The sequence below is a fragment of the Artibeus jamaicensis genome, unplaced genomic scaffold (assembly GCF_021234435.1).
Source record: "Artibeus jamaicensis isolate MK-2021 breed Jamaican fruit bat unplaced genomic scaffold, CSHL_Jam_final contig_399, whole genome shotgun sequence".
NCBI classification, from domain to species: domain Eukaryota; kingdom Metazoa; phylum Chordata; class Mammalia; order Chiroptera; family Phyllostomidae; genus Artibeus; species Artibeus jamaicensis.
This window is the reverse complement of record NW_026521816.1, coordinates 1,703,505-1,847,683: the sequence shown is the minus strand read 5'-3', so window position 1 is coordinate 1,847,683 and position 144,179 is coordinate 1,703,505. Positions and strand designations below refer to the sequence as shown.

Below are 144,179 nucleotides of genomic sequence, written 5' to 3'. Positions count from 1 at the left end.
AGAGATAGCTGACAGTGACCAGAGGGAAGAGGGGAAGGAGTTATAGGGGAAAAAGGTGAAGGGTTTGCAGGAACTATTATAAAGGACACATGGACAATAACAAGGTGGGGGTGGAAACAGGAGAGGGAGGTGGGGAGGGTTGGGGTGGTGGGGAGGGGTGGGAGGAAAAAGCAGAAAACTGTACTTGAACAACAATAAAAAATATTAAAAATTGATAATATATTATAAATACTGTTGATCTACAAAATATTGTATGTTCTAAGCTCCCCTCTTATTCTCAACACTAGAAAACAGAATTAAAAAATTTTGAAGTTAAAAAGGTTACTTAGAGGTTTATAGGTGAGCATCTGAATGAATAATACCATTAACAGTAGAAGGAATATAATAAAAGAACCAAGTTTTATTGGGACACTAGGGAGTGTGATATTGTACAGGTTTAGCTTGAGGTTCCTGTGGGGCAGGGATATATCCTGAAGATAGTTGGAAGCCAAGGATGAATGTGGCAGAGACTTATAGCTGCTCCCTAAATCCTGTGTCCCTCACTTTCTGAGCTTACCACATGTCTGTATTTCCCAACCTTCCTTGCAATTAGGTGTAATCATGTGACTGAATTTTAGACAGTGTAACATAAGCAAAAGCATTTGCCATTTTCATTCCTAGTTGTTAAAACACTATTCGTGTGTTCCCTCATGTCCCTTTCTCTCCACTAGCAGCTCTGACAGAACAACAGTGAAGCTGTATGTTGAATGTGGCAGAGCTTCCATCAACCTGGGTCCCTGAATAATTTCATGGAACAGTGATTCTGCCTTTGCACCACGGCCTTGGGCTGCTCCTTGAGCAAGAACTGCAGGCCATTACTTACTTATCATATATCTCTTAAAGGAGATTAGCCAGCTAAGGCTGAAAATGTAGCTGTAGAAGTATATGAGGGAATCCAGGGAGAGAGTAAAGAATAAGATAAGAAAGCTAAAGACTGACACTAGACCAACATCTTCTGTACACCCAAGGACCAGATAAATGACAAGGAACCAGGAGACAAAAATGAGATCTTAAACCAGACTATTATGAGGGAGTGGTATTATTACCACTCTGTTTCAGAAGAGGAAAACAAAGTTGAGGGATGAGTCTAAACTTATTTTGGCACAGAATTAAAACCAGCATTCTGCTTTTCCAGCCCTCTACAGCCTCGATTAGCCTCCCCAGTTGACGACTCACCTTGTAGTGCTTCCTACCCCCAATGCCTCCTGGCCATGGGGACTGATTGATCCTTCCCTGTAGGATCAGCTCTTCCTGCATTTTGATTTCCCAGGACCAATCCTGACCAGAGACAAGAGCTAAGGTCCTGTTACTCATTCTGTGTCCCTACCTTGTTTGTGCCCCAAATCTCATAAATAGGCTGTTATCTGGCCCCTGGTCCCCATGAGCCCTGTCCAACTAATCTATCTAGAATATCAGTTCCCACTCAGACTAGAGCTTTGCTTTGTTGTTCTTCAAGGTAACAAGGACTGGGACCCTGCAGCCATGACCCTGCAGCCATGACCCTTCAGGTTTCCTGGTCCTTCCACTTCTCCTTGCCTTAGAGCCCTTCTACCTATTTGAAGGGCTGATTCCTTTTCTAAACTGCAGATTCCTTTTCTAAACTGGAGCCCTGCACTTTCACACTTTGTCTGCCAGACAAAGCTTTCTTTGCATTTAGTACTGGCTACAAAGGCTGTGCCCCACCCCTCCAGTCAGCCTGAGTCTGTCGCACCCATGGCCCCTCCCACTGTCTCATTGTCTCTCTAGCTGCAAGTCCTGAGTAAATCACAGAACAACTAACTCTCATTAGAAGACAGTGTTCTAATTGATACTCACCAATATTTACTTTACTGTGGAGCTAAGATCACTGGGGTGCTATTATTTGAACTTATTTGATTTTATTTGTTTTCTCCTTGGGATGTCACTGATGTCAACCTCCTAATAGCATTAAAAAGATCCTTTCACTAGGACTCCAGTTTGTTCTAAAAGGATCTTATCACTAGATATCATGCTGATCTGTTTAAATAAGGAGAGAGTGTTATCTGATTTATGTTTATTAGGAAGGAAGTTATTCAGGAAAAATTACAATTAGTTTATATACCATAACTCTGTTTTGAGATAATTTCAAAGTTATGAACTTGGAGTAGGATCTCCACATCAATTAATGACAAATTCAGTTGATTAATGCCTTTGAAACTTTCGCTCAACTCAGATGCTCTTCTAAGAATGGATTTCTCCCCTTTACTACAGATACCATTCTTAATAGTTAAATACAACTGAACATGAACCTATAACTAACAAGTATTTATTGCAAGTTGGACTTTATGCTGCACACTTGTACATTTTTCTTTCTTTAGGAACATAGAGAACATGGTAGGGAATGTACTAATTGTACTTAACAAACAATTGGCCTGTTGAAATGCTGGGATGTCTGTGTATCCCAATAGAGTATGATCATCAACCATTTAGCAGTTACATAATGTCTAGGTTTGGGCCATTCATAAAATCAGGGGATGAAGGGGTTGTTATTAATTTACCTGAAATGATATCATCTTTCAAACCATACCACAGATTTCATAGGCCCCATTCCTGAAATAATTGATCAGATAATCTTAATTCTATAGTTAATTTTTACCAATTGTCTGTTTTTTCCCATTGAGGATCTTGAGTTTTCCTATTGATCTCCACTGTACAAATGAGAACATCTCTGAAGAGATTACAAAACATTCCAAAGATCATACAACTTGTAAGTCATCACTTTATAGTCCATTACTATAACCAGAAATTTGTTTGGTTTCAGATGCATTTCCTGCCCTCATTTGTTTCTGGCTGATCCCAAAAATGGTCCCAGGAATTCTGAGACTCAAGAATTCTGAGATTGTTTACCTACTTGAGCTTGAAAGCAGGTATATTTATGAAATCACAATGACTTAAATTATCATCTTTGCTGACTTGAGAAGAAGAACCTCTTGAAAGCAAGTTTTTGGAACATGAAGTATAATAGCTACTGCGCTTGATACAGTAGTAATGATGGTAATGCTAGTAATTATGGTGGTAATGGTGGTTATAGTAGTAATGAAGAAGGACTGACTTCTTCATGTTGTTTTAGATAGATCACAAGGGGAAAAAAAGTGTTAACCTCAGGGCTTTCAACTCTTAAGTCAAAGCATGGTCAAAGAAATTGAGATGTTTATTAATTGCCTTAACAGAATGTCTCATTTTTATATGACAGGATAAGGACTAGACCCTAAACATAGTTTGTCATCTTCCAAATTACAAGACAAGTTCAGCCTTCAGTCTTGTCATACCTCTTATGGTAAGGTTAGGAAATTACCAGTATGGCTTCTGGGACCTTGAGATTGAGATGAGAACATTTCAGTGGGTTTGTAAGAATCTGAGACTCTTACACCCCAAATCCACCGAGGCTTCCTTGCTAGCAGAAACATCCACTGCCACACCATCTGAGGCCACTAAATTGAGATCAGTGCCTTTCAAGGATAAGCCTAGTTTCCGGAAGACATATCACTTCTGTTCATCATTTTATTAACCAATGATTCTTGGCACCAATTCAGTTTAACAGGAATCCCCAATTTGGGATGCAAAGAAAAAGGAAACTTATTTAGTGCAAACAGTTCAATAGTGATATAGCACAGCTATAAACAGCATGGATGTGGAACAGCTCAATTGTTCCACATCTGTGAGGATATATAGCACATCTGTGAGGTGTCCCTGGGGTCAGGCCCCTCTTTAGCTAGGTAGCTCAGCTCTGCATCTGCTCTACTCTGCTCTTGTAAGATGTCTTCAGTCTTCCAGGGAAAGAGAAAGTGCATGCTCAGAGCCAGAAGGGAGCTGGCTTATATGAACAGAATTCCCTGCTCCTTGTCCCTGATTGGTCTGCCCTCATCAAATGAGGACTCTAAATCCTTGCAGTTTGGTCCAAATGGCACTGTTCTGATTGGTCTGAATAGAGCTGCTTTGGTTGGTGGAAACTGTGATTGAGAAAACCTCCATCCTATTGGTTGAAATAGGATTCTGGGAACTCCTTTAAAGGGCTGGCTCAGATGGCAGAAGCACAGTGCAGGCAGGAAGGTTCAGTGCAGACTTCTCCCTGAAGTGCAGTTTGTGTGAGAAAACCCAGTATAGAAATGACTACTAGGCTCTGTTTTTTAAAAAATTTAGCCCAGTTAGCCACCAGAACCCTTCTTAGTGGGTGTGTTCTTTCTCAGAGTTCACTACTTCCAAACCCATTGTGAGAGGCAGACCCACACATCCACAGACTATTCCTGGAGATAATAGCTCATACGCAAAAACAATAGCGAGATTTTGCTAAATTTATACCCGCAAGAACCTTAGATAAAATGAAATATTAAATTGGACTATGTTTATTCATATGGGGACTATTATCCAAGATTCTGGGCTTCATGTGCTAGCTTGAAGAACTAGGCACAGCTCTAACAATTTGAATGGTTGGTTGACTAAAACCTGGGGCCAGTAGTGATCTACATTTAACAAAGTAGAGAGGCCAGAACTTCCCTGGGATGATATCAGAGAATCAATGAAAAGATTTAGGATATGGAAAAGTTGGAAGAAAATTACTTTGTGCAATCCACCTGTTCATAATCCGATGTTTTCCCTGGAAGACCCAGAGACTGCCCTTTGTTAAGGCTCTGAGAAATGCTTTGGTGAGAAGACAACCACCAGGCTTGAAAAGTGCTGTGAGAATTACAGTGGGGGACTCTCCATTGAGATGGGCTTTCTGATTCAGTGGGAATGATGAGATCCTGAGGCAATCAGTCCAGCTGACAGTGCTTATTCAGCAAACAAGGTAAGTACAATCAATGCAGTGTGCAAAAATGGTAAAGATTGTCTTAAGTTTGTACTACAGGAATCACAGTCACACTTGAAATGAAACCAATGGGCAACCTACCAAAGCATTAATTTCTGTAATCAAAATATTCCCAATCAGCAGAAACATGACTTGAGTAAACAAAAGGAAGTTGTTTCTCTTTCAGTTCCCAGACCTTTGCCGGCTCATAGGAACCCCAACCCCTTGATGAAAAGAAAGTCAGTTCTCTTTAGGAAGGATATTTTAGAACTGTTAGATATATAATAATCTGTAAGTTTTCCTCCAAGAACTCTCCAAAGGGACCTGAGGTCATTTCCAGAGTTACTGTGCACCTGAGAAAGAAAAACAATGAGACTTTTGAACACTTAGTAAGCACTAAATATATATTGACATTAATCTCTGAAAAGGCAAAACATCCCTGTGTTCCATAATTCAGAGCAAATATTATTCTGTCCTCTATCTTATTCTATAGATAATTGTAATGCATGTTTTTGAGAAATGGCTCTGGTTTCGTACCAGTGGTACCACCCCATTCTTGGAAATGGTGTCCTGATGTGGATCCCTGCTTCTCTCATCTATGGATGAGAGGAGAAAAATTGACACAGACTACTGAGTCCTGTGGAAGAAAAGGGATGGTGTGGCCTCTCTCAAGAAGAGAAAATCCTCGGAGCACCTTGGCCACTCTCTCAAGAGGAGAGTGCCTCGATTCTTGCCTAGACCAGGCTTATTAGGTTTAATTTGCACAGGAATACAGGGTGTATACATATAGCTCATTAATCATTGTTAGGCAGAAATGATTACACGATAGATAACATTCAAAGAACTCTGAGGGCTTATTGTCAATTAGGGTCAGATAGTTAAATGGCCATAAAACTTTGGGGAACAAACACCTCCTGCTTGGACCTTTATTTAAACTGAGGGTATTAGCAAAGTAGGTTTCATAGGATTTTATGTACTCTTTCTTAGGCCCAACCGCCCTAAGGAACCCACCCTTTTCAGCACAGGGCCATACCCACCTCCAACATTGTTTCAGGCTTAAGGCGTTATTTCAGGCTTAAGTCAGGCAGAGAAAGTAAAGCAGCCAAGAGATTAGGAGATTTCTTGCAAACAGAATGAAGACTCAGGTTATGTCAAAGCCAAGGGGTGAGGGTCCATTACCCCCTTTTGCTATAGCCCCCCAAGTCCTTCTCTGAGGGCCCCTTCATGACTGTGCCTGTCTTAGGTTGTCCCTCTTTTGAGGAGCCTTACCCCATCATTGGCTAACCAGTAATCTGCCCAGGGCCAAGCAGGATGAAGAGAAAGGGGGCAGAGGTGGTACCCCTACAAGGAAGATAAGCTTTGTCTACTAAGTGGCTGATAGTCCCAAGGTCCTTTACTCAGCCTTAGCCATGAGGGATTACAGCTTCTGAAACAAGACAGGGCAGTTCTCAACAGTGTTCTATTGGAGAAGAAGCAATCAGCAAGTTGGGCACTCAGCAGTGGCAGTAGTCACAGCAACCTTAGTGATGTGTGGTCCATGTTGTTAAACCCATGAGCAGGCATCATCCTGATGCTGTGGCCACTTTGTGAGAAAAGTTAGCCACTAAGCAAACTGAGGGGAAAAAGATAATATTCACATGTTAATATCATCTTGTACACTGAATTTTGATAGTCTCCTCTTCAGTGGCTGCCAGTGGGAAGCAATTATATGGGACACAGACATCATCATGCTCTGTCCATTCTGAGAGGTCAGACCTCTTCCTTAGACTTTATTGTTATAAACCATCCAATTTTGTTCTATTTTCTACACCAACCAGCCAAACCACCAGCTACTGTCAGTGAATCAGTGCAGATCTTTACTGCTGGCTATGTCCATTTCTCAAACCTTTGCACACTGGGAAAATTTCTCTTCACCACTGCCCTTCTGGGCCACCCTGGGAGAGACCAAATACAACAGCAGTTCAGTTCTTGCTGGTGCCAGCATGCTGTGTGGTTGTATCTGTAAACCATACCCAGTTCATATGTCCTTCTCATAAGATTTTTAGGAGCTTCCATAAGGCCTTGAGTTTGGGGTGAGGAAGGGAGAGCAGTCCAGCTGTAGCATGTGTCATGGCACTCTATAAGCTCAATCTTAGATATATTCAGTAATGGAACCAGCAAAGTAACAAGGTTGAAGTGCTGCCTTACAGAATGCTTTGAGCCAGAGAACAATATATGGTGCCTCTTCCACAGCAGAAATTCAAAGGTTTTGGGATCAAGGGGTGGAATGGTAGTAAACGCTCTCACCATTACCTGATAACCCATTTCCATCCTTGAAAACTTATTCTAGAGCTTTAGCTTTTTGGTTGGCAGTTGGGGCAATGTTTCAGTAGGGGATGCAACAATGTGTCTGTTGATTTGCATGCTGGGACAGGATTATTTGGAGCCTCCCATAGCATGGAACTAACAGGTAGATGGAGAAAGGGGCTTTACTGAGGTGACTGGGTAATAATACATCCTGATTTCCAAGGGGATACTACATGGTGGGAGCGAGAGGACCAAGTTTGGCACTCAGGGGGACTTAGTGGGTTATTCTTAGTACTCCCATGTCCAAAATAAAATCTAATGGAAAACTACAGCTACCCAGTAAAGGCTGGACCACTGAGGACTCAAACCACTCAGAAATAAAGGTTTGTGTCATCCTACTACATGACAGAGAAGAGAACTTGGAATAGATGGTAAGAAAAAAAAGTTATATTAACCTCATGACAATTACAGAAATGAGAACTGTAGTAAATTTACATAGTAAAATATAAATAAAATATAATATATAAATATAAAATACATTAAAATTACACACACATACCCCTATATTTCCACTTTACTTGTTGTCCATTATTTGTGATGAGGAGAGTTGGCAATAATTAACCAAGGTAGTTCATAGTCCACCTGAAGCCACATGTGGGTCTGACAGATCCCGGGCTTTGAGATAGATCCAGAGACTGGAGGGAGAGGATATATTAAGAAGAGCTATTCCTGATGGTGGTAGCTGTGATGTTATTGAATGGAAGTTAAATGTGAGTAAGTCTATTATATAGATAGCCACAAAAGGTGTGGTCATACAAGTTATTTGCCATTTGCTCTAAGATACCTTCCCAACTCTCCCCTGCTGTACTCCATCACACTACATTTCCCAGACTCCCTTGCTAGTTTCCAGTTAGGATTAGCCAATGGGAGGTACTGGCAAGAGATTGGCAGAAAAGGAAAGAAACAGGATACCTCCTCCCCCTTCTCCCTGCTTTTGCTGTGTCATTGCTGTGTTGCCATTGCTGTGTTGTGTCTATGCTTCAGCTCTGGCTTGGCAGCTCCACTCCCATAGCCCCAGCTCCAACCAAGCAGCTTCTGTGGCTCCAGCTCACACAGGTGGTCCTGGCTTTTGGACATTTGATTTCACCTCCCTTCTTTGTCTTTTGTGCCCTAGGGAGATAGTGCCTTTTTGCATTTACTAATATCTCAGCACCATGCATTCTACTGTGCTCTGCCAACCTCCTAACACACTGTTCCTAATTTTCCAGATTAAATTCCTGCTGTTGATCTGTGTGGTTCAGGCTGTGTTTCCTGAGCTTGGCTACTACTGTGTGTTAGGTAGCTAAGGTGGCTAAAAAAGGACCTGGAGCCAGAAAAGTCCAATTAAGGGCTTTTACTGCAACCAGGTGGACTGGGTCTGAATTTATGGCTGCCCCAAGAGAGAGGGCAGAAAGACTTTTAGGGTATGTAGCACCCGAATGAGGGTGAGTCACCTGATGATCTGCTCCAGGTATCCTGGGTATCTGATCAGTGAGGGCTGAATCTGTAGAAAGTTTGAGGGAGAGAGGAGGGGTGATGAGGATTCAATTGGTTTACAGAAGGGTTCCAGCTACTAAGCCTCAGTTGCTTCTGATATGGGGAATCTTATTGTCAAGTATTTAGCCAGGTGATGTATACCTTCTTTGTTCCAGCATAGGCAGTAGCTTAGGTCCATGTCCCAATACATGCTAACATTATGTGTGCTGTCACATCACTAAAATATACTGTAATAAGCCTTATGAATTTCCATAATCTCCCTTTTTTCCTCACAAAGTTAAGTGAGCACAAATGTGTGTTAATTAGCTGAAAAACCAAAGTAACACACAGTGTGTGCCCTGAAACAAACATTCAGAATCGAAATTCTTATGACAACCTTTAGTATCATTGCAGCCTTGCCCAAGAAAAGGTCCCAACTATTTTGCAACAAATGGTTGCATTCCAAATTTGTCATTTCATTACAGCTACTATGACATGTTGAGGAGAAAGGGTTCATGGCCTCCAATGGACTGTCCTTGTGATCACATTCCCAAGTATTGCTGCCTAAGTAATCATTCTTTTCAACCCAGAGTTTTTCTTGAACAAAACTTCTTATTCTGATTAGCTACATTCAGAACAATTCCCTTCTAATTGCCTATAACTAGAGCCCTGTGCTTTACTGTGCTTCTCTCTCCATCACCTGAAACCCCCAAGAACAATCTGCATTTACTGAGCTTGGAGTCAGCTATTAGATTGGTGAAATGACAAAATGGCAATCTATGGGGACCTGCCCTGGATGAAGGGCTGTAACTTGAAGTGAAAGAAAAAGTCAGGAAGATTACGGAAATTCATAAGGCTTATTACAGTATATTTTAGTGATGTGACAGCATACATAATGTTAGCATGTATTGGGACATGGACCTAAGCTACTGCCTATGCTGGAACAAAGAAGGTATACATCACCTGGCTAAATACTTGACAATAAGATTCCCCATATCAGAAGCAACTGAGGCTTAGTAGCTGGAACCCTTCTGTAAACCACGAAGAAGGAAAGTTTCTTAAAGAAAAATCATGTTCTGGAAATCAGCTGTTAATAAAATGAAATATAAAAACTTGGGATTTTAAAATAGATAAATGAGGAATTAACCATTTATCTTTAAGCATTAATCATTAAGCACTAATCATTTATGCTTTACCATAAATAGTTATTTTAAGAGCATAATATTGAAAATACCTTAAATATTAAATCCCTGTAATACATTTAAAGCACCATTTTCAGGAACATATCTCACATTAGAAAGTTTCAGCTTCAGCTTCTCTCATTGGCATGGAGGACATTAGGCATGAAGACTTTTAAATTATCCTGGCTTTCTAAGCATTTTCTACCTTTTGCTGCTCCCAGCTTATAAGAAGCTTGTTCTTTGTTTTCTTTTCTCTTTCTTTCATTTTTTTAAATGCTTATGTAGTCAGCACTAAGGTGAAACAGTGAAAGTTGTTAGCTCTAAGTAGGATAGAGATAGATTACAGGCCCAAGGTTACCTGGCCTGGTAGCTACACTTGGTTTGTGAACCAGCATTGCCTGGGTACTGGTTAGGGACACAGTTTCCAACTTCCCTCCAGACCTACTGAGTCTGAATACAAACTTCAACAAGATTCCTAGGTAATTTACATTCATGTTCAAGTTTGAGAAGCACTGGTCTCTGGTGTAGAGGTTTTTACTAAAGCAATAAAAAAGTTAAAATAGTAGTAAGCACACAGACTGTCAAGATTTGAATCTGGGTTCTAGCACTGACTCTCTGAGGCAAGTCAAGACTTTGAAGGAAGAGCAGAAGGTAGCTGTGGTCCCTGAGAGCCTTACACACACTTGGGGTAGTGACTAGAACAGTGAAAACATGTGGCCTATTTTTTAAAATTATATTTTATTGATTATGCTATTACAGTTGTCTCAAATTTTTTCCCTTTCCTGCCACCATCTCAGCACCACCCACTCCCTCAGGCAATCCCAACACCTTTGTTCATGTCTATGGGTCATGCATATAAGTTCTTTGTCTTCTCTATTTCCTACACTGTACTTTGTATCCCCATGACTATCCTGTAACTACCTCTTCACCTATTTCCCCATACCCCACTACCATCTGGCAGCCATCAAACTATTCTCTATATCTGTGATTGTTTATATTCTACTTGTTTGGTTAGTTTGTTTTTTATTCAATTATTGATAGATAGGTATTTATTGCCATTTTATTGTTCACAGTTTTGATCTTCTTTTGTTAAATAGTCCCTTTAACATTTTGTATAATACTGGTTTGGTGATGATGAACCCCTTTAGCTTTTTCTTGCTTGGGAAGCTCTTTATCTGTCCTTCGATTCTATATGATAGCTTTGTTGGATAGAGTAATCTTGGTTGTATGTCCCTGCCTTCATCACTTTGAATATTTCTTACCAATTCTTTCTGGCCTATGAAGTTTCTCTTGAGAAATCAGCTGACAGTCTTATGGAAACTCCCTTCTAGGTAACTATCTGCTTCTCTTTTGCTGTTTTGAAGAATCCTTACCTTTAACCTTTGGCTTTTTTATTATGATGTATCTTGGTGTGGGACTCTGTGTCTATCTTGTTTGTGACTCTCTGTGCTTCCTGGACTTATACATCTATTTCTTTCACCAAATTAGGGAAGTTTTTTATTATTTTTTCAAATAGATTTCCAATATCTTGCCTTTTCTCTTCCCCTTCTGGCACCCTGTATGTGGATGTTGGTGTGCTTGAAGTTCTCCCAGAGGCTCCTTATACTATTTTCACTTCTCGGATTTTCTTTTCTTCCTGTTGTTCTTGTTGGTTGGTTTTTTGGGGTTTTTATTGCTTCCTTATGTTCCAAATCATTGATTTGATTCTTGGCTTTATCCACTCAATGGTTGATTCCCTGTAAATTGTTATTTATTTCAATTAGTGTATCCTTCATTTCTGACTGAATCTTTTTTATGCTGTTGAGGTACTTGCTAAGTTCCTTGAGCATCCTTATAACCAGTGTTTTTTGTTTGTTTTACTTTTTAATTTTTTATTTAATTATTGTTCAAGTACAGTTTTCTGTCTTTTACTCCCATCCCAGCCCACTCCCCCAGTGCTCCCCAACTCCCTCCCATTTCCAACCCCCTTAGTTTTTGTCCATGTGTCCTTTATACTTGTTGCTGTAAATCCTTTCCCTTTTCCCCTGAAATTCCCTCCCCTCTCCCCTCTGGTCCCCGTCAGCCTGTTCTCTATTTCAGTGTCTTTCATTACATTTTGCTTCCTTATTAGTTTTGTTGTTCAGGTTCCTGTTAAAGGTGAGATCATATGGTATTTGCCTTTCACTGCCTGGCTTATTTCACTCAGCATTATGCTTTCCAGTTCCACCCGTGCTGTTACAAAGGGTAGTAGCTTCTTCTTTCTTTCTGCTGCATACAATTCCATTGTGTAAATGTACCATAGTTTTTTGATCCATTCATTTACTGACAGGCACCTAGGTTGCTTCTAGCTCTTGGCTATTGTAAATTGTGCTGCTATGAACATGGGGGTGCATAGGTTCTTTTGGATTGGTGTTTCAGGGTTCTTAGGATATAATCCTAGCAGAGGAATTGCTGAGTCAAAAGGCATATTCATTTTTAGTTTTCTGAGAAAATTCCATACTGTTTTTCATAGTGGTTGTACCAGTCTGCAATCCCACCAACAGTGAACTAAGGACCCCTTTTCCCCATAACCTCTCCAACACTTGTTGTTTGTTGCTTTCTTTATGATGGCCATTCTGACTGGTGTAAAGTGATATCTCATTGTGGTTTTAATTTGCATCTCTCTGATAGCTAGCAATACTGAGCATCTTTTCATGTGTCTCTGGATCCTCTGTATGTCCTCCTTGGAGAAGTGTCTGTTCAAGTCCTTTGCCCATTTTTTAATTGGGTTGCTTGTCTTCTTAGAGTGGAGTCCTGTAAGTTCTTTGTATATTTTGGAGATTAATCCCTTGTCTGAGGTATTGTTAGCAAATATGTTTTGCCGTATGGTTCGTTCTCTTTTTATTTTAATATTATTTTCTTTAGCCATGCAGAAGGTTTTTATTTTGATGAGATCCCATTTGTTTATTTTTTGTATGTCCCTTGCTCTAGGGGACATATCAGTAAAAATGTTGCTGCATGAAATATCTGAGATTTTCTTGCCAATGCTCTCCTCTAGGACTTTAATGGTGTCATGGCTTATATATACAACTCTTATCCACCTTGAATTTATTTTGGTGTATGGTGTAAGTTGGTGCTCAAGTTTCATTTTTCTGCACATAGCTGTCCAGTTCTCCCAGCACCATTTGTTGAAGAGGGTATTATTACTCCATTTTATATTGCTGCCTCCTTTGTCGAACATTAATTGGCTGTAGAGATTTGGGTTTATTTCTGGGGTCTCTATTCTGTTCCATTGGTCTATGTGCCTGTTTTTATGCCAGTACCAGGCTGTTTTGATTACAGTGGCCTTGTAATACAGTTTGGTATCAGGTATTGTGATCCCTCCTACTTTGTTCTTCTTTCTCAAAATTGCAGCTGCTATTCAGGGTCATTTATGGTTCCATGCAAATTTTTGAAGTATTTGTCCTATGTTTATGAAATATGTAATTGGTACTTTAATAGGTATTGCATTGAATCTGTAAATTGCTTTGGGTAGTATGGACATTTTGATTATGTTAATTATTCTGATCCATGAACACAGTACATGTTTCCATTTGTTTGTGTCTTCCTTGATTTCTTTCTTCAGTGTTGTGTAGTTTTCTGAGTACAGGTATTTTACCTCCTTGGTTAGGTTTATTCCCAGATTTTTTTTTTTTTTGCTGTATCGAATGACATTCTTTTCTTAATTTCTGCTTCTGCTGTTTTATTGTTGGCATACAAAAATGCCTTTGATTTTTAGATATTGACTTTCTACTCTGCTGTTTTGCTGAATTCATTTATTATGTGAAACCATCTAGTCCAGGGATTTTGTGTGATGGGAGTTTTTGATTACTGCTTCAATTTCATCTTCTGTTATTGGTCTGTTAAGGCTTTCTGCTTCTTCTTCATTGAGTTTTGGAAGATTATATTTTTCTAGAAATGTGTCCATTTCCCCTAGGTTTTCAAATTTCTTGGCAAACAGTTCTCCACAGTAATTTCTTACAATCCTTTGGGGTATAGTCCATAGGATTTTCCATGTACATTATCATGTCATCTGCAAACGATGACAGTTTTGTTTCCTCCTTTTCAATTTGGAGGCCTTTTACTTCCTTTTCTGGTCTGATCGCTGTGGCTAGAACTTCCAATACTATATTGAATAGAAGTGATGAAAGTAGACAACATTGTCTTGTTCCTATAGACAACCTTGTCTTGTTCCTGATCTTGGAAAAGATTTTAGTTTTTGCCCATTTAGTATGATGTTGGCTGTAGGCCTCTCATATGTAGCCTTTATTATATTGAGCAATGCTCCCTCTATTCCCACTTTGCTGAGTGTTTTTATCATAAATGGCTGTTATACCTTATCAAAAGCTTTTTCCGCATCTATTGATATGATCATATGGTTTTTGTCTTTGCTTGTGTTTATGTGATGTATTCCATTTACTGATTTACGAATATTGAACCATCCTTGCATCCCTGGGATGAATCCCACTTGGTCATGGTTTATGATCTTTTTAATGTATTGTTGAGTGTGATTTGCCAATATTTTGTTGAGGATTTTAGCGTCTATGTGCATCAGCAATATTGGCCTAAAATTTTCTTTGTTGTGACTTTATCTGGTTTTGAAATTAAGATGATGCTGGCTTCATAAAAGGAGTTTGGGAGTCTTCCATCATTTTGAATTTTTTTGGAATAGTCTGTGAAGAATAAGAGTTAGCTCTTCTTTAAATGCTTTGTAGAATTCTCCTGTGAAACCATCTAGTCCAGGGATTTTGTGTGATGGGAGTTTTTGATTACTGCTTCAATTTCATCTTCTGTTATTGGTCTGTTAAGGCTTTCTGCTTCTTCTTCATTGGGTTTTGGAAGATTATATTTTTCTAGAAATGTGTCCATTTCCCCTAGGTTTTCAAATTTCTTGGCAAACAGTTCTCCACAGTAATTTCTTACAATCCTTTGTATTTCTGTGGTGTCAGTTGTAATCTCTCCTCTTTCATTTCTGATTGTGTTTATTTGGGCCCTCTCTTTTTTATCTTGACCAGCCTGCTTAAAGACTTGTCAATTTTATCTTTTCAAAGAACTAGCTCCTGGATTTATTGATTCTTAGAATTGTGCTTTTATTCTTTATGTCATTTAATTTTGCTCCGATCTTGGTTATTTTCTTTCTTCTACTTGCTCTGGGCTATCTTTGTTGTTGTTCCTTGACTTCTTGTAGGCATAGGGTTAGGTTGTTTGTTTGAAATATTTCTATCTTTTTTGGGTAGGCCGTATTGCTATGAACATCCCTCTCAGGACTGCCTTAGCTGTGTCCCATTAGTTTTGGGTTGAGTTCATTTTCATTTGTTTCCATAAACTTTTTTATTTCTTTCCTAATTTCATTCCTGACCCATTTGTTCTTTAATAGCATGCCATTCAGTCTCCATGATATTGGGTGTTTTGGGTTTTTTCTTTTGGTGTCAGTTTCCAATATTAATCTCTTGTGGTTGGAGAAAATGCTTGGGATGATTTCAATTTTCTTGACTCTGTTAAGGCTTGTTTTGTGTCCTATCATGTGGTCTCTTTTTAAAAATATTCCATTTGCATTTGAAAAGAATGTGTATTTAGCTTCTTTGGGATGAAGGGCTCTGTCTATATATACCAGTTAAGTCCATTTTATCTAGGGCTTCTTTCAATGCCACAATATCTTTGTTGATATTTTGTTTTAAAGATCTGTCCATTTTTTGACAGTGGGGTGTTGAAATCCCTTACTATAATTGTGTTGCTGTCAATATCTTCCTTGAAGCCCTCTATGATTTTATTTATATATTTGGGAGCTCCTATGTTGGGTGCATGTATATTTACAATGTTTATGTCTTCTTGGTGGATTCTTCCCTTGAGTATTATGAAGTGACCTTCTGAGTCTCTTTACGGCTCTTTTTTTTTTTGAAGTCTATTTTGTCTGACATGAGTATTGCTACCCTGGTTTTTTTTGTCTGTTCGTTTGCTTGGAAAATTTATTTCCAGTCCTTCAGTTTCAGTCTGTGTCGGTCTTTTGTCCCGAGGTGGGTCTCTTGTAGGTAGCATATGTGTGTGTCATGCTTTCTTATCCATTCAGCTATTCTATGGCTTTTGATTGGAGTATTTAATTCATTTACATTTAATGTTATTATTGATAGGCACTTATTCACTGCCATTTTTGTACTTGTGTTCCTCTCTATCTGTCTCTTTTCCTTCCTTTCCTTAAAGCAGTCCTTTTAGCATCTCTTGCAGAGCTGGTTTGGTGAAGGCATATTCTTTTAGACTTCTTTTGTGTTGGAAGCCTTTTATTTGGCCTTCTGTCTTGATTGAGAGACTTGCTGGGTGAAGTAGCATTGGTTGCAGGCCTCTGGATCTCATTACTTGGAATATTTCTTGCCATTCTTTTCTTGCTTGGAGCATTTCCATTGAGAAGTCAGCAGCTAACCTTATTGGGGCTCCCTTGGATGTTACTTCCTTTTTCTCCCTTGCTGCCTTTAAGATTTTCTGTTGATTTTGAAATTTTGCCATTTTAATGATGATGTGTCTTGAAGTGGGCCTTTTTGGTTTCCTCTTGATTGGGACTCTCTGTGTTTCCTGGATTTGTTTCCTGGAAAAGTTTCCTAACTTTTTCTCTCATCAAATTAGGAAAGTTTTCCAACATTTCTTGTTCAAATAGTTTTTCTATCCCTTGTTCTTCTTCTTTTCCTTTTGGTATCCCTATTATTTGAATATTATTATGTTTTGTATTATCTTGCATTTCTCTTAATCCCTCTTCATTCCTTTTGAGTCTTTTTCTTTTCCTGCTCTTTCTGGATGTTTTTTTCTACTTTGTCCTCAAACTCACTGATCCGATCTTCTGCTTCATTGATCCTGCTTTTGATTCCTTCCACTGTGTCAGGCTACCTGGGTCCCGAGGGTTCAGGCATGGACCCTTTCCAGTTCTGTGGAGGAATGCAAGGCCTTCCGCCAAACCTCAGGATGCTGCCAGGCTGGGTGGGGAGCAAGCCAAGCGGCTGTCACAAGAGAATCCTCCAGTTTACTTTAAGAAATTCCTCCTTAAGAAAGCCTGCCTCTCAGCACAGCCCAATTCTCCATCCAGATTGGTGACTCAACCCTTTTTCCTTATTCCCCTCCCTGCAGCCTCAAGCAACTAGGTCTCTCCTGGTGTGGCCCAAAACTTGCTTTACTGGGGAGGGAGGGAGCTGATGACCCGGCTCTCTCCCAAGGACCCTGCAGCAGGCCTGGAGCTCCCAGAGTATATGGTAGACCCACCAGGTGCTGGGCCCTGGGCACAGGGAGCAGGCCGTGGCTGCCGTGGCTCCTGTCTCAGTTCCAGTTCCTGATACCCCACTGTCCTGCAGCCGTCTCCTTACTGTCTGGTTTTTCAGTGTCTGCTACAATTTCTGGTCTCTTATTTTTGTATATGCTGGGGAACTGTTGGCTGTTTGCTCTGTTCCTCTGTAGATCGGCCAGGATTTTCTCTCATGTGTAGGGGGAGATGGAATCCACTCCATCCTACTTTGTCGCTATCTTACCTTCCATAACCAGTGTTCTGAACCCTGCATCTGATAGATTGTTTATCTTAATTTTGTTTAGTTCTTTATCTGAAGTTTTTTTTCTATTCTTTCATTATGGCCATGTTTCTTTGTCTTCTCAGTTTGGCTGTCTCCTTGTGTTTGTTTCTATGTATTAGGTAGCGCTTCTATGACTCTTTATCTTGGTAGCATGGCATAATGTTGTAGGTGTCCTATAGGGTCCAGTGATACAACTTACCCTATCACCCAAGCTAAGTACTCAAGGCATACTTCTGTGTTGGTTGTACCCTCCTCTTGTAGTTGAGCCTTGATTGTTTTTGGCAGGTCAGTGGGAGAGATTTACCTGGGCCAGTCAGCTGTGAGGATTTGCTATAACCACTGATCACTATCTTCTAACTTCCATGGAGAATCAGCTGTGCAGAGGTCCCCCTCACAGAGCCGGGCTTACTTCATCAGGGTTCTGGTGCCTGCTTGTATTCTGTTAGGGGCCACTTGGCATAAACTATAAATCAATCTGCAGCTGGCTATTTGGAGGTGCCCTAGCAAGGCCAGGCTGTGGACCAAGGCCAGCTGCTGCTAGTGCTGAGCCTGGGGCCACTTAGCAAGCAAAATACAGGGGCTAGCTAAGGTCAGCTGCTGCCTGTTTGAGAGGATTTAGGAAGATAAGAAGCATGAGCCAAGATAAGTCATTTGTATGGAAAAGCCACTGTTAACTGCTTGGGTGGGCCAATAAGTTGGGTGGGGTGGAGTCTCAGGGAGTCACCAGGGTGGGGCAAACAGTGTGACCAAGGTTGATGGAATCTCATATATGGTGCCTGCTGCACTCTGTGGCTCTGTGGGGAGAGGTCAGAGGAGGAGCAATGGCCTCTGCCAGCAGTTCTATCTTGGAGAAAGCTGTTCTCCAGCTCTTGCCCTGAACCAGACACTATAGTTCCTCCCCATATGCCAGTAGTGTCTTTCAGGTTACTACTCTGGTGCTGAAGTTTAACAGGAATATGTCTGAGTAGGTCCTTATACAGGGCCTTTAGGAGGAACTGCCTGGGAATCCAGAAGTTTCTTCCACCAACTCAATCTCCACTGTTTTTTACAGCCAGAAGGCATGAAGACTTATCGTCCCATCACTGGAACCCTGGGCTGAGAGTCCTGGTGTGGAGCTAGGACCCCTTGCTCCTGATATATCCCTCTCAATTTTTATCTGCCACACATGAACGTGGTATCAGCCTGTTCTGCATCCCTGCCCCTCCTACCAGTCTTGATGTGGTATCTTCTTTAATCCCATGGTTTCAGAACTTCCATTCAACTTGATTTCTGCCAGTTCTGAGTGATGGTTTTTTATAGTATCATTGTAATTTTGGTGGGGGTTGTGCAAGGAGGCCAGCTGTGTTTACTTATGCCATCACCTTGGCGATCTCTCCACATGTGGCCTATTTTGAGTCAGAACATTTCCTCTTCTCCCCCAACCCTGCAAGCATAAAAAGACCACCTACAGAAGACACCCATTACCTCCTGCTTTCTTCTCAAAAAGGCTTTTGGCAGGTGGCCCTATTCCCAGCTTTGGGAAGACCTTGGTCAGCCTGAGGTCAGCTCCTTCCTTCAAGTGAGGGGCCCATTCCCAGAACCCTCCAGCAGACTTTCTCAAACATCTTACTAGCTAGTATGAGTGGCTGGCCCTTGTCTAAACACTATCTGGCAAAACAATGGGTCCCAGTGATGGGCTAAGACTGACCAATATTTCTATACTGGGCACAAGTCACCTTTTAAATGGTGGATTCTTGAGCATAGTTGGGAAAAAGAGGCTGTGTGCATGGAAAGGCATCCACACCTGATGCAGAGAGAGGCCCTCAGATATTCTGAGTGCACAGGGTATCCTTCCAGGCCAGACAAAGGGGTGCAGAAGAGAGGCAAGAGAGTGTGAGGGAAGGTCAGGGCTCCATGTTTCTACAACCATGTACCCACTAGGGCCCACTGCCTCCCCATCTGTTATGATTTAGTGAGGTAAGAGCCTACACTTGAGGAAGCTGCTGCCTCAGAGGTGGAACATTTCCTGCTGGACCCATGGATGGAGGAAGCAGTTTTCATCATTCTGGATGAATGATGGTATTCTCCAAACCTATGGGACTGGAAATCATTCAATTATCTTTTTCTGAAACCTACAAGGCATGGAGGTGAGGAAGGATATCAGAAATACTTCTGGTTCCTCTTCTCTGGTTTTGCCCCAGTGGCTATAGGCCAGGTGGCTGTTTGAGGCAATCCCAGACATGCAGGTCCAGAATGTTCAGGCTTCCTCAGCACCCTGGAGAAGTGCTTTTTTCTCTGTGGTGATCTTTCATGGCCCTTAGAGGGAGAACAATAGGCAGAAAAATGCACTGAATCTGAAGGGGCTTACTGAAATGGCTGAATATTGGGCCCTTCAATTTACACCCAAGGATGTCCATGCCTGATTTACTCAATAGTTGAGATCAGAAGCTATCACTCACTGTCCTTTCACAATTCACAAACAATGACTGTTAAACACATGCCAGCCCCCATATAGACCCCTTTCCTCACCAGGACCTACTGACTCAGTTATAGCTCAGACATGTAGGGAGGGTGGGGTGGGCCAGGCTCTTGGGAAAGATTCCCTCACTCCTAGAAGGAAGCTCTAGAGAGAAACTGGGTCTTCTTCCACAGGCCATTTCAGTGTCTGGCTGTGACGGGAGCCTTAATTTTGCAATCCTGAATGGACTTAGTGCTAAGAGGAAATATGTTTAGTCCATACTCAAAGTAGAATGCTTAACATGGAAAGAGTATGCCTCTGGGAGTCAGGGTGGGTGTGAGAGCCATGATCAATGAGTTGTACTAACATTCCCACTGGTCTTACCATGTGCACACACAGCTCTAGGGGTCTTGCTTATGTTAACAAAGTCGAACTTCTAAACAGCTTTATAAGCTACACACTATTAGCATCCCTCTTGGACTGATGAGGTTATAGAACTAATGCAGAGGGAGGTTAATTTGCTCAACGTTGATCCCCACAGTTAAGTGATGCATCAGGTACACCAACCCAAATACTCTTACTTCAGACTCCAGGCACAGAGCCACTTGCTCTCCCATCCCTTAGCACTCCATCCCTCAGAACCTTAGCATGCCATCCTCACCCATCAGATATAAATTTGGGAGAACATGGAGTTATTTAAATAAGCCAATTGACTTTACACTGAAATAAAATCTCAGGTTGGAAGTGTGAATTTCAGGTCAGAAACAGCTGAGTGCCCATTCTGCCAATTCACAGACTACTTGCTGCTCTAGAAGAAGTAACTGAAATTGCTAACTAAATTGATGAGGATTCAATGTGAGTCTCACCCCATCTCTTTCCTCCAATCTGCCTTTTACATTGTCACATTAACCCTGCACTCTGTTGGCAATCAAGGCTCACAAACATTAGACAAACAGGGCCTCCAATGGGCCCCTGAGGGTGTACATTTCTATATATAACATTTCTATAAGTTATAGTGGAAGGATTTTCCCAACAGATGGAAGAATGACGTGCTACTGGTTTTCTAGTGACATTTAGAATTGTGCTGTCCTGTCATTTAGGGCCACACAATCAGAGAAGTAAACAAAAGCTCCTTAGCATTATCACTGCATTGCTATCCTACCAGAGAGGGCCAGCAGGAATAAACCAACTAGGGAAAAGTCAACTATGAACAGTAAAATGACAACAAACTCACAATTATCAGTAATTGAACCTAAAAAAACAAACTATGTGAACTAGAATAGGAACAGAATCACAGAAATGGAAATCATGTGGAAGGATATCAGCAGAGACAGAGAAGGGGGAAAATAGGGAAAAAAGATATAGGAAATAAGAAGCACAAACAGTAGGTACAAGACAGACAGGGGGAGATTAAGAATAGTATAGGAAACGGAGAAGCCAAAGGACTTACATGTATGACCCGTGGACATGAACTAAGGCTGGGAAGGGAATGCTAGAAGGGGGATGCGGGGCAGAGGAGGATAAAGGGGAGAAGAAATGGACAACTATAATAGCATACTGAATAAAATATACTTTAAAAATACATTGAAACAAACAAAATTGAAAATACAACATATGCAAAAACAAAAGCAGTTCTAGGACAGTTCATAGCAATAAATACATACCTCAAGAGAAAAGAAAACTATCCCAAATAAAACCACTTAACTTCACTCCTCATGGCACTAGAAAGAAGAAAAAATGAAGCATCAAAGTTGATAGAAGGAAAAATACAAAAACAGAGCAGAAATAAATAATAGAGTAAAACACAATAGAAAAGATTAATAAAACTAAGAGATGGTTCTTTTAAAAGATGAACAAAACTGAAAAAGCTTCGGCAAGAGAAAAAGAGAGGGTTCAAATAAGTAAAATTAGAAATGAAAGAGATGTTACAATTGATACTACAGAAATACAAAGGGTCACAAGAACAACTATGAACAATTACACAACAGATTGGACAACCTAAAAGAAATGAATAGATTCCTAGAAACATACAATTTTACAAAACTGCATTTTTAAGAAATAAAAAATCTGTCCCTGGCTGGTGTGGCTCAGTGGATTGAGCATCAGCCTGCAAACCAAAAGGTTGCCAGCTTGATTCCCAGTGAGGACACATGCCTAGGATGTGGGCCAGGTCCCCAGCTGGGGCTGTGTGAGAGGCAAGTGATCAATGTATCCCTCACACATTGATGTTTCTCTCCCTCTTTTTCTCTCCCTTTCCCTCTCGTTAAAAGTAAGTAAATAAAATATTTAAAAAAATATCTAAATAGGCTAATTACTACTAAGGAGATTGAATTAGTAATAAAAAACCTCCTAACAAACAAAAGTGCAGGGCCAGGTAGCTTCACTGGTGAATTGTACCAAACATTTAAAGAATAATTAATACCAATCCTCTCAAACAATTCCAAAATATCTCAGAGGAAGGAACACTTACTCATTTTATGAGGCCAGTATATTCTTAACAGTAAAACCAGACAAGGACACACCAAGAAAAAAATGACAGGCCAATACCTCTGGTGAAAATATATGTAAAAATCCTCAACATAATTAGAGCAAAGCAGATTTAATAATACATTAAAACAACCATACACTCTGACAAACTGGAATTTATTCCAGGGATACAAGAATGGTTTAGCATTTAAAAATCAATAAATGTCTCACAACCAGTCAGCGTTGCAGCTCCACCTGTCTGCTGCATATGCCCAGCCCCTCTCCTTGAGAGTTTGCGAGGCAGTGGAAGTAGAGGCCCCACAAGGTTAGGCCATCACAGCGGCCACTGCAGTGTCCCGGTTCCCTCCCTCAGTCAGAAGTTATGGGGACTGGAGAGTCTTAAGATGGTGGCAAGATTGGTGGGAGCAGTTTCCACTTCCTTCTGCACATGGGTAAAACACCTAGCCAATCTACTGAGGAACAAAGCAAACAGTCAACAGTACCCCAGCACATATGAAGATAGGAGACCAAAAATTGTAGAGGACACTGAAAAACCAGATGGTAAGGAGAGTGCTTCAGGACAATAAGGTCTCTGGGACCTGAATGGGGACCAGGGCAGCTGCAGCCCCAGGCCCAGTGCCTGCCAGGTCTGCCACAGGGTTTTTTGGGGAAAGGTGGGTCGATGGCTCCCTCCCCTGCCAAACAAAATTTGAGCAGTACCTGGAGAGACCTGGTTGCTTGAAGTTGCAGAGAGGAGAAAAGGATGAAGTGGCAAACACACAGGGGTTGTAAGCACCCATTGAGTCTGTGGATGCCAACTGGGGAGAGTTGAGAGCTGGGACTTGATGGGCCCTGACCTAGATGGTCTCTGGTCTAGTTGGAGAATTGAGCTGTGTGAGAGGCCAGGCCCTTGTATAGAGCAGCAAGCTTGAGCAGGAGGAATTTATCAAAAATAAAAAAAGTGAAAAAAGAATCGGTTGCCTCCTGTACATGCTCCAACCAGAGATTGAACCCACAACCTAAATATGTGCCCTGACCAGGAATTGAACACACAACCTTTTGGTGTATGTATGATGCTCCAACCAACTAAGCCCCATGGACAAGCCTATCAACAATCACTATAAATGTAAATGGCTTAAATGTGCCAATCAAAATACATACAGTAGCTGAACAGATATGAAAACAAGACTCATATATGTGCTATCTACAAAAGACCTACCTCAAAACAAAAGATACACATAGACTAAAAGTAATAAGATGAAAAAAGACTTCTTGAAAATTGAAATGAAAAATAGCTGAGGTAGCAATACTTATATCTTATAAAACAAAATTTATTTTTAATACCAATTTCCAATTTTTATTATTGAGTTAAAAAATCACATAACATAAAAGTAAACATTTTAAAGTATACAACTCAGTGGCTTTTAGTGTATTGACCGTCTTGAGCACCCATCACCTTTATCTAGTCGCCAATTTTATCATCATCCTAAAAAGAATATTGTACTCATCGAACAGTCACTGCCTATCTTCCCTTCCCCCATTCCTGGCAAATATTAACCGGCTTTCTGTCTCTGTGGATTGGCCCATGCCAGGTATTTCATTCATTTTTTTAACATTTGAATTTACATTGTATTTTTCCATTATCATTTAGTCCCCTTATACACCCCCTCCCTCCAGCAATGTTGTCCAGGTCCCTGAGTCATTTTACCTTTTAGCTCAATTCTTTTACTCCTTCCCCTCCCCCACCCCACTAGCTGTCATCCTGCTCTCCATCTATGAACCTGTCCCCATTTTCCTTGTTATAGATGCCACATATGGATGAGATCATATGGTATTTTCTTTCTCTGACTGGTTTATTTCACTTAGCGTAGTGTTCTCCAGGTCCACCTATACTATTATAAAGGGTAAAATTGTCTTCTTTTTATGGCCGATGGGACATTCCATATGTAAATGTCCCATGGCTTTTTTATCCACTCATCTACTGATGGACACTTGGGCTGCTTCCATATCTTGGCAACTGTAAATAATGCTGCAATGAACATAGGGGCACCTATGTTCTTTTGAATTAGTGTTTTGGGGTCCTTTGGGTATATCCCCAGAGTGGGATCACTGGGTCAAAACACAGATTTATTTTTAATTTTTTGAAGTATCTCCATATTGTTTTCCACAGTGGTTGTACCAATCTGCATTTCCACCAACAGTGCAAAACCGTTCCCTTCTCTCCACATCCTCACCAGAACTTATGGTTGTTGTTTCATTGATGATAGCCATTTCAACAAGTGTGGGATGGTATCTCATTGTGGTTTCATTTTGCATTTTTATGATGATTAGTGATGTTGAGCATCATTTCATATATCTTGGCCACTTGTATGTCCCCTTTGGAGAAGTGTCTATCAGGTTCTTTGCCCATTTTTAATTGGGTTATTTTTTTTCGATGTTGAGTTTTGTAAGTTCTTTATAAACTTTGGATATTAACCCCTTACCAGATGCATCAGCAAATATGTTGTCCCATTCTGTGGGTTGTCTTTTTATTAGTGATTTCCATTGTTGTGCAAAAACTGTGTAGTTTGTTGAAGTCCAAGTTTATTTTTTTCTTTATTTCCTTTGCCTGGGGAGATATATCTGATAAAATATTGCTATGGGAAATAGCAGGATTTTGCTTCCTATGTTTTCTTCTAGGATTTTTACAGTTATGGGTCTAACATTTAATTCTTTGATCCATTTTGAATTTATTATTCTGTGTGGTGTAAGAAGGTGGTCTAGTTTCACTTTTCTGCACATATCTATCCAGTTTTTCCAACATCATTTATTGAATAGACTATCTTTAGCCCATTGTATATGCTTGCTTTCTATGTCAAATATTGACTATAAAGATGTAGGTTTATTTTGGGCTCTCTATTCTGTTACATTGACCTATGTGTCTGTTTTTATGCTAGTACCATGTTGTTTTGATTACTATGGCCTTATAGTATAGTTTGATACTAGGTAGAGTGAATCCTCCAACTTTGTTCTTTCTCAGGATTACTGGTGCTATGCATGGCCTTTTGCAGTTCCATATAAATTTTTGAAATATTTGTTCTAGTTTTGTGAAGTACATCATTGAAATTTTGATAATAGCATTGAACCTATAGATTGCTTTGGGCAGTATGAACATTTTAATGATGTTACTTCTTCCTATCCATGAACATGGTATGTGCTTCCACTTATTTGTATCTCCTTCTGTTTCTTTCTTCAGTGTTTTATAATTTTCTGAATACAGGACTTTCACCTCCTTGGTTAGGTTTATTCCTAGGTATTGAATTCTTTTTGTAACAATTACAAATAGGATTTTTAAGAACTTCTCTTTCTGTGAGTTCATTATTGGCATATAAAAGTTCAACTGATTTGTGGATATTAATATTGTATACTGCTACTTTGCTTAATTCATGTATCAGTTCTAGAAGTTTCTTGGTGGAAGATTTGGGGTTTTTACAATACCATGTCATCTGCAACTAAAGACAGTTTTACTTCTTTCCAATTTGGTTGTCTTTTATTTCTTCTTCTTGTCTGATTGCTGTGGCTAGGACTTCCAATATGTTGAATAAGAGAGGTGAAAGTGGACATCCCTGGCTTTTTCCAAATCTTAAGGGGGACGCTTATAGTGTCTACCTGTTGAGTATGATTTTGGCCATAGGTTTGTCATATATGGCCTTTATTATAGTTAGGTATGTTTCCTCTAATCCCACTCTGCGAGATTTTTTATCATAAATGAATGCTAGATTTTACCAATGCTTTCTCTTTATCTACTGATATGATCATGTGGTTTTTATCCTTTATTTTGGTTATGTGGTGAATCACCTTTACTGAATTGTGAATATTGTACCAACCTTGCATCCCTGGAATATATCCCACTTAATCATGATATATGATCTTTGATACATTGCTGTATTCAGTTTGCTAGTATTTTGTTGAGAATTTTAGTGTCTATGTTCATCAAAGATATTGGCCTATAACTTCTTTCTTTGTAGTATATTTATCTGGTTTTGAAATTAGGATAATGCTCTCCTCATAAAATGAGTTTTAGAGTGGTCCTTCCTCTTAAATTTTATGAAATAATTTGAGTACAAGAGGTGTTAGTTCTTCTCAGAATGTTTGGTAAAATTCACCTGAGAAGCCACCTGGTCCAGGGCTTTTGTTGTTGGGAGGGTTTTTTATTACTGCTTCAACTTCACTAGATGTAATCTTTCCATTCAGATGCTCTGATTCTTCCTGCTTTAGTTTTTTGAAAATTGTATGTCTCTAGAATTTATACACTTCATCCAGGTTGCCCAGTTTGTTGGCAAATTGTTGTTCATAAAATTTTCTTACGATCCTTTGCATTTCTTTAGTATCAGTTGTTATTTCTCCTCTTTCATTCCTGAATTTATTTATTTAGGTTATTTTTCTTGATGAGTCTGCTTAAAGATTTGTCAATCTTCTTCATCTTTTCAAAGAACCAGCTCTTGGATTCCTTGACCCGCTGTATCATTTTTTAGACTCTATTTTGTTTATTTCTGATATGATCTTTATTATTTCCCTTCTTCTACTTACTTTGGCCTTTGTTTTTTTTCAAGTTCATTTAATTGTGAAGTTTGTTTATTTGAGCAATTTCTTGGTTGTTTTTTTTTTTTTTTTGAGGTAGGCCTGTAATCTATAAATATCCCTCTAAATTTCCCACTGCTTTCCCAGTGTCACACAGATTTTGGATTGTTTCCTCAGTTTCATTTGTTTCAAGCTATCTTTCTTTTTCAACCTTGATCTCATTTTTGACCCATTCATTGTTGAATAACATGTTATTTAGCTTCCATGTCATTGTGTGTTTTTCGGTGTTCTTGTGACTGAAATCTAATTTCATAGCATTGTGCCCAGAGAATAGATGGTTGATATGATTTCAATCTTCTTAAATTTTTTGAGACTTGTTTTGTATCCTAATATGTGGTCTCCTCTAGAAAATGTTCCATGTACACTTGAAAAGTATGTATATTCTGTTGCTTTGGGGTAAAATGGTCTGAAAATATCAATTAAACCCATTTGATCTAGTGTGTTGTTTAAGGCCACTGTCTCCTTGATTTTCTGCCTGGAAGATCTGTCCATTGAAGTCAATGGGGTATTAAAATCCCCAGCTAAGACTGTATTTATGTCAATCTCTCCCTTTATGTCCATCAAGATTGGCACATATTTAGGTGCTCTTATGTTGGGTGCATAAATATTTACCAGGGTTATTGCCTCTTGTTGGTTTGCCCCTTTTATCATTATATAAGGGCCATCTTTCTCTTACTATGGCATTGGTTTTAAAGTCTATTTTGTTGGATATAAGTACTGCTACCCCAGCTTTTTTCTCCTTTTCATTTGCATGAAATATCATTTTCCATCCCTTTACTTTTAGTCCGTGTGTATATCTCAATCTGAGATGGGTCTCTTGGAGGCACCATATATTTGGGTCTTGTTTTCTTATCCATGTCTTTTGATTGGAGTGTTTAAGCTATTTATATTTAAAGTGATTATTGATCACATATTTAGTGCCATTTTATTGTTAGACTATTTTCCTCTTTTTTTTTTTTTAAACAGCTAGTGAGCACACACAGGTCTCGACCCACCCTCACAAGCAAGAGCAATTATTGAGTGAAGCTTGAATTGAAGTACCTGCTGAGCTAAAGCCAGTTTAAATTTTCCTCCTTTTCTCCTCCTCTGTCATCTTCTTCTTCTTCATCTTCTGGCAAACACTTTAACATTTGTTGTGGTAATGGTTTGGTGTTAACAAACTCCTTTAGCTTTTTCTTGTTGAGGAAGCTCCTATTTCTCTGTTGATTTTAAACAACAGCCTTGCTAGGTAAATTAGCCTTGGTTGTAGGTCCTTGCTTTTCATCACCTTGAATATTTCATACCACTCCCTTCTGGTCTGAAATGTTTCTGTTGAGAAATCAGACAATAGTCTAATTGGTGCTCCCTTATATGTAACTACCTGCCTTTCTCTTTCAGCTTTTAGGATTTTCTCCTTGTCTTTAAGACTCATCATTTTAATTATGTGTCCCAGTATAGGGTTCTTTAGGTCCAACTTATTTTGGACTCTTTGAGCTTTCTGGACTTGTGTGTCTTTTCCTTTCACCGGATTAAGGACATTTTTAGTCATTAATTCCTCACATACGTTCTCAGCCCCTAGCTTGCTCTCTTTTCCTTAGATATTTTCCGAATCAGGATGTTGTTACACTTCATCTTGTCCAAGATGTTTCTTAAGATATCCTTGTTTTTTAAAATTCTTTTTTCTTTTTGCTGCTCTGCTTAGTTGTTTTTTTCTACCTTGTCTTCCAAGTCAGTGATTCAGTCCTCTTCTTCATCTAATCTACTGTTTAATCTTTTCAGCATATTATTTATTTTATGTATTGCATTCTTTATTCTGGATTAGTCCTATTTCTGGACTAGTTCTTTTCTCATGTTGTTAACTTTGTCTTCCCATTTTAGCAGATTCTTTGTTTTTTCAGCCTTAATTGTTAAACTAGTCATTGAGGTATCCTCTACCATAATCAGTATCCTGGATTAAGCACCACAGTGTGGGCAGAGTAATTCCTGTGGGCAGTGCTATTGGTTCCCCTCAGACTGATGCCACTTGGAGGTGAGTGCTCTGCCTGAGAAAAATGGCTTCTGCCATGTGGGGAATGACACAGCACAGGGGTCCTGGTGGCTGTTCCTTCATTTCTCTCCCCAGAGCCATCAACCCGAGACTCACCTCAAGCATCTCTAGTCCACTCTGCCCTCCCTCTGCTGGAGTTCTGGGTAAGTGGCTGCAAATGAAATTTTATGCATTGACCCTTTAAGAGACTCTCTGAGTATTTAGCCATATCTCCCTGGCAGGCAGAAACCCTGCGGCTTTTCACAGTTGGATGTTATCTGGTTCCTTTCTGGCTCCAGTGCTGTAGGCTGGGGAGCCCAGCTTTGGGTTAGAAACCACATTTCTCAGGGAGAACCCCATGACTGCTAGAATATCCCTCTGGAATTTTAGCTGCCACCATGGGAGCCCAGCCAGCCTTTTTGCACCTCTTGCACACACCCTAGCAGTCTCATTGTGGTGAGGTGGTGTCTTCTGTCAGTTCTTGGTTATAAGGCTTCTCTCCAGCTAGTGTTCAGTTGCTTATTTAGGATGATTTCTCTAAAATTTAGTTGTCATTCTAGATTGGTCCCCTGAGGGGATTAGTGTAGCTTCTACTTACTCTTCCACCATCTTGTATCCTCACAAAATAGATTAAAACAAAGGCTATAATACAAGGTAAATAAGGTAATGGGAAAAAGGGGATCAATATAACAAAAGGCTCTAAGCTTTGTAAACATTTATGCACCCTACAATGAACCACCTAAATACATGTATACAGTGATCCCTCACCTATGGCAGGAGTTATGTTTCAGAGACCCCCGTGATAAGTAAAATATATATCAAATATATATTTTAAGGCTTTATAAACCTTTCACACACTCTTATAAACACTTCACATCCTCTTAAACACTTTCTACACTCTTAAACCTACGTAATTTTAACAACATATAAAATTCTATATGGGCACTCACCAGTGAAGTATACAGTCATCACTCACTATATCACGGTTCACTTATCGTGGCTTCACTGTATCACGGGTTTTTTTTAAAAACATACTGTTTTCTAGGACTTTTGGCTAAGATGGAGGCATAGGTGGAAACACTGTACCTCCTTGCACAACCAAATTTAAGGACAACAAAATTTAGAAACAAAAACACAGCCACAGCAGACAGAAAATTGAACTGTACTGAAGTCCGACAACAACAAACCCTTCATCCAGGCCAGTAAGAGGGGTAGAGTCAGCAGCCAGTGGAGAGGGGTCCTAGCAGGAAAAGGTGGTGGTTAGGGAACCCAGGCATGGGGAGGAAATGAACAAACCCAGTAAGGTGCGCAAGGCAGCTGGCTGACTGCTGCTGACACACATTCAAGGGCAGATTAACCAGGCCAAAATGAGCAATGAGACACACTGTGCAAACCAGGGCCCCAGCGGTGGGAAATAAAGCCTAAAAGCACCAATTAAAATAACTTTCAGGGTTTGAGGTTCTGAGAGAGGCTTCCAGCCTCACTGGAGAGTTTGCTGAAGAGACCCACAGGGTTCTAGAGGGTACACAAGACCACACATCTGGGAACTAGCACCAGAAGGGCCCAATTTGTTTGTGGGAAGTGGCAAAGGAGACTGAAATCTGAGAGAGCGGAACTAGCACCATTGCTCCCTCTCTGATCCTGTCCCCACATACAGCGTCACAACCTAGCAACTGAGTTGCTCCACCATTGTGAACATCTAAGGCTCCGCCCCTCATATGTAACAGATGCAAACGGACCAAAACATTATGGCTCAAACAGAACAGATCAAAGCCCCAGAGCCAATACTTCTAAGCGACCAAGAGATAGCCAACCTATTGGGTGCACAGTTTAAAACACTGGTGATCGGGATGCTCACAGAACTGGTTGATTTTGGTCACAAATTAGATTAAAGAAAATGAAGGGTACACTAAGTGAAATGAAGAAAAATGCACAGAGAACCAATAGTTATGGAAAGGAAACTGGCCCTCAAATCAATGGAGTGGACGAGAAGGAATAAAGAAACAACCAAACAGAAAAGAATGAAGAAACAAGAATTCAAAAAATGAGGAGCAGTTTAGGAACCTCCAGGACATCTTTACACAATCCAACATCCGAATTATAGGGGTAGCAGAAGGGGAAGAGAAAGTCCCTTCCCTTTTCCTTTAGAGAGAGGAAAAGGGAAGGAGAGGAAGAGAAACAATGATGTGAGAGAGAAACATTGATTAGTGCCTCTCACACACACCTCGACAAGGGACCAAACTGATCCAGGCACATGCTCTGACCAGGAATCAAAACCAGTGGACTTTTGCTTTATGGGACAATGCCCAACCGAGTCATACTGGTCAGGGCCCAAACAGGCTAAACAAAACTTGAAGATCACATTTATCATATCAGAAAATTCTGGACAAATTTCAAGGGTGCTTAATTGTATGTTTGTAGACTATTAAATTCAAAGTTTCATAGATACCCAAAGGAGTATCCAAGAGAGCATTTCTGGGTTCTCCAATTAGGACAGCATCAAGTTGTGTTTAAAAAAATAAAACAAAAAACAAAACTTAAATGATCCTACTTCTCTGGTCAACTCCATTTTAAGTCAGGACATTTTTGGCTACACCTTTGGTAAGAATGGATCCAGTTCTGTCTTCTGGAAAACACTGGTCTGCCCCTCCTCATACCTCTCAGCACTTTGACACCATTTTGTCCCTGCTTCTGGTCTGAATCCTGGCTTCTAGATGAGGCATGGCTATCCTGACTGCTGGGGTCAAGGACTGAGTGTCCTCCAGGCCTGTACTTATAACTGACAGCAGTAGAGTGCCATCTTTGCCAGGCACCATCTATGTGTTCTCTTCCCACCCTCCCCAGACCTCCAACTCACAATACCTCAAGTGTATGTGGCTAGAATGGAGACAAGATTCAATGCTTGTGAGGTGAAACAGAGTGAAAGAATTTTTATTTATGATCTTTCCTTAGGGGCCACGTAGAGTCAGGTTTATCTTCTTGAGTGATGTGGCTAGTGGAGAAGGAATGAGTCATTTCTCTTGCAGAATTCCCTTTTGGAAAGACCACTCTATAATTTTATTTTTTTAAACAGAGGCCTGGTTTTTTGGAGAAAATGTGGGCATATATTTCTTGTACAGGGATCCCTCCCTCCTCCCATCCTCCAACCTGCCCCACCCCCTCCAGGATAACTATCATCCCTAATCCTAGTTACCATCTCCTTTCTTTTTTATTTAGTTTTATCTCCTTTTACAGGTAATTTAAAAATTAACATATTTTTCATATCAACTGTCTTTAACTTCATTAAAAAGGGTATTTTACAGCATATGATTTCTGGGGATTTCTTTTGATTGCTTTGTAACAGTTCAGAAGGTGAGTGTACCACTTTTTTTTTATGCATTTTCATCTTAGTGAGTGACTACAAGATTTGACACTTGAAGGAATTTCTCTTGGGTAAAATTGCTAGGATGTAGACAATACAAATATTGTCTTACATTTGCCAAACTTTTCCAAAGTACTTATACCTATTTATACTTCCACCTGTGATTAATAAGAGATTTTCATGGATCTATACCCTTTGCAAAACTTGCTATTATCATCATTTGCTATACTGTGGAATCTGTCTTAACCTGCATGTCAATTTCCATTTTTATTTTAACAGAAAAACCATTGGGGGTTTTGATTAGACTTTCTCCCTTAAATGTGGCTTCCTAGAGTACTTCTTCCCTGGATTTTGCTTGAGATGTTCATTTGATCACTTACACTTATTCTAAGAGAGAAAATACATAATGCTGAATTGCTAGGCTTAGTAACATTTATATTATCAGGAATAAAAATGCTTTTTGTAAATATTGTCAAATATAGAAAGAATTTCTGGGAAGTATGGGTAACTGTCAGCAGGTTTTTACTTATTCACAATATGGTAGGAACATAAAAAAAATACAGGAGATAAAGTTCTTATTCCATTACTTGGCATTTTTAATCATACATCTATTCGGATACCAACAAGAATATAATTTTGTGCTTGCCTTTTTTCTTCTTGTTCTCTGTTGTTAATTCACATTAAAATAATTTATCCCCAGTTCTTATATCATAGGAAACATGTATTAAATGAAATTATGGGGAAAAACAATAAATGGTATAGAATTTTCAAAGGCTTTAGCAAGGCCTTACAGGGGTATCCAAACTTTTGGTGCCTTCTGGGCCACACTGGAAGAAGAAGAGTTGTCTTGGGCCACATATTAAATACATAGTGACATGTAATCAGGAAAAGAAGAAAACTCATAATGTTTTAAGTAAATTTATGATTTTGTGCTAGGCCACATTCACCGCCATCCTAGGCTGCAAGTGGCCCAGCCCTGCTTTAGGAGATAGTGTGCCAGATATTAGCTTTACCCATATTAATGTTAACATTGATTCTGTTAAACAAAATTCTGTATTGTATACCAGTTGCCTGGTTTATGACATTTGTTCACCAGGGAAAGATTTCAAACAGAAACATTTGTTTTAATTAATTTATTGTTCAGATGGATCTATGGGTAGGAATGGCTAAAACATTTATCAAGAAAAGCCTCGAAAAATTAAGTTTGTGTCCATAAGAAAGAAGGCTGCAGTCAAGTGAAAGTAAAGTTTAAAAGTCCTCTGACTAAGCAATACCACTGAACATTTGGTGAATCCGACCCTTTTTGGGGTGTTGGCCAAGTAACAGAAGATGACACCTTACCAAGACATTATTGCCTCTTCTCAATGATCTATTTTAACTTTTCAAGTGCTCATGTTGTTATGGTTATCTCTAACCAATTATTTCCAAAGGTTGAGTGTTCTACCTCATAAGACAATTCATAGCATGTTTAAAATGACAATTAGAAGCATCTCTAAGGTTAACCAAACTTCATCTCACTTTGGCTTTTGGAGTTTCACAAATAAGTAGTCATTTTAATACTGATAATATTGTATTAGAATATTTAAAGCCAGAAAACTTCAGTTTTCTAACCAGTTTCAAATCAAGTCATCTAAATAACAGACATAATTTCAATTAATGATAAATACAACTCCACAAATAACAAGTTATTTGCTCTTTATAATCTTAATTTAGAAATTGAAAACTATAATGTAGTTAAAAGATTCTCCCAGGGTTTATGTACTTGAGTCAACTGGTAAGGTAAAAGTGTTTTATGTCAAGTGTACTCTTGAAAATGTCTTACATTTCTCACAAAGTAAATACCAATAGAGCTGATTTTACCTCCAGCAAAGGACCTGAAGACACTTCTCTAAGGAGGACATACAGAGGGAGGGTCCAGAGACATATGAAAGAATGCTCAGCATCACTAGCTATCAAAGAAATGCAAATTAAAAACACAATGAGATACCATTTCGCGCCAGTCAGAATGGACATCATAAACAAATCAACAAACAAGTGCTGGCAAGGATGCAGAGAAAAAGGGAACCCTAGTGCACTGTTGATAATGCAGACTGGTGCAGCCACTGTGGAAAACAGCACGAAATTTCCTCAGAAAACTGAAAATGGACTGCATTTTGACCCTGCAATTTCACCTCTGGGATTATACCCTAAGAATCCTGAAACACCAATTCAAAAGAATCTATGTACCCCCCATGTTCACAGCAGCACAATTTACAATAGCCAAGTGTTGGTAACAATCTTAAGTGCTCATCAGCAAATGAGTGGATCAAAAACTATGATACATTTAAACAATGGAATACTACACAGCAGAAAAAAAGGAGCTCCTACTCTTCATGACAGCATGGATGGATCTGGAGAGCATCATGGTAAGCGAAATTAGCCAGGCAGTGAAAGACAAGTATCATGATCTCACCTATAAGTGGAACCTAATGAACAAAACAAATAAGCAAGCAAAATATAACAGGAGGCATTGAAATAAAGAACAAACTGACAGTAACCAGAGGGAAGGGGAAAGGAGTGTAATGGGCAAAGTAGGGGAAGGGTTCTCAAGGAACATGTATAAAGGACCCAGGGACAAAGCCAAAGCGGGTTAGGGTAGGAGGCAGGGGTGGGTGATGGTGGGAAAATGGAGACAACTATACTCGAACAATAAAAATTAAAAAATTAAAAAATAGTCAAAAATTAGATAATGATATTATGTTGATGTAAGTGGTTAATATTAGGGTATTTAGGTGAGTGGTACATAGGGATTCTTAGTATTTTTTGTAACCCTTCTATAAATCTAAAATCACCTAAAAGTAAACATTTAAATGAAGTTAAAATCTAAACTACAAAAATGTCAATGAATGGAAAAAGATCTTCATCTCACCATTCTGTTTAACATTTTGTAAGAAAAGTAGATATAGGTGATTGTTACACTATTTATACATATTTTTGTAAATTGTCAATTTTACTCATCAAAATATTATGAATTGTGACCATCAGAATACATAGATTGTTTGGCTGGGGTGGGGGTAATGGAGGAAAATGCAGACAACTGTAATTGAACAATAAAGTAATAATAAAAGAAGAATACATAGATACAATGCATTCATTTAGGGTGTATTTTCTATCATCATGACACCAGACAATTTCAATGTGAAACTCATGAATTTGAAACCTATCTGTAAAATTCCTTCACCCTTTCCCATAGGGACATCTAAACCACAGGAAAAAATAAAAAATAAAGTGGTTGTTTGGCAGTTAGGGACCACACTGTATGAAGACTAACTTGATTTACTTGGCATGAATACACATTGTTGAAATTATCCATATGATGCAAAACATTACAGACTGTTTCTTTACTGTTTTCCATATAAAGAAAGAAACACTATTGAATACCTTCAATAAGCCAGGCACTATGCAAGAGTAGCAGCACTTGTCACATATTCATCAATAAATGTGGAAACAGACAATTTATTAACTGAAGGAGGAAACCATTTCTTGAGATAAAAACTGTCATATAAAAGAGAAGATTAAGGGGAAAAGAGTATGGTAACATGAGAGTGATGTTCTTCAAAAGAAAAGTAGTGGACAGTGATAGAAACAATTCTACTGCTGGATCTTGAAAAATAAATTCACAAGTGTCATCTTCCAGTTCTCTAATACTATTTCATAAAAATTTGACTCATCATTTAAGGAACAATGGTTTGCAAAGTTTAAAATTAACTTTAAGATTAACTTATAAGAAGCTCTAAAGAATGCCATTTATTTAGCAAAATAAAAAATACTTTTTTACTAGGAAAAATTACAAAGATATCTTCAAATGGACTGCTCAAGGAATCCTTTCAAGATATGCACTTCTAAGGAAAAAGTCATTTTAGAAACAGAAACTAGACTTATCTAATATTTCTTATACTAAAAAATGTTTTATAAATTGCCAGAAATCAACAGCAGTAACAAAATAACTCAGCAGTGATAATAGGATTTTCCCAAGAGAAAACAATGGAGGAACATTACATCAAGTCACACCTCTCTCTGCCATTTGATAGAGGTACAATTTTGTTAAATAAAGATTAAAGGTAGCCTTGATGAGGAAATGAGTTCATTAATGTCCAATGCTTGATGGATACTAAAGAAAATAGAAAAAGGCATTTCCCAAACATTTCTGAAGATTCAGTCTGGGTAGGGAGGATTCATGATAGGTAGATAGTGTGTGCAAGAGCCATACATATATTTTAAGGTAGTGGTGGAGGCACTACTTTCTTGATAGGTTAATTCATCCATCACTACTACTAAACTACAGTAGTTCTGTCAAAATTTGGCCACTGGAAGTATAGAAAAGATACTATGAAAATACACTCAATTTTAGGATCTTACTAACTGTCATTTCATGACCCTGAACAACCATCAACTTTCATTTCCTTATCTGTAAATTAGGAATATACAGCAAGTAACTTTACGGGATAGGAGAGAGATCAAATAAACTGAAACTTCAAAAAGTATTGTGTGAACATAAAACATGATAAAGGACTAGAGAGATTTAGACAACTCAGAGAAAAAAATCTCGTGTGAACAATTTATTTTGACAAAACAAACTGCATTCTAAATTCCCAAACTTTTCCTTATTTAAAAAGTGAGAAACAAGGCATCCTGGGCTCTAGGATTTCAGGCATGAGTAAAATAGTACCAGATTTTCAAGTTTTGTAAGATAGCTGCATTTTATATATAGCTATCACAAACGTGAAGAAAATTATGACATACATTCATCAGTTTCAAATGTACCTATAGAAACATGGACATTCTTTGAGTTTCTAACCACAGTTTCATATCAACAAACATCTAAGTAACTGACACAATTTCCATTAATGGTAAATACAACTCTACAAATATCAAATCACACAAATCATTTGCTCTTTATAATCCCGATTTGGAAATTGAAAAATAAGAGGAATGTAGCGTTAAAAAAATGCTACATAAGGGCATCATGACAAGGAATGCTACAAGTATTTCCCTTAAGAATGATTTTTGAAAGTTTAAATTATACCAGGGATATTAAAAGCTTTAGTGTGAACACTCAGCAAGTTAAATGAAGTATTGGCTAAATCTCTAAACGATCTAGCAAATCAAGAGATTTTATACAATTAATTAGTAACATACACATTTAAGAGATTAATACTGACTGTTTAATAGAATGTTTAGATGGTTTGGAAGTGTCTACTCTTTCTAATTCACTTTAGCTTTACATGTCAATGAAAGGTAAGATTCCTCAGTGAGAAGTTATAGCTTATTCTGCACTAGATACAGATATGCATACAATTCAGAGCAAAGTTTGCTTTCACCTTCAAGGAACCTATTTTTAATTTACACAAAATTAGATTGTTTTTCCACACACATGCATTGAAAAAGTGCTTCTCAAATATACATGGCCCATTTCCATAATCCTAAAACAAAGATAAAGGCACATAAATGGCTAATAGTTTGTATGTTTTATGTAAAATTTTTCATTAATCTTTAAACAAATTCAATCTAGAGAGGTATGATAATCTTGTTACAAATATCTATGACTTAGGAAATTAAAAATCTAAGACCTCTATAAAGGCTGCAGTTGTGTTCAAGTCATACATTACTTCATTCACTCCCCAAACTAACTTACCCCTTAACCTCTAAAGCCTGCACATACTTGTTTCATTAATTATAAAACCAAAAAGACTGAGGGAGAAGGAATTGTTGAAATTAGTCTCCCACAAAAGTTGTTTTGAATCTTGGTGTTACAAATAGATTTAATATGCCATTGACTTAAATTTTATAATAATAAAACATTTACACTAATGTATTTGAATGGAATGTAATTAAGAACCACATGTAAATCTCTAATTTTAATGAACATTATTTGTCATTTAATTCAACAGCCAGCAGTATTTAAATTCGGAAATAGTACTATCTCTCTTCTCTTCTATAAAGTGCTATTTTTAACTGGGTAGGTTTACTATCTAGCTTTTCAACAACTTCACTGTACAGCTATACCAGGGATGTCAAACTCATTTTCACCGGGGGCCATTATCAGCCTCACGGTTGCCTTCAAAGGGCAGAAATAATTTTAGGATTGTATAATTTTAACTACTCCTTAACTGTTAAGGAGTTGAAATTACATTCGGCCCTTTGAAGGCAACCGCAAGGCTGATGAGGCTCCCAGTGAAAATGAGTTTGACACCTCTGATTTGTAAGATTCCAGGAAACAATGAAAAACTGAAAGAATTTAGTATTTTAAATATTTGCAAAATACTGCTACAAAGCATAGAGACTATGAGAGTGTTTTATTAGTAAAACAAAGCGAGCTTCAAGTGAGTCACTGCTTTGATTTAATGATTACTTCGCAGAAGCACAGGTCCACTAACATTTATGCCAATTTTTGTTAATCATCTAAACCAGCACAGTTTCTATACACAGTTCAATTCTAAGCACCAACAAGTAGGGTCATGTCAAATAGAACCAATGGTTACATAATTCCAGAATAAAAACTTCAGCAAATTTAAATTTTTAGAATAGCAAAACAAGATAAGAATCAGAACCAAAGCAGTATTTTACTTAAAAATACCATAGATTACTAAGGATGTTTTCTTTAAATGAAAATTTGTATAGTTACTAATAAAGTACCTTAATACTAAATGCAGTGGTATGAGATATTTAAGAGGAAAGCATACTACAAATTAAGTCAAAAGTGAATGTTGTGTATTTTTTTCAGTTCAGTGATCAAACCTGAAATTGCTTTTTAAGAAATAGTTGGACACTACTTTTAATACAAATAGGATACCAAGAGTTCCCATTTTTATTCACATAATTCTCTAATTAGTATTTTTGCATTCTCTGTAGTATCTTAAAAACCAAATGCAATTAGTAAAAATTACAGGGAGTATGTAGTTTTGTTCACACTTAACAAACACTAAGTTTCACTACAATTTGCATTTCTTGTTGTTTTTGGAATAGTAACTACTTTCAAAAACATATACATAAAAGTGCAATATTCCTTATTTTGCATGGCATCCAATAATGGTTAAATCAAAGAAAGCCTCAGTCATCAATTCTGTACCCCCAATTTTAGATCCATTTCTAGTCCTCACAAACAGGGACACCAGGGTAGAGGGCTGGCATAAGAAAAAGAGGTTTAGGTCAATGTTTGATGAATCATTTGGAAAAACCACTTCACCCAGAATACTAGGGGGAAATGTCCCTGACCCTGACCCATTCCAATCCACCAAATAAGAATGCATAATTTAGCCTATGTTTTTTTTCTAGTGTCACTTACTTGCTTACATCCAGTATTCTATTTCGCAAGGCAAACAAAAGTTAGAATTCCCCCCCCAAATTTTTTTTTACCCGAATACATTGGACTTCGGTCTCAGTTTGAATGAGGATAAGTAGACTTTAAGAGACCGATCCTCTTCTTCCTGCTCCCCTTCCTCCAGGGGCTGCTCGGGGTCTCTGAAACAGGGTGTGGTGTGTATGATCTGGGTTCGGAAGTGGCTTTTGTTGAGTCTGGGTTTTATTCGCCCACTACAGCTACCTGAAGCTTTGCGACCTGGGTCCTTTACTTTGCCTCCAGTCAATCCCTCAGCCAGGTGATGGTGGTGGTGGTGATCCCCTCCATCCTCCAAGACATGCGAGAATTTGTAGGTGATGAGGTGCGAAGGGAGTACCTTTGAAAACCTCCAGCGCCCTCCTCCGCTGCTCGCTGCGCTCTCCCCGTCTTCCTCGTCCAGGGCTCCTACCAGGTTCTTTATTTCTTCGGCGACGCTCTGACTCAGGTACTGCGAGGCCTTTTTCCCACTGTAGTCTCTGACATCTACATCTGCATCATAGGCCCCCACCAGCAATTTCACCACCTCGACGTGCCCATGCATGGCTGCCAAGTGAAGGGCTGTGTAGCCTCCACTTGTCCTGGCGTTAATATTTACTGGCAGGTGGTGTTTGTTGGCGAAGTTGACCAGCATGGCCAGGAGCTCCTGCCGGCCGTGCTTGGCGGCCCAGTGCAAGCAGGTGAAGCCGGTGATGAAGTCCCGCTTAGCCAGCAGGCCGGGCTCGCAAGTAAGCAACGTTTCTAGGCTGTCCCATTTGCCGTCCGAGGCTGAGAGCATCCAGGCGTGTTCCAAAGGGTCCAGGGTCACCGAGCCTCCGCTGCTGCTCTCCTCCTCCGCCGACGACGATGCCACAGATGCGCTGTCAGAGTCAGCCCCGCCTTTGCCGCGTCCTACCCCAGAGAAGCCCCCGGGGCTGCTGCTTCCAGTATAGATGGTCCTCTTCAGCTGCGGGGAGCTGCCAATTTCAAGATCCCTGAGGTTTTGGCGAGGAGACCTCGGGGTGGTGGTCCCCCTGTGAGAGCTTTCCCCTTCCGCCTCCTCGCGACTGTGGGACTTGGGTTCCAGGTCCTCGCTGGTCGCGGGGACCGGTCCCCCGGCCGGAGGCTGCGCGTCGCGCCGCGAGTTTCTCCTGCGGGCCCCGCTGCTCAGGGGCGGCCAGCTCCGGCCGTCGTCCGCCAAGCTGGTCGGCCCAAGAGTGGCAGCGGAAGGGTCCCCTCCCCCGGGCTCGCAGAGCGGACTCCAGAGCCCCTCGGGCGCCACCGCTTGGAGGCACAGGCTACTCTCTCCCGCCTTTGCCTGGCCGAAGGGCCTCTCGGGGGCGCCGCCGCGGGGCTCGGCCTTTGCGGTCACCGAGATGTGGGGCAGGTCCCGGGAGGGCATGGCTTTGGGCGACGGTGGGCCTCCGTAGAACCTCCTCTTGAGGTGCACATATTTGGAGTCGTCGGCGGGGTCGGTGCGCACGGTAGCCACCGCGTTGACCAACTCCTTGAAGCGGGCGCGCCGCTCCGGCTCGTTGCCCAGGGCGCCCGAGAAGTGCTGCACCAGCTCGGAGCGCCGGACTCGGCCCCCGCGCTCCGCAAGGAAGAGCAGCACCTCCTCGGGGCCGAGTTCTGCTGGGCCCTCCATTCTTGGTCTCTCGGCTCGCTTAGTAGCTGGCAGGCGGGCGGTTCAACCCAGCACCATCGCTGCCGGTTCCCAGGTGGGGGTTCCTCAGGCTGCAGATCCCTAGTCTGCTGCGGGAGACGCCGGTTACAACTCACTCCACCGCACCCAGTAGAAACACGCCTCCACCGGCCCCGCCCCACTCCTTTCCGGTCCCGCGTTGACCGCAATCTCAGCTCCCGCCCGCCTACCGCCAAGACACGCCCACAGGCACCGCCCATTTCCGGCTCTCACGCCGGCCTCACTAGCAGCTTTCCTGACCTTGGTAGGCTGGTTGGGGGGTTCCCGGCAGCGTTTTCTCCCGTCGTCTACCTCAAGTTCCCAGTATCCTCCAGTCACCTTCCCCTTGCTTGTCCCAAGAAACATAAAGGAGGGTCCCGTAACAGCCTTGCACGCGACCGCCCCCAGCTTGGCCCCGCCTCTTCACAGGACGGTAGAGGCCCGCCCTTCTCGTTGCACCGCCTCCGGCCCGCGCCCTCAGTGCGGGGCGTGTTCAGCCCTCCCTGCCCCCCTGGCTCCTTTAGTGAGGACGCTCTGGTCTGGGCTTGGCTGAGACCGCTGTTCTGTTGGCCCTCAGCCTGTTTCCCTCAGCTACTGCCGGGAACCGTGATGTCTGAGGAGGCGCGGCACCTGGTGAGTTCGGGGGACCCTTTCCCAGGGCCTAACTCCCAGGATCTCCGCCTTGCTGTTCCCGGGGTCCCATCGTGACTTCGTCCCGCTGGAGCTCGGGCTGGCAGCTGGTCCCGACTGCGTACGGCCCCGGCGGTGGCGTTGGTGGGGACCTGCCTTTCACGGTCCTCTGGGGCTTCGCGGACGGCCGGTCCGACAAAGGGGTGCAGGGACTCTCCCCGGCTGTCCGTGGGGCTTTGCCGGGCAGCCCTCACCTGACGTTCAAGGTGCCCGGCAGCTCGTAGCGCCGGGCGGGAGCGGCTTGTGTGACTTCCCACCCTGGCCAAAAGTTAAATCTGAAACTGCGATCGTGGGGCCCTCGTTTTTATAACGGTTTTGGACGCACAGAGCCAATTAATAAAACTGTAGTGATCTTTTACAGTTGTGTACCTTTCCCTGACTCTACTCGCTGAGCTCCCACCTGTTCGTTCACTGTTTGGTTTAACCCAACTGTGCTCTAGTCCAAGACATCCTCCAGTTAAGATTTGAGCCTCCTCCTCCTAGGTTCCCCCCACCTTTTTTGCCTTTGCATCCTCGTGCATTAAAATAACACGTGCGATTGATTTGTTCGGTGGTTTACACCTTTCAAGTTAGTTTTATATATCGTTTGATAGTAAGCCAGCGTTTCTGAAAATGTCATAATTCTGTTATTTGCCTTTTTCACATTCATTTTCTTTTGAGTATACGTTGAATTTTTCAGAGGCCACAGGATGTGGAGTGATCCATGGGCCTCACCGCAGAGCTGATGGAATGTGTCTCCAAGAATACTTGTCTTTTAAATTTTTTATTTTAATTTCCTACTCAATAAATATCTGATTGTAATCAATGCAAACAAAACCTCTTTGGGAACCTGAGACCAAAAAGTTTGAGAACTTGTCTAAGTAATCTCCTGACCTTCTGCTGTAGGAACAGATTTCAGATTGTAGCCTGAGAGGGTTGAGAGGAAACATTTCATAGACCCACGCATTGGAGATTGTGGTGTGGCAATATTTATTTGGATGGAAATAGAATACTGCCTCTGGCCCTGACCCATGTGGCTCGGTTGGTTGGAGCATCTCCCCGTAACGGAAAGATTGAAGGTTCCTTTCCAATTGGAGCATATGTCTTGGTTGTGAGTGCAGTCCCTGGTCTGGGCACATACAATCCCCATCTGAGTGGGTTTGGGAGGCAACCGATTGATATTTTTCTCTTGCATGGATGTTTCCCTCTCTCCCTTCCTTCCTATTTCTGTAAAAAGCAATGAAACCTTTAGTGATAATTTAAGAAATAAAATAAAATAGGTCCCCTGTGTGTCATCTCCATCATTCCCGCCATGGGAAAAGTCCAACTGTGTCTTCAGCAACACCAAAAACAATGGCCAGTGCCCAGAGTTTCTGTTTTGTATTACAGCTTACTCCTTCAGAGCACACAGGCAGCTGCTAAGCGATCTTGGTCCCTGTCTAGGTAGTTTAGTGCTATTCAGGGCTGCACTGGTACACCTGTGTAAGAGAGTGCAGCCATGGGGTCCCCAAAAGAAGGGTTTGTAATGGGGTCCAGAGCTCAGGGTGTCCAGGAGGTATTAAAAATGTGGGATGTCCTCACCCCCACAGGTCTGAGCTAGGGGGATGGGATACATGGAGCAGGGCCTTTGAGTTGTTTTGCATAGTAACAGTTTTGCAGATAACCTCCAGAATAGTCATTTAACATATCTGTAACCTTTAACTAGTTTCCTAGATGTGTTAAATAGCTGTGGCCATGCTTTGAGCCAGGGAGAAGGGAGTGACTTCCAGCCAAGATGTAACTGGGAGGCAAGTCCCCCTGGTTACAAGCCTAGAGCTTGGAGGTGATTGGCTCACCACGGGCAGTCATGCCTGCCCAGACTTATGGCAGCCCAGAAAAGCTGGAAAATACAGGAGTGCTGGCAAGTGTAGCTGATTGTGGGAGAATTCGGAAATGGGGCTGCAGAGAAAGATTAGCGTTGGGATTTAAACCCAGGCACAGCAGCCATGACAAGAGTCACCACACACTTTTAGCAGAGAATCACACACAGCTTTGGCAGGGGCGAATCACACAGCTTTGGGTCTCCCTTTGCCTCTCAGCTTAGGAAGTTGGAAAATAAGATGTAGCAGTGATGCAGAGTTCTCTCTTAGCAGTTTGGAAGAATGCAGGAGATACACTGTAGGAAGGAAAGGGGTGAAAGGACTTTTGCTGGTGGGCCATGAAAAAGTACGATGCGGTTTTGGAATAAGAACTGGGGATCCCGACGACACAGCTGATCGTGCTGGGAACTGAGGGAGGCCTGCCAGCTGAGCACTAATTACTGAGAAGAACTGGGGACTGCCTGAGCCATGGGACTATTTATTTTCCTTAGATATGGTACCCTGTGGGGAAGACTTTGCCAGCAGTCCCCCCCATCCGCCACAGATGAAAGTGACACTACCAAGACATGATCTGCTTGGGGAGGAGGGGTGGCCAATCTCTCAGAGGAGAAAAGCCAGGAGCCTCTTCCTCAATGGCTTTTATTGGGTCATAATACAGGCAGCAAGGATCAAACAGTAGATAGCATTTCAAAGAAATCTGAGGGCTCGGTATGAGTTAGTGTCTGTCAGGAAAGGGGGTTGCAGCAGAAACTTTGGGAGACATACTCATTTCCTGCTCAGACCCTTGACATATGAATGAAAGCACTCTCTTCAAAGCAGGCTTCACAGGACTTTTAGGAATTCTTTCTTATGCCAGATTACCCTGGATCCCGCTCTAGCGGGGCAAGGAGCTGCACAGCCTCCCCCATCACAGGTTTTCAGGCTTAAGTGGATTAGAGCCAGGAAGCACTTATCCCAGAGGACATGGGGACTCAGGCTATGTCAAAATAGCCTGTGGGCGAGGTTCCATCACTCCCTCTTTGTTGCAACCCCCCCCACCCCCACCGAATCCTTCCATGATGGCCTTCCAAGTGATTGTGTCTGGCTTAGATTGCCCTTCCTCTGAGGGAGGGGTCATACCTGTCTCTGAATAACAGACCATGCATTGGGGGCAGGGGAGTAAGCAGAGGCAGTGTTTGCTACCAGAGACAAGCTTTGTCTCCTTGTGGCTCTCATTCCAGAGGTTGTTCACTCATTCTTAGCTATAGGAAGCAGTTACAACTCCTGAAACTAGGCAGAGTGGTTCCCAACAGTACCCCAGACCGGGCAAAGAGGGGAAGGAAGGACTGTGTGTGTTTGTGGGTATTTTAATGGACTTTGGGACTTTTGATGAAGACATTAAGTCATTACTCTTAAGTCTGTATAACTTGAATAAATAATTCCTTGCTTCTTCACCAATCTCTAAGATGGAGAAGTATAATTCTCTGGTGATAGGCAAGGCAAACCTAGTACAGGGGACCCCAGGAGAAGGGGGGCTCCATTTGGTAACATTGTGGGACCCCCTTCCCTGGTGGCTAATCAGGGAAAATCATGGGAGACCGCATGTGCAGTAGCTTTGAAGTAATACAAGTACTTGTACATGCGCAATAAAAGCCCACCAAAACTAGCCAGGAGGGATCTGCCCTGTAAGAATAGAGTCCCTCTATCCCTCAAGGTTAATCTCTGCTTAGAGTTGGCTTGCTCCCATGTTCTCTGCTATAAACTCTGGGTGTTCGGTTCAATTCTTTGTCCCGATCACCAAGAACCTGGTTACCTGTGTCCACCTGTGACACTTAGACTCTTTCGTGGAGTTTGCATTTGGAGGCCTCAAGGCTGCTTGCCCAAGCAGCTACTGGACTCACATGTGCAAACTCATGGGGCTGGTGTATGTTCCCAGGTAAGAGAGATAGAATGTGTCCTTATTAAGCTGGGTTATATTATCTCAGGCTTGGGACTGACCAGACACTTTTTAAAACTAACCAATCAACTTCCTAAGCTTTCCTGGGCTTCTAGTGGTCTCATTCCCTAGCCAATTGATTCCTTTCCCAGGTTAGATTGACAGGCCTCTATGGTACCTTTTCTATTGCCAAGGTGCTTATCTTGCCCTGATGCACTCCCACCCCCAGTCAGTTATAGCAGTGCTCCTCTTGGGGTGATTTCCTGTCAGCTCCATCTTGGTGACAATTTCCTGGAGTGTGTGAGTCCTGGAATGAGTCTCTAAATGCTTTAGCTTCCTGGTGAAGCAAACAGGCTTATACTCCCTGGTTGATTATGGTTATTAATGTCTGATTGCCTTTGCCTCCTTCCTTTATTAATAACTAGCTAACTACCTACCATAACAATAGTTATCTTCAGAATTAAACTTGGGCTGAAGAGAGCACTTCATTTAATTGGTGTTGAATTTCTTGTCAATTGCTGCACTTGTTTTATTTTGCAATACAGTGATAAGGTTACCTTTATTTTCTAATTAAACTTTTCATGTTGAGATCATGGTAGATTCACATGCAATAAAGATCCCTGTACCCTTTATTCAGTTTTCTTCAAAACTAACATTTGCAAAACCATAGTACAATATAGTACCACAACTAGGACATTGACATTGATATTGTGAAGATAGAGAACTTTCCATTGCCATAAGGATTCTTTTTATACCCATTCCCACTTCATTTCCATCCCGCCTCCTCCTTAACCTCCAACGGCCACTAACCACTTGTTCTTCATTTATGTACTTTTGTCATGTCATGACTGTTATGTACAGAATCGCACAGTACTTAACATTTGGGGATTGGATTTTTTCTTTCAGCAATATTCTCTGGAACTTCATCCAGATTGTTGCATGAAATCATTAGTCTGTTCCTTTTAATTGCTGAATAGTAGTCCATGGTATGGATATACCACCCTTTGTTTGAAGGGCATCTAGGTTGTTGGGCTATTATAATGAAACTGGTCTAGACACATGCACAGTGTCTATAATATAATATAACATAACGAAACATGGTCATGTACCTTTAACGAAACATGGTCATGTACATTAATAACCATAATCAACCAGGGAGTATAAACCTGTTTGCTTCACCAGGAAGCTAAAGCATTTAGAGACTCATTCCAGGACTCACACACTCCAGGAAATTGTCACCAAGATGGAGCTGACAGGAAATCACCCCAAGAGGAGCACTGCTATAACTGACTGGGGGTGGGAGTGCATCAGGGCAAGATAAGCACCTTGGCAATAGAAAAGGTACATGACCATGTTCGTTATGTTATATTGTATAATATGGTCATGTACCTTTAGACTTACGTCTTCAGTTCTCTGGGATAAATTCCCAGCAGTACAGTTGCTCAGTCTCATAGTAGTAGCTGGGTGAAGATTTTTAAGAAACTGCTAAACTGTTTCTTAGCATTTTGCACATTTTCCATTCCCACCAGCAGTGTATGAGAGATCAGGTTCTCCACATCCTCACCAGCATTTGGAGTTCCTATTTTTCATTTTAAATCACTACATTTTGATAGGTAGTGATTTATTGTGGTTTAGGTTGTATTTGTGTAATAGCTAATGATGTTAAACATCTTTTCATGAGTTTATTTGCCATCTGCATATGCTTTTCAGTGAAATGTCTTTGCCCATTTTCCAAATGGATTTTTAAAAATTGTTGGTTTTATTTTTAAAAATATAGTTTAAATACTAGTCCTTCCTCAATAGGAGATTTGCAAATGTTTTCTTTGTGGTTTTTTCATCTTTTTTTAAAAGGATTTTTATTTATCTTTAGAGGGGAAGGGAAGGAGAGAGGGAGAGAAATATCAATGTATGGTTGCCTCTCATGTGTCCCCTTCTGGGAACTGGCCTGCAACCCAGGCATGTGCCCTGACTGGGAATTGAACCGTGATCCTTTGGTTTGTAGGCCCTTGCTCAGGCCACTTAGCTACACCAGCTGGGGCTCATCTTCTTAATAGAATCTCTTTTTTTAAAAGATTTTATTTATTTATTTATTTACTTTTGGAGACAGGGAAGGGAGGGGGACAGAAAGTGAGAGAAACATCAGTGTGCGAGAGGTACATCTACCAGTTGACTCTCACATCCCTCCCAACCCCCCAGAATAAAGACCTAGCCCGCAACCCAGGCATGTGCCCTGCTGGAATCATATCAGTGACCTTTTGGTTCACAGGCCAGCACTCAATCAACTGAGCCACACCACCAGGGCTACAGTCTATGGTTAGATCCATTTTGAGTTAATTTAGGTCAAGGGTATTTTTTTTTTTTGGCCTAGTGATGCTACAGCACCATTTGTCAGTCCTCTTTTGAATTGCTTTTGTGCTTTTGTCAAAAATTAGTTGAACATATTTTTGTGGATCTGTTTCTGGGTTTTCTATTAGTAGAGCCTTAATTCTTGTCACTAAATAACTAGTCTTGAAATATAGTAGACTGATTCTTCTCACTTTATTTTCAAAATTTATAAATTTTAGTTAGTCTTATCAAATCATTTTGCTGGGATTTTTATAGGAATTATTTTAAATCTCTATGTCAATTTAGAAAGAATTGATACCTACTACATTGATTCTTCCAACTTATGGACAAATTATTTCTCTCAATATCTTCATGTTTTCTTTGATTTCTTTTATCAACATTATTTATCATACGAGTCCTAAATATGTTTTGTTATAGTCACAATAGTTCCCCCATTTTTCCAGTACATACATTCCAAGATCCCAATTAGATTTCTGAAACTATGGGTAGTTACCAAACTCTATACGTGTTATGTTTTTTTCTTATCCCCACACCGTCTCCACTTTAAAAGGAAGCATTTTATGGCTTCTCTTTAGCATATCCAAATTTCCAGCACCACTACTCAAGTTTGGGACTATTACAGTGTAAAATAAGGATTACTGAATATAAGCACTTCGGTACTGTTGATCTTACAGTTGAGACAATACTAAGTGAGTAACAAATGGGTAGCTTATACATAGTGTGGATACACTGGACAAGGGCATGATTTGCATCCTGAACAGGATGGTGTGAGATTTCATAATGCAATAAAAACTTAAGAATTTTTATAAAATTTTCCATTTAATATTTTCAAACTGGTTAATCATAGTAACTGAAACTATGAAGCAAAACCATGAACAAGGGGGAACTACAGTACACTTATTTCATTTCTATTTAGCAATTGTAAACTCTGTCTATACACTCAATCTTAAAATAATATGAAATGCCTTTCAATTGTATTTACCAATCATGAAAAAAGAACTTTAAAATTTTCTTATATATTTTTAAAAGTAAAGGGAACTTTAGGCATTTTTATCTTTTTTGGACATATTTTTACTTTTTTAGTGGTCTAGTAACCTCTAAAGATCTTTGCAAATATTTAAGTATTCAAGATATGTTATATGTGGATTTTTAATTGAATAATACCAAATGTAAAAGTGAATTTACTATGGCAAGGATTGTAGTGGTTGCATTATTACATATATAGTACCCCATGAACTGAGTACTATTTCCATTTTGGGGAGAATGAGGATTATCTTTTTCAAACTTTGTTGAACACACTGTCTTTTGTTTATGTTACCATTGTACCTCTTTACCCCAGGCCCTCATTCATGGCTTTGGCAATTACTTAGTGCATCAATAGTTTGCATCTGTTGCCACCCATAAACAATTAATTCTAACAGGCTTCTTAAGTCATACATTTATATTGGTGAAAATAGAGGTCTGGTTACCTACCACCTCAAAAGCCAAATTTGTGAAGCAGGTGCTGGTGCAAAAGGAAAGAGGTTTATTCAGGTGCTGCCCAACCTGAGAGAATGGTGGAACTCATTTCAAAGACCATCTCCTTAGCAGAACCAAGACAAAAGCCAGTGTCAGAGTTCCTGCTCCATTCTGAAGCACAGTTCTTCAAAGCCTACAGGCAGTTGCTAAGTAGTGACAGTCTCCGTCCAGTAGTCACAAGTAGTATAACTTGTTCCCACTGCTGTCTGTTTCAGATTCCTTCCTGGGAGCTTGTGAGTAGAGCCTGCAAAGCCATGGGCCATGCAGCTCCTAGGGCTGCAAGGTCACTTGCTGCTAAGCAAGAGAATGAGCGAGCTCACCAGCAAATTGTTACCAGGTGGGGTAGAGAAAGAAAGACAGACAGAGGGGCTCCCTGAGAATGCAGGTCTTGAGGTGGCAAGCCTGCGAGCAAGGTAGAGCAAAAGCGTATTTCTTTGTTCCCCTGGGATTATCTTAGCCTGGGTATGGGACTGACCCAAAGGATTCTCAAAATGACCAATCGACTTCCCAAACTTTCACATGCTTTGGTTGGGTCTTCCTTCTAAGCAATTGCTTCTTTTTTCTAGCCTAGACTGACAGGCCTCTTTAGTTTAGCACCTTCTGTGCCATTTTTACTTCTAAGGAGCCTGTGCCTGCCTTCCCCTGGTCCTACCTCCAATCTGGTATAGGAATGGTAGGGAGGGCTTTTTCCTCTCCCCAATTATCTTGCTTTTGCATGCTCAGTCTAAGAACCTCCCCTTGCCACCATCCAGCCTATAAGGAAGACTACTTGGGAGATGCCCTGGCACTTAGTAACAGACTGTCTACCAGTAAGTGTCATGTTCTCTTCTCTATTGTGACACAGGTCATTAAGATAATTCTAGGGGCTGTCTCTTTTAGGAGATGATAGGCTGCTTCTCATATAGTGCCAGAGAATCTGTTGTATAGAAAAGAATTATAATTTACAGTTTCCACATAACACTGAGGGCCAAAAGAACCCAGTACTGAATTGTAATTTGAACAAGTGGAGAAAATATTTTAATGTCATTTTTCATTTGCATACTTTGCTGTCCATTTCCTTTTTTATTGCTGTTTATAAAAAATTGTTTTAATAATTTTGTTTAACCTCAGATAGTCCAAGTTTTTGTTAGCTACTACTTTATTATGAAAATTTTAGTTTGAAAATTACTTTTAGTTTGAAAATTTTGTTATATCTTAATGAATTAACTTTTTCATTGAGGTATAATTTATGTAAACTGAAATTTACTTTTTTTTAAAAGATTTTATTTTTAGAGAGAAGGGAAGGGAGGGTGAAAGAGAGGGAGAGAAATGTCAATGTGCAAAAGGTGTATTGATTGGTTGCCTCTCATGTGCCCCCAACTGGGGACCCGGCCCTCAGCCCAGACATGTGCCCTGACCAGTAATTGAACCAGCAACCTTTTAGTTCACAGGCCAGTACTCAATCCACTGGGCCACATCAGCCAGGGTGAAATGTACTCTTTTTTAGTATAAAGTTTCATGAGTTTGGTAAGTGTGTATGGTTGTATGGCCACAATTGCAAACATGTAGAACAGTTCCATCACGCCTCCTCCCCAAACTTCTTTGTAGTCCTCATCCTAACCTATGACAATTACTGATCAATTTTGTGTTCCTATTGTTTTGCCTTTACTAGAATTTCATATGTATGGAATTATTATAGCCTTTGAGCTGGTTTCCTGAGCTAAGTGTGATGCTTTTGAGATTCATCCATGTTGCTGCATGTTTCTTTTCATTGTTGACTAATATTCCATTGTATGAATGTGACAATTTATTTTATAAATCCTTTCTCCAGTTGAACAACATTTGGGCTGCCTGCTGTTTTTAAGAGTTTTGAATGAAGTCACTGTATAGATGCACATACAGGTTTTTGTGTGAATATAAGTTTTCATTTCACTTAGGTTGATATCTAGGAGTAGGATTGCTGAATATGTTTAACTTAATAAAATGCCAAACTCTTTTGTACATGTTTTTGTACCAATTCACATTCCCAGCAGTAATGACTGAGAGTTCCAGTTGTCTTCATACTTGCCACTATTGTCAGTTTTTTAAAAAGTAATTCTGATATATATTTAGTAATATATCATAATTTAATTTTATTTCTCTAATGATTAATATTATTGAGCATCTTTTCATGTGCCTATTTGCCATCCCTGTATCCTTGTGAAGTTTCTGTTCAAATTCTCTCCCATTCTTAAAATTGAGTTATTGTCTAATTACTATTGAGTTATACAAATATTTAAAATAAATATATATATATCATAGTCATTTAAGTCCTTTATTAGATAAATGATTTACAGGTGTTTTATCTAAGAATGTGTCATGTTTTTTTTCTCTTACAGTTTTCTTTGAAGAACAGAAATTTTTTTAGTTTGTTAGTTCAATTTATCATTTTTTTTATGAATCATGCTTTTGGTGTTATAGCTAAGAAATCTTTGCCTAATGTAAGTCCACAAAGATTTTTTTGTAACTTTTCTCCTAGAAGTTTAAGGCTATTATTCATTTTCAGATCATTTTTGTATATGGTACAAGGTATGAAGGTATAAATCGAGTTTCTTTTTCTTTGGACATGGGAGTCCAGTTGTTCTGGCACCGTTTTTTAAAAAAGAGAATATGCTAACTTCCAGTGAAGATGGAGGTGTAGGTAGATATACTTTGCCTCCTCACACAACCAAAAGAAGGACAACAATAAATTTAAAAACAAAAAATAACTAGAACTAGCAGAAAATCAAACTGTATAGAAGTCCAACAACCAAGGAGTTAAGAAACATTCTTCCAAACGGGTAGGAAGAGCAGAGACCAGTAGCCAGGTCAGAGAAGAAATGGGGCACAGCGGAGGCTGTTTCTTCCCTTCACTGTTGGTCTCCTGTGCATTTTCCTTTATTTCACTTTTCATAGCTTTCTTTTTTTCCTCTATTTTGCGGCCATATTCAACCAATTCTGTGAGCATCCTGATTACCAGTGTTTTGAACTGTGGGTCTGATATGTTGGCTTACTCTTGATTGCTTAGTTGTATTTTTTTCTGGAGCTGTGATCTGTTCTTTCATTTGGTCCATATTTATATTTTTTTTTTTGTCTCAGTGGGTCTGTAATGTAGTAAGGAGAGGAGCCTTAGGTGTTTGCCAGGGCGGAGCAGCCCACATTTCTGCATTGTGGCACTGTCTGTAGGGAAGGGGTCAGAGCGGGAACAATGCCTCTGGCTTGCTCTGCTCTAGCCCCACTTTCCAACAAACTCTCCTGCAGGACTGGGAGTTTCTCTGCTGTGGCAATCCCTGCAGTATTTTGTAGCTAGCGGTTTTGAGTCTTTAGTTTCCTGCTCAGCCAGCCCTGCCTTGCCTGCATGATCATCTGTATTGCCATGCATCCTCTTTGTTCAGCTGCCTGTCTCCTGTCTCTGCCCTTCTTACCGGTCTAGATGGATGTTTCTCTAACCACTGGGTTGTTGGAGTTCCATGCAGTTTGATTTTCTGGCACTTCTGAATGCCAGAAGTTTTTACATTGGTTGTTAAACCTTCTTTTGGTTGTGCAAGAAAACAAATCATTTTACCTGTTGCCTCCACCTTGGCTGAAACTCCTGAAAAATTTCTCTGGCACTGTTTTTCTCTTTGGCCACTCTGCCTCTCCTTCTCTCTGCTCCAGCTGCTATGTGTCCTTGCTATTCCTCACATACAATAGTACACACCTGCCTCAGGATCTCTGCCATTCTTAGTTCTTTCTGCTCGGAATGCTTGAGTCAGTTGTGTAGATTACAAGTGAAAATTTGGTAATAATGACAATATTAGAATTCCTTTTCATTGTAAATATATTAATTAGATACAGGGTTTTTTTTTAGCAGTATCTGTATTTTCTTTTCATTTTTTCAGCTCTTTCACACTCACATGGCAACAAAATCTTATATGTCCTCCCAGGTATCTGATGATGAAGAGAGTATGTAGATGTATGTTGTACTCCAAATGCCCCTATTTTCAAGATAACTATTCAGAGAGAGGAAAGACTCTTGTTTGTACTTACCTTGAATGTGAATTAACTTTTATGTGGATTCAAGTTAAAAATTAATGATGGATTGAATAATTTTCATGTGTCCACTATCTCACTTGACATTAAGGAAATTAAAATTCAAACTGAAGACTAGCACTGCTTTTGAGGGGCATACGTGCAGAACTTGGTCGACATAGATAACTCCTTTAATTCTCTAGAGTGTAGGAAGTTGCTCAAAGGCCCCGTTAGATGCCTTCTTGAGTACAAGATGAGACCTTAATGTTTCCAGGGTCCTAAATGCACCTGGATAGGAGGGATGTGTTATAGTAATTCATATTAAAATTTATACTTAAAGAGAGAGAGTAAATTTAACTTGGTGAAATAGCTGTTTTTTTCCTTTTAAAAAGGAAAATTACAAATGTAAACATGAGTAATTCAATAAGATTAAATAATTTTCTTATGGTCTGTCCTTTAGTTAAGTCTCTCTATTTTTCTCTCTTCCCCCACACATGCTAAGGTCCCCACGCTTTTGATAAATCATAATTAGACCACCGAAATGCCATCTTTTTCATTCTTTTCTCTCATTGGTAATAATAGTATATTTCATCTTTATTTTATCCCCTTGAAGAATTTTTGAATTACTCTTTTTTTAAAAAGATTTTATTTATTTATTTTTAGGGAGGAAAAGGAAGGGGCTAGAAACATCGGTGTGTAGTTGCCTCTCATGTGCCCCCTGCTGGAGAGTTGGCCCACAACCCAGGCATGCGCCCTGACTGGGAATCGAACTAGCAACCTTTTGGTTCGAAGGCTGGCACTCAGTCCATGACACCACACCAGCCAGGGCCTTTTTGAATTACTCTTAATTTGTCTTCTAATAAGTTAATTTCATGAAACTACTATCACAATTATTAATAATCTTTTAGTGCTTACTCCTCATTTTTTCTGATCCCTCTTCAAATAAATTATGGTAACCAATTTTTTATTTTTGAAAAATTTCTTTTGTTTTCATGACATTAAAATTATATAGCTTTAGAGTTTCGGCCAACATGGAGGCACAGGAAGGAACGCTTCTCTTCCTCAGCCAAAAGAAACCAAAAGAAAGATAGCAAACAATCTAAAAACAGTAAAACCCAGAAGTGCCAGAAAATGAAACTGCATGGTACTGCAACAACCAGGAAGTTAAAGAAACTAGTAGGAGGGGTGGAGCTGAGCAGAGAGGTCACACAGCAAGGCTTCAGACTGTGTGTAAGGCAGGGCTGGCTGAACAGGAAACTAAAGACTCAAGGCTAGCTGCAAATGACTGTGGGGGTTGCCATGGCAGGATAAATTCCCAGTCTCACGTGGCACAATTCTTTGGAAAGTGGGTACAGCAGAGCAAGTGAGTATATTGTTCCCTCTCTAACCCCTCCCCCACAGACAGTGCAGCAAAGAGGGTTGCCACATTTTGGCCAATACCTGAGGTCCTGCCCCGTTACAACATAACTACCCAAAGTGAAATAAAGCAAAATATACAGTAACCAACAGTGAAGGGAACTCAAATCAATGATTTGGAACCAAAAGAAGAAATAAACATTCAACCAAAACAGAATGAAGAAACAATTCAAAAAAATGAGCAGCTTAGGAAACTCTGGAACAACTTGAAACATCCCAACATTTGAATCATAGGGGTGCCAGAAGGAGAAGAAGAAGAGCAAGAATTTGAAAACTTATTTGAACAAATAATGAAGGAAAACTTCCTGAATCTGGTGAAAGAAATAAACTTCCAAGAAGTCCAGGAAACCCAGAGAGTCCCAAAGAAATTGGACCCAAAGAGGAACACACCAAGGCACATCATCATTAAGGTACCCAAGATTAAAGATAAAGAGAGAAACTTAAAGCAGCAAGATGAAAGGAGAGAGTTATCTACAAAGGAGTTCCCATCAGACTCCTGTCAGCTGATTTCTCAAAAGAAACCTTGCAGGCAAGAAGGGGCTGGATAGAAATACTTGAAGTCATGAAAGTCAAGGACCTACATCCAAGATGACTCTCTCCAGCAAAGCTATCATTTAGAATGGAAGGGCAGATAATGTGCTTCCCAGACAAGGTCAAGTTAAAGGAGTCCATCATTCTCAAGCTCTTATTACATGACATGTTAAAGGGACTTATCAAAGAAATACGAGAAGATCAAAAACTATGAACAGTAAAATGACAACAAACTTGTAACTATCAACAACTGAACCTAAAAAAGCAAAAACAAAAACTAAGCAGCAAGTACAATAGGAACACAATTAGAGAAATGGACATCACATGGAGGTTCTTCAGTGAGGAGGAGGAGGAGAGGAAGAATGTAGGGGGGAAGGTATAGGTAATAAGTATAATTGGTAGGCACAAAATAGGGAGAGGTTAAGAATGGTATAGAGGGACTTCTGCCAAGATGGAGGCGTAGGTGGAAACACTTTGCCTCCTCCCACAACCAAATCTAAAAACAAAGTTTTAACAACAGTAAACTCAGCCAAGCCACAGAAAATCGGACAATACCGAGTCCAACAACAACGAACTGCTCAGCTAAACCGGTGAGAGGGGTGGAGCCAGCAGCGGAGTGGGTCGGTTGAAAAAGATCCCTCGACCTGGACGCACAGACAGCCCAGGGCGTGGATTCCAGGTGTGGGGTAACAATGGGAGGATGCAGGGAAGACGCAGGCAGCTGGCTGACCGTGGTCTCGCATTTCCGCACAGATAAACCAGCAAAGAAGTAAGCATTGAGACAGACCGCGCAGGCCTCAGCACAGGGTGGTGGACTGACCATGGTCACACATTTGAGCGCAGATAAACAGGTGGGGGGGGCGAGCGGTGAGAAGTGGAGAGGACCGCTATTGCTCCCTCTCTGACCCCGCCCCCACATACAGCATCACAAACCAGCGACCTGGGTTGCACTGCCCTGGTGAACACCTAAGGCACCTCTCCTCATAAGTAACAGGCATGAACAGATCAAAACATGGCTCAAGAACACCTCAGAGCCCCAGAGCCAATAAACCTAAGCACACAAGAAATTGCCAACCTATCAGAGGCACAGTTCAAAACACTGGTGATCAGGATGCTCACAGAACTGGTTGATTTTAGTCACAAATTAGAGGAACATATGACAGCTAAACTAATTGAAATGAAGGGAAATGCACAAGAAACCAATAGTGATGGAAAGGAAACTGGGAATCAAATCAAAGGAGCAGACCACAAGGAAGGAAAAAATGACCAAACAGAAAAATATGAAGAAACAATAATTCAAACAAATGAGGAGAGGCTAAGGAACCTCCAGGACATCTTTAAATGTTCCCACATCCAAATTATAGGGGTACCAGAAGGGGAAGAGGAACAGCCACCAGTGGAAAACTTCGTTGAACAAATAATAAAGTAGAACTTCCCCAATCTGGCAAAGGAAATAGACTTCCAGGAAATCCAGGAAGCTCAGAGAGTCCCAAAGCAGTTGGACCCAAGAAGGAACACACCAAGGCACATCATAATTATATTAGCCAAGATGAAAATGAAGGAGAGAATCCTAGAAGCAGCAAGAGATAAGGGGACAGTCACCTACAAAGGAGTTCCCATCAGATTGTCAACTGATTTCTCAAAAGAGACCCTACAGGCAAGAAAGGGCTGGAAAGAAGTATTCCAGGTCGTGAAAGGCAAGGACCTACAACCTAGATTGCTCTATCCAGCAAAGCTTTCATTTAGAATGGAAGGACAGATAAAGTGCTTCTCAGATAAGGTCAAGTTCAAGGAGTTCATCATCACCAAGCCCTTATTATATGAAATGTTAAAGGGACTTATCTAAGAAAAAGAAGATAAAAAAGATGAACAGTGAAAGGACAGCAAACTGACAATTATTAAAAACCACATCTAAAACAAAAGCAAACTAAGAGGACAGCTAGATCAGGAGTGAACCATAGAAATGAAGATCACATGAAGGGTTAGCAACAGGGGAGTGGGAGAAGGAGAAGGGGGGAGAAGGTACAGAAAATAAGTAGCATAGACCATAGGTAGAAAATAGATAGGAGAGAGAGTAAGAATAGTATGGGAAATATAGAATCTAAAGAACTTGAGACACGTGGTCATAAACTAAAGGGGTGGAATGGTGGGGGAGGGGTGTGCAGGGTGGAGGGGAATGAAGGGGGGAAACAGAACAATTGTAATGGCATAATCAATATAAAAAAAGAATGGTATAGAAAACAGACGTCAAAGAACTTATATGGACAATCCATGGACATGAACTAAGTGGAAGAATGCTGAAGGGTTGTGGGTGTGTAGGGCAGAGGGGTGATGAAGGGGGAAAAATTAGGAAAAGTAGAATAACATAAAATATACTTTAAAAATTATATAGCTTTAGAACCAGAAGGATTTCTACAGTTGTTTAGTTCAACTTTTGCACTTGCTTATTAGCAATAAGTATTATTTTAATCTTGAATACTTTCATGACTGGGGAAAATAATGTTTCCTTACTCTTTTTTAATTATAAAATCATATGCTTATGTGACTAAAAAGTATTTAAAGGCCACCAAAGAAAATACAGCGTAATGGTTTTGTGTTGCTTCATAACAAATTGCCACAAATTTAGCTGCTTAAAACAGCACCTGTTTATTAGCTCACACTTCTTTAGATCGGAAAGCCAGGCACAGCACAGCTGGCTTCTTTGCCCAAGGCCTCACACTCAGGATGTTGGCTGGCTGGATTCTTACCTGGAGCCTCCCCTTCAAAACTCAGGTTATTGACAGAATTCTGTTCCTTGGCCAGTTACTAGCAGGTCCTCATCATTCTTAGGTCCTTATCATGTGTCTCCCTTTTTATCCATATAGCAAGGGAGAACTTGAATCCCCTTCTTGTCTCAAACCCAATTCTCTAGAAGTGCTCAGCTCTTTCTATACCACACTTTGTGATTGTAGCTTTGAGTAGAAATTGTAAGTCCTGAAATTTTGTTCTTTTACAGAATTGTTTTACTGTTCTAAATCTTCTACATTTCCATATAATTTTATGATCAGCTTGTCAGTTATTATTTTGACTGTATATATTTGGATTTTGTTATTTTATCCAATTCGACAGTTTCCTTCTTTTAATTGAAATGTTTTGTCCTGCACTGTCTGGTAGGGTAGCCATTAGCCACATGTGGCCATTTAAATTTAAATTAGTTAAAATTAAATAAAATTTTATTTTATTAAATTAAATTCCTCAGTTACATTGGTTACATTTCAAGTGCTTAATATCTATCTGCATGTGACTAGTGAGTATCTGTTGCACAGCTCAGATATAGAAAATTTCCATCATTATAGAAAGTCCTACTGGACAGCACTAGTGTACATCATTTATCTTTAATTTAATTATAGATATTTCTGAATTTAAGTCTGTCAGTTTGCTCTTTGTCCTTTTTTTCCTTTTCCTACCTTCTTTTAGATTAATGAAGTTTTTATGATTGCATTTTATAGCTAATATGGCTTATTAGCTATATTTCTGTTTTTCTAAAAATAAATTTTAAATAGTAATTGATAAAGGCTTCAATTGACACACCACCCTCAAACAATATTATAGTAGTTTGTGAATAATACAGAAATATTACAACAGTATATCTCCATTCCCCTTCCTATCCTTTATGCTGTTATTATACATTCTACTTCTCCATGTATTATAAATCCTGTAATAATTGTTTTTGCTTTAAACATTCAGTTATATTTTCAAGAAATTTAAACATGGAAGGAGCTCTCTCACATTTACTCATTTTATTATTTCTAAAATTAAGTTTATTGGGGTGACATTGGTTAATAATATTACATAGGTTTCTTTTTTTAATTTGTTGTTCAAGTACAGTCGTCTCCATTTCCACTACACCACATCCCCAACCCCACCCATTCTTGCTTCCTACCCTTGAACCTAACCCCTTTAATTTTGTCCATGTGTCCTTTATACATGTTCCTTAATGTCCCTTTTCCTATTATTCCCCTCCCCATTACTGTCAGTTTGTTCTTTATTTCAGTGTCTCTGGTTGTATTTTGCTAGCTTGTTTGTTTTCTTTATTAAGTTCCACTTACAGGTGAGATCATATGGTATTTGTCTTTTACTGCCTGGCTCACTTCACTTAGGATATGCTCTCCAGTTCCATCCATGCTATTGAGAAGGGTAGTAGCTCCTTTCTTTCTGCTGCATAGCATTCCATTGCGTAAATGTACCACAGTTTTTTTTTTATCTCATTTACTGATGGGCACTTCCAATACTTGGCTATTGTAAATTGTGCTGCTATGAATAATGGGGTGCATAGGTTCTTTTGCATTGGTGTTTTAGGACTCTTAGGGTATAATCCCAGCAATGGTATTGCTGGGTCAACTGCCAACCTGAGTTTCCATCTTTTGTTATTTCCTTTCTCTCAAAGAACTTTTTTTTTTTTTTTTTTTTTTTTAAGATTTTATTTATTTATCTTTAGAGGGGAGGAGGGGGGAAATTATGTTTTTTAACATCTCATATAGTGTAGGTCTACTTACAATGACTTTTCTCAGATTTTGTCAACAGATGTCTTCATTTTGCCTTCATTGGTAAAGAATATCTTTCACTTGATAATAGAATTCTTGGTTGCCATTTTTTTCTTTTGGCATTTTATTGATGTTGTTCTGTTGTTTCCTGGTTAGCATTGTTTCTTATGAGAAACCTATAGTCATTTTATGTTTCACTTGTATATAGTCTGTCTCCCATACCTGGTTGCTCATAAAGTTTTCCTTTATCTTTATTCTTAAACAGTTTGCTCTGACATGCCTACTTATGGTACCTTTGGATTTTCCCACTGTAGTTTGCTGAAATTCTTTGATCTCTGAGTTGATGTTTAGAAAATTGAAAAATCTTTGGTCACTCTTACTCAGATATTTTCTTCCTCCATTCTCTTGCCTGCGTCTTTCTTCACCTGCTGTTTCAATTATAGGTACGTTAGATTATTTGGTATTGTCCCATAGTTTTTTGAGTCTCTGTTATAGTTTTATTTTTTTCTGTGAGAGAATTTTAACTTGGATAATAACTATTGCAACAAATCTCTGTTCCATGGTTTGATCTTCCATTCTCTTTGTTGCCTCTTGTTGTTGAGAGCTTTCTTTAATATCTCATGATTCCCTCTGATGTCACCTATTATATCCATCTCTTTCCTGTGGAAAAGTGTGTATTTTTCTTTCTTAGTATGATTACTATAGCTATTTTAAAGTTCTTATGAGATAATTAACTTTTGGTTCATTTGTGGATCTCTTTCTGTTGACTTCTTTTTCCTTGAGTATGAATTCAGTTTTTCTGCTTCTATATGGTAGTTTTTTATTGTATAGGAGATATTGTGAATGATACATTGAGGAGGTGTTGGATTCTGTTTTCTTTTTTTTTGAAGAGTATTGACCTTTGTTCTAACAGGCAAGTTATTGGCTGGTCACATTGACTATGTTGAGCTTTTGTTATAGTCATTGTTAGAGCAGGACTACTTCAGTTGTGCCTTCTATATTAGGGAGCATTTCTGACTCCTGAGATGTGATTCTTATTCCTAACATATAGCCCATATAGGTTTTCATTGGGAAGCCTTAAAGTGTTTGCCAAGCACCTTTAATTTACAGACTCAAAATTCAAGCTTCCCAGGATGGCTCTCTTGAACACTCTGTGTAACTTCTTGTTCCTATTTTTACCCTGCTAGGCTCTTTGTATTCATCTGATACATGTGCAAATCAACAGTCAGCCAAGGATTTGAGGGAAGTTTATTTAAAGGTTTTGGACTCCCTCCTTTCTGTAATTTTCTCCTTCAATTCTCACCTGATTTACATGGCCTTTTCTCCAACTGACTTACCAACCCAGTAAGACTGCCACTTGCATTTTGAGCTCTGTCTTCCTTGTGCAACAATGACTGGGTAGTACCCTCAGGGGAAAAGCTAGAAAATATTTCACCTTATATGTTTTTCTTGTCTCAAGAGTTTCCACTTCAATGTCTACCAGCCTTTGGTTATACTCCAGTACTTAAAAAATTGATTATAGTTATTATTAATAGGAAGGTTAGGTGACTTTGTTATTCTGCCATTACTGGGTGCTAGGACTGTACCTATAATTTTGTATTGTACTTTTTTCACATATGTTAATATAAGAACCAGTGCTTATCCATTGACACATATGAGAGTATTCCAAAAAAGAGGGAATCATCTGGCAAAAATGTCATTTTTGTCTGCTGTGTTTAAGGCTTCCATTCAACCAGATACTGTGAAATTTGTTCACACCAAGTTGTGCAAAAACAGTAGACAGCCCTATGCTGTCACTGAGTTGGCAGGCCATCAAACCAGTCTTGGGGTACTGCCAGAGCTATGACTCAAATTCCCAGAGTTTAAAGTGGTGGAACTCATCAGTCTGATCAGGGCGATTTTGGAAATATGTATCATCCACATGTTTGTACCAACCCAAACCTGGTGGCATTGGCTCCACAGAGTGAACATGATGTGCCATCAAGCTCTCTGCCTTGGCTGGTCATGCCTAAAGGTCATCATATTGAGGAAGTTCCTAAATTTCCTTTTGTGGTTGAAGATAAAGTTGAAGGCTACGAGATTACGGGGGCTGATTTGCTTCTTAAGAAACTTAAGGCCTGAATGTTATTTAAAAAGTCCATGCCTCTCAGTGAATGAGAGATGGCAAGAGCAAGATGAGAAACCATCCTAGTATCCAGCACAGAGGACTTTGCATTATCCAAAATAGAATTTTTAAATACAAAATTGTAAATTTATTCTTACCTATTTAACCTTCAGTCACCTTCAAACTACTTTCCATTTGATGCAATAAACCTATTGAGATTTTTTTTCACTACTCAGAACAGTTTTTGAACTTGTGATTTTGATGCCATTTAGTGTTTCTGCCATTTTTTATTTCCCCTCTTTCACATCAGCAAACCATTTCCCTTTGAGAACTCTTTTCATCTGGGGAAACACAAAAAATGTCTCTTGGAGTGAAGATAGAGTAAATAGGGTAGGACATGGGGGTTGTACCATCTTTAGTCAAAAACTTCTTTTTGACTTCTGAACACTCAGCTTGCAGTGTGGACAGGTACATTCATAAATCACCCATTATGAAATGGGCAAATGTGTTCAGAGAGTCTTTAAAAAAATTCACTGAAGTGTAATGCAGCCTGTCACAACAGTGCCAACTGGTACACTTGTACAGAACACTCACCTAACAGGGGAAGCCTATGCTGCAAGAGGCTCACCCACCAGAGGATAGGTGGGGGGTCCCCCCTCGTGTAATGAGGATAACGGTATCATCAAAGCCTTCAGAAACATCCTTGGAATTTCTCTGTATAATGTAAACAAACTGAACACTTTGAAACTGCTCCTGATGGGCATGTGGGCTGTTACTACATTTGGATTAAAAGTACTCTCTGCAAGTTAGATGATCCGTATGGCACTACCACAGAAGAAAACAAACCTGCAGCATAAACTTAACTCTGTTCATACCACAAAGGTCAAATCACTGTGGACAGGTAATTTTTAATAAAAATCTGATCAAAGGCAAAAAAATCCCCAAATTAAAATGTTGTTAGAAATGTACCACAAAATGACTTTAAACATTTTGTTTTATAAATGAATGCCCCAAATAAACTGCCATTTGTTTTACAAATGAGCAGTTTACTTGGATAGTTTTTTCTTTTGAGAATCAAATATTTTAATGTTATAAGTGCTGCTGAACTCATTATATGAAGAGAAGAAATACATGTTTTCAGGGTCTGGACACATTTCTCACAAATTTACTTAGTTGTATCTTGGGGAGGTAAAATTATAAAATTTTAAGTTTCTTTGATATATTTATTCTTTCAAACTTCTTTATATCCTGTCTTAGTAAAGGTTTTGTTTTTGTTGTTGCTATTTTTTTCTTTAGCAGAAAAGAGAAAATATTCGTCCTTTGACTATGTGTGGCCACGTTGGTTTTGAGAATTTGCCTGATCAGCTGGTCAACAGATCCATTCAGCAAGGCTTCTGCTTCAATATTCTCTGTGTTGGTCAGTGCCAGACTCTTCCTCTAAGTTATTCCTTCATGTTCCTTTTGCTTACTTCATTCTTGTAAAGCTGTGTGGTGCTCATGTTATCAATTTGAGGTAATGATCACAGATTTTGTTCAGTTACTTACATTTTATGAGTTTTTTTTCACCTGTACTGCTTTAAGTATTTCATTACTTCAGATTTCTGAGTAACTTAGCATACTTACTCAATTTTATGTTCTACTAATGACTTAGTGGACTGACCTTAGCATGTATTTCTTGGACAAATCAGCCTTTGAAATATTAGAAATATTTGGGGTTCTTGAAGCCACTCTGAGAGTTTACAGTTCTATTTTTTCTTATCCATCCTGTGCACTTTTGAAGATGTACCTTTGTTTCTTTCAGGGGAGACTGGAATTGGAAAATCAATGCTGATTGATACATTGTTTAATACTAATTTTGAAGACCATGAATCCTCACATTTTTACCCACATGTTAGACTTAAAGCTCAGACATATGAACTCCAAGAAAGTAATGTTCGATTGAAATTGACCATTGTGAATACAGTGGGATTTGGTGACCAAATGAACAAACAAGAAAGGTACGTTTTCTTTTTGTAGTAAAACAAGTTTTTTTTTACTTCAGGACATTTGTATTCTCTTACCATGTGCTATGATTTGATTTTCTACTATGGAAATCCATACCTTTCCTCCCAGTCTTCTAATTGTTTTAATCATTAAGCAATATTTTGCTCTAACAAATGTAATTTTTTAAAAATTTTTATTTTATTGATTATGCCATTACAGTTGTTCTATTCCCCCCTTCATTTCCCTCCACCCTGCACTGCCCCACCCCACCATTCCCCCTTTTAGTTTATGACCATGTGTCTCAAGTTCTTTAGATTCTATATTTCCCATACTGTTCTTGCCCTCCCCCTATCTATTTTCTACCTAACATCTATGCTACTTATTTTCTGTACCTTCTCCCCCCTTCTCCTCCTCCCACTCCCCTGTTGCTAACCCTCCATGAGATCTTCATTTCTATGGTTCTGCTCCTGATCTAGCTGTCCTCTTAGTTTGCTTTTGTTTTAGATGTGGTTGTTAATAACTGTGAGTTTGCTGTCCTTTCACTGTTCATCTTTTTTATCTTCTTTTTATTAGAAAAGTCCCTTTAACATTTCATATAATAATGGCTTGGTGATGATGAACTCCTTGAATTTGATCTTATCTGAGAAGCACTTTATCTGTCCTTCCATTCTAAATGAAAGTTTTGCTGGATAGAGCAATCTTGGTTGTAGGTCTTTGGATTTCATGACTTGGAATATTTCTTTCCAGCCCTTTCTTGCCTGTAGGGTCTCTTTTGAGAAATCAGTTGACAGTCTGATGGGAACTCCTTTGTAGGTGACTGTCCCCTTAGCTCTTGCTGCTTCTAGGATTCTCTCTTTCATTTTAATCTTGGCTAATATAATTATGATGTGCCTTGGTGTGTTTCTTCTTGGGTCCAACTGCTTTGGGACTCTCTGAGCTTTCTGGATTTCCTGGAAGTCTATTTCCTTTGTCAGATTGGGGAAATTCTCCTTAATTATTTGTTCAACTAAGTTTTCCACTGGTGGTTGTTCCTTTCCCCCTTCTGGTACCCCTATAATTTGGATGTTGGAGCATTTAAAGATGTCCTGGAGGTTCCTAAGTCACTCCTCATTTTTTTGAATTCTTGTTTCTTCATATTTTCCTGTTTGGTCATTTTTTCCTTCTTTTTGGTTCAGTCCCTTGATTTGAGTCCCAGTTTCCTTTTCATCACTATTGGTTTCCTGTGCAATTCCCTTCATTTCAATTAGTTTAGCTGTCATATGTTCCTCTAATTTGTGACTAAAATCAACCAGTTCTGTGAGCATCCTGATCACCAGTGTTTTGAATTGTGCATCTGAAAGTTTTGCAATTTCTTTATCGCTTAGAGTTGTGGGCTCTGGGGCCTTGAGATCTTCTTGAGCCATTTTTGGTCTGTTCCCACCGGTCCAGCTGAAGCATTCATTGTTTCAGACTTCCAAAAAGTTCAATTTTCTGTGTTCTGGCTGTGTTTTCTGTTGCTAATATTTTGTTGTCTCTAAACTTGGTTGTGTGAGAAAGCACGGTGTCTCCACCTATGCCTCCATCTTGGTGGAAGTCCCAAATTGACATTTTTATATTCAGTTACCTAATTTCCCTAGCATAATTTGAAATTCATCATTAAAATGTCTATTTCAGCTAAAATAGTTTTAATTCTTTTCTGATATGCCAATTCATTCTATTTTAAGTGATTTTTACTAATTTTCAGGCAAGACTAAATTCAATGAGGGGAAAAAAACAAGACATACAATGGCAAATATCTAATGGCCAAATCCATGGATTTTTTTTTTTTTTGAGATTCTAACCAAATTAGCTAAGTACATTATAATGCATTACAGGAAACTTTTGATAATGAAGTTTCTTTTTTATATTATGTCATTATTCTGTGAAATTTAAACTAAGAAAAGGCGAAACAGATTGGGGTAAAGCAAAAACTTTTGTTCCTATTTCTTTTTTAGAAAGTATGTATTTTCATCATTAGAGGTAATTTCCTGCTTTTCTAAAGTTTGCTTCAGAGAGAAAATATTTTGCATAATAGTTTTTACATAAAGAGTTATGTAACTTACGTCAGCCTTTTCAGCATATTTGTGTGTTCTGCTTTAAATTTCAAGAAATGATTTGTGTGCACTTTTTGAAGAAGCAGATTAGTGGCAGAGGCAAAGGCCTGTGACATGTTGTTATAAGTCATACTAATTTTTTAAGTAATTTTCTATATGGCGACCTTGTATGGCTTTATAAATTTATACTTTGATATCTGGCACTTTTGATGCTGCCATACATGGAATCTTTTAAAAGTATTTCATTTTCTATGGAAATATTGATTTTAATATAGCAACTTCTGTAAATTCTCTGATTAATTCCAACAGTTTATCTTTAATATTGTTTAGATTTTCTATGCATGTACTAGTATAATCTACAAATAATGACATTTATATGACTTCCTTTTCAATTCTTCTGCTTTTCTTTTTAAATGTTTTATTGATGTCTAATTTACATAAAAATGCACCAATTTTTGAAGTATATAGTTCAATTAGTTTTGACAAATGTATAGCTTTGAAACCAACACTATGGTTAGAATATAGGAAAAGTCCAGCGTCTTGGGTACTTTCCTCACATGCATATACATGTGCACATCAGTGCTTCACCAAAGGCAAAAGATGGGCCCTTTCTAGATCTCCAATGCTTTCTGTTGGTGCAGCTCCTTTTTTCCAGTGTTCTTGTCTATAAATTCTAGTTGCTTTGGCCTCCCTGACTGCTATGTATATGTCTTCAACTCATAGAACTGGCCAGGATCTATTCTCTCTTTGGTGCTATGCCCTGGAAACTGAAACCTAGGGCAAATTACTATGGACATAGCATATTATTTAACTGAGAAAATGTGTGAGTATCAATAACTTAAAAGATATATATTTTTTAGATTTTATTTATTTATCTTTAGAGGGGAAGGGAAGGAGAGAGGGAGAGAAACATCAATGTATGGTTGCCTTTCATGCATCCCTTGCTGGGAACTGGCCTGCAGGGCAATGGCCTGCTACCCAGGCATGTACCCTGACTGGGAATCAAACCATGATCCTCTGGTTCGCAGGCCCCGCGCTCAATCCACTGAGCTACACCAGCCAGGGCTCTCAATAACTTAAAAGATATTTAAGTCAAATTCTATAACTTCTTGCTTCTCACATTAGATTTGTATGGCATAAAAAGCATTAACATATCAAGGAGGAAAGGCTCACATCAAATGAAAGTATCAAATCAGAAATGCAGTTAAATGTGGGAGCCTTGTTAGGAAGGGATCTGTTATGTGAATGAATGTGAGAATGAAGCGATGTAAATTCAATATCATTTCTATAAAACAGTTTAAAACATGGGTTATTCCGATAGTTTTAAAGTACTACCTCAATACATGCATATTTTGCACAATTTGTTTTATTACTTAAAGTTATCTGTTCAGCATACTGTGTTTATTAATTGATGAAAATATAGATCTCAAACTTCAGAGTTACATAAGTATCTTATTAAGGTAGCATGAATATGTCTTATTCAATATTTAAATAATTATTATTTTTAGCTACCAACCAATAGTTGACTACATAGATGCTCAGTTTGAGGCCTATCTCCAAGAAGAACTGAAGATTAAGCGTTCTCTCTTTAACTACCATGATTCTCGTATCCATGTGTGCCTCTACTTCATCTCACCAACAGGCCACTCTTTGAAGACACTTGATCTCTTAACCATGAAGAGTCTTGACAGCAAGGTGGGTTTGGAAAAGGAATCAACTTATCCTGCTTTAATATTGACTTCGAATTATTAAAATATCTTTATGATAATATATGTATAACTTTTATTTTGTGCATTTTAAAAACATTTGATAAGTTTCAGTCTTAGGTGATTTTCCAGAGAAATTCAGTTTAAAAGATGACATGCAAAGAAAAAACATTAACATAAAATTTTAGTTCTTTTTTAATGGTTAAATTGCCTGTCAGAATATGGGGATTCATTTACCTATTCTTAAAAAAAAATCTATCAGTACTACATTCCTTTTAATTAATTACTGAATAATACTCCATTTTATGGATATTTCATATTTTATCTACTCAACAGTTGATGGGCATTTGGGGTTTTGGCTATCATAAATAATGCTGCATGGTTACATGTTTTTAGTTCTCTTGGCTATATACCTAGGAGCGAAATTGCTGGGACACATAGGTTATTAGTTTATTTGCTAGAGCTGCTGTAACAAAATACCACACACTGAGACAGAGGCTTAAATAACAAATTAATTTTCTCACAGTTCTGGAAGCTAGAAGTCTAAAGTCAAGGTGTCAGCCGGTTTGGTTTCTGCTGAGGCCCCTCTCCTTTACTTGCAAATGCATCCACAAACTCTAATTTTGCTCTTGCTAAAATAGTTTCCTTTGATGACATAACTTCTAGGGTCTTATGTTAAAAAAATTGGGAGAGGGGAAAAACAGGTGTGTATACACGCATGACAGAAAATCCCTTTCTTCGCATTTGGTTAGTAACACTTGGAAACCTCTTTTGAGAATCTTTATACCACTGCTGTTTTATAATAACCAGCATATAGATGGACAGGGTACAACTAGGACTGTCTACTCCTCTCTATACAGTAAAAATCCCGGAGTCCAGAGTCCTGGTGGAATTTAGTTTTGGAGACTGGAAGTTTGAGATCAGGGTGCCAGCATGGTTGTGTGAGGGCCATCTTCCCAGTTGCAGACTTCTCACTGTGTCCTCACATGGTGAAAGAAACATTTACATTTTTTAAATGTAGAATTTACTTGACACTAATTTTACTTTATGACACTCTTAAGTGAGAAGTTAATTGACAAAGGTTAATATCTAATGTTTTATCACATTATTGCAAATTATATTTTAATGTGAACTATACCAAGAAAACCTATATTTAAATTTCTGAACCAAGGAGAGATATGTAAATTCAGGGAGCTATAAAAATATTATATACAAATGAACTCTCTTTGGATTTTTATCTAAAAGGTGATTAAAGGCTACTGTCTTTTTTTAAAAAGATTTTATTTATTTATCTTTAGAGGGGAAGGGAAGGAGAAAGGGAGAGAAATATCAATGTGTGGTTGCCTTCTCGTGCGTCCCCTGCTGGGAACTGGCCTGCAACCCAGGCATGTGTCCTGACTGGGAATCAAACCTCGATCCTCTGGTTCACAGGCCTGCGCTCAATCCACTGAGCTACACCAGCCAGGGCTAAAGGCTACATTCTTATACTAAAAAAATACAGAGGTTTTCTGTAACCTCTGAGAATATGAGAAATTCAGCTTTCATTATCCTGGCTAATAATTTTATGAGATAATATTCAGAAAGTAAGGGCATTTGGCCATTACTACTTTCTATATAAACATCACTGTGGAAAGCATGAAGGCCTGCTAGTGAAGTCTTGGTAAATAGATTTATTTACTTTTTACTAGTTGTAGTCCCTGCCTTTAGCAGTAACTTGATGAAGCTTATATGATAGCCTGTTCATCTGATAGATTTTCTAACCATTTAGCCAGTTATTTTCCTTGTTTGGTCTGATTATATGGAAGTTTATATTTATTAATGGAACATAAAAGTAAGGATGTGTAACTGTGTCTTAGCAAGACAGAAGCAACGTGATGTAGTTTGTATAAATATAGCATTTGGTGTCAGTAAAGGCAGGTTTTAAATATTAACTCTGTCACTTAATAACTACATGTTCTTGGACAAGTTCTTTAGCCCTCTGAGCCTCAGTCTCCTCACGTCTAAAATAAAACTAAGGAATTATGTTGTGTCCTCCAGCTTATAGGTAGTGATGCTCTTGGCCAGGAACACCTGAGGTATTCCTGCAAATGTATTTATTCATATTGTGAACCCCATAGACATCGCTCCTCCCTACTGCCGCCACCACCAGGGTCTCAGTGTCATGGCTGCACCAACGATCGTGTTTCTTAGTATGATCTCAGGATACACGTCAACAAGAAACTATCAGAAAACTTTGAAGAACAAGATTTGTTACTTGTAGATCCTGGAGGGTACATAACACACCCAAGGACCTACAGGGAGGACAGGAGGAGAAAGGGAGGGAGTATGAACCTGGGGCTCAATGTTTATTAGTGTTCAAGGACGGGGTGTCTAGGGTTTTATGGATTGACTCTTTTTTCCCCAATCTTATTATTTCTTTTTTTTATTGTTCAAGTACAGTTGTCTCCATTTCCTCCCTACTGCTCTTTGGCTTTATCCCTGTGTCCTTTATATATGTTCCTAAAAACCCTCCCCCCCACCATTATTCCCTGCCTCCTCCTCCTGGTTACTGTCAGTTTGTTCTTAATTTACTCTTTATTGGCAAATTTAAAGCAGAAGAGTGGCAATTAGAACATAAGAAGGGAGATGCATTTTTTAGATTGCTCAGGCTTTCTAAAAGGGGAATTTCATGGGTGGGGCAGCTTGGTTCCTTATCTAGTTGTTTTGCTAGTAGCTTGGCAAAACAAGCAGATACACCTGGCGATACATTTATTTAAGCTTGATGTCTTTAAAATGGATACCTTGGCAATCAAAAAGCTTAATGTCAGGCACTTTTTATTATAATCAAAAAGCTTAATGTTAGGCACTTACACTATAGCCTGCTTTCTGCTCTTTATTATGGATACAATTATAAGTTGTTAACTTGGCATAATTTACTGAATATTCAAGTACATGATATTGAACTTGGCATCAACTTTTTATGTACTGTAACAAATTTAACCTGAAAGCTGAATACCCATAATTTTTGGAAAGTTTTCTGTCATTTTTCATGGGTAGTTATAAAAATCTTTACTTTCTTTGGAGCATATTAAGACTAATAAATCCAAATATACCAGTGAGTCAGTGTGAAGTTGAAGAGAAAGAAATTTAAGAATAGGAATTATGATTTTTGCTTTTCACTTTCACCCTGAAAATTGCATTGATATCATATTCTGTTGACACATAGAACTAGTTAACCTGAAATATTCTCTAAAAACAAATTAAATAAATAAATAACCCAAACCAAAAACCTACAAACCCCTAGATTTGTGTAGGCATCAGTCTTTTATGGAGACATTAATCTTAGAGAATTAGCTTTTCAAGTTAGTTGGCCTTCATGACTTCAATTCTTTTCCTCTCTGGCTGGAGATAGGATTTTAAATAATATTGAGAATGTTACTGCTTTGAGTTACAACAATTTAAATTGGTCGTAAAATTTCCTTCCTCTAACACGTAGGCAGGAGTCACTGACAGCGTAGATTCTTTGGTGAAAGGGGACCTGCTAAAATGAAGCAGAAGGGGAAACTTAACCTGTTTCATAGTTTTGTGAGGGATCAATCATCATAATTACTTAGCAGTTAAATTATTAAGCACTTAAAAAATTAAGTTAGTAATTTAAGCAAGCACTTTCAACAACATTTTACTTATTTGTCTATGACAGGAGCTTGAGAAAAGAGAATGTGAGATTTCTAAACCAAAAATCAGATGAAAGATTAATATTATAAAAGGTGTACTTTTAATTTATTTTAAGTATGTTTTATTGATTATGCTATTACAGTTGTCCCAGTCTTTTTTCTGTCTTTTATCCACCTCCACCTGCTACCCCATTCCCTTCAGCATTCCTCCGCCTTACTTCATGTCCATAGGTCATACATATAAGTTCTTTGGCTTCTCTCTTTCCTATACAGTTCTTAACCTCCCTCTGTCTATTTTGTACCTGCCATTTGTGCTTCTTATTCCCTGTACCTTTACCCTACTGATAACCCTCTATATGATCTCCATTTCTGTGATTCTGTTCCTGTTGTAGTTGTTTGCTTTTGTTTTGTTTTTTTTCAGGTTCAGTTGTTGATAGTTGAGTTTATTGTGAATTTATTTTCATAGTTTTGATCTTCTATTTCTTAGATAAATCCCTTTAACATTTCATAGAATAAGGCCTTGGTGATGATGAACTCCTTGAACTTGACCTTATCTGAGAAGCACTTTATCTGCCCTTCCATTCTAAATGATAGCTTTGCTGAATAGAGTCATCTTGGATGTAGTTCCTCACCTTTCATGACTTGGAATACTTCTTTCAGCCCCTTCTTGCCTGTAAGATTTGAGAAGTCATCTGGTAGTCTTATGGGAACTTCTTTGTAGGTAACTGTCTTTTCTCTTGCTGCTTTTAAGATTCACTCCTTATCTTTAATTTTGGGCTGCTTAATTATGATTTGTCTTGGTGTGTGCTTCCTTGGGTCCAACTTCTTTGGGACTCTGACCTTCCTGGACTTATGTGTCTATTTCCATCGCCAAATTAGGGAAGTTTTCTTTCATTATTTTTTCAAATAAGTTTTCATTTTGTTACACTTCCTATTCTTCTTCTGGCCCTATGATTCAGATGTTGGAACATTTAAAGTTGTCCCAGAGGTTCCTAAGATTCTCCTCATTTTTTTTGAATTCATGTTTCTTCATTCTGTTCATTATTTCTTCCTTTTGCTCCAGATTGTTGATTTGAGTTTGGATTTCCTTTTCTTCACTGCTGGTTTTCTATATTTTTTCTTTATTTCACTTTTCATAGCCTTCACTTCTTCCTTTATTTTGCTGCCATACTCAGCCATTTCTGTGAGCTTCCTGATTATCAGTGTTTTGAACTCTACATCTGATAGGTTGGCTATGAACCATTTTTTTTTTTTTTTTGGTCTCAGCACTGGTTAAGCGTTAAGGGACAGAGCCTTAAGAATTCATTAGGGCAGGCCAACCCACTTTGCTGTGTTGTGGTGCTGTATTTGGAGGATGGGTCCAAGAGGGAACAATACCACTTGCTCAGCTCTCACCCTGGTTTCAAGAGACTGACCATTTGTTCATTACAACAACCTCCACAGCTTTTTACAGCCAAAGGTTCTGTGGCTTTATTTTTCCTGCACTGGGACCCTGGGTTGCACTGTCTCATGCCCCAGTTGTTCCTTCATTATCCACATGCGAATGTGGGAGCACCCAGTCGGCCAGTCACTGCCTTGCCACATGTCCTCGTTGCCTGGGCTTCCTGTCTCCACCCCTCCTACCACTCTGGATAAATATTTCTTCTCTAACTGTTTGGTTGTTTGGACTTCCATACAGTTTGATTTTCTGTCAGTTCTGGTTGTTTTTTGTTTTTAAATTGGTTTTTCCTTCTTTTGGTTGTATGAGGAGGTGAAGCATTCTATTTATACTTCCATCTTGGCTGGAAATTGAAAAGCTGTACTTTTTAAAAGCACTTATTGTAAGGCCAGCATCTGTAGGAATGATTATACAGGGCCAGCATCTATAGGAGTGACTGTGTGGGGTAGATGGTAAGAATGACAGCTAATGATTATCTAGGGCAAGAATTGACAAGGTTTTTCTTTAAAGGGCCAAATAGTAAACAACTCTAGTCTTCTCAGGCCACATGATCGCTGATGTAACTACTCACCTTTGCTGTTGTATCATGAAAGTGGCCATAGACAACATGTTAGATGAATGGACCTAGCTGAGTTCCAAATAATCTTTATTTATATCAATAAATCTTTATTTATTTATATTAATCTTTATTTATATAAATATTTACTTATATCAGCTAGACGGTAGTTTGCCCATCTCGTGGTCTAGGTTAAGTAAATTTGTCAGAGATTTAGTGGTTTCTAATGCAGAAACTGCAGGATGAAAAAATATACATCTTCAATTATGTGATTTTGTTTTTCTTCATTCTTAATAGGTGAACATCATACCAGTGATTGCCAAAGCAGATGCAATTTCGAAAACTGAATTACAGAAGTTTAAGATCAAGCTCATGAGTGAACTGGTCAGCAATGATGTCCAGATATACCAGTTCCCAACAGATGATGAAACTGTTGCTAAAATCAATGCTTCAATGAATGTGAGCTCCTAACTGAATATTAATTGTTTTACATGTAGAAAATAAGTAATTTGTAGATAACATTGCTACTAATATAGTTTCACTTAGGCCTTCCAAAAAAACTAAACAAGGTGAATTTTCAAAAAGTCCAGTATAGGAAATGTTCCGTTTTCTTGAGTTAAAAAAAGTAAAATGAGAATATACTTTTTTTCTCCCTACTTTCATGTAGGTGTGGCTGAGTTGGTTGGGCATTGTCCAGCAAACTGAAAGGTTACTGGTTTAATTCTTGGTGAGGGCATATGTCTAAGTTGTGGTTCCTTCCTCATCAAGGCATGTATGGAAGTCAACCAATAGATGTTTCTCTCTGATATTGATGTTTCTCTTTCTCTCTTTCTCCCTTCCTTCCCATCTCTAAACAAACACACAAATAAGTGATACATTGTGATACTGCAGTACTCCTTTTGTGGAACCACACTTCATTGCCTTAAAGATACTTTTCTATTCTTTATAAACAGGAGAAGGCTTGAGAAGACTTTATGGCCTCCTTCAGATGCTATAGAATCTTAAAATCTTTGAGATCCTTCTAATCTGTTATTTAAATTCATTCTCCATTACAGCCTCACATGTACATACTAAATTTTCATAAAACTTTTAGTTTACTACTACTGAAGATGACTTAAGTTCTTTGTGTTAATTTCTTCAGGCTACCAAATTTGTTAAATAAATATCTTGTCATATTTTGAAGGATCATGGGTTTTAGAAACAGATTTAACCATATTCTTGTGAAAGTTATTACCCTCCCCTAAGCCTGTTAAGTCATCCACAAAGTTGGGTTAATAATACCTATCTTAAGGGTTGTTGAAAAGATACAAATTTTTATAAATATTTTAAAATTTTTATTCATTTTTTTAAAGAGAGGGAGAAGGGAGGGAGAAAGAGAGGGAGAGAAACATCAAGGAATGGGAGAAACATCAATATGTTGCCTCTCTCATGTCCCCAACCAGGGACCAGCCCCGCAACCCAGGTATGTGCCCTGACCAGAACTGAATCAGTAACCTTTTGGCTCACAGCCTGGCAGTCAATCCACATAAGCCAGGGCCAGAAGCTAAAACTTTTGTGCACTGCTTAACATGGTGACATTTATTAACTATTCATTTTATTTCCCTTTTTTCCCTTTTTTGACTTTTTATACTCCCATTTATTTTAGGATACTTAAACTAGATATATATAAAAATCTGATTAATGCAATTATAAATGTAAGTGATCTTAATTCTTATGTGTCATATTGTCTTTACATCTAATTTTGTTTCTTTGTCCATCTGGAATATGTTTCAGAAAGACACAGTTAAGAGACTAATCATGTCACTTATTAAATACTAAATACAATACTTAATATTTTTACATTAGACTTTTCCCTTATATTAATCCTCAACTTCAGACAGTTTTCTCATTGACTCTGAATCGAGGTATGTTCTTTCAAAATTTTCTCCTTACTTCAGCTAGTTTTTCCTCTCTGCTTGATTCATCTTAAGTCTGGGTTGTATCTTCCTGCAAACAGTGATCTTTCACATCTCTAAATTTCTGTAACATTTATTATATTTAGCATTAGTTTGAGACTTTAATTATTTTATATTAGTATCATGTCTGTGTACAAACTAAATATAGATATATACATAATCTAGTTGCGTATATGTGTGTGTATATACCTACATATATATACACACACATGCATACTATGGTCAGGCACAGGTAACACTCTCCCTTTTGTTCTTTTAAAGATTTTATATATAGAGAGAAGGAAGGGAGAGATGGAGGGAAACATCAGTGTGTGGCTGCCTCTTGCGTGGGCTCTGCTGGGGACCTGGCCTGCCAGCCATGCATGTACCTGGACCAGGAATCGAACCTGTGACCCCTTGGTTTGCAGGCTGACACTCAGTTCACTGAGTAATACCAGCCAGGGCTATAACCACCCCTTTTTTAATTACAAAATCTTTAGCATGTAATTCTGTAACATAACAATATCACACTAAAGCACGTCATTATAACATCTTAGGTAAAGTGTTTAAATTAAAAATATAAATTAATTACACCTGTATTATTACCGTAGTAACCACTCAAGCAGGCATTACATATATATGAGTTTACGTAATAAACTCATAAAATATGTATATTATATGAGTTTCTTTGGAAAACATCCAACCATTGTTAATATAATTAGAACAGTTTCTGTGACATTAGTGTAACCTGGTAGCCCAAGAGAGTGGACTGGAATGCACTTGCATGGACAATGACAACTTCACTGTACTAGTCAATAGGGGAGATAGACACTCATTGAGTGAGCATGTGTACTGTGTGGCTGTTGCATTTAAAATGACAGCGAGTAGAGCAATGAATCTACATCAGCTTCTGTGTTAAGCTTGAACATTCCTCCATGAAAACTATTCAGATGATTTAGAATGCAGCTATTGGCAACTGGTGATTGGAAGCTTCATCACAACAATGTACCCACTCATTCATCACATCTTGTGTGGTTTTAGTAAAACATGAAATCACCCAGGTCACTCAGCACCTCTACAGCCCAGATTTGGCAGCCTGTGACTTCTACATTTTCTGAAAACTAAAATCACCTTTGAAAGGGAAGAAATTTGAGACCATCAGTGCAATTCAGGAAAATACAGTGGGGCAGCTGATGGGAATTGGAAGAACTATGTGAGGTCCCTAGTTGCCTATTCTGAAGTGACTGAGGTGTCATTGTCTAATGTTTCTTGTATCTTCTATCTTCTTCAATAAATGTTTCCGTTTTTCATGTTAGATGGTTGCATACTTTCTGGACTCTGTGTGTGTGGTGTGGGGGTGTTGTATTTCCTCACCATTATCTTTGTCTTTTATGGCAACGACAATATTGGGGGAAATAATACCTGTATTACCTATACTGGAATTCTTTTAAATATATTTATTGATTATGCTATTACAGTTGTCCCATTTCCTCCCTTTATTGCCCTCTGCACTGCGCACCCCCTCCTACCTGCATCACCCCTCGCCCTTAGTTCATGTCCACGGATCATATATATAAGTTCTTTGGCTTCTACATTTCCTATACTATTAACCTCCTCCTGTCTATTTTCTACCTACCATTAATGCTACTTATTCCCTATAACTTTGCTCCCATCTCCCCACCTCACATCCCACTGATAACCCTCCATGTGCTTTTCATTGGTCTGAATCTGTTCCTGTTCTAGTTGTTTGCTTAGTTTGTTTTTGTCTTTTCAGGTTCTGTTGTTAGTTGTGACTTTGTTGCCATTTTACTGTTCATATATTTGATCTTCTTTTTCTTACGTAAGTCCCTTTAACATTTCATATAATAAGGGGTTGGGGATAATGAACTCCTTTAACTTGACCTTATCTGGGAAGCACTTTATCTGCCCCTCCAATCTAAATGATAGCTGTGATGTAATTTTGGATGTAGGTCCTTGACTTTCATGACTTTGAATACTCCTTTGCAGTCCCTTTTTGCCTATAAGGTTTCTTTTCAGAAACCAGCTGATAGTCTTACAGGAACTCCTTTGTAGGTAAGAGTCTCCTTTTCTATTGTTGCTTTTAAGATTCTCTTCTTATCTTTAATCTTGGGTAAAATAATTATGATGTGCTTTGGTGTGTGCTTCTTTAGGTCCAACTTCTTTGGGACTCTGAGCTTTCTGGACTTCCTGGAAGTCTATTTCATTTGCCAGACTGGGGAAGTTCTTCTTCATTATGTTTTTAAATAAGTTTTCAATTTGTTGCTCTTGTTCTTTTCCGTCTGGCACCCCTATGGTTCAGATGTTGGAACATTTGAAATTGTCTGAGAGGTTCCTAAGCCTCTCCTCAATTTTCTGAACTCTTGTTTCTTCATTCTGTTCCAGTTGACTGTTTATTTCTTCTTTCTGTTACAAATCTTTGATTTGAGTCCAAGTTTTCTCCCCGTCATTGTTGGTTCCCTATATATTTTGTTTTATTTCACTTTTCATAGCCTTCACTTTATCCTCTATTTTGCGACCATACTCAAACAATTCTGTGAGCATCCTTATTACCAGTGTTTTGAACTCTGCATCTGATAGATTGGGTATCTCTTCATTGCTTAGTTGTATTTTTTCCTGGAGCTTTGACCTGTTCTTTCATTTGAGCCATATTTTTTTTGTCTCCCCAAATCTGTTATGTAGTCAGGGGTAGAGCCCTTGGTATTCACCAGTGGAGGTCACTGTACATCACTGCTTTATGGCACTGTATGTGGGGGTGGGATCCTGGAGGGAACAATGCACTTGCCTGGCTCTTGGCCCGCTTTCAGTCACTTCCTCTACTACCTATAAGCAAGTTGGGCCCTTCTGGTGCTGATTCCTGGGTGGGTGGGTTTGTGTACATTCTAGGACCCTATGGGTCTCTTCAACAAATTCTTGTGAGGTTGGGAGTTTCTCCCACAGCTGCAACCCCCACAGGTTTTTTTCAGCCAGAGATTTGGGGGCCTTCTTTCCCTGCTCTAGAACTCTTGATTTGGTTTGGTGGTCTGTCTTGCTCCCTGGTGTTTCCTCCCACTTTGTCTGCACACAAATATGGGACCGCCTGGTCTGCTAGCTGCCAACTTGCCCACTCAGGTCCTATAGCCAACTGCCTTGCTGCGAGTCCTCTCTGCCACAGCTGCCTGTCTCTGCCCTTCCTACGAGTCTGGATGAGTGCTTCTTTTTTAACTACTTGGTTGTCAAGACTTTCATACAGTTGATTTTCTGGCAGTTATGGTTGTTTTTTGTTTTTAAATTTGTTGTTTGCCCTTCTTTTGGTTTTGCGGGGAGGCACAGCATATCTACCCACACTTCCATTTTTGGGGTAGATATGTTTGGAAGTCTGGAATTATTTTCTTGGTTTTATTTCTATAGCATAATAGTTTTCATGTAGGGGGATATTCAATTTTTTTTTCTTTATAGCATCTGAAAACGACTCTTGTAGTAGAATTGGCACATACTCATTATCAAGTTTGAGAATTCCAGGCAGAGCAGAGCATTTGATTTTTAATAAATTTGCTATTTAATTAATTTTTTTCTGTTATATTGTGGTTTCCTTCTAGGGACACTTGCCATTTGCTGTTGTAGGAAGTATGGATGAGGTAAAAGTTGGAAATAAAATGTTCAAAGCTCGCCAGTACCCTTGGGGTATTGTACAAGGTAAATGAGATAAACAATGACTAGAACTGTTTTTGTCACCCAGTAGTCTCAAAGTTGCACTCAATGCATTCTTTGAAGTGATGCTTATTTTTTATTATGATTTGTTGTCAGAAAAGTGGGCCATGTTCAATTTAATCTAGTCTGTAGAGACCAGGCAGAGCCTCCCCATTACTTGCTCAGGTGTACCAAGACATTCAGAAGGTGAAACAAACTGATCAAGCACTTTGAATAAAATTTGAGTATGAATAGTAGTGTTTAAACATGATACATAAACTAATTACTAAGTAATTCTAGGGTACAATAAGCCATCTTATAAATTTATATATTTTTACTACAGAATATTGCCAGCTACTTCCAAAATAAACCAGTCAACCAACTAAAAACATGTTAGGATTTATTTAGCATTATCATGAGTAAGTAATTAGTACTCTCTGGTTCAATTACTTGTGATGGTAATGAATGGGGAATGGATTGCCATTGCTAATACTGGTTTCCCAATGCTGCTTTTTAAATTGACAACTTTTATAATGCATGAAAAATACATTTTAACATTTTAATGTATAAAATATTGAAAAATAACTGTGCTTAAACAGTAATATACTTGTTTGTAGTCTTCTAGTCACCATAAACGAGGTGACTAGGAGGACCATGTAAGTTTATTCACTAACTAACACAGGATTGTAAATGTGGCATTGTATAAAAATAACTTGATAGTTATAGTGTACACAGATGGGATTCTTGAGTATGAAGAATTTATTACTTTGAAGTTTTATTTTGAAGTAAAACAATGTTAGATATGTTTTCAGTACTATATTAAGTATCCTGAATATGGTTTGTAAACTTCTAACACTGTATTAGTGAAATAACTGGAGAACATAGTAACATTATACAGTGCATTTCTTTCAAATTTTTTGTTATCCATTTGCTACTAAATTTAAAGCAAGTCTTCTAGACTGATAATTAATGTTGCCTATAATTCAGTGTGTATTATACAAGAGTCTTCCTTGGTTATGTATATAGAATAATTGTAGCTCTTAAGCAGCTTTATCATTTCATTGTTTATTTCAAATATTTTCACTTACGCATTCATTCAACAAATACTAATTTTGTGTCAGGAATTAAAAACTTGTGTTGCTGTTTCTTATTTTTCTGGCTAGTGGAGAATGAAAACCACTGTGACTTTGTAAAGCTTCGGGAAATGCTCATTTGCACAAATATGGAGGACCTTCGAGAACAGACCCACTCTAGGCACTACGAACTATACAGGCGCTGCAAACTGCAGGAGATGGGCTTTACTGATGTGGGCTCAGAGAGTAAGCCACTCAGGTAAGGGATTTCTCTGACAAATAAGCCAAAGACAAAGTTAGAGGGTATTGTACCTTTTTATATATCCAGAATGATATATGTGTTTTTCAGAAATCTCCCAATAGGACATAGAACCATTTGATTTTGATTACTGTGCTTCTCAGATCACTTGAAGGCTTCTTGTTTTTAAGGGTCTCTAAGTCCTCACATGACTCAAGGAGTTACATAGAATGAAGAACATATGTAAAAATGCTGCCATTTCAGTAAATGCTAAAATGAATACTGGTAAATAAAGTTAAACTCTTTTAATTTGAGTTTTTTAAATTTATCTGAAAAAGATAAAAGCATATTTACTTATTAACATAAAAGAAAGAATGTGAATCATATTAAATAAATTTAAAGCTGTTCATTTTTATCCTGATAAATGTTTTACAATGACTTAAATTTAGGAAAATGTAAATGAAGAATGAACGTACTTATAGGGAGTCAGAAATTAGACTGTTTCTTAAATATTACAATATAGTTACAAGAATTTTGGAACCTGATGACCTTTTTATGAGCATTAAATGGTATGAACTTGCCTGGTAATTTTTATGCTGCTACATTCTTTTTTTTTTTTAATTAGGACATGTAACATGATATTTTAATATACTAAGTTACATTTCACATAGCATTACAGAACAGTTTTTGCATGGAGGAAAGCATGAGATCCTTAAACTATTTTTTTTGATTTTTTAAAAATATGTTTTATTGATTATGCTATTACAGTTGTCCTATTTCCCACCTTCATTCCCCTCCACACCCCCTCCTCCACCATTGCCCCCCTTTAGTTTATGACCACGTGTCTCAAGTTCTTTAGATTCTATATTTCCCCTACTATTCTTGCCCTCCCCCCTATCTATTTTCTACCTACAGTCTGTGCTACTTATTTTCTATATCTTCTCCCCCCTTCTCCTCCTCCCACTCCCCTGTTGCTAACCCTCCATGTGATCTTCATTTCTGTGGTTGCTCCTGATCCAGCTGTCCTCTTAGTTTGCTTTTGTTTTAGGTGTGGTTGTTAATAACTGTCAGTTTGCTATCCTTTCACTGTTCATGTTTTTTATCTTCTTTTTCCCTTTAACATTTCATATAATAAGGTCTTGGTGATGATGAACTCCTTGAATTTGATCTTATCTGAGAAGCACTTTATCTGTCCTTCCATTCTAAATGAAAACTTTGCTGGATAGAGCAATCTTGGATGTAGGTCTTTGGATTTCATGACTCGGAATACCTCTTTCCAGCCCCTTCTTGCCTGTAGGGTCTCTTTTGAGAAATCAGCTGACAGTCTGATGGGAACTCCTTTGTATGTGACTGTCCCCTTAGCTCTTGCTGCTTCTAGGATTCTCTCCTTCATTTTCATCTTGGCTAATGTAATTATGATGTGCCTTGGTGTGTTCCTTCTTGGGTCCAACTGCTTTGGGACTCTCTGAGCTTCCTGGATTTCTTGGAAGTCTATTTCCTTTGTCAGATTGGGGAAGTTCTTCTTTATTATTTGTTCAAAGAAGTTTTCCACTGGTGGCTGTTCCTCTTCCCCTTCTGGTACCCCTATAATTCGGATGTTGGAGTGTTTAAAGATGTCCTGGAGGCTCCTTAGCCTCTCCTCATTTGTTTGAATTTTTGTTTCTTCATATTTTTCTGTTTGGTCATTTTTTCCTTCCTTGTGGTCTGCTTCCTTGATTTGATTCCCAGTTTCCTTTCCATTACTATTGGTCTCCTGTGCATTTCCCTTCATTTCAATTAGTTTAGCTGTCATATGTTCCTCTAATTTGTGGCTAAAGTCAACCAGTTCTGTGAGCATCCTGATCAGCAATGTTTTGAACTGTGCCTCTGATAGGTTGGCAATTTCTTGTCTGCTTAGGTTTATTGGCTCTGGGGCTCTGAGTTGTTCTTGAGCCATGTTTTGATCTGTTCATGTCTGTTACTTATGAGGAGAGGTGCCTTAGGTGTTCACCAAGGCAGTGCTACCCAGGTTGCTGGTTTGTGACACTGTATGTGGGGGTGGGTCAGAGAGGGATAATGGCAGTTCCCTCTGCCGTTGGGGCCTGCAAGGTCCATCTCACTGCTTGCTCCTTCACTGGTTTATCTGCGGGCGAATGTGTGACCTCAGTCAGCCCTCAGTGAGTCCACCCACTACTCCACACCTGGGATCAGCCCAGGGCTGCTGGCGCACCTGGGTTGAACACCCGGGTTGGTTTGGTGGATATTTCCTGCTCAACCCCGCTCTGCTGCTGGCTATGCCCCTCTTACTGGTTTGTCTGAAGGGTTTGTTGTTGTCAGACTTCTGTATAGTTCAGTTTCCTGTGGTTTGGCTGCGTTTTTGTTGCTAAAACTTTGTTGTTTTTAAACTTGGTTGTGTGATGAGGTACAGTGCTTCTACCTACACCTCCATCTTGGCGGAAGTCCTCAGATCCTTAAACTATTTTAAACTCTTATGAAACTAAGGGTTTTCTTTACATTTGATTATTTGCAGTTCAGTAAGTTTCCTGTGTATTTGTGTTTGCACCATAGTAAACGCAAAAGGCGGAGGACAACATTAAATTGATGCTGCTATTGCATATGACCTGATTTAATACATGAGGTTTAATTTTTTCCAATCTGTGGATTTATTTAGTGTTTTAGCTCTGGAAGCATAATAAATGAAGAATTATGTGTACTTAATACCTCCTCACCTGTTGAGGAATGTTGTTTTTTTCCTTTTAATTTTATTTTAATTATTATTCAAGTACAGTTTTCTGTCTTTTACTTCCATCCCAGCCCACCCACACAGCCCTCCAATTTCTACTCCCCTTAGTTTTTGTCCATGTGTCCTTTTTTTTTTTTTTTAACATTTTATTTATTTATTTTTCGAGAGAGGGGAAGGGAAGGAGAAGGAGTGGGAGAGAAACATCAATGTATGGTTGCCTCTCATGCGTCCCCTGCTGGGAACTGGCCTGCAACCCAGGCATGTGCCCTGACTGGGAATTGAACCTCGATACTCTGGTTCGCAGGCCGGCACTCAATCCACTGAGCTATGCCAGCCAGGGCCCATGTGTCCTTTATACTTGTTCCTGTAAACCCTTCTCCTTTTCCCCTGAAATTTCCTCCCTTCTCCCCTCTGGCCACTGTCATCCTGTTCTCTATTTCAGTGTCTTTGGTTATATTTTGCTTGTTTGTTTGTTTGTTGTTTAGGTTCCTGTTAAAGGTGAGATCATAAGATATTTGTCTTTAACCATCTGGCTTATTTCACTTAGCATAATCCTTTACAGTTCTATCCATTCTGTCACAAAAGGTAGGAACTCCTTCCTTCTTTATGCTGTGTAGAATTCCGTTGTATAAATGTACCATAATTTTTTGATCCACTCATTTACTGATGGGCACCTAGGTTGCTTCCAGCACTTGGTAATTGGAAATTGTGCTGCTATGAACATTGGAGTGCATAGGTTCTTTTGGATTGGTGTTTTAGAATTTTTAGGGTATAATCCTAGCAGTGGAATTGCTGGGTCAAAAGGCAGATCCATTTTTAGTTTTCTGAGAAAATTCCGTACTGTTTTTCCGTAGTGGTTGTACCAGTCTGCAATCCCACCAACAGTGCACTAAGGTTCCCTTTTCTCCACAACTTCTCCAACACTTGTAGCTTGTTGCTTTGACTGGTTTGAAGTGGTATCTCATTGTGGTTTTAATTTGCATCTCTCTAATAGCTACCAATACTGAGCATCTTTTAATGTGTCTCTGGATACTCTGTATGTCCTCCTTGGAGAAGTGTCTGTTCAAGCCCTTTGCCCATTTTTTAATTGGGTTGCTTGTCTTCTTAGAGTGCAGTTATGTTAAGTTTTTTTATATATTTTGGAGATTAAACCCTTGTCTGAGGTATCATTGGCAAATATGTTTTCCCATATAATTGGTTCTCCATTTATTTTAATACTGTTTTCTTTAGCCATGCAGAAGCTTTTTATTTTGATGAGATCCCATTTGTTTATTCTTTCCTTCGTGTCCCTTGCTCTAGGGGGCATATCAGTGAAAATGGGGCTGTGTGAAATATCTTGGATTTTTCTGTCCATGTTCTCCTCTAGGACTTTAATGGTGTCATGACTTATATTTAAATCTTTTATCCACCTTGAATTTATTTTTGTGTATGGTGTTAATTGATGCTCAAGTTTCATTTTTTTGCATGTAGCTGTCCTGTCCAGTTCTCCCCACCCCATTTGTTGAAGAGGCTATTTTTACTCCATTTTATGTTGCTGCCCCCTTTGTCAAATACTAATTGACCATAGAGACTTGGATTTATTTCTGGGCTCTCTGTTCTATTCCATTGGTCCATGTCCTTGTTTTTATGGCAGAACCAGGCTATTTTCATTACAGTGGCCTTGTAATACAGTTTGGTATCAGGTGTTGTGATCCCTTCTACTTTGCTCTTTTTTCTCAAAATTGCAGCAGCCTATTCATGGTCGTTTATAGTTCCATATAAATTTTTGAAGTATTTATTCTATGTCTGTGAAATATGCCATTGGTACTTTAATAGGTATTGCATTGAATATGTAAATTGCTTTGGGTAGTATGGACATTTTGATGATGTTAATTCTTCTGATCCATGAACACACTATATGTTTCCATTTGTGTCTTCCTTGGTTTCTTTGTTCAGCGTCGTGTCATTTTCTGAATACACATCTTTAACCTCTTTGGTTGGGTTTATTGCTAGGTATTTTATTTTTGTTTTTGCTAAATTGAATGGCATTTTTTGTTCTTGATTTTCGCTTCTGCTGTTTCATTGTTGGTATACAAAAATGCCTTTGATTTCTGGATATTGACTTTCTATCCCGCTGTTTTGCCAAATTTATTTGTTATGTCAAGCAGTTTTTTGGCCAAGTGTATAGGATTTTCTGTATACGCTATCATGTATGTCATCTGCAAACAGTGAGATTTTTTTTCCTCCTTTCTGATTTGGATGCCTTTTATTTTCTTTTCTTCTCTGATCACTGTGGCTTAAACTTCCAATACTATATTGAATAGAAGTGGTGCAAATGGACAACCTTGTCTTGTTCCTGATCTTGGTGGAAAAGATTTTAGTTCTTGCCCATTGAGTATGATGTTGGCTGTATGTCTCTCATATATGGCCTTTAATATGTTGAGGAATATTCCCTGTATTTCCCATTTTGCTGAGAGTTTTTTTTTTATCATAAATTGGTGCTGTACCTTTTTGAATGCTTTTTTTGCATCTATTGTTACGATCAGGTGATTTTTGTTTTTGTTTATGTGATGTATTCCATTTACTGATTTGTGAATATTGTAACATCCTTGCATCCCTGGGGTGAATCCCACTTGGTCATGGTGTATGATCTTTTTAATGTATTGTTGGATCTGTTTTTCCAATATTTTGTTGAGGATTTTAACATCTATGTTCATCAGTGATATTGCCCTGAAGTTTTCTTTGTTTGTTGTGTCTTTATCTGGTTTTGTGATTAGGATGATGTTTGCTTCATTAAAAGAGCTTGGGAGTCTTTCATCACTTTGGATATTTTGGAATAGTTTGTGAAGGATAGGGCTTAACTCTTTCATAAATGCTTTTTAGAATTTTCCTGTGAAACCATCTGGTCCAGGGCTTTTGTGTGTTGAGAGTTTTTTGATTACTGCTTCAATTTCTTCTGCTGTTATTGGTCTGTTCAGGCTTTCTGCCTCTTCTTCATTGAATTTTGGAAGATTATATTTTTCTAGAAATTTGTCCATTTCACTTAGGTTTTCAAATTTCTTGGTATTTAGTTCGTTGTAGTCATTTCTTACAATCCTTTGTATTTCTGTGGTATCAGTTGCAATCTCTCCTCTTTCATTTCTGATTGTGTTTATTTGGGTCTTTTCTCTATTTTTCTTGATGAGCCTGTTTAAAGGCTTGCAAATTTTGTTTATCTTTTCAAAGAACCAGCTCCTGGATTCATTGATCCTTAGAATTGTGCTTTTAGTCTCTGTCATTTAATTCTGCTCTGATGTTGGTTATTTCCTTCTTTCTACTTGCTCTAGGCTGTCTCTGTTGTTGTTCCTTGAGTTCTTGTAGGTTTAAGGTTAGGTTGTTTAATCAAAATGTTTCTATATTTTTTTAGGTAGGCCTGTATTGCTATGCACTTCCCTCTCAGGACTGCCTTCACTGTGACCCATAAGTTTTGGACTGTTGTGAGTTCATTTTCATTTGTTTCCAGGAATGTATTGACTTTTTCCTTATTTTCATTCTTTACCCATTCATTGTTTAATAGCATGCTATTTAATCTCCATGATTTTGAGTGTTTTGGGTTTTTTCTTTTGGGGTTGGTTTTTAGTTTCAATCTCTTGTGGTCGGAGAAAACGCTTGGTAAGATTTCAATTTTCTTGAGTTTGTTGAGGCTGGTTTTGTGTCCTGTCATGTGGTCTATCTTTGAAAATGTTCCATGTGCGTTTGAAAAGAATGTGTATTTAGCTTTTGGGGGATGAAAGGCTTTATATATATCAGTTAAGTCCATTTCATTTAGGGTATTGTTCAGTGCCACAGTATCTTTGTTGATATTTTGTTTTGAAGATTTGTCCATTTTTGACAGTGGGGTGTTAAAATCCCCTACTATAATTGTGTTGCTGTCAATATCTTTCCTGAAGTCTTCCATAAGGATTTTCTTATTGTATTTGAATGCTCCTATGTTCGATGTGTATATATTTACAATGTTTCCGTCTTCTTGGTGGATTCTTCCCTTGAGTATTATGAAGTGATCTTCTTGGTGTCTCTTTATGGTCCCTTTTTTAAAGTCTATTTTGTCTGATATGAGTATCACTACCCTGGCTTTTTCCCCCCTGTTTGTTTGCTTCAAAAATTTGTTTCCAGCCCTTCACCTTCAGTCTGTGTAGATCTTTTGTTCTGAGGTGGGTCACTTGTAGACATCATATGTGTGGGTTATGCTTTCTTATCCATTCAGTTATTCTCTGTCTTTTGATTGGAGCATTTAATCCATTTACATTTGAGGTTATTATTGATAGGTGTTTTCTTCACTGCCATTTTTGTACCTATGTTCCTCTTTCTTTCACTCTTTTTCTTCCTGTTCTTAAAGCAAACTCTTTAGCATCTCTTGCACAGCTGGTTTGGAGGAAGTATATTCTTTGAGGCTTCTTTGGTCTGGGAATGTCCTTATTTGATCTTCTATCTTGATTGAGAGCCTTGCTGGGTGACGTATCCTTGGTTGCAGGCCTGTGATTATCATTATTTGGAATATTTCCTGCCATTCTCTTCTGGCTTGGGGTGTTTCCATTAAGAAGTCAGCTGCTAACCTTATCAGGGCTCCCTTGTATGTTACTTTCTGTTTCTCCCTTGCTGCTTATAAGATTCTCTCTTTGTCTTAAAATTTTGCCATTTTAATTATGATGTGTCTTGAGGTGGGCCTCTTTGGTTTCCTCTTGATTGGGACTCCCTGTGTTTCCTGGATTTGTGTGACTTTCTCACATCAAATTAAGGAAGTTTTCCATCATTACATTTTCAAATATGTTTTCTATCCCTTGCTCTTCTTCTTCTCCTTCTGGTATCCCTATTTTATGGATATTATTATGTTTCATATTGTCTTGCATTTCTAATCCCTCTTTATTCTTCCTGAGCCTCTTTTCCTTTTCTTGCTCTTTCTGGGTGTTTTTTTCTACTTTATCCTCAAACTCACTGATCCAGTCTTCTCCTTCATTGATCCTGTTTTTGATTCCTTCTACTGTGTTCTTCAGTTCAGAAATTGTATTCTTCATTTCCTCTTAGCCCTTGTTGGTAGTTTCTCTTTCATTTTTCATGTTGATATAGTTTGCAAGAGTTCATTGTAGTTTCCCTGTAGTTTCTGGTAATTAATTCACTGTGAGCTCATTGAGCTTCCTGATAACCATTGCTTTGAACTCAATATCTGAGTGTTAAATTGCCTCTACTTCATATAGCATTTTTTCTGAGGCTTCCTCCTTTTTTTTTTTCATTCGAGGATTGTTTCTTTGTCTTCCCATTGTTTGTGAGACTCTTCTTGTTAGCCTCATCTTCTTAAATTGATTAGTTCTGGCTCCCTGGGTTTATGATGTAAACTTGTGTGGTAGAATACCTGTGAGATTCATTGGTGCAGTCGCCTTCAGGTATCCTGGTGTTCATAGCTTCTACCTCCTCTTTTTTTGTTATCAGTTGGATGGGTCAGGTAAAGTGGTTCAAGAAAGCAGGAGAGTATTCTATGCGATTTACCGTAGCAGCCAGTAGAGAAAAGATAAAAGATCCTTTGGCTATGTATAGTGGTAACCCTGATCTTCCCCCCAATTAGCCACTTTTTAGAAAGGATGGAAAGAAGATAAGACTCTTGTTGGGGAGGGAAGAGTTGTAAGTTGGATCTAAAAGGCAGCAAGGTTGTGGGAGGTCAGATTCTGAGGTAAGGTGAGAGTGAAGGATAGTAAATAGGTGTAGTGTGTGAGAGAATAAAGTTAACCACTACAGTAATAGAGTTAAGGAAACTGAAGTGGGCTAAGATCTGGGAGGGATGTTGTGTAGTATTTATAATTGTATGGAACAGCTATTATTTGTAATAATTTTAGGGCAACAATCATATGACAGAATCTATGAAATCTAGACAACAATAATAGGGAGTATAAGACCTTGAGTAGTGTGCTAATGGAACACAAGTGAAGTGAAGGACAGTAAATTAGCAATACACTATGTCAGAGAGAACAGAGGAACTCTGTCAAATGATACAATATAATCATCTAAGCAAAGAAGACTAAACAGAAAGAAGGGGAATACATAAATGCTATTAAAATAAAAGATGTAAGAATAATGGTAAAATAACAATACAAATATGTGGTAATTTGCAGGTTCTCTCTAATAGCAAAATGAAATTTGTCTCACTGTCTCAGCTGTTGGGATGCCCCCTCTTTGGGTACAACTCTGGTTTTTTCACAGTGCTGGTTTTTTTTGTCTCACTTTTGGGTATTTAAAAATAAAAAAAAGCAGAAGGAAGGAAAAAGAGTTAAAAATTGAATAGACAGGAATAAGGAATAAAACAAGAAAGAAGTAAGGAGAAGCAAAAGGAATTGAAAGATTAAAAAATTATAAAATAAAATTTTTTTTAAAAATCAACCAACTAAACAAACAAAAAAACCTCTTGCTGGTTTCAAACTGGCCAAACTAGTTTTTTGGTCTTGTTGGCTGCAGCAGGATGAGGGGTGATTTGTTTCACTTTTCTTCCTCCCTGTTCAGCACTCAACCAGCCTCTTGAGTATTTTCCCCATGGTCAACCTGGTACCTCTCCACAGGGCCTTGGGTATGAGATCCGGGCTCTCCTTAGGGCACGGTCTCCCTCGGTTTACAGGTGTGGGCTCTGGGGCTTCCACAAAGCACACTTTACCCAGGTTGCAGGTGCAGTTTTGGGTGCTCAGCCAGGTCTCCTCTGGTCACATGTGTTCCAGCATGCACCCTTCCTGGCCTATGCAAGGGTGCTCACAGCCTCTGTATATTTGCCACTTAGTCTTTATTCCCCTTCGGCGACTTCAAGCAACCAGGTCTCTTCTGGTGCTGGTCAAACCTTGTTTGCCCTGGGGAGGGAGCAGTTGACCCAGCTCTTCCCCAAGAACCCTGTGGCAGACCCAGTGGGTGCCAGGCTTGGGGCTGCAGCTGCTCTTGTCCCTGCGCCGATCCCTGGGCCCTTATTGACCTGAAGCACTCTCCTTGTCTGGTTTTTGAATGTCCGCTACAATTTGTGATCTCCTATTTTCATATATGTTGTGGTACTGTTGGCTGTTTGCTCTGTTCATCCATAGATCAGCTAGGTTTTTCTCCCGTGTGTAGGGAAAAGTAGAACCTGTACCCTTCTACTTCACCGCCATTTTCCTCCTCCCTGTTCAGGAATGTTATGCGTCTAGTTATGGGCCAATTCTAGTAAAATGATTATGTTCTCTATTGAATATGTCATCTAGAGTTGACTTCTGTAATATGTCCCAGAGAAGGCTTCACTTCTTTTTCTTTCGAGTCTCAGGGTCAATTCAGAAGTCTCTGTGTGCATTAATGTGAGAACAAGTGGGACAGCCTGGTAGTACTCCGAGAATGGGGATTCAGGGTACCTGGCAGACCACTCATCAGTCACCTGTGGATTATTAAGAAACACAGGTTCAGAATTTCTAGGGATGCAGCCTAAAAATCTTCATTTAAAGTAATATTCTCAGTTCAGTCATTTAGCAAATATTTACTGTTTGTCTGCTGTCTATCTGCCCAGAACGATGCTAGTCACCAGGTATGTATGCACTATAGGATTAAACAGAGACCCTGCCCTTGTTGAGCTTCTGAGGTGGGAGCGGGAAGAAGACGCTCTGGCCCTGTGTGGAGAAGAGAGTATGGGGTTGTGGTCAAAAGTGCAAGTTAGGGGACCAAATTGGGAAGCCACTATAGTAGTCTAAGCAAGAGAAATAGAGGCTTGGATTAGGGTAGTAGTGGTAGCAGTTGTCAGAAGCATATTTAGGATTCCTAATTTGAAGGTAAAGTTAATAGGGCTCACAGATGGTTGGACATAGGACATAAAGGAAAGAGATGAATTGAGGGTGACTCCCATCACCATTTTTGACCTGAGAAACTGTACATATGGTGGTGATGTTTATTGATATGAGCAAAAGGGGTAATTTGTGGATGTTGTGATTGGTAGAGAGGTTTGAGACATGTTGAATTTAAATTGCTTATTAAATATTTGGGTGAAGAATTTGAGTAGATTATTTTATAAGTAAACCTGGAGCTTGGGGAGAAGAAGTTAATTTGAGGTGCAGCAGTGAATAATACTGAGGAAAATTATTAGTATTTTTAAAGTGTCTGCTATTTACAAGGCTCTGGACTAAGTGCTGGACATATAATACTGAATGTGTTCATTGTGTTGTGACCATTCAATGCCTGACAGGTTCATGGTATTCATGCAAAATATTCATAGAGCCATTGGGATGTCTGACATGCCTTTATTCACAAGTGTGAAACCACTCATACTGCAAGCTGCATGCTTGTCTTTCTCATAGTGCATGTTGTGGCCCTTGCTGTGCAGGATGGCACATGTCGTGGCACCCAGGAGGGAGCCCCTAGCCCCTTTTTCTACATTTTTAAAGATTTTATTTGATTTTAGCTAGAGGGGAAGGGAAGGAGAAAGAGAGGGAGAGAAACAGCAATGTGTGGTTGCTTCTTGCGGGCCCCCTACTGGGGACCTGGCCTGCAACCCAGGCAGGCATGTGTCCTGACTGGGAATCGAACCGGTGACCCTTTGGTTCACAGGCCAGCACCCAATCCACTGAACCACATCAGCCAGGGCCCCCTACCCCCTTTTAAATACTAGAACAAGGCCGGCAAAAAGCCAGAAATTTTTATAATATAGCATAATTTGGCACATGTGAGCACACTTCATGTGGGAACAATTTATTGGGCTAAGTCTCAAGGCTATGAGAATACTACTAATCAGGCCTGTTCAAGGTTATGGGAACACTGCTTCCCTTAGTTACCAAGACACCTGGGTGAGGAAGCCAGACTGCCTCCATTTACTCTGCAATCATACAGTTTTGGCTGTCGTGTAGCTTAAATTCTTGTAGGGGAGGGCAAAATCAAACAGCTAATCATACAATAAATTGTACTTGTGAAATTTGCACTAACGAGAGGTAGTATATAACGGGACAGTTTCCTGGTTTAATCTAGAAAATTGGGGAAGACTTCCTTGAGGTAGTTACAGTTTTGAGCTATAATAATATGGGGAAAACAGAGCAAGATACGTGCAAAGGTCTATAGGCAGAGAGCAAATGGCATCTTTAAGACTCTGGAAGAAATTCAGTGCACCTGGAGAGGAGATGGTGGGAATAGCATGAAGTTAAGAGAACAGGTAGGCAGGAGTCAAGCTATGGAGGCCCTGGTGAGGATTTGGTCTTTGTCCTAAGGGCAAGGCAGAGTCATTGAAGGAATGATATCATATCATAATGTCATTTTTAAAAAAATCACTCTGTAATGCAAAGAAAGTATTAAAGGAGTGTACAAAGATGCTTGAGAGATACCAATTGGGAGAGTGTTGCTGGGACTAAAGTAAAAGCAATGAGAATAGAATGAGTAATGTCTGAGAGTCTTCTAGGAGAGGAAGCTGAAAGAACTTAGTGATTATGTAGATATGGTAAGATGAAGAAGTAGGAGATGCCAGAAAATGCTAGAGGAAGACTTCTGGTCTCCTGGATTTATGGGGCGGGGTGGTAAAAGTTATTGATTATGATATTACAGTTTTCCCAATTTTTCTCCCTTTATCCCTCCTCCACCCTGCATCCCCCAACCCTATAGCATTCTACCCCACCCCCTTATTTCATGTCTATGGGTTGTACATATAAGTTCTTTGAGTCCTCTGTTTCCTATATCATTTTTTACCTCTCCCTGCCTATTTTATGCCTACCAATTATGCTTCTTATTCCCTGTGCCTTTTTCCCCCATTCCTCCCCTCACCCTCCCCACTGATCAGCCCTCCATGTGATGTCTATTTCTCTGATTCTGTTTCTGTTCTAGTTATTTGCTTAGTTTTTTTTTTCATTTTTTAAAAATTAAATTTATTGGGGTGGCATTGGATAATAAAATTACATAGATTTCAGGTGTACAATTCTATAATACATCATCTGTATATTGTATTGGGCGTTCACCACCCAAAGTCGAGTCTCCTTCCATCACCATCTATTCCCCTATACCTCCTTCTACCGCTCCTCACTCCTTTTTCCCTCTCGTAACCACCATGTTGTTGTCTGTCTGTGAGGGTTTTTTTTTTAATTAATTTTATTTAGTTATTTTTCAAGTATAGTTTTTTGTCTATTTTTCCCATCCCAGCCTCCCCCGCCCCTTGCTCCCCACCTCCCTCCCATTTCCACCCCCCCTTAGTTCTCGTCCCTGTGTCCTTCCTATTTGTTCCTCCAAATCCCTCCCCCTTTTCCCCCTTAACTTCCCTTCCTTCTCCCCTCTGGTCACTATCCCCTTGTTCTCTATTTCACTGTCTTTGATTTTTTTTTTTCTGCTTGCTTGTTTGTTTTGTTGTTTAGCTTCCTGTTAAAGGTGAGATCATATGGTATTTGTCTTTCAGCACCTGGCCTATTTCACTCAGCATAATGCTTTCCAGTTCCATCCATGTTGTTGCAAAAGGTAGTAGCTCCTTCTTTCTCTCTGCAGCATAGAATTCCATTGTGTATATGTACCACAATTTTTGGATCCATTCATTAACTGATGGGCACCTAGGTTGCTTCCAACTCTTGCCTATTGTAAATTGTGCTGCTATGAACATTGTGGTGCATAGGTTCTTTGATATTGATGTTTTAGGATTCTTAGGATATAATCCTAGCAGTGGAATTGCTGGGTCAAAAGGCAGGTCAATGTTTATTTTTCTGAGAAAATTCCATACTGTTTTCCATAATGGTTGTACCAGTCTGCAATCCCACCAACAGTGAACTAAGGACTCCTTTTCCCCACAACCTCTCCAGCATTTGTTGTTTGTTGCTTTGTTTATGATAGCCATCCTGACTGGTGTAAAGTGGTATCTCATTGTGGTTTTAATTTGCATCTCTCTGATAGCTAACGATATTGAGCATCTCTTCATGTGTCTCTGGATACTCTGTATGTCCTCCTTGGAGAAGTGTCTGTTCAAGTCCTTTTCCCATTTTTTAATTGGGTTGTGTGTCTTCTTAGAGTGGAGTCGTGTAAGTTCTTTGTATATTTTGGAGATTAAACCTTTGTCTGAGGTATCATTGGCAAATATGTTTTCCCATACAGTTGGTTGTCTTGCTAATTTAATACTGTTTTCTTTAGCCATGCAGAAGCTTTTTATTTTGATGAGATCCCATTTGTTTATTCTTTCCTTAAATTCCTTGCTCTAGGGGACATATCAGTAAAGAAGTTGCTGCGTGAAATATCTGAGATTTTCTTGCCAATGTTCTCCTCTAGGACTTTAATGGTGTCACAACTTACATTTAAGTCTTTTATCCACCTTGAATTTATTTTGGTGTATGGTGTAAGTCTGTGCTCGAGTTTCATTTTTTTGAACGTAGCTGTCCAGTTTTCCCAACACCATTTGTTGAAGAGGCTATCTTTACTCCATTTTATGTTACTGCCCCCTTTGTCGAATATTAATTGACTGTAGAGAGTTGGGTTGATTTCTGAGCTCTCTGTTCTGTTCCATTGGTCTATGTGCCTGTTTTTATGCCAGTACCAGGCTGTTTTGATTACAGTGGCCTTGTAATACTGTTTGGTATCAGGTATTGTGATTCCCCCCTACTTTGTTCTTCTTTCTCAAAAGAGCAGCTGCTATTTGGGGTCGTTTATGGTTCCATATAACTTTTTGAAATGTTTGTTCTACGTCTGTGAAATATGCCATTGGTACTTTAATAGGTATTGCATTGAATCTGTAGATTGCTTTGGGTAGTATGGACATTTTGATGATGTTAATTCTTCCAATCCATGAACAAGGTATATGTTTCCATTTGTTTGTGTCTTCCTTGATTTCTTTCTTCAGGGCTGTGTAGTTTTCTGCATACAGATTTTTTACCTCCTTAGTTAGGTTTATTCCCAGATACTTTATTTTTCTTTTTGCTATATCGAATGGGATTTTTTTCTTTATTTCTGCTTCTGCTGATTCACTGTTGGTATACAAAAATGCCTTTGATTTCTGGATATTGACTTTGTAACCAGCTGTTTTGCCAAACTCATTAATTAGTTCGAGCAGTTTTTGGGTAGAGTCTATAGGATTTTCCATGTACACTATCATGTCATCTGCAAACAGTGACAGTTTTGCTTCCTCCTTTCCTATTTGGATGCCTTTTATTTCCTTTTCTTGCCTGATCGCTGTGGCTAAAACTTCCAATACTATATTGAATAGAAGTGGTGAAAGTGGACAACCTTGTCTTGTTCCTGATCTTAGTGGAAAAGCTTTTAGTTTTTTCCCATTGAGTATGATATTGGCTGTAGGTGTCTCATATATGGCCTTTATTATTTTGAGAAATGCTCCCTGTATTCCCACTTTGCTAAGTGTTTTTATCATAAATGGGTGTTGTACCTTATCGAAAGCTTTTTCCGCATCTATTGATATGATCATGTGATTTTTGTCTTTGCTTTTGTTTATGTGATGTATTACATTTACTGATTTGCGAATATTGAACCATCCTTGCATCCCTGGGATGAATCCCACTTGGTCATGGTGTATGATCTTTTTTATATATTGTTGGATGCGATTTGCCAATATTTTGTTGAGGATTTTAATGTCTATGTTCATCAGCGATATTGGCCTGAAGTTTTCTTTCTTTGTTGTGTCTCTGTCTGGTTTTGGAATTAAGATGATGCTGGCTTCATAAAAAGAATTTGGGAGTTTTCCAACCTTCTGGATTTTTTGGAACAGTTGTGGAGAATAGGTGTTAGCTCTTCCTTAAATGCTTTGTAGAATTCTCCTGTGAACCCATCTGGTCCAGGGCTTTGTGTGATGGGAGGTTTTTGATTACTGCCTCAATTTCTTTAGCTGTTAGTGGTGTATTTAGATTTTCTGCTTCTTTTTCACTGAGTTTTGGAAGATTGTATTTTTCTAAAAATGTTTCCATTTCCCCCAAGTTTTCAAATTTCTTGGCATACAGTTCTTCATAGTAATTTCTTACAATCCTTTCTATTTCTGTGGTATCAGTTGTAATCTCTCCTCTTTCATTTCTGATTGTGTTTATTTGAGCCCTTTCTCTTCTTTTCTTGATGAGCCCACTTAAAGGCTTGTCTATTTTGTTTATCTTCTCAAAGAACCAACTCCTGGATTCATTGATCCTTAGAATTGTGCTTTTAGTTTCTATGTCATTTAATTCTGCTCTAATCTTGGTTATTTCCTTCCTTCTGCTTGCTCCGGGCTGTCTTTGTTGTTGTTCCTCGAGTTCTTGCAGGCGTAGGGTTAGGTTGTTTGTTTGAAATGTTTCTATTTTCTTTAGGTAGGCCTGTATTGCTATAAACTTCCCTCTCAGGACTGCCTTTGCTGTGTCCCATAAGTTTTGGGTTGTTGTGAGATCATTTTCATTTGTTTCCAGAAATGTTTTGATTTCTTCCCTAATTTCATTCTTGACCCATTCGTTGTTTAATAGCATACCATTCAGTCTCCATGTTTTTGGGTGCTTTGGGTTTTTTTCTTTGGGGTCGGTTTCTAATTTCAGTCCCTTGTGGTCAGAGAAGATGCTTGGTATGATTTCAATTTTCTTGAATTTCTTGAGGCTCGTTTTGTGTCCTATCATGTGGTCTATCTTTGAAAATTTTCCATGTGCATTTGAAAAGAATGTGTATTTAGCTTCTTTGGGATGAAGGGCTCTATATATATCAGTTAAGTCCATTTCATCTAGGGTGTTGTTTAATGCCACAATATCTTTGTTGATAATTTGTTTGGAAGATCTGTCCATTTTTGATAGTGGGGTGTTCAAATCCCCTACTATAATGTGTTGCTGTCAATATCTTTCTTGAAGTCCTCTAAGATTTTCTTGATATATTTGGGTGCCCCTATGTTTGGTGCATATATGTTTACATTGTTAATGTCTTCTTGGTGGATTCTTCCCTTGAGTAAAATGAAGTGACCTTCTGGGTCTCTCTTTATAGCCTTTTTTTTGAAGTCTATTTTGTCTGATATGGGAATTGCTACCCCAGCTTTTTTTTCTTGTCCGTTTGCTTGGAAAACTTGTTTCCAGCCTTTCACTTTTAGTCTGTGATGGTCTTTTGTCCTGAGGTGGGTCTCTTGTAGGCAGCATATGTGTGGGTCATGCTTTCTTATCCATTGAGCTATTCTGTTTCTTTTGATTGGAGCATTTAATCCATTTACATTTAAGGTTATTATTGATAGGTACTTATTCATTGCCATTTTTGTGCCTGTGTTCCTCTCTGTCTCCCTCTTATCCTTCCTTCCCTTAAAGCAGTCCTTTTAGTATTTCTTGTAGAGCGGGTTTGGTGGAGGCATATTCTTTTAGACTTCTTTTTCTTGGAAGCTCTTTATTTGGCCATCTATCTTGATTGAGAGCCTTGCTGGGTAAAGTAGCCTTGGTTGTAGGCCTCTGGTTCTCATTACTTGAAATATTTCTTGCCATTCTCTTCTTGCTTGGAGTGTTTCCATTGAGAAATCATTAGCTAACCTTATTGGGGCTCCCTTGTATGTTATTTCTTTTTTCTCCCTTGCTGCCTTTAAGATTCTCTCTTTGTCTTGGAATTTTTGCCATTTTGATGATGATGTGTCTTGAAGTGGGCCTCCTTGGGTTCTTCTTGGTTGGGACTCTCTGTGATTCCTGGATTTGTGACACTTCTTCTCTTATCAAATTAGGAAAATTTTCTCTCATTACTCGTTCAAATACGTTTTCTATCCCTTGTTCTTCTTCTTCTTCTTCTTCTGGTATTCCTATTATTCGGATATTATTACGTTTCATATTGTCTTGCATTTCTCTTAATCCCTCTTCATTCTTTCTGAGCCTCTTTTCATTTTCTTGCTCTTTCTGTGAAATGCTTTCTACCTTGTCCTCCAACTCACTAATCCTATCCTCCGCTTCATCTATCCTACTTTGGAAACTTTCTACTGTGTACTTCAATTTGGAAATTGTGTTCTTCATTTCCTCTTGTCTCTTGCTGATAGTTTCCATTTCCTTTTTGATGTTGCTGTAGTTTGCAGAGAGATCATTATAGTTCCCCTGTAGTTTCTGTTAGTTCACTGTGAGCTCTTTGAACTTCGTAATAACCAGTGCTTTGAATTCACTGTCTGATAGTTGATCAGCCTCTATTTCATCTAACATTCTTTCTGAAGTTTCTGCTTTTTCTTTCATTTGGGGATTGTTTCTTTGTCTTCCCATTGTTTGAGACTCTTCTTGTTAGTCTCTGCTTCTAAAATTGATCTGTTCTGAAACCCTGGTTTTATGGTGTAGACTTATGTTGTATGATCCTTGTGAAGTTCAGTGGTGCAGACTCCTTGAAGTTTCTTGATCTTCTTCATTTCCACCTACACTCACGCTGGTCCTCGCATTGGTCCCTGCGTTGGTTGCCTACCACTGCTGAATGACCTGGCTCTAGTAGCTGCCTCCTCAAGCACCCAGGCCCGTTTATTTGCTTAGTTTTAATTTTAGTTTTTGTTTTTCTTTTCTGGGAGTTCATTTGTTGGTAGTTGTTTGTTGTCATTTTACCGTTCATTGTTTTTGATCTTCTCCAGTTTCTTAGTAAGTCCCTTTAAAATTTCATGTAATAAAGGCTTGGTGGTGATGAACTCCTTTAACTTGATCTTATCTGGGAAGCACTTTATCTGCCCTTCCATTCTAAATGATAGCTTTGCTGGAGTCATCTTGGATGTAGATCCTTGACTTTCATGACTTTGATTACTTCTTTCCAGCTCCTTTTTGCCTGCAAGGTTTCTTTTGAGAAATCAGCTGTTAGTCTTATGGGGCACTCCTTTGTAGGTAACTGTCTCCTTTCCTCGTGCTGCTTTTAAGATTTTTCTCTTTATCTTTAATCTTGGGTAACTTAATGATGATGTGGCATAGTGTGTTCCTCTTTGAATCCAACTTCTTTGGGACTCTCTGGGCTTCCTGGACTTCCCGGAAGTCTATTTCGTTCTCCAGACTGGGAAAATTTTCCTTCATTATTTGCTCAAATAAGTTTTCAATTTTTTGCTGTTGTTCTTCTCCTTCTGGCACCCCTATAATTTGGATACTGGAATGTTTAAAGTTGTCCTGGAGGTTCCAAAGCCTTTCTTCATTTTCTTTGAATTCTTGTTTCTTCATTCTGTTCCATTTGGATGTTTATTTCTTCTTTTTGTTCCAAATCATTGATCTGAATCCTGGTTTCCTTCCTGTCACTGTTGGTTCCCTGAATATTTTGCTTTATTTTACTTTGGGTATCCTTCATTTTCTCTTTCATTTTGTGACCCAGCTCAATTAGTTCTGTGAGCATTTTGATTACCAGGAGTTTGAACTCTGCATCAGCTACGTTGGCTGTTTCCTTGTCACTTAGCCCTCTTTCTGCAGTTTGGCTCTATTCTTTCATTTGGGCCCTACTTATTTGTCTCAGTGCACCTGTTGTGTTGTAAGGGGGTATGCCCTTAGGTATTCACCAGGGTTGGGTAACCCTCCATTCTGCACTGCCTGGCAGGGAGGGGCCAGACAGGGGACAAAGTAGCTCACCTGCTTGTCTCTAGCCCCATTTTCTAGTGAACTCTCATGTGAAACTGGGATTTTCTCCCACTGCAGCCACCCCTGCAGTGGTAGTCCACAGAGAGCTCTGAGACTTGGTTTCCTGTTCAGCCAGCCCTGCCAGCACATTCTGCCACCTTGCCATGGGTTCTCTTTGTCTGCGTGTCTTACTGTTCTGGTTGACTATTTCTTTAATTCCTTGGTTGTTGGAGTTCTATGCAATTTGATTTTCTGGCACTTCTATTTGTTTATTGATTTTAGATTGGTTATTATCCTCCTTTTGGTTGTGTGAGGAAGTGAAGGGTTTCTACCTACATCTCCATCTTGGCTGGAACTCAGCTCAATGTCCTGGATTTATGGTTTTTGAGTAGTTTGTGCCATTCATTAAGATAAGTGTCTCTGGCAAAAGTAGCATTTTTGACCAGGATAGGGGCAGCAGTCATTAGCATCATGGAGATCATATGCTCAGTTTGGGATCTGCTGATTTTGAGTTTTCCTCTGAAACATCCAAGTAACAATGTAAAAGCACTTTGGATATTTAGCTGGAGCCTAGAGTAGAGGGCTGGGCCAAAACAATTTATTTATTTTTTATTTATTGTATTATAGTTGTCCCATTTTTTCCATTTGCCCACCCCTCTAGCCCACTAGCCCACTGTCAGTACCCTCTCCATTGTCCATGTCCATGAGTTATTCATACATGTTCTTTGAGTAGTTTTTTCCCCTTCCTTCTACCACTCTCCTTTCTATTCTCCCCTCCTTTAGCTATCAGTCTGTTCCATTTTTCCATTTTTCTGGTTCTATTTTTCTTGTTAGTTTATTTTGTTCATTAGATTCTAGTTATAAGTGAAGTCATGTGGTATTTGTCTTTCACCAACTATCTTATTTCACATTTAGGTGGTTCATTGGATATGTGAGTATGGGTGAGATTGCTTGGAGAGAGAAGTAAATCTGTAAAGAAAGATGCCTTGAAAACAGCCTTGAGTCCCTTTAATATTTGTTAGCTGGAGAGGCAGACAGAAGAGATTGAGAAGCTTTGGGTAGAGGAAGGAGGGAAAATAACAGTGGCATGTCTTGGAAGCCAAGTGAAGAAGGTTTCAAGAAAAAAAAAGAGGTCAGCCATGAAGTTGAGGATCAGGTTTTTGCTGTTTAAGTGCAGCAGTACAATACAATCCAGTTGCTTCCTTTATAGTTCTTAGAAAATAATGAAGATTACTCCATCTAAAACAAAAAGAACAATAGTCGGAAGACTGCATAGGCTAAGACTTACAGATTCAAAGGGAATGTTTAGAACGAATTTTATTCCAGTGCTGAGAGTGGAAGGAATGAACTGAAACCATTTTCAGCCTCTTTGTTCTCTGCTCAACAATTCATAGTCCAGGAATGGGCTATCAGGTGTTCACTAGGGCCAGCTTAGGACATGTACCCATGTTTTGGCAAGGGGTGGGATGAACCTGATTAATTGCCCCACCAGACTGTATCCGTGGTGGAGAGGTAGTGCTCCAAAAGGTAATCAGAGTAATGATATGAAAGGAGGTAGATAAGTGGTGAGCAGTCAGTCAGTGACTGCTGAGACCATCCATTTATTGACCATTTCATCAGTTTGGGAAGCATCTGCTTACTGATCAGATAAAAAAATAGAAAATTGGGAAAGGGGTAACCAGTTTAGACCAGGTTACACAGGTCGCATATGGAGCAGTGACTGTAGGTTGCTTGCAGAGGACAAGAAAGAACAGTGGGGAGGTAACTGGATACTGTGTGAGGTAGCCTTTGCCTGCATGCCTAAGAGTCCAAGTCCTGTGCCCTTTTTTAGGCCTGCTCTCCTTGAAACAGATGACATTTCATCAAAGAGAGCATGCCTGAAATGTCTGCATTTCTTGGGTCAGGTGCAGCAAATGTCTCTTCTTTTGGTACTTTCTCATTTGCAGATAAATTATTTAATAAAGCTTCTATAGTTCATTATAGCCTGATGTCTTAGGAAGGTTTTACTTTTGTAATTTCCAGAAGTTACATCCTATTTTCTGGGGAATCTTTCCTATAATTTGGGGTATATATAATAATACTCACTATAATTTGCCTGGCATGTAAAGTCTGTCTCTCAATATGAATCTATATATGAATAAAAAAATAGTTACATGAACTTGTTAGGATAGCTTTTGTTTCTCTTTACTACCCCGTCCTCTTCATTGCCAGTCCTTTAGCTTATTACATTTACATTTTATTGAATGTTTCTGCCCAGTCATGATTAGTGTCCTAATCTATCATCACTGATCATGGGCTTATTATGAAGTCCAAGTAATCAGCGTTATGTTTTTATCATTTTAACTAACTGATCTTCAATTATTTAAGCTATAGAAGACATTGCTTTATAGACTAGTTAAATCCCCAAGTTAATTTAGTTAACCTAACCTGTCTTGTTCCAAATCACTTTTAACTTTTGTGTAGAAAATCACTGTCTTTGAAGTATTCTGAGACCTGGTTTTAAAAGGAAGGATTTTGTAGTATTTTAAAGTTAGCTTAAGTGTTTAACAAAACTTTTTCTTTTTTAGAGTTAAAAGAATTTTTCCTTTTAAAATTTATTTTTTATTGTTCTTCAAGTACAGTTGTCTACATTTTCCATTCTAAGGATTTGCCTGACCAACCCACCCCCGCCTCCCACCCTCAATCCTACCTGCCTTTGGGTTTCTCCATGGGTTCTTTATACGTGTTCCTTGACAGTTCTTTCCCTTCTATCCTGTTATCCTCCTCCCCCATCCCCTCTGTTTACTGTCAGATTGTTCTTCATAGCAGTGTCTCCAATTATATTTTGCTTCCTTCCTTGTTTTGTTGATTAGGTTCCACTTATAGGTGAGATCATACGGTGTTTTTCTTTCACCACCTGGCTTATTTCACTTAGCATAATGCTCTCCACATCTATCCATGCTGTTGCAAAGGGTAGGTGCTCCTTTTTTCTTTTTGCTTCATAGAATTCCATTGTGTAAGTGTACCACAGTTTTTTTTTCCTTTTTTTACAATTTAATTGTTGTTCAAGTACAGTTTTCTGCCTTTCCCCCTACCCCAGGCCAACCCCCAGCCCTTTGCACCTCCTTCCTGTTTCTACCCGCCCTCCCCCCATTATTGTCCATGTGTCCTTTATATTTGTTCCTGCAAACCCTTCACCCCTTTTCCCTGAAATTCTCTCCCCTCTCCCCTCTGGTCACATTTAGCCTGTTCTCAATTTCAGTGTCTTTGGTTATATTTTGCTTGTTTGATTCTTTTGTTGACTAGGTTCCTGTTAAAGGTGAGATCATGTGGTATTTGTCTTTTAACCCCTGGCTTATTTGGCTTAGCATAATGCTTTCCAGTTCCATCCATGCTGTCACAAAGGATAGGAGCCCCTTCTTTCTTTCTGCTGCATAGAACTCCATTGTGTAAATGTACTACAGGTTTTGATCCACTTATTTACTGAAGGGCACTTAGGTTCTCTCCAATACTTGGCTATTGTAAATTGCAATGCTATGCATATTGGAGTGCATAGGTTGTTGTGCATTGGTGGTTCAGGATTCTTAGGATATAATCCCAGCACTGGAATTGCCGGATCAAAAGGCAGTTCCATTTTTAGTTTTCTGAGGAAATTCCATACTGTTTTCCATAGTGGTTACACCAGTGTACATTCCCACCAACAGTGTACAAGGGTTCCCTTTTCTCCACAACCTCGCCAGAACTTGTTGTTTGTTGATTTGTTTATGATGTCCATTCTGACTGATATGAAGTAGTATCCCATTGTGGTTTTAATTTGCATCTCTCTGATAGCTAGTGATGCTGAGCATCCTTTCCTATGTCTCTGGGCCCTCTTTATGTCCTCCTTGGAAAAGTGTCTGATCAGGACCTTTGCTCATTTTTTAATTGGGTTGTTTCTTTTCATGGAATGGAGTCATGTGAGTTCTTTGTATATTTTGAAGATCAAACTATTGTCCGAGATACAGTGGCAGATATGTTTTCTCATACAGTTGGTTCCTTTTTCATTTCATGAATGTTTTTGTTAGCTGAACAGAAGCTCTTTTATTTTGATGAATAAAAAACAGAAGCTTTTTATTTTGATGAAGTCCCATTTGTTTATTCTTTCCTTTATGTCCAGTGCTCTCAGGGACATATCAGTGAAATATTGTTCTGGAATATTACTGTGGACTATCTGAGATTTTCCTGCCTCTGCTCTACTCTAGGACTTTTATGGTATCACAAGTTATGTTTAAGTGTTTTATATATCTTCAGTTTATTTTTGTGCATGGTGTAAGTTGGTAGTCAAGTTCATTTTTTACATGTAGCTGTCTAGATCTAACAACATTTATTGAAGAGGCTATTTTGACTCTATTTTATGTTTCCCCCCCTTTGTCAAATATTAATTGACTGTAGAGACTTAGGTTTATTTCTGGGCTCCATATTCTGTTCCACCGACCTGTCTGTCTCTTCTTATGACATCACCAGACTGTTTTGTTTACCATGGCCTTGTACTATATTTTTATGTGAGGTATGATGATCCCTCCTACTTTGTTCTTCTTTCTCATAATTGCAGTGACTGTTTGGGGTCATATATGGTTCCATATAAATTTTTGAAATATTTGTTCTATATCTGTAAAATATGTGATTTTATATTTTAAGAGCAATTGCTTTGCATATATAAATTGTTTTGGGTAGTGTGGACGATTTGATGATAATTCCTCCAGTCCATGGACATGGTATATGCTTCCCTTTATTTGTGTTTTCTTCAATTTCTTTCTGCAGTGTTATGTACTTTTCTGAGTGTAGATCTTTTACCTTCTTGATTGGGTTTATTCCTAGGTACTTTATATTTCTTGTTGCTAGCAAATGGGATATTTTCCGCCTGATTTCAGTGTACAAAAATACCTTCAATTTCTGCATATTTACTTTGTATCCTGCTGTTTTTCAAATTTACATATTAGGTTGAGTTGTTTCTTGGTGGAGACCATAGGATTTTCTATGTACACTACCATGTCATCTGCAAACAATTACAGTTTTACTTCCTTCTTTTCAGTTTAGATGCTTTTAGATTCTTTGATGCTTTTATTTAGATGCTTTTAGATGCCTTTATTTCTTCTTCTTGTCTGATTGCTGTGGCTAAGACTTCAATACTATGTTGAAGAGAAGTGGTTAAAGAGGACAACCTTTTCTTGTTCCTAATCTTAGTGGGAAAGCTTTTAGTTTTTGTCTGTTGAGTATGTTTGCTGTAGGTTTTTCATATATGGCTTTTATATGTAAAGGTATGCTCCCTGTACTCCCACTTCACTGTTTTTATCACAAATGGCTACTGTATCTTGTCAAATGCTTTTTCTGCATCTATTGATATGATCATGTAATTTTTGTCTCACCTTTTGTTTATGTGATGTATTATGTGTATTAATTTTTGAAAATTGTACCATCCTTGCATCCCTGGGATGAATCCCACTTGAACATGTATAATTTTTTTGATGTTTTTCCGATTGCTCTTTGCCAGTACTTTGTTGAGAATTTTAGCATCTGTGCGCATCAGCAATACAGGCCTGTAGTTTTCTTTGTTTGTTGTATCTTTATCTGGTTTTGGGATTAGGATGATGCTGGCTTCATAAAAAGAGTTGGGTAGTCTTCCCTCTTCTTGGATTTTTTTGAATAGTCTGAGAAGTATAGGTCTTAGCTCTTCCTTAAAAGTTGTGTTAAATTCTCCTATGACACCGTCTGATCTAGGGCTTTTGTGTGTTGGGAGTTTTTTCATTACTGCTTCAATTTCACCAGCTGTTATCAATCTATTTAGGCTTTCTGCTTCTTGTTTCAGTTTGGAATATTATATTTTTCTAGAAAATTTTCCATTTAACCCAGGTTTTCAAATTTGGGGGCATGTAGTTGTTCATAGTTTCTTATAATCCTTTGTATTTCTGTGGTATTAGTTGTAATTTCTGCTCTTTCATTTCTGATTTTATTTATTTGAGACTTCTCTCTTTTTTAATGATGAATCTTCTTAAAGGCTTATATCAATTTTGTTTATCTTTTCAAATACCCAGCTCCTAGATTTATTGATACTTTGAATTGTTCTTTTACTCTCTTTGTCATTTAATTTTGCTGTTATCTTGATTATTTTCTTACTTCTACTTGCTCTGGGCTGCCTTTGTTGTTGTTCCTCCAGTTCTTCTAGGTGTAGGGTTAGGTCGTTCATTTCAGATGTTTCCATCCTTTTTTAGGTTGGCCTGTCTTGCTATGAACTTCGCTCTCAAGACAGCCTTTGTTGTGTTTTATAGGTTTTGGACTGTTGTGTATTCATTTTCATTTGTTTCCAGAAACATTTTCATTTCTTCCTTGATCTCATTATTAACCCATTCATTGTTTAAGAGTATGCTATTCAGTCTCCATGAGTTTTAATATTTTTGAATTTTTTTCCTTGAGATTGGTTTTTTGTTTCTATTCCTTGTGTGTCTAGCCCCAGGTATGAGAAAATGCTTGATAAGTTTTCAATTTTCTTGAATTGGGTAAGGCTTTTTTGTGTACTATCATGTGGTGTGTCTTTGAAAATAATGTACATTTGAAAAGAATCTGTATTTTGCTTGTTTGCAATGAAAGCTTCTATATATATCAGTTAAGTCCATTCGATGTAAAGTATCTTTGATGTATTCAGTTCAACAAAATCCTTGTTGATATATTGTTTGGAAGATCTATCCATTGTTGACAGTGGGGTGATAAAATCCCCTACTTAATTGTGTTGCTATATCTTTCTTGAAGTTCTCCAAGAAGTTTCTTTTTTTTTTTAAGTCTGTTTTTTTTGTTTGTTTGTTTTTTAATATTTTATTTATTTATTTTTTCGAGAGAGGGGAAGGGAAGGAGAAAGAGTGGGAGAGAAATATCAATGTATGGTTGCCTCTCATTTGTCCCCTGCTGGGAACTGGCCTGCAACCCAGGCATGTGCCCTGACTGGGAATCGAACCGTGATACTCTGGTTCGCAGGCCCGTGCTCAATCCACTGAGCTACGCCAGCCAGGGCTTCCAAGAAGTTTCTTATACATCCCTTATACAGTGGGTGCTCCTTTGTTGGTTGCATATATGTTTATAATTTTTATGTCTCATTGGTGGATTACTTAATTGCGTATTATGAAGTGTCATTCTGGGTTTCTTTTTATGGCCTTTGTTTTGAAGTCTATTTTGTCATATGTAAGCACTGCTAACCTGGCTTTTTTTTTCCTGTCCATAAGTTTGGAATATTTTTTTTCCAACACATCACTTTCAGTCTATGTAGGTCTCTTTTTCAGAGGTGGGTCTCTTGTAGGCTGCATATGTGTGGGTCATGTTGTCTTATCCATTCAGCTACCCTATATCTTTAGGTTGGAGCTTTTAACCCATTTACATTTAAGGTTATTATTGATAGGTTCTTCATCACCAGTTTCCTCCTTTTGTACCTTTGTTTCACCCTCTCACTGTTTTTCTTCCTCTTCTTAAAGCAGTCCTTTAGCATATGTTACAATGGTGGTTTGGTGGAGGTGTGTTCTTTTAGCCCTCTTTGGTCTGGGAAGCTCCTTATTTCACCTTCCATTTTAATTGAGCACCTGGCTGAATAGAGGAGTCTTGGTTGTAGGCCTCTGCTTTTCATTACTTGGAATATTGCTTGCCATTCCCTTCTGGCTTATACTGTATTGGTTGAGAAGTCAGCTGCTAGCCTTATCGGGGCTCCCTTGTATGTTACTTCCTCTTTCTCTCTTGCCACCTTTAAGATTCTCTCTTTGTCTTGGAATTTTGCCATTTTATTTAGGATGTGTCTTGAGGTGGGCCTCTTTGGGTTCCTCTTGACTGGGGCCTTCTCTGCTTCCTGGACTTGTGTAGATTTTTCTCTCATCAAATTGGGGAAGTTTTCCATCATTACTTTTCCAAACAGGTTTTCTATTCCTTGCTTCTCTTCTTCTCCTTCTGGTATCCCTATTATACAGTTATTTTTCCATTTCATGTTATCCTGCCTTTCCCTTAACCCCTCTTAATTCTTTTTTAGTCTTTTTTCCTTTTCTTGCTGTTTTTGAGAATTTTTTTCTACCTGTCATCCAGTTCATTGATTCAATCTTCTGCTTCATCCAGCCTGATTTTGATTCCTTTTACTGTGCTCTGCAACTAAGAATTGTATTCTTCATTTCCTCTTGGCTCTTGTTGATTGTTTCTATATCCTTTTTTATGTTGATATCATTTGCATTGAGTTCCTCATAGGTTCCCTGTAGTTTCTGGTGATTTGCATTGAGTTCTTTGAGCTTCCTGATAACCATTGTTTTGAACTCAGTATCTGATAGTTGACTTGCCTCTGTTTCATTTAGCATTCTTTCTTAGGATTCCTCCTTTCCTTTTCATTGGGGTTGCTTATTTGTCTTCCCATTATTTGTAAGACTCTTCTTGTTTGTCACTGCTCCTTAAATTGTTCTGTTTTGACTTTCTGCCTTTGTGATGTGAACTTCTATGGTAGGAGACCTGTGAGGTTCAGTGGTGCAGTCTTTGATCTCCTGAATTTGATGTTCTTAGGATGCCCTTTATGCCTTTTATGCTGGTTCTGTGGATATAAGTGGGCTTTGTTTGTTGTTGGGCCGTTCTTTGGTGGATCCTAACCTCCAGCTGATTGACTGAGGGTCACTCCACCCACCAAGTCTTGTATGCTGTTGCTATGTGCTACCAGAAGAAAACCACAAAGCCCAGCAAACAAACCCCCCACTCAAAAAAAAATTACTGCCCCTCACAATCCCACTATCAACAGTAAATGAACCAATATTAACAAGTATATAAAGAGATTAAGACCCTTATAAGAAAGAAGAGTGGATATGAGATGACCTACTGAAAAAAATGATTTTGCCCTGTCTGGTATAGCCCAGTGGATTGAGTGCAGGCCTGCAAACCAAAGGATTGCAGTTCGATTCCCAGGTAGGGCACATGCCTGGGTTGCAGGCCAGTTTCCAGCAGGGGATGCATGAGAGGCAACCATACATTGATGTTTCTCTCCCTCTCTTCTTCCTTTCCCCTCTAAAGATAAATAAATAGAATCTTTAAAGAAAAAAGAAAAGTGATTCTAAGAGTTAGAGGGAGGAGCACTAATAAGAGTTTGGAGTTGGAGCAATGGAAGGCAAGAAGGTTAAATTCACATCGTGAATAAAAAAAAGAATGAAGATTCTGGAGTGGAGTACAAGAAGGGAAACATACAGTATTAGGTTTAAATAGAAATTAAAATAACATAAAGTAAAAGGGGGAGAAAGAAAAAGGAAGGAAAAATGTTAAATAATTAATGAAAATAATAGGAGCCAAATTGGAAAGAAAGATCCATTGGAGGACTATCAACAACAACAAGCTGAAATTAATATAGGTGGTATGGGAATAAGAGGGGAAAAGAAACAAATAAAAATATAAGAGATGTTTAGAGGATTGGGACAATTTTTCTAATGATAGAGGGAGAGGGGATACTAAGAGTGAGGGACAAAAACTAGACTAAGTGAGGGAAAAATTAAATATTGGTATGTAAAGGAAAAGGAAAAAAAGGAGAATAAAGAAAAATAAAAGGGCAAGATGAAAGAGAAATAGAAGAAAGACAAAAAAGAAAAAACAGGCTAAGGTGACAAAATTAATGTTTGAGACTAAAAAAGAGTAGGAGAAGGGACCAGAAAATTTGATATTTGAAACAGCAAATTGGTGAAGCTCTCGAGATAACATTGAAAAAACAATGCAACAACAAGTACCCTACCCACAACCAACTAGCAAGGATTGTTAAAGGTGGAGAGAGAATGTGGGTATTTTAAGAGCAGGTTAAAAGAATGTGAAATGACTCTTGACAAGAAAATTGGGTTTGTGTGTCTTGATGGGGGAGAAATAGTAAGAGTTCAGAATGGAAACAAGTTATAGCAAGAGAGAAAACAAAATTCAAAATGAAAATAATGTGAGGAAAGATGAAGATAAAATGGGCTAAGAAGAGGTTGGGGCAAAATATGTGAATTGAAATACACTCTAGTATAAAATCTAGTGATTTAATATATACAAACTCTCTGGACAAGAAATGAATTTTTTAAAAGCTACGCAGGAAAGAAAATACTACAAATCTTGGACAAGACCACAGTGGCTTTTGTCTCGGTAACCTCTTGTATTTACCATGTTTTTTTCTTTCTGGATCCACTTCTGGTGATGTCAGATGACATCCCAGTCAGACCTTAGGCAGCCTGTTTGATATTTCCAGGGATCTGCTGTCTCTGTGTGTCTCCTTCAATTGTTAATCTGGTCAGTCTGCCCTCCGTAGTCAGGTTTAAGCACTGTTTGGTGGGCCTGAATCCTTCCTGGGGTGAGGAAGGATTCATTGTTTCCCTTCAGGCTGTTGCTGCTTGGAGGGGAGTGGTCTGTCTGAGTAGGATGGTTGTTACTGTATGGGGACCCAGTGGCTAGAACCACTGGAATAGGAACCCAGCAGCTGCTCTCTCAGTTCTGTCCCCAAGAGACTGTCCACAGTCTCTCTTCAAGTCTCTCTAGTCCAATGTGCCCCTCCTTTGCCAGGGATCTAATGTTGTGGCTGACTCCTTCAGTTGTTAATCTAGTCACTCTGCACTCAGCAGTCAGGCTTAAGCACCACATGGCCAGACTGGACCCTCCTGAGGTCCAGTCTGTTGTTGCCCCTCAGCTTATGCTGCTCAGAGGGGAGTTGTCTGCCTAAGTACAAGGGCTCCTTGTTTGTGGGATGACTCAGCATTGGGAGCCAGACGTCTACACTCTTCAGTTCTCTCCCCAAAGCTTCAGTCCTTAGTTTTTCCTCAGGCATCACCAGTCCATTCCACTCCAACCTTTACCAGAATCCAGGGGAAATGGCTGCAAATAAAATTTTGCATTGACCCTTTAAATCACTCTTGAATCTCCAGCCATCTGTCTCTCACAGAGAGCAACCCTGCTGCTTTTCACTGTGGATTGTTATTGGTATGCTTTTGGGGCTCTGGTGCTCTGGGCTGGGAATCCTAGCCTAGAGTTCAAACTCCATTCCTCTTAGGGGGATCCAGTAGGTCTCTCAGTTATTCCTCCAGTGCTGCCACCTGTGGGTGCCCGTTCAAGTCTCCACTGTACTCCTTATGAGACAGGTTGTGCCAAAGCTCATCCTTCTGTCTATCTGATGTTATATGGCTTCTCTCTTACTGTTGCTCCAGTTGTTTTTTCTGAGTGGTTTTTCCACAATTGAGTTCTAATTCCAGATTGGACCTATGAGGATGTTACTGTAAGTTCCATTCAGTCCTCTGCCATCTTCTCCCACTCCTCTTCCTGAAATGTTTTGTAGAATTCTCCTGTGAAACCGTCCAATCCAGGGCTTTTGTGTTCCAGGAGTTTTTTTAATACTGCTTCGATGTCACCAGCTATTATAGGTCTGTTCAGGCTTTCTGCTTTTTCTTTTTTTTTATAATATTTTATTATTTATTTATCTTTAGAGGGGAAGGGGGGGAAGGAGAGAGGGAGAGAAACATCAATGTATGGTTGCCTTTTGTGCGTCCCCTGCTGGGAACTGGCCTGCAGGGAACCGGCCTGCAACCCAGGCATGTGCCCTGACTGGGAATCGAACCATGAGCGTGTGGTTCGCAGGCCAGCGCTCAATCCACTGAGCTACACCAGCCAGGGCTTTCTGCTTTTTCTTGATTCAGTTTTGGAAGATTATGTTTTTCTAGAAATTTTTCTATTTCACCCTGGTTTTCAAATTTCTTGGAATATTCCTAGTAATTTCTTACAGTCCTTTGTATTTCTGTGGTATCAGTTGTAATCTCTTTTTCATTTCTGATTTTTTATTTGGATCCTCTCTCTTTTTTCTTGATGAATCTGCTTAAAGGCTTATTGATTTTGTTTATCTTTTCAAAGAATCAGCTCCTGGATTTATTGATCCTTAGAATTGTGCTTTTAGTCTTTATGTCATTTAATTTTGATGTGATCTTGGTTATTTCCTTCCTTCTACTTGCTCTGGGCTTTGTTTGTTTTTGGTCCTCGAGTTCATGTAGATGTAGGGTTAGGTTATTTATTTGAAATGTTTCTATGTTTTTAGGTAGGCCTGTATCACTATGAACTTCCCTCTCAGGACTGCCTTTTCTGTGTCCCATAAGTTTTGGACTGTTTTTGTGTTCATTTTCATTTGTCTCCAGAAACTTTTTGATTTCTTTGTTGATCTCATCATTAACACATGCATTGTTTAATGGCATGCTATTCAGTCTCCATGAGTTTGAATGTTTTTGAGGTTTTTCCTTGAGGTTGGTTTCTAGTGTCGAGCCCTTATTGTCTGAAACATAACTTTTTGTGTCATAAATGTTTGTGTCTTTGGAACTCTCAATAAATTCATAGTTAATTTCTAAGCATTTAGTCTGCAGTAGAAATGGAAAAAGTCCATCAGGCTTAGTAAAACTAACAAGGATTGGAGTATTTTTCTTGGTTAACATGAGCATGTGAGAATTATTTTTCTTCCTTTTTGGTTTTCAACTTTGCTTTTAATTGGTGATATTTGCAACTATACTACTATATTATATGCATTAAGCATTCATGACAACTAGTTACTTTTATACTAGAAAAAGGAGTAGTATAACAAAAAAACTGTTTTTCATTTTTGTTTGATAAATAAACCCATTATAGTAAACAATAGTTGATTAGTTTTACAATACTATATAAACCATTTCCTTTCAGATCTAAGGGTTTCTTTACCATTTTTTGAAATATAGTCTAGGTTTCTGTACTTGCAGTTAGGTTTATAATTTACATTGTCCAAGTTAGAAACCACTGTGGTAAGATGGGAAATGTGCAGCGCAGTCATTCTTTTGATCTTTTGCTGAGGCTTCCCTTCAGTGTAGTCTGTTTATGGTAGTTAGGAAGATGGCTTTTGGCTGGTCTTATCTGATTTGCACCTCACCTTTTAACTTACCAGCTGTGTTACTTTAGGCAGATTACCTCTCTGAGCTTTAGTTTTCTTACTTGTTCTTCATGGTTGCCATTAGTTGTCATGAATTAGGTAGTGATAAGAGTCCAGAAAATTGCCATGCTCATAGCAACTGTTCAGTAAATGTTAGGTCTTTTTGCTGGGTAGATTTATTTTGCTCCTAAGCAACTCAAGTGCTAATATGAATACATTAATGAGAACTTTTTAAAACTTAACATTTGATATGAATTCAAGATGTTATTTAAACCAAGTTTGTCATTAAAGACTACCAACCCTGTGTAGGACCAGCCAAATGTAAAGTTTCTGAAAATGATGAAAGTAGCCAGATAGATTTAGACTTTAGAGACATCTTTAAAGTAAGACCAAAACAAATACTGAAAAACAAGAAACCTGGTAAAAAGTAAAATGCCCCCTTGAGATTTGAAGCATTTATGTGGTTATCTAGAATATTTTATATATTTATAAGCTTTACTCTTTTTTAACTTCTTACTGAATTTATTGGGGTGACATTAGTTAATAAAATTATGTAGGTTTCAGGGGTACAAGTCATCTATATATTGTATTTTGTATTATAGAAGAAGGCCATCCCAAGTCAGGGTTTCTTCTATAACCATTTATCTTCTTTGCCCTCTTCTACCTCCCCCCACCTCCCTTTCCCTCTGATAATCACCATACTGTTGTCTGTGTCTGTGAGTTTTATTTTCATTTGCTTAATCAACCTTCTCCTTTTTCACCCAGCCTCCCACCCCCCCTCCCCTCTGACAGCTGTCAGTCTGTTCTCTGGATCTGTGAGTCTGTTTCTGTTTTGTTTGCTAGTTCATTTTGCTCATTAGATTCCACATATGAGTGCAATCATATGGTACTTGTCTTTCTCTGATTGGCTTATTTCACTTGGCATAATGTTCCATCTAGGTCCATCCATGCTCTTACAGACAGTGTTTAGTATCTGTTCCTCCTCTGAATACCTGCTATGTATAGTACACTCATTAGCAGCCATGATGACTATTGTGCAACATTTCTTACACTATTTTTCCTTGAACTTATAGAATTCTATACTGAAAAGATTTATTTCCCGTTATAATATTTAAAACTAGTAAAATTTCTTAATTTATCATATTTCAAATTGGACAGCCTTTATTCTGCTTGGTTAAATTCTGCTTTATTCTACATCCTGACAATTTCTGTCATTTAAATGAATGAATATTTATTCATTTGACATGAATGAATGAACATCATTAAATGAGTATTTATGAAGAAATTGAAATGTCTGGAGAGCTCTGCTGCAGAAGTGGATTGCTAAGATGATGATCTATTACAAGAGAGGCAGATGGGATATGTCAGGAGAGAGATGTAAATGAAGTGCCATGCAAGTGCTTGGAAGAACAGTTAGCTCTAGTTGGGGAGGCTGGAAAAGACTCTGGTGGAAGTTGCATTTGAATTTGGCTTTAGGAAGAGCTGGGTAGCATGAGGGGTGGGCTCGGAAGAAGGCAATGACATAGGAAGCAGAGGAGATGCAACAAAATAAAGCACGAAGTGAGTGGCATTTTAGAAGCAGTGAGTAGGTTGGTATGGCTGGAACTTAAGGTGGTTTGGATTTTTTTGGTAAGAAATGAATGTGGAAAGGTGGGATTAGGCTTTATTGTTAAGTTTCGTAAGTGTTCTTTAAAAGATGTGGAGCCTTGTTCTGCAGATAACATAACTCTAATGCAGAGAAAAAAGATAGTGGGCTCTGTGGTCTTGGTGAAAAATTTTAGGAGTGAACAAGGAACAATGTGAAAGAAAGAACTAAAAGCCCAGAGATCAATTACGTGATTATTGCAATAGTGAAGATAGAAAATTGCAAACATCAAGTTGGGCTATAACAAGATTGCTGTAGCCATCCTAAGGCTGGATTTAAATGATGTGTCAGGGTCACAGGCTGAACTCAAAGACCTTGGTGATCAGGTACAAGGATAAGGGAAATGTCAAATATGACTTCAGAACTTTGAGGTCAGTTTCCAGACACAATGACACCAAATTAACAAAGATTGAAAGATGACTTCCTCTGATGTGAAATGAGAGTACTTACAGTGAAGGACTTGACAAAGCAGAATTTTCAAAATTCTAGTGCTCTCTGATAGCTGTAGCACTCGTGGCTTTGTATGATTCCCACTATAGGAAATCTCGTGTTTCAGTTGCTGACACATGGTATAAGAAGATGTTGATACATGGTATAGTTATGAAGCTTAACTTGAAATATTTGAATATTTGCAAATTTGTTACACCATCGTTTTAACATGAGAATATTACAAAAACTGTTTAGTCTTCAAGAGACCTATGAAGCCAAAAGACACGAGTTTTATGGGGAACTCCACAGGAAGGAAGAAGAGATGAAGCAGATGTTTGTGCAACGAGTGAAAGAAAAAGAAGCCATACTAAAAGAAGCTGAAAGAGAGGCAAGTGCACTAGTTTAATGGGATTTGCATTTTTAGGTGTCCTATTAATTTGGGGGATTTATCTCAAGAATTTAGTTGAGATGCATTTGTAGAGTAGTTAGTTTTTAGTCTTTAAAAACTAGCTATTTTAATACATAGTCTTTTAAAAAATCATAGACTGAAATCAAATGAAAATTTTGGACTTAATGAGCACATGGTCATCCTTTACAAGTGGGTTACCAAGGACTTGTAATAGAACGGTTTACTGAGAAGTGTTTTAAATATCTTAACCATGAGCCAGAAATGTTTTAGCTCTGGCTTGATAAAGTCTTGTTTTTTTTTTTTTTGAGAGAGAGTTTTTGAGAGTTGTTGGCATTGTGTTTTGCTGTGAAATAGATAACTATAAAAGCTGTTTAAGAAACTTTTTGAATTTGAACTCAGGCTTTCTGGGTAAGCTTCATGGTGTAGATGGCCTTTGGATATAGCCTTGGTACAAGTAAACATTAGCAGTGAATTCCTGCAGTTTTGTTTGCTTTTCATTCTTCAAGCAACAATTTTAGTTTTATTTATGTTAATCTATTTTCTATAAACCTGCAGACCTAATTGCAATGGCTACTATTAAGCCATTTAGGTGAGGCTCAGAAAGGATGAGCTGAAAAAAAGGGTTTCTAGGAGAAGACAGAAATGTTAATACAAATGAGCTTTATAACACAAGAGTTCCTGAAGGGACATTTGTAATTTAATTTTACATTAACTTGTACTTGAAATAATAATAAACTTATTATTCGAAGTATACTCACACTACTTGATATTTAAATAGTAAACGGTTTAGTAAAATTAATACTCTACTAAGTATATCCTATTAGTAATTTGAATTTTGATCTTTTCTTTTGAAAAAGTTGAAATAATAGGAAAGCAAAAGTACAGAGTAACCCTGTGTCCCTCCCCACACATAGATTTAGCAGTGGACATTTTGTCATTTTTATTTTAGTGTGTATGTGTGTATCTGTGTGGGTACATACATGTGTAATTTTCCTTGGTCATCCAAAGCTGGTTGCAGACATCATGGCACTTTATCTCTGGGGATATCAGTGTGCATCTCTAAAGCTTAAATGTATCTTTCTTCATAACCATAGTAACAATATCATGCTTTAGAAAATTAGTAGGAATGCCATAATCTCACCTAATTTCCAGTCCATATTAAAATTTCCCCAGTTGTCTCAAGACTGTCTATTATTGTTTCTTTTTGTATGTTAATTTTTTATTTTTGTTTTTGAACCAGAACTAAATCATATGTATCTTACTGCATTTGGGTATTCTGTTTCTTTAGTCTCTTTTAAACTAGTCACTAGTTTGTAATTGCTTTTAAATACGAATATTGAGGAAGGAGTTGTGATGAGTAAGAAAATAGAGATGCTGATATTCTGTCTTTTTTTTAAATTTAGTTATTTTTCAAGTACAGTTTTCTGTTTATTTCTCCCATCCCAGCCCACCTTGCCCCGTGTTCCCCACCTCCCTCCCATTTCCACCCCCCTTAGTTTTTGTCCCTGTGTCCTTTATACTTGTTCCTCTAAATCCCTCTCCTTTCTCTCCTTAAATTCCCTCCCCCTCCCCTTTTGTCTCTCTCCCAATTCCCTATTTCAGTGTCTTTGTTTTTATTTTGCTTGCTTGTTTGTTTTGTTGTTTAGCTTCCTGTTAAAGGTGAGATCATATGGTATTTGTCTTTCAATGCCTGGCCTATTTCACTCAGCATAATGCTTTCCAGTTCCATCCATGTTGTTGCAAATGGTAGGAGCTCCTTCTTTCTCTCTGCTGCATAGAATTCCATTGTGTATATGTACCACGATTTTTTGATCCATTCATTTACTGATGGGCACCTAGGTTGCTTCCAGCTCTTGCCTATTGTAAATTGTGCTGCTATGAACATTGTGGTGCATAGGTTCTTTGAAATTGATGTTTTAGGATTCTTGGGATATAATCCTAGCAGTGGAATTGCTGAGTCAAAAGGCATATTCATTTTTAGTTTTCTGAGAAAATTCCATACTGTTTTCCATAATGGTCATGCCAGTCTGCAATCCCACCAACAGTGAACTAAGGACCCCTTTTCCCCACACCCTTTCCAACATTTGTTGTTTGTTGCTTTGTTTATGATAGCCATCCTGACTGGTGTAAAGTGGTATCTCATTGTGGTTTTAATTTGCATCTCTCTGATAGCTAGTGATATTGAGCATCTCTTCATGTGTCTCTGGATATTCTGTATGTCCTGCATAGAGAAGTGTCTGTTCAAGTCCTTTTCCCATTTTTTAATTGGGTTGGGTGTCTTCTTAGAGTGGAGTGTTGTAAGTTCTTTGTATATTTTGGAGATTAAACCTTTGTCTGAGGTATCATTGGCAAATATATTTTTCCATAGAGTTGGTTGTCTTTTTAATTTAATACTGTTTTCTTTAGCCACGCAGAACTTTTTATTTTGATGAGATCCCATTTGTTTATTCTTTCCTTTATGTTCCTTGCTCTAGGGGACATATCAGTAAAGAAGTTGCTGCGTGGAATATCTGAGATTTTCTTGCCACTGTTCTCCTCTAGGACTTTAATGATGTCACGGCTTATATTTAAGTCTTTTATCCACCTTGAATTTATTTTGGTGTATGGTGTAAGTTGGTGCTTGAGTTTCATTTTTTTGAACGTAGCTGTCCAGTTCTCCCAACACCATTTGTTGAAGAGGCTATCTTTACTCCATATTATGTTACTGCCCCCTTTGTCAAATATTAATTGACTGTAGAGAGTTGGGTTGATTTCTGGACTGTCTGTTATGTTTTATTGGTCTATGTGCCTGTTTTTATGCCAGTACCAGGCTGTTTTGATTACAGTGGCCTTGTAATACTGTTTGGTATCAGGTATTGTGATCCCTCCTACTTTGCTCTTCTTTCTCAAAAGTGCAGCTGCTATTCAGGGTCGTTTATGGTTCCATATAACTTTTTGAAATGTTTGTTCTATGTCTGTGAAATATGCCATTGGTACTTTAATAGGTATTGCATTGAATCTGTAAATTGCTTTTGGTAGCATGGACATTTTGATGATGTTAATTCTTCCAATCCATGAACAAGGTATATGTTTCCATTTGTTCGTGTCTTCATTGATTTCTTTCTTCAGTGCTGTGTAATTTTCTGCATACAGGTGTTTTACATCCTTAGTTAGGTTTATTCCCAGATATTTTATTTTTGTTTTTGCTATATTGAATGGGATTTTTTTTTCTTGATTTCTGCTTCTGCTATTTTGTTGGTATGCAAAAATGCTTTTGATTTCTGGATATTGACTTTGTAACTTGCTGTGTTGCCAAATTCATTAATTAGTTCGAGCAATTTTGGGGTAGAATTTGTAGGATTTTCCATGTACACTATCTTATCATCTGCAAACAGAAAGTTTTGTTTCCTCCTTTCTTATTTGGATGCCTTTTATTTCCTTTTCTTGCCTGGTCACTGTGGCTAAAACTTCCAATACTATATTGAATAGAAGTGGTGAAAGTGGACATCCTTGTCTTGTTCCTGATCTTAGTGGAAAAGCTTTTAGTTTTTGCCCATTTAATATGATGTTGGCTGTAGGTCTCATATATGGCCTTTACTATGTTGAGGAATGCTCCCTCTATTCCCACTGTGCTGAGTGTTTCTATCATAAATGGGTGTTGTGCCTTATCAGAAGCTTTTTCTGGGTCTATTGATATGACCATGTGGTTTTTGTCTTTGCTTTTGTTTATGTGATGTATTACATTTACTGATTTGCGAATATTGAACCATCCTTGCATCCTTGGGATGAATCCCACTTGGTCATGGTGTATGATCATTTTGATGTATTGTTGGATGCGATTTGCCAATATTTTGTTGAGGATTTTAGCGTCTATGTTCATCAGCAATATTGGCCTGAAGTTTTCTTTCTTTGTTGTGTCTCTATCTGGTTTTGGAATTAGGATGATGCTGGCTTCATAAAAGGAGTTAGGGAGTTTTCCATCCTTCTGGATTTCTTGGAATAGTCTGTGGAGAATAGGGGTTAGCTCTTCCTTCAATGCTTTGTAGAATTCTCCAGTGAAACCATCTAGTCCAGGGCTTTTGTGCGATGGGAGTTTTTTGGTTACTGCTTCAATTTCTTTTGCTGTTACTGGTGTGTCCAGATTTTCTGCTTCTTTTTCATTGAGTTTTGGAAGATTGTATTTTTCTAGAAATGTGTCCATTTCCCCTAGGTTTTCAAATTTCTTGGCATACAGTTCTTCATAGTAATTTCTTACAATCCCTTGTATTTCTGTGGTATCAGTTGTAATCTCTCCTGTTTCATTTCTGATTGTGTTTATTTGTATCCATTCCCTTCTTTTCTTGATGAGCCCACTTAAAGGCTTGTCTATTTTGTTTATCTTTTCAAAGAACCAACTCCTGGATTCATTGATCCTTAAAATTGTGCTTTTAGTCTCTATGTCATTTAGTTCTGCTCTGATCTTAGTCATTTCCGTCCTTCTGCTTACTCTGGGCTGTCTTTGTTGTCGTTCCTCGAGTTCTTGCAGGCGTAGGGTTAGGTTGTTTGTTTGAAATGTTTCTATCTTCTTTAGGTAGGCCTGTATTGCTATAAACTTCCCTCTCAGGACTGCCTTTGCTGTGTCCCATAAGTTTTGGGTTGTTGTGAGTTTGTTTTCATTTGTTTCCAGAAACTTTTTCATTTCTTCCCTCATTTCATTCTTGATTCATTCATTGTTTAATAGAATACCATTCAGTCTCCATGATTTTGGGTGCTTTGGGTTTTTTCCATTGGGGTTGGTTTCCAGTTTCAGGCCCTTGTGGTCAAGGAAGATGCTTGGTATGATTTCAATTTTGTTTAATTTGTTGAGGCTTGTTTTGTGTCCTATCATGTGGTCTATCTTTGAGAATGTTCCATGTGCATTTGAAAAGAATGTGTATTTAGCTTCTTTGGGATGAAGAGCTCTATATATATCAGTTAAGTCCATTTCATCTAGGGTGTTGTTTAATGCCACAATATCTTTGTTGATAATTTGTTTGGAAGATCTGTCCATTTTTGATAGTGGGGTGTTAAAATCCCCGACTATAATTGTGATGCTGTCAATATCTTTCTTGAAGTCCTGTAAGATTTTCCTTATATATTTGGGTGCTCCTATGTTCCATGCATATATATTTACGATGTTAATGTCTTCTTGGTGGATTCTTCCCTTGAGTATTATAAAGTGATATTCTGGGTCTCTCTTTATGGCCCTTTTTTTTGAAGTCTATTTTGTCTGATATGGGAATTGCTACCCCAGCTTATTTTTCTTGTCTGTTTTCTTGGAAAATTTGTTTCCACCCTTTTACTTTTAGTCTGTGATGTTCTTTTGTCCTGAGGTGGGTTTCTTATAGGCAGTATATGTGTAGGTCATGCCTTCTTATCCATTCAGCTATTCTGTGTCTTTTGATTAGAGCATTTAATCCATTTACATTTAAGGTTATGTTTAATAGGTACTTATTCATTGCCATTTTTGTACCTGTATTCCTCTCTGTCTCTCTCTTTTCCTTACTTTCCTTAAAGCAGTCCTTTTAGTATTTCTTGCAAGGCTGGTTTGGTGGAGGCATATTCTTTTGGACTTCTTTTGTCTTGGAAGCTCTTTATTTGTCCTTCTGTCTTGATTGAGAGCCTTGCTGGGTAAAGTAGCCTTGGTTGTAGGCCTCTGTTTCTCATTACTTGGAATATTTCTTGCCATTCTCTTCTTGCTTGGAGTGTTTCCATTGAGAAGTCAGTAGCTAACCTTATTGGGGCTCCCTTGTATGTTACTTCTTTTTTCTCCCTTGCTACCTTTAAGATTCTCTGTCTTAAAATTTTGCCATTTTAATGATGATGTGTCTTGAAGTGGGCCTGTTTGGGTTCCTCTTGATTGGGACTCTGTGTGATTCCTGGATTTGTGTGACTTTTTCTCTCTTCAAATTAGGGAAATTTTCTCTCATTACTCTTTCAAATATGTTTTCTATCCCTAGTTCTTCTTCTTCTCCTTCTGGTATTCCTATTATTCGGATATTATTACATTTCATTTTGTCTTGCATTTCTCTTAATTCCTCTTCATTCTTTCTGAGCCTCTTTTCATTTTCTTTTTCTTTCTGCGAGATGTTTTCTACTTTGTCCTCCAACTCGTAAATCCGATCCACTGCCTCATCAATTCTACTTTTGAAACTTTCTACTGTGTTCTTCAATTCGGAAGTTGTATTCTTCATTTCTTATTCTTCCTTGCTGATAGTTTCTATTTCCTTTTTCATGTTGATATAGTTTGCGGTGAGATAGTTGTAGCTCCCCTGTAGTTTCTGGTAGCTCATTGTGAGCTCTTTGAACTTCGTGATAACCAGCGGTTTGAGTTCAGTATCTAATAGTGGATTAGCCTCTATTTCATTTAACAATCTTTCTGAAGTTTCTGCTTTTTCTTTCATTTGGGGATTGTTTCTTTGTTTCCCATGGTTTGAGACTCTTCTTGTTAGCCTCAGCTTCTAAAATTGATCTGTTGTGACTCCCTGGGTTTACGGTGTGTACTTCGGTGGTATGATACCTGTGAATTTAGTGGTGCAGACTCCTTTAGGTATCTTGATGTTCTCCATCTCTACCTACTCCTTTTTTCGTGTGTGTGTGTTGTCAGCTGGAGGGGGAGGCAAAATGGTTTATGACAGCAGAAAAGTATGTAATGATATTTACAATCACAACCTATAGAGATGAGATAGGCGATCTTTAGGCTATATATAGTATTAACCATATTCTTCAACCCAAGTTGCCTCTTTAATGAAAAAATGAACAAAGGATAAGCCTGTTGTTGAGAAGGGAAGGCTTGTTAGTTGGAACTAGAAAGCAGTGAGGTTGCAGATGGTCAGATTTTGAGGTAAGGTGAGAGTAAGGTGTAGTGTGTAATCAAGGAGAGTTAATTACTCCAGTAATAGAATTCAGGAACTTGTAAAGTTCCTGAGTAGATTTGAGTTCTGGTAGATTTGTTGTGAAGTATTTACAATTATATAGAACAGCTATTATTTACAGTTGTATTAGAACAACAGTCGAATGACTGACTCTATGAGATCTGTCTGAATAGGGTGTGTAGAGCTCCGGGTAGTGTGCTAAAGGCAAACAAGAGGTATGAAGTATAGAAAATTAGAAATATATTGTGGAGGACAGGACAGAGGAAACCTGTCTAATAATACAATAAAACCAGCCAAGACTAAGAAGCCTATACAGAAGGAGGAGGAATACAAAGATACTATTTGAATATAAAAGAAGCGAGAATGATGAAAAATAATAATACAGGTATGCAGCAACTTGTCGCTTCTCTGCTATAGGAAAGTGAACTTTGTCTCTCTGTCTCTATTGTTGAGATGCCTTCTCCTGGGGTCCCACTCTGGTCTTTTCACAGTTCCCAGTTGTTTGTGTCTCTTGTGGGTAAAAGAAAACAAAGCAACAAACAAACAAAAGATAATAGCACAAAAAAAAGGCAAGAGAAGGGAGGAGAAAGTGATAAGTTTTGACAGAAGAGAAGAAGGACTAAAACATGAAAAAAAGAAAGAAGAAGATCAAAGTAGTGAAAGATAAAGCAATAGTAAAATTAACAATCTATAAGATTACTAATAAAATTTTCTAAAAAAACCAAAATACCCCAAACAAACCCCCTCAAAAAACAAAACAAAAAACCTTCCCTCATTGGTTTTAAACTGTCCAAACTGGTTCTTCTGGTTGCAGCGGGACCTCTCTATGGCCTGGGTTGCCAGCATGCACCAGCCAAGCTACTAGACTGGGATATGGGCACCAGTGCACCTGGCAGGCTGCCTGGGCCCCTTGGTCTCTGACTCGGTATTTCCTCTCTGCCAGGCTGTGTAGGATGCAAGCCAAGCCATCCCAGGAGAGCACCTCAGTCCACTTTCAAAAAAAAAAAAACCTCTCCTGACAGCCTGCTTCTCAGCCCAGCCCAATCCCCAGCCAGACCGGTGACAACAATGCGTCTTTCAATTCACCCGGGCTGATTACCACAGAGTCCAAAGACAGACACAGCCCTTTGTTCTTGTTTCTCTCTGTGTAAACTCAAGTAAACATGCCTTTGCCTGGCACTGCCCAGATGGGGAGAGAGAAAGCTGGTCACTTGTGCTGGTCCCTGTGCTGGTCGCCTACCACCGCTGAGTGTTCCAGCTCCCTTAGATGACTCCTAGCAGCAGCACTGGGGCCGCAAGTGTCCTGGCTCCAGTAGATGACTCCTCTGGCGCCCAGGCCCGCCTCAAGGGCAGCAGCACCAGAGTGCCCAACCCCGGGCACTGGTCCCACTGCGGCTCCTGTCCACTCAACTCCCCCATAGTCACTGACCTGCCGCTGACTGGACCCTAAGCGTCCGTCACAATCGTTGCTTTCTCAATTTCATAAATGCTGTGGATCTGTTAGTTGATTGCGCTATTTCTCAGTAGCTCTGCCAGGATTTTCACTCACGTGTACGGGAGTTGGAATCCGCTCCATCCTACTTAGTCGCCATCTTCCTCTCATCTCATATTCTATCTTTAAAATGGTAGTAGTGGAGGACTTCCGCCAAGATGGAGGCGTAGGTGGAAACATTGTGCCTTCTCACGCAACCAAATTTAAAAACCAACAAAGTTTTAGGAACAAAAATGCACCCAAACTACAGAAAATTGAATTATACAGAAGCCCAACAACAATGAACTTTTCAGCCAGACCGGTAAGAGGGGCGAAGCCAGCAGCGGAGCAGGGTCAGGTAGTAAGATCCACCAGGCTGACCCAGGTGTGAGATCCAGGCATGTAGGCAGCTGTGGGTGGATCCCAGGTGTGGAGTAGCAACAGGCAGGCCCACTGAGGGTGCAAGGAATCAGGCTGACCACAGTCACACATTCGTGCACAGATAAACCAGCAAAGGAGCGATCAGTGAGACAGACCCTGCAGACACCAGCAGTGGGAAGCAGCAGAGAAGACCGCTATTGCCTCCCTTTGACCTCGCCCCCACATACAGCATCACAACCCAGCGACCTGGGTGCCCACCCCCCGAACATCTAAGGCTCCACACCTCATACGTAACAGGCGCAAACAGACCAAAACATGGCTCAAGAAGAACTCAAAGCCCCAGAGCCCATAACTCTAAGCAACGAAGAAATAACCAATCTTTCAGATGCACAGTTCAAAACACTGGTGATCAGGATGCTCACAGAACTGGTTGATTTTAGTCACAAATTAGAGGAACAAATGAAGGCTAAACTAATTAAAATGAAGGGAAATGCACAGGAAACCAATAGTAATGAAAGGAAACTGGGACTCAAATCAAGGGAGCAGACCAGAAGGAAGAAAAAAATGACCAAACAGAAAAATATGAAGAAACAAGAATTCAAACAAATAAGGAGAGGCTTAGGAACCTCCAGGACATCTTTAAATGCTCCAACATCCGAATTACAGGGGTACCAGAAGGGGAAGAGGAACAGCCACGAGTGGAAAACTTATTTGAACAAATAATAAAGGAGAACTTCCCCATTCTGGCAAAGGAAATAGACTTCCAGGAAACCCAGGAAGCTCAGAGAGTCCCAAAGAAGTTGGACCCAAGGAGGAACACACCAAGGCACATCATAATTACATTAGCCAAGATGAAAATGAAGGAGAGAATCCTAGAAGCAGCAAGAGATAAGGGGACAGTCACCTACAAAGGAGTTCCCATCAGACTGTGAGTTGATTTCTCCAAAGAGTCCTTACAGGCAAGAAGGGACTGGAAAGAAGTATTCCAAGTCATGAAATCCAAAGACCTACATCCAAGATTGCTCTATCCAGCAAAGCTTTCATTTAGAATGGAAGGGCAGATAAAGTGCTTCTCAGATAAGATTGATTTCAAGGAGTTCATCACCAGCAAGCCCTTATTATATGAAATGTTAAAGGGACTTACTAAGAAAAAGAAGATAAAAAAGATGAACAGTGAAAAGACAGCAAACTCACAGCTATTAACAACCACACCTAAAACAAAAGCAATCTAAGAGGATAGCTGGATCAGGAGCAGAACCACAGAAATGAAGATCACATGAAGGGTTAGCAACAGGGTTGTGGGAGGAGGAGAAGGGGGGAGAAGGTACAGAGAATAAGTAGCATAGACGGTAGGTAGAGAATAGATGGGGGGTAAGAATAGTAGGGGAAATATAGAATCTAAAGAACTTGAGATATGTGGTCATAAACTAAAGGGGAGGGAATGGTGGGGGAGGGGGTGTGCAGGGTGGAGGGGAATGAAGGGGGAAATAGAACAACTGTAATGGCATAATCAATAAAATATATTTTTAAAAATGGTAGTAGTGTAAATTTCTTTCAAGAGTTTCTCTCTCATATATCATGATTCTTAGTTTCTCTAATGAAAGAGAAATTAGAGAAGTGATCCATAGGTGAGTGTTAATTTTTAAAATCTCACATAACAATATTTTGCTTAAACGTATATTATTTAAAGGAAATTTAAAAGTCAGGGTGACCAAATGATTGGGAAAAAGGAGAAAAACTGTCAGTAGGTCCTTTGTAGAATTTTATTTTTGTGATTCAAGTGCTATTTTGCGTTGAGTATATATTAAACTAATAACAAGTTATTTTAAAATTAAGTTATCAACAACCAACATTGTCAAAGAGTTCTAAACTTTTAATTATATAGCTTTAGCAGGGGTACATTACTGGCTGGTTTCATTGATGTTACAAAGTACCTAATGACCAGTTTTCATGCTGTGAAGCCAATATTGATGATACTTTAGAGTCAGTGTCAGTCAGCTGAAGAAGGGCACCTAGTTAATAATCACCACTCCATGAGACCAGTGTTAGCTACTAAAGGACTAAGGAAGACAATATAATGTATTGCCTTAATTAGAATGATTTTAGAGGGAAAGAGGGCTTATTAATAATTACACTGGAACAATAGGTAGATATAAACCAGGTCTCTTCAGGGTAAACCAGGACAGTTGGTCTCCCAATATTCGGCTGCTAACATTTTAAAGCTAGTTATGTCAGTAAAATATTTGCAATCATTAATAAAAAGATAATTTTGGTAACCCAAAACATTATTTAATTCTCTAGTAGAGGACCTTGATATTTAAAATATCCTTGCCAATATTGTTATAAAACAAATACTCTTAAATTTATCTTTTGTATAAAACTGGATTTTATTATATAGTTAAAAATGTGAACATTAGATAGTGAGAGTAGAGAGATACACAGAACAAATGTTATCTCAAAATACTATTTGAATATTATCTTTTAACATCTTTGTTAAATTATTTTAAATGTACTGGTGAGCATTGCCCTTCCCCCACTACAAGAAAAAGTAACAATTTATTCCTCAAATAAAGCATATAACCATCATTAAATTTTTACTACTTTCCCATTTTATATGTTTACTTTGTCATTAATTTTTCATTTAATTGATGCTTCTCCTATTTCTGAAAGTATTCTAGATGATTTTCAATATAAAATACAGTGCCTTATCATCCTGAACATGAGAGTACAGGAACCTTATAATGCAGGACAGGAAGGGGAGGTTTGCCCATACATACAGCCAAGAGCCAAGGTGCAAGGTAACTTCTCAGTGAACCCAGAGAGCCTTCTACACATTCAAGGTGAAAAGGGACCACAGTGAGGTATAGAGCTCAGATTAAAGATAATCTAGTTTAATAAGAGAGGAATGATGTTTTCTCTAGCATTTATTTATAAAAAATGCATGCCTTTAAAAGGATCAGTGACTAAAAGAATGCCTTACAAGTAGTGTTTACAAAAGATATAGCAATGTACCATACTGATGATAGTCTTAGGAGTACAATAACACAAAGAGTCTACTTTTAAAAAAATTTTTGGTTAGTATTTGAAAATATGTTTGAAAAAATGCCTGTTGCAGTGAATAATGGAACCATGAGTGAGTGCTTCATGTATATAATATGAAAAGCTGTGAGTTCCACATAATATAAATAGTAGTCACATTTACACTTTGGTGCTCCCCATTTTTAAAACATTTTTCTTGTTACAGTTTTTCTCGAATTTTTATCAACCTCATGGATGAAATATGAAGTACTCTCTAACCTTTCAAGATATCTATGTATGCATATGAAGTATGCACTTAAGTAATCAGGGATATATATATGTATCTATTCACATAAATATAAATGTGCCCCTGTGTTCACAATTTCGGTTTCACTCTTCATGCCACTCCTCTCCCAAATTTATAGAGGCTGCACACAGATTCAGAGAGCTATAGACTTTATTTATACTACTGATTTGAATGACAATTAGATGAGTTCCATTCTGTAAACATACACAATACACATACCTATCTTTTCTATAAAAGCAGGGACCATTTAAATTCTTTTTTTTTTTTATTTTTTAAAATTCATTTTTAGTGAGAGAGAGACAGAGAGAGAGAGAAAGGGGTAGCAACATCAATTTATTGTTCTACTTACACATTCATCAGTTGATTCTTGTATGTGCCCTGGTGTATCAGGATGACACTCTAACCAACTGAGCTACCCAGCCAGGGCTAAGCAGGAACCATAAATAAGCAAGTGCTAAGGAACTGATATTTCAGATGTCCTCAAGATGAAAAGAATCTTCAGGTAGAAGGGCCTCACTTAATGTGCTTCAACCTTATTCAGTCTCTATTTAAATACTTCTATCAGGGGGTTTACTGGCTTGCAGACACATGTTCTATATTTGGAATATTTAGTTTTTATTAAGATGGAGTTCAACTTCTGGCCAAGATGGAGGTGTAGGTGGAAACGCTGTGCCTCCTCATACAACCAAGTTTAAAGACAACAAAGTTTTAGTAACAAAAATGCAGCCAAAACACAGAAAATTGAACTGTATGGAAGTCCGACAACAACAAACCAGCCAGACTAGTAAGAGGGGCAGAGTCAGCAGCAGAGCAGGGTCAGGCAGGAAAGATGGGTGGACCGACCCACTTATTTGAACAAATAATAAAGGAGAACTTCCCCATTCTGGCAAGGGCAGTAGACTTCCAGGAAACCCAGGAAGCTCAGAGAGTTCCAAAGAAATTGGACCCAAGAAGGAACACATCAAGGCACATCATAATTACATTAGCCAAGATTAAAATGAAGGAGAGAATCCTAGAAGCAACAAGAGATAAGGGGACAGTCACCTACAAAGGAGTTCCCATCAGACTGTCGGCTGATTTCTTAAAAGAGACCTTACAGGCAAGAAGAGACTGGAAAGAAGTATTCCAAGTCATGAAATCCAAAGACCTACATCCAAGATTGCTCTATCCAGCAAAGCTTTCATTTAGAATGGAAGGGCAGATAAAGTGCTTCTCAGATAAGATCAAATTCAAGGAGTTCATCACCAGCAAGCCCTTATTATATGAAATGTTAAAGGGACTTATCTAATAAAAAGAAGATAAAAAATATGAACAGTGGAAGGACAACAAACTTACACTTATTAACAATCACACCTGAAACAAAAGCAATTGTTTTGCTAAAACAAAAGCAGTCTAAGAGGACAGCTAGATCAGGAGTGGAACCATAGAAATGGAGATCACATGGAGGGTTAGCAACAGGGGAGTGGGAGGAGAAGTGGGGAGAAGGTACAGAGAATAAGTGGCATAGAAGGTATGTAGAAAATAGACAGGGGGGAGGACAAGAATAGTATGGGAAATATAGAATCTAAAGAACTTGAAACACGTGGACATAAACTAAAGGGGGGATGGTGGGGGTGGGGGTGCAGGGTGGAGGGGAATGAAGGGGGGAAATAGGACATCTGTAATGGCATAATCAATAACATATTTTTTTAAAAGATGGAATTCAGCTCTCTCCAGTTACTATTGTCAACCTCTGATTTTTAGTGAAGTAGTTCCTCAGTTGTTATATGCCATCTTTTCTAGAAACCAAGTTTTAATTTTGTATGAATGTTAGGTTGCTACCTAGAACTAAAAATACTAATTTAAAGTTTCTTTAACCAGGCTAGAAGATCAGAGAAAAAAGATATCTTTTTTATTTTTATTTAGGATACTTATTTATGGCAGATAGCTAATTCATATGGAGTCTACTGAAATTCCTAGATTTTTTTCAGACCAACAATTAAGCCATGGAAATCTTGTGTTGTAATGTTATAAACTTTTGTAAAAGCTTATTGTAATGCTGCATAAGCATTATGTGTGTTCAGCATAAATTTATTATATTTTAACTTTATTTCTATTAGACATAGGCCATTTTTTTCATTATGGGGTAGATTCTACAGTGAGTATTTTTACTCTGAATTTAGGGTTTCTTGATTTAGTTTAAATTTTAAGAAGGTCAATGACTGAAAAAATACAATACATTTTTAAGGTTCTTGATTTTAATGGACCATTTTGCTTTCCAAACATATTTTTCAGTATAATTTTCAATAACTTTTATTACAAATGATAACTTCATTTGGAAAATGAGGGTTTCTTTTTTGATAATTTGCTTCTATAATTTGGGTACCTTACTTTTATTGAGCATGGATTTTAGAAACTATTTGAAGAAGTTTTGTAGAGAAACTATAGAGCAAGAAAATAAAAACTTCAATAAAAGGTCAAGTGTTTTAAAAACAGGTTTGTTCATGAGGCTGTGGGTTTTTTGTTGTTGTTATATTTTGTTCATGCATTTTTGTGCGTGGGAACTAATTTAAAATTAAAGTTTCTGAATCAGTCTCATATGTAAATTTTTCCCTGAAGCTTCAAGAAGATGGCATAAGGTTATTGTATATATCACTTGAGCAGTGTGTTTCAGAGCGGGAGAGTATTCCTGTGCTTCTGCTGCCATTCTCTGTCAGTAGTGAAAACTGCACCTTTGTTTCACAGTTACAGGCCAAATTTGATCACCTCACAAGAGTCCACCAAGAAGAGAGAATGAAGCTTGAGGAAAGGAGAAGACGTTTGGAAGAAGAAATAATCTCTTTCTCTAAAAAGAAAGCTACCTCTGAGATATACCAGAACCAGAGCTTTATGGCAATGGGTAGCAACTTGAAGAAGGACAAAGACCGTAAGAAGTAAGCCATCTTTAACGACCTGTATCTGGTAGCCTCGTCCCCATCACTTGCTGTCTCGTTGCTCTGTTTGATCTTTATAGTGTTTCTCATGGTCTATTTCCTATTTCTTTCCTGCCTTCTGGTTAAATGTCAGCTCCTTGAGAGCAGCGACCTTGTCCTTCTTGTTCACTGCTGCTTCCCTAGCATCTAGAACAGCACCTGGCACACCTTAGGTGCTCATTAAATATTTGGCAAAATGAATAAATGAATGAACTATATAAAAATACATCTCAATATGAAAAGGGTCAGTTACCTGGGGAAAACGTCAGCTGCTCTTGTTTCATAGCCAAGCCTATGGCTCTAATACACATCTAATAACTACTGACCTACCATTAGTTACATTGAATTTTATGTGTAATTGGAAGCTGTACACTTTCTTGTGGAATCGTAGGTGTAAAATAATACTTGATTTAAAAAAGCTAATTCTTAGGTTCACTTTTTTTAAACAAATTCTACTGATAATGATTTTGTGAGAATTTTTATTTTAATAAGGGAACCAGGCTATCGATTCGAACTCCTGTGCTTTGATGTCAGAGCTTGTGAAACCAATGGTGGACGTAAAGATGCAGAGGAAGGTAGAGAGGGTACCAGTACAATGGGGCGGCCATGAGTAGCATTTGGATGATATTCCCAAGGCTTATAGGTTTGGGGTATGTGTTACAATCGAACTTAACCAAAGTTTTAGAAAATAAGTTTTTTTTTCCTTTTTTGTACTTTGTGTCTATTTTATTTCTCCCACTTTAAATGTCCTCATTAATTTGTCTATCTGACTATTCTCATAATTCATCATTGACTTGTTGGGAATGTTTCTTTGTGGGTTTTTGCCTCACTTTACTCCAACAATCTTTGCTCTAGCAGCATCAAGTCCTCCTTATGTTCCTCACAGAGTAATACTTCTGGTTTAATTTCATCACCCAGCTTACCATGTATAATATTTTATACATGGTATAAAATATATATAACATTTTGCCATGTATAATGTGCACTTTTTGGCCAAAACTTTTTAGGGAAAAATAAGGATGTGCATTTTACATGGGTAGTACTAATTCCATATCTAGATAAATGTTTTTAATTATTTTATTTATGCTTATGCCTTAAAAGTGTAACTCTAGTTTTGTAATTACTTGTTACATAAAATTTCTTGTGCCGTAATATATTAAAAAATGCTAAAATTCCTTTATAATATTAAAAAACAGTATCTAAATATAAATAAATAAATAATTGAATTAAAAAATTAAAATGAAAGATTTTTTTTCTGAAAGTTTTGGCCAAAAACAGGGGCATGCATTATACATGAGAGCACATTATACACAACAAAAGTATGGTACTTTAATCCCAGCATTTTCAGAATATTGTAACTCAGTTTCATAATAGTTAGGAAAACATTCAGTTGGTCCAGTAGCTTACCAATTTTGAACTATGGAGAAGTAAATCCACAGGGTTTTGGTGTATTTCATTGACCTGTGGATTTTACAACTTTTGATGGAAGATAGAGGAATTCTCATGAATGATCTTTTAATATAAGCTCCACAAGGGCATGGATTCTGAGTTTTGTTCATGCATGTATCCATCCCCAGAGCCTAGAACAGTGCCTGGTACATATACATAGTGGGGCATCCATTATTTGTCAAGAGAATAATATGACATTTATTCAAATATTGAATTTCAAAAGATAAAACAATAAATGTAATTTATTACTGCTTTTTGTTATGTTTTTGTATTACAAAGCTGCGGGACCTATTACCTTTTTTTTATCTTAATCCAGTGTTAATAAAATTGGATTCCCCCATATTTATTTTATATATGAAAGACAATTTACATTTACCTTGTGGAAATTATCATCCTGCTCCACTTGAGAACCATTGGCATGAGCTGTTGCTGACAAAATTAGGGCCAAGCCCATAGCATTTTGAGAGCCCAGAATTCATCCTTAAGAAAAGAGAGTTTGGTGGTCAGAGGGGTGTGATTCCCTCTCTTTTCAAAGTTCCATAGTTAGATATTCTACAGAATATTAGATGTATATTTGTTCTTTCTGGAAAAGCTTTGTAAAACTAATGATTCTAGTATTTTTTATTTCTTATATGGTTTTATATTGTGCCAATCAAATGTTTTTTTCTCTTTCCAGCTCCAATTTTATGTAAAACAAATGTTCCAGATCACAGAAGGTCATCACAAGCAAAGTTATTAAAATCTTAGAAGTATGTTGTGATTTTTCTTGCTTATTTTATTTTTTCTGTCTGGCAAGTGGCCAAAGTTACTGCCATTTCTGGAAAAATACTTTTAAGTATAAGATCAATATATAAGCCAGAGTGGATGATAGAACTTACATATTCACTGTTAGAAGTTTTTAAGTTGCTGGTTTGTGATAAATCTAGGCCCCTGCTACTGATTTTTGGTCACTTTGCAGAGCATACTACCACAGAACAGTTTCAGTACCATAGAAAATACCAAACTCATCCATGTTATTATGGCTGGCTGATTGCATTCATGTTCCAAGATGAGCCTTTTTCTTATACATACTAAAGGTAAAATTTGGGGAATATGTTTTAAAATGTATTATGTACCCAAAAGTCTAACCTCTTAATAGTTTTATAGAACTTTTTAATTTTTGATATAATTATCTAGTTGGTAACATGACCCTAAGATTTTATATCAAATTTTATATAACATGGTAGTCTTCTGTGGTTCAGTATGCCTTCTTGTGATTGATGCATTTTTGTGGTGAAAAAAAATGTTTGAAAGTAAAAGCATCCAAGTATATAAACCCTTTTTCTAGTGATAAGTACTTTTGAACCTGGGTGTTACGCCAGTGTTTTCTTTGGGATGTTTTATATATTGTTGTTGAGAACTCTGTCTTCAGAGGAAAAATAATAAGATTGAATTATCTTACTAAAAATACTGCTTAAAAATAGCTATGAACATCTGAATACAAAGATATAAAAATTTAGATAATTCATATCAAAAAGGATAATTGAATTCAGTGCCTTAGTAGTATTCTCAGAACAATTAACTTTTCTTAACAGTCATAGGTATACAGTTTTTTGTTTTTGTACTTAAATATTCTAAGTAAAGCTGACATTTACTCTTGACAAAATATACCTACATGTTTACTAAAATATCTTTAAATTACACTAACTTTTCAATTTACAAACTATCAACTTAAGGAATATTTTATCAAAATTAGTCCATTTGATTATATTTGAATTATTTTAAAATAGGTACATTACCAGTGTTTTTCAGTGTTTAACTTAGCCTATGTTAGATTCTGAACAGCATTTTGTTTTGTTTTTTATGAAGCTGTGTAAGTTGCTAATAAAACCTTTCATTTTCGGGTACAATTTATCTTGACAAATACTTTACTTTCCATTTTTACATTTGAAATACACAAATGCCTCTTAGCCTTTTTAAACTGTAGTAAAATAACTTAAAAGGATCACAGAGAAGCTATGCACTTTCTTCTCAGGATCAGTAATGCCCAGGTTCTAGAAGGTGGGGGCAGGAGAGCTGGTAAGCCCCGAGGGCAGGTAGCCTATTGTATAGAGCCCATCCAACGCCACAGCATTGAGCATTAGCAAGCAGAGTCATCCAGGAGGCTCAGTGGTATGATGGCAGTGGTGGTTATTTGTAGGCTTCAAACTCTGTAGCTGTCCTAAACTTTAATAAAGTTACTTTTAATGTTAGATTGGTTGTTGGCATATTCAGACAAAGTTATTCAAATTTCTAATTGAAAAGATTATAGAAAGCTGCCTAAAACTCTGCACTGAACACAAGGGTAAATCACTTTATTAATGACTCTGCTTTGAGAAAGACTCACCATGTGTGCTTCATCCACAATGTGACTCTTTCATTTATTTCCTCTATTTGGGATTCCAGGTATGATTTTATTTTAAAAGAGTTATGCTGCAAATAAAACAATTATAGACAATTGCACAGTAATATTCCAATTCTCCTTACAAAGTGAATTATTATACACTAATGGTTAAATTAATAAACTTCCTGGGAACAAAATAAAGCTAGATATGTTTTCTTTATTATTTTTTCTGATAAGGCATGTGAAACAGAATTTTCTCTCACTACCAACCATTAATCTTTATATATACTATCCTGAATTTTAAAGCTCTTTCACATAGACTATTATTTCAGTTTCAAAATTACACAAAGGAAAAAGCATTACAGGTATTATTAGTATCCCCATCTTGAAGATGAAATTAATTTAGGTCCTGTGTTCTTCTTGGGCTAGAAGGCTATCCATGTCCTTCTGGAGCAACAATAGTAACAAGACAGAGCAGATTTATTCATAGAGTACTCTCAAAGGCACTCCTGCCCCTATTCACAGAGCGCAACAGAGCATCCAGGGAAGTGACTGGGTCTTAAAACATTAGAAATAATTTTTCAAATGCAGGAATGGAGAAAGGCAATTCAGGTATAAGGAATAACATGTTTTTGATAAAATATGTATACTCTGGAAAGTAGATAAATATGAATAGAGAGTCTAGGGGAGATGTGGGTCATGAGTTGGGGTGAGGTTTTAGAGGCAGGTTGAGAAAGAGTTTGTAAGCCCAATCCCACAGGCAGTAGGAGCCATGGAAAGATTTGATCTCACATGGTCAAATACTTCTACAGAGTTCATGGGAAAGATAAACTTAGAGGAGGAACTATGGCAGGGGCAGTCAACTCATTAGACTATAGTCTAGGCCAGTAGTTCTTAACCCTGAGTATACAATAAAATAATGTAAGTTGAGTTTAAAAAAAATACCAATGCAGCCCTGGCCAGTGTGGCTCAGTTGGTTGGCGCATTGACCTGCAAATCGAAAGATCATGGATTCGGCTCTTGGCCAGGGCACATGCATGGATTGCAGGTTTGGTTTCCAGTCAGGGCACCAACAAGAGGCAACTGATTGATGTTTCTCTCCCTACTCCCTCCCTTCCCTCTTCTCTAAAATCAGTAAGCATGTCCTCAGATGAGGCTAAAAGAATACCAGTGCACAAAGGAATATATAGAAATGGAAGTTGACATTAAAAGGATAAATCTAAATGACAAATGACTATAAACTAATATGTCTCTCGTGGTTAGAAATATATAAAGAACATAGTTTTAATACAACACAACAGTGACCTGTTGGTAGAGTAGAGCAGATCAAATGGTCTAGGTTCTTGTGTTAACTAGGATGAGGATAAAACTCCCAGTTCACCAGGCAACATGAGACTTAAAAGAGTGAATATAAGTATGGTAAAGTGTGTAAATAATGATAAAGTATTTTCAAGCAGTAGAAAGAAAACTAGTCTAACAAAGGATAATCCAAAATAAATTAAGAAAATAAGGGAAATAAAATAGGTATAACACCAGAAAGCATTTAGTAATATGGTAGATTTAGATCCAAATAAATCAGTAATTACATGTACTACATGCTCTAATTTTTTTAGATAAAAAATTAAACAGCTATGTGTACTTCACTAGAGAGAGGTCTAAAACTTTATCTCTTTATAGACAGAAGAAGGGGAAAGGAAAATGAACATCATACAAATTTTAACCAAAAGATAATGAGTAGCTATATTTTCTGTATATTAAAAATGTTAAGACAAAAAGCATTGTTAAGGATGAAGATGTACACTTCAAGTAATAGAATATATAGCAATCCAAATTTGTATGTTATGTAGTAGCTTCAGCAACTCATGGGTCAGAGAAGAAATAAAAAAGAAAATTAGAAAATATTTTTAACTGAATAACAATGTAAGTATGATATACCACAGCTCGTGCAAAGCAGCTAAAGTCATACTTAGAGTCAAAATTTATAGTCCTAGGCCCTGGCTGGTGTAGCTCAGTGGATTGAGCACGGGCCTGCAAACCAAAAGATGGCGGTTTGATTCCCAGTGAAAGCACATGCCTGGGTTGCAGGCCAGTTCCCAGCAGGGGATGCACCAGAAACAACCATACATTGATACTTCTCTCCTTCTCTACTTCCCTTCCCTTCCCTTCCCTTCCCTTCCCTTCCCTTCCCTTCCCTTCCCTTCTAAAGAGAAATTTAAAAAAATTGATAATCCTTAGAATTAGTATTAGCAGGGGAAAAAGGCTGAAAACCAATATTCTATACATTCATCTCAAAGAATAATTAAAGAGGAATAAAGTAACTAAACCAACAGAAAAATAGCATAAATGAGGAATTAATGAAATATAAAAATATTGGACGTTCTTACATTTTAAAATATTAAGAATGATAAATCATTACAAGGATGACCTAAGAGAATGAGAAGAGGCATAGAATGACTAAAATTAAAAATAACAATAAACCTGACACTAGAGAAGAAAGGGACATGGAATGACTAGAAAGAACATTCTACATTGCTGGAAGGAATGCAACATGATTCAAGCACTATGGCAGTTTCTTGTATATTTACCATATGTGTTAGTTTTCTATGGCTGCTCTAACAGGTTACCACAAACTTAGTGGATTAAAGTAACATTAGTCTTACAGTTTTAGGGGTCAGAAAGTTGACATGGGTCTCACAGGGCTAAAATCAAGATGTGGATAGGGCTTTGTTCTAGGCAAGAATCCCTTTCTTGGCCTTTTCTAGCTTCTGGAAACCTACATACCTTGGCCCATGATCCAACCTTTTTAAAAGATACCAATGGTGAGTTGAGTTCTCACACTGGATCAGTCTGACCTTTTCCGCTTCCTTGTTCTTCCACTTAACTGGGCCCACCTTAATAATCTTATTTGCTGAATAGCAACTTTAATTCCCCTTTGCCATGTAACCTAACATGTAGAGGGACCAGAGATTAAGATCTTTAGGGGAGTGACATTAGAGGAATGGTGGTGTGAGAGATCCCCTTGGTCTCTCCTCAACAAAGGAGTTCCTGTTCAACATACAGGCATGCCAAAGAGACCCATGCATTGAAGCATCTAAAGGTGGGCCAAGGGGAACAAACAAGAGGCAAGAAGGGAGGAGAGTCCAGCTGAATCACTGACATAGCCCCGCAGCCCAGAGTTTGCAGTGGACTCGGCTTGAAGAAGGGAGGAAGCTGGATGTGCTGATGATGCCTCCTTTGGCCATCAGGGAGAAGCAGCGTCTTGGTGGACCTTTCTGCAGGAGTGAGCTGTATGAACTGCTGGTGAGAGGCCTGAGCAAGGACACAGTGCAGGGGTTCTGCAATGATTGTTGTCTGTCAGGTAGTCATTGTTCCAAACAAAGAAATGGAGCCACTGAGCCCTGATGCCTTTTAGACTACCAAAACTCACTTCCTGTGGTCCTTGTTATCGGGTTCCAGAGCACATTGTCTCCAAACCCAAGAACTATTATATCAGAATTACTGTATCCCTCTGTGACTGTTACCTTGTTGGGATTCACAGCAGTGGAACCAGTGGAGGCCTGAAGTTGCCATTACTGAGAGGGTAAAACAAATTCCACCCCTAGCATCACAGTTATACTAATGACAACCATGTGGGTCAGCTTTGGGATTTTACAAAGCTTCATAAAACTCTTGATTCAGTGCCACCTACTGGAAAATAGTAAAAAGACTTCTTTGTAGAAATCTACTGAAGTACAGTTAATACATGGATGCCTAGACAGAGATGGAGCCCATCATATACCATGAATAACCAAGGTAGCAAGGCAGCTCAGAAAGAAAATAAAAAATCTCCAGCAAGTGAACTGGAACACATGGAAATCAGTGATATATGTGACAGCATTCAAGTTTGCAATTCTTAAAATACTCAATGAGATGGGAGAATATGCAAACAGGCAATTTGATCCACTAAGAAAAATTAATGAACAAAATACCAAATAGATTGAAACTTTAAAAAAGAACCAAATAAATCCTAGAAATGAAGTATTCAATAAAGAAGATCAGGTATGAACCACTGAGTCTAGCAAACAGCCAGTCAGATGGAGGAAAGAATTATGATATTGAAGAGAGGAATCTAGAAATGTTGCAGAGGGAGGAAGAGAGATACCTGAGCATAAAAAAAAAAATGAAAGAGCTCTGCAAGAATTGTCTGACTCCATCAGAAAGAGCAATATAAGAATAATAGGCATACCAGAAGAAGAATAGGAAAAGGAAACAGAGAGCCTATTCAAACAAATACTAGATGAGAACTCCCCAACCAGTGGAAAGAACTAGATCCTCAAATCCAAGAAAGAAACAATACCTAGTTACCTTAATCAAAAGAGGCCCTCTCTAAGGCACATTTTGTTAAAACTCAAAAATAATGACAAATTCTCAAAGCAGCCAGGGGGAAAAAAAGATAGTGACCCACAAAGTAAATTCCATTAGGTTATTATTGGACTTTTCAGGAGAAACTCTATAAGCCAAAAGAGAGGGGGACCAAATACTCAAAATACTGAAAGAAATTACCAGCCAAGAATAATATGCCCAGCAAAGTTATCCTTTAAATATGAAGGAGGAATAAAGACCTTGCCAGACATCCAGAAGCTGAGGGAATTTATCACTAGAAAATCTGAGACAACAAAAAGCCACAACATTATGAATGAGATGACCAAAGAAACAGCATAAACAGATAATTTGTGACAACAAAAACAAAAGGGGTGAGGCAAAGGCTTGAACTGGCAAAGGAGAATGGAAATAGATGCACTAAAAATTAACAAACTATGGTTTATATTCAACTTTGTAATAAAGGTAACCACACACAAAAACCCCAAATCAGACACATAACTTAAGAGGAAACAGAATAGAAGTATGGAATACTACCAAACAAAATGGACAAACACAAAGGAAAATAACCAGTTTTCTGGGACAGAGATACCAGAAAACAAAGGATAAAATGGTTATAGGCAATCCTCATCAATAGTAACCCTAAATGTAAATGGACTGAATTCATCAATAAAGGGGTACAGAGAACAGATTGGGTCTGAGAACAAACCCAACAATATTCTGCCTTCAGGAGACATCTAAGCTGCAAAGACAGTGGTAGATTTAGAAAGTGAAAGGGTGGAAAGTAATTCTCCAAACAAATAACATCCACAGAAAAATAGGTGTAGCCATATTTGTAGCCAATATGTAGCCATATTTGGCAGATACATATGTATCTGCCAAACATATGTAAAGATAGCAAGGGTAACAGGAGAGAAAGATGGTGGAAATTTTATGATAAAGGGATACTACATCAAGAAGACATCATACATCTTAATATATATGCCTCCAATCATGGAGTACTGAAATATGTAAAGCAACCGCTAACAGAAGTAAAGAAAGAAACAGACACAAAAAAGGTCATAGCTGGGGATCTTAATACTCAATTGACAGCTCCAGATAGATCATTTAAACAGAAAATCAAGAAAGAAATATCAGCCTTAAATGATCCATTAGATCAAATGGACATAATTGGTATGAACATAGGTTCTTTGAAATTGATGTTTTAGGATTCTTAGTATATAATCCTACCAGTGGAAATGCTGGGTCAAAAGGCAGGTCGATTTTTATTTTTCTGAGAAAATTCCATACTGTTTTCCATAATGGTTGTATCAGTCTGCAATCCCACCAACAGTGAACTAGGGTCCCCTTTTCCCCACACCCTCTCCAATATTTGTTGTTTGTTGCTTTGTTTATGATAGGCATCTTGACTGGTGTAAAGTGGTATCTCATTCTGGTTTTAATTTGCATCTCTCTGATGGCTAGCAATATTGAGCATCTCTTCATGTGTCTCTGGATATTCTGTATGTCCTCCTTAGAGAAGTGTCTGTTCAAGTCCTTTCCCCATTTTTTAATTGGGTTATTTGTATTCTTAGTGTGGAGTCATGTAAGTTCTTTGTATATTTTGGAGATTAAAACTTTGTCTGTGGTATCATTGGCAAATATATTTTCCCATACAGTTGGTTGTCTTGCTAATATGATCTCACCTTTAACAGGAAGTTAAACAACAAAACAATCAAGCAAGCAGAATAAAAACAAAGACACTGAAATAGAGAACAAGGGGACAGTGACCAGAGGGGAGAGGGGAGGGAATTTAAGGGGAAAATAGGGGAGGGAATTGGAGGAACAAGTATGAAGGACACAAGGACAAGAACTAATGGGGGTGGAAATGGGAGGGAGGTGGGGAGCATGGGGTGCAGTGGGCTGGGATGGGAGAAATAGAAAACTGTACTTGGAAAATAAATAAAATACAAAAAATGTCACTCAAAAAAACAATGGGTGTAATTGGCATATACAGAGCCTTTCATCTCAGAACATCATATTGTACATTCTCCAGTGCACATGAAACATTCTCAAGGATAGGCCATATGTTGGGTCACAAAGCTAGCCTCAAAAAAACTCAAAAACAATGAAATTTTACCAAGCACATTTTCTGATCAAAATGCCTTGAAATTAGAAGTCACCTGCAAAAAGTAAAGAATCTCATAAATAGTACTGGTTAAAACAACATACTACTAAAAAATTATTGGGTCAAGGAAGACAAAAGGTGCGATCAAAACATATATAGAGACAAATGACATATATAGAGACAAAAAAAACAAAGAGACAAATCACTTCTGGGATGCAGTGAAGGCAGTAATAAAAGAAGTTTATATCATTACAGGCCTATTTCAAAAAATGAGAAATCACAAGTAAACATCCTAAGATTACATCTTAAATACCTAGAAAATGAACAAATGCAACCCAAGGTCAGCAAGAGAAAGGAAATAATAAAAATTAGAACAAAATTGAATGAAATAGGGAACAAAAAGACTATAAAAATTGATATAACAAAGAGCTGGTTCTTTGAAAAAATCAAATTAACAGCCCCCTTGGTAGATTCATTAAGGAAAAAAGAGAAAAGACCCATATGTACAAAATTAGAAACAAAAGAGAAGTTACCACAGACATTACAGAGACATAAAGGATCATACTGTGAAAGATTATATGCCGACAAATTCAATAACCTAGAAGAAATGGAAAAGTTCCTAGAAGTGTATAACCTTCCTATACCAAATCATGAAGAACTGGAAAATCTAAATAGACTGATCAGCAATGAGGAAATTGGAGCAACCATTAAAAATTTTCCCAGAAATGAAAGTTCAGGACCAGACTGCTTTACCAGTGAATTCTACTAAACATTTAAAGATTTGAAACCTATTCTTCCAACTCTTCGAAGGAATCAAAGAGGAGGCAATACTTCCTTATCACATTTTGAAGCCAACATAACCCTGATGCCAAAATCTGGCAAGGATAACACACACACACACACACACACACACACACAGAAAATTAAATACCAATCTGTTGAATACAGATGCAAAAATCCCAAACAAAATACTAGCAAATTGAACAGAACAATATATTTAAAAAATAATATATCACCATCAAGTGGGGCACAAGGATGGTTTAACATGTGCAAGTCAGTCAATGTAATGCACCACATTAACAAAACAAAGGATAAAAGTCATATAATTTTATCAGAATATGTAGAAAAAGCATTTAATAAGATACAATTTCCATTTATGATTAAAACAAATAGGAATAGAAGAAAAGTACCTCAACATAAAGGCCATATATGACAAGCCCTTAGCCAATATGCTCCATGGCAAAAAGCTGAAAGATTCTCCTTTAAAATCAGGAACAAGACAAGGATGCCCATTCTCACCACTCTTACTCAACATAGTTCTGGAAGTGCTAGTCAGAACAAAAAGGCAAGAGAAGGAAATAAAAGGCATATCATTTTGGAAGGAAGAAGTAAAAGTGTCACTTTTGCAGAGGACATGATTCTGTACATAGAAAATGACCAGAGGGTAGGGAGAAGTGGGTAAGCAGGGAAAGAAGGGAAGAATCTAGGCAAGAAACAGGTATAAATGACCTATGGACATGGACAACAGAGTAGGGATTGACTGTGGGAGTGGGGGGTGGTCAGGACAGGGAAGAACAATGGGGGAAGTGGGACAACTACAATGGAACAATAAATAAAATATTTTTAAAAAACTAAAAGAGGAAAAATTTACACTCTCCATGAAAAAAAAACTTAGAGACAATAAACAAATACAATAAAGTTGCAAGATACAAAATCAATGTACAAGAATAAACTGCTTTTCTATATACTAACAATGAAACTTCTGAAAAAGAAAATTTAAAAATTCCCTTTGTGACTGCATCCACAAAAATAAAATACCTGGTTAAAAAAAACTTAACAAAGGATGTGAAAGATCTATGTAATGAAACCTACACAACCTTATTAAAAGAGAATGAAAAAGATACAATGAGATAGAAAGACAGTCTGTGTTCATGGGTTGGGAAAATCAACATAATTAAAATGGCCATATTACCTAAAGCAATATACAGATTTAATGCAATCCCCATCAAAATCCCAATGTTATTTTTTAAAGAATAGAACAAAAAAATATTAGATTTATATGGAGCCACAAAAGACCCTAAGTAGACAAAACAATTCTGAAAAAAAAATGAGGTATCACACTACCTGACTTCAAATTATACTATAGAGCCACAATAACCAAAACAGCTTGGTTCTGGCAGAAAAAACAGGCACACAGATCAATAGAACAGAATTAGGAGCCTAGATATGAAGCCACATGTACATGGGCAGATAATTTATGACAAAGAAGCTGGAAACAGACAATGGAGAAAAGAAAGCCTCTTCAATAAATGGTGCTAGGAAAATTGGAAAACCATATGCAAAAGAATGAAACTAGATTACAGTTTGTTCTTGTGCACAAAAATTAATTCAAAGTGGATCAAGGGCCTAAATATAAGATCTGAAACACTAAATTACATAGAAGAAAACATAGAAAGTAAAGTTATGAACCTTGGTTGTGCAGAACATTTTATGAATTTTGACCCCAAAGGCAAGGGGAGTAAAGGCAAAAATAAATGAATGGCACTATCTCAAACTAAAAGGCTTCTTCACAGGAAAAAAAAAAGAATATTTACAAACAACAGCTCCAACAAATGTTTAATATCCAAAATATATATAAAGAACTCAAAACTTCACACCAAACAATCCAATTGAAAAATGGGCAGAAAACCTGACCAGACATCTTTCTCAAGAAGACATATAAATGGCAAACAGATACATAATATGTTCAACCTCACTAGCTATTAGGGAGATACAAATCAAAACTATAATGTGATACCACCTTATACCTGTTAGAATAGCTGTTATCAACAAGACAAGTAATAACAAGTGTTGAAAAGGATGGGAAGAAAAGGGAACCCTCATTCACTGCTGGTGGGAATGTAGACTGGTACAGCCACTATGGAAAATAGTCTGATGGTTCCTCAAAAAATTAAGAATAGAGTTACAATATGACCCAGCTATCCCTCTCCTGGGTGTCTGATGCAAACTCCGCCCAGCGGGGTCTGTGTGTTGTGGATATGATTAACAAATCCACACAGACTGCAGAAATCTTGTGGAGAAAAAGGGATGGCATGGCCACTCTCTGAGTGAGAGAGTGCCCCAGCCCTGCCTAGACAGGATTTTATTGATTTTCTAGGAGCATTACCTCAAGGAAGGTCCTCATTCATCATTGTCAGGCAGTAATGATCAAACAATAGGTAACATTCAAAGAACTATGAGGGCTTATTCTGAGTCAGGGTCAGTTAGCTAAAGGGCCATAAAACTTTGGGAAACAAACTCATTTCATGCTTGGACCCTTATCCAAAAATTGAAGACATTCTTAGCAAAGCAGATTTCACAGGATTTTATGCATTCTTTCTTAGGCCTGATCACCCTGAGGAACTACCTGTTCCTGCCCAGGGCTGCAGACCCTCCAGCGTTGTTCCAGGCTTAAGTCAAGCAGTGGTAGTAAGGCAGCCTAGAGATTAGGAGACTTGACAGAATGAGTACTCAGGCTATGTCAAAGCCAAGGCATGAAGGTCCATAACCCCCTTTTTCTATAGTCCCCCAAGTCCTTCCCTGATGTTCCCATTGCCACCATGCCCGTCTTAGGTCGTCCCTCCCTTGAGGAATCTTATCTGTCATTGGCTAACCAGTCATCCACCTGGGGCCAAGCAGGGTGAAGTAAAAGGGGGCAGAGGCGGCTCTCCTACCAGGAAGATAAACTTTGTCTCCTTATTGGCTTATGGTCCCAAGGTCCTTTACTCTACCTTAGCCATGGGGTATTATATCTTCTGAAACCAGGCAGGGTGGTTCCCAACAGGTATCTACCTGAAAACATAAAAACATG

The 144,179-nt window shown here is 38.4% G+C and overlaps 2 protein-coding genes and 1 pseudogene across 5 annotated transcripts; 2 read left to right on the top strand and 1 right to left on the bottom strand.

Moving 5' to 3' along the window:
• Positions 1-36,838: 36,838 nt before the first annotated feature.
• SOWAHC (sosondowah ankyrin repeat domain family member C) lies at positions 36,839-41,660 on the bottom strand. Its single transcript, XM_037167144.2, has 2 exons — positions 41,555-41,660; positions 36,839-41,361 (listed from the first exon to the last, which is right to left on the bottom strand). The coding sequence occupies exon 2, from the start codon at positions 41,255-41,257 to the stop codon at positions 39,647-39,649; it is 1,611 nt and encodes a 536-aa protein (XP_037023039.2). The 5' UTR covers positions 41,258-41,361; positions 41,555-41,660; the 3' UTR covers positions 36,839-39,646.
• Positions 41,661-41,679: 19 nt separating this feature from the next.
• On the top strand, positions 41,680-139,843 carry SEPTIN10 (septin 10). Of its 4 annotated transcripts, none has more exons than XM_037167145.2 (10): positions 41,680-41,926; positions 63,479-63,599; positions 63,984-64,179; positions 67,746-67,932; positions 73,888-74,049; positions 79,121-79,217; positions 80,375-80,543; positions 114,899-115,031; positions 129,826-130,013; positions 132,178-139,843. In XM_037167145.2, the coding sequence occupies exons 1-10, from the start codon at positions 41,903-41,905 to the stop codon at positions 132,191-132,193; spliced, it is 1,293 nt and encodes a 430-aa protein (XP_037023040.2). In that variant the 5' UTR covers positions 41,680-41,902; the 3' UTR covers positions 132,194-139,843. The 4 variants fall into 4 exon arrangements, with proteins under 4 accessions (XP_037023040.2, XP_053521236.1, XP_053521235.1 ...); XM_053665261.1 differs by lacking the exon at positions 132,178-139,843 and adding an exon at positions 130,545-130,794; XM_037167146.2 differs by lacking the exon at positions 63,479-63,599 and having other exon boundaries at positions 41,841-41,926.
• Positions 61,772-63,039, top strand: LOC119065216 (60S ribosomal protein L4-like; annotated as a pseudogene).
• Positions 139,844-144,179: the final 4,336 nt, after the last annotated feature.

Excerpts from the sequence above, each read along its gene's own strand:
- SOWAHC (XM_037167144.2), bottom strand. The coding sequence starts at position 41,257 with ATGGAGGGCCCAGCAGAACTCGGCCCCGAGGAGGTGCTGCTCTTCCTT.
- SEPTIN10 (XM_053665261.1), top strand. The coding sequence starts at position 41,903 with ATGTCTGAGGAGGCGCGGCACCTG. Across the intron at positions 41,927-63,478 it reads CTGAGGAGGCGCGGCACCTG|CAGAAAAGAGAAAATATTCG; the intron begins GTGAGTTCGGGG and ends TTTTTTCTTTAG. Across the intron at positions 80,544-114,898 it reads TCAGAGAGTAAGCCACTCAG|TCTTCAAGAGACCTATGAAG; the intron begins GTAAGGGATTTC and ends AAAACTGTTTAG.